The sequence below is a fragment of the Cannabis sativa genome, chromosome 4, assembly GCF_029168945.1.
Source record: "Cannabis sativa cultivar Pink pepper isolate KNU-18-1 chromosome 4, ASM2916894v1, whole genome shotgun sequence".
Taxonomy (NCBI): domain Eukaryota; kingdom Viridiplantae; phylum Streptophyta; class Magnoliopsida; order Rosales; family Cannabaceae; genus Cannabis; species Cannabis sativa.
The window spans coordinates 80,782,625-80,926,218 of NC_083604.1; the positions used below are offsets into that span (position 1 = coordinate 80,782,625).

At 30.7% G+C, this 143,594-nt stretch overlaps 15 protein-coding genes, 1 long non-coding RNA gene and 1 other non-coding gene across 30 annotated transcripts; 9 read left to right on the plus strand and 8 right to left on the minus strand.

Annotated features, from left to right (window-relative positions):
• Positions 1-612: 612 nt before the first annotated feature.
• On the minus strand, positions 613-5,902 carry LOC115714650 (uncharacterized). Of its 2 annotated transcripts, XM_030643398.2 has the most exons (18): positions 5,641-5,902; positions 5,447-5,549; positions 5,256-5,330; positions 5,016-5,090; positions 4,786-4,860; positions 4,560-4,676; positions 4,349-4,422; positions 3,900-4,002; positions 3,752-3,794; positions 3,323-3,385; positions 2,781-3,007; positions 2,377-2,497; positions 2,185-2,288; positions 2,000-2,113; positions 1,753-1,923; positions 1,523-1,672; positions 1,283-1,428; positions 613-1,059 (listed from the first exon to the last, which is right to left on the minus strand). In XM_030643398.2, the coding sequence occupies exons 1-18, from the start codon at positions 5,702-5,704 to the stop codon at positions 914-916; spliced, it is 1,971 nt and encodes a 656-aa protein (XP_030499258.2). In that variant the 5' UTR covers positions 5,705-5,902; the 3' UTR covers positions 613-913. The 2 variants fall into 2 exon arrangements, with proteins under 2 accessions (XP_030499258.2, XP_030499259.2); XM_030643399.2 differs by lacking the exon at positions 2,377-2,497 and having other exon boundaries at positions 2,801-3,007.
• Positions 5,903-6,753: 851 nt separating this feature from the next.
• Positions 6,754-10,389, plus strand: LOC115714391 (tetraspanin-18). Its single transcript, XM_030643075.2, has 6 exons — positions 6,754-7,407; positions 8,115-8,214; positions 8,505-8,585; positions 8,677-8,781; positions 8,873-9,076; positions 10,000-10,389. Exons 1-6 carry the CDS (start codon positions 7,127-7,129, stop codon positions 10,045-10,047), a joined length of 819 nt encoding a protein of 272 aa, XP_030498935.2. The 5' UTR covers positions 6,754-7,126; the 3' UTR covers positions 10,048-10,389.
• A 6,266-nt stretch (positions 10,390-16,655) lies between these two features.
• On the minus strand, positions 16,656-21,581 carry LOC115715042 (uncharacterized). 4 transcript variants are annotated; one of them, XM_030643831.2, is made up of 6 exons: positions 21,288-21,581; positions 20,156-20,305; positions 19,816-19,892; positions 17,886-19,706; positions 17,618-17,771; positions 16,656-17,511 (listed from the first exon to the last, which is right to left on the minus strand). In XM_030643831.2, the coding sequence occupies exons 2-6, from the start codon at positions 20,295-20,297 to the stop codon at positions 16,790-16,792; spliced, it is 2,916 nt and encodes a 971-aa protein (XP_030499691.2). In that variant the 5' UTR covers positions 20,298-20,305; positions 21,288-21,581; the 3' UTR covers positions 16,656-16,789. The 4 variants fall into 4 exon arrangements, with proteins under 4 accessions (XP_030499691.2, XP_060970962.1, XP_030499693.2 ...); XM_061114979.1 differs by having other exon boundaries at positions 17,618-17,768; positions 20,508-21,581; XM_030643833.2 differs by having other exon boundaries at positions 17,618-17,768; positions 21,288-21,580.
• A 10,981-nt stretch (positions 21,582-32,562) lies between these two features.
• LOC115713866 (uncharacterized) lies at positions 32,563-36,130 on the minus strand. 7 transcript variants are annotated; one of them, XM_061114980.1, is made up of 8 exons: positions 35,957-36,130; positions 35,624-35,785; positions 35,397-35,531; positions 35,070-35,201; positions 34,733-34,825; positions 34,357-34,462; positions 34,222-34,279; positions 32,563-34,141 (listed from the first exon to the last, which is right to left on the minus strand). In XM_061114980.1, the coding sequence occupies exons 2-8, from the start codon at positions 35,781-35,783 to the stop codon at positions 32,831-32,833; spliced, it is 1,995 nt and encodes a 664-aa protein (XP_060970963.1). In that variant the 5' UTR covers positions 35,784-35,785; positions 35,957-36,130; the 3' UTR covers positions 32,563-32,830. The 7 variants fall into 7 exon arrangements, with proteins under 7 accessions (XP_060970963.1, XP_060970964.1, XP_060970965.1 ...); XM_061114981.1 differs by having other exon boundaries at positions 35,708-35,785; positions 35,957-36,129; XM_061114982.1 differs by lacking the exon at positions 34,733-34,825 and having other exon boundaries at positions 35,957-36,129.
• Positions 36,131-39,452: 3,322 nt separating this feature from the next.
• LOC115714669 (photosystem I reaction center subunit IV, chloroplastic) lies at positions 39,453-40,663 on the plus strand. The gene is made up of 3 exons (XM_030643419.2): positions 39,453-39,926; positions 40,211-40,276; positions 40,380-40,663. Exons 1-3 carry the CDS (start codon positions 39,645-39,647, stop codon positions 40,482-40,484), a joined length of 453 nt encoding a protein of 150 aa, XP_030499279.2. The 5' UTR covers positions 39,453-39,644; the 3' UTR covers positions 40,485-40,663.
• A 358-nt stretch (positions 40,664-41,021) lies between these two features.
• LOC115715199 (protein LOW PSII ACCUMULATION 1, chloroplastic) lies at positions 41,022-44,165 on the minus strand. 2 transcript variants are annotated; one of them, XM_030644029.2, is made up of 5 exons: positions 43,675-44,165; positions 42,400-42,972; positions 42,252-42,302; positions 41,442-41,621; positions 41,022-41,322 (listed from the first exon to the last, which is right to left on the minus strand). In XM_030644029.2, the coding sequence occupies exons 1-4, from the start codon at positions 43,893-43,895 to the stop codon at positions 41,480-41,482; spliced, it is 987 nt and encodes a 328-aa protein (XP_030499889.2). In that variant the 5' UTR covers positions 43,896-44,165; the 3' UTR covers positions 41,022-41,322; positions 41,442-41,479. The 2 variants fall into 2 exon arrangements, with proteins under 2 accessions (XP_030499889.2, XP_060970970.1); XM_061114987.1 differs by having other exon boundaries at positions 41,022-41,621; positions 43,675-44,007.
• A 2,043-nt stretch (positions 44,166-46,208) lies between these two features.
• Positions 46,209-47,194, plus strand: LOC115714818 (probable glutathione S-transferase). The gene is made up of 2 exons (XM_030643584.2): positions 46,209-46,553; positions 46,629-47,194. The coding sequence occupies exons 1-2, from the start codon at positions 46,242-46,244 to the stop codon at positions 46,989-46,991; spliced, it is 675 nt and encodes a 224-aa protein (XP_030499444.2). The 5' UTR covers positions 46,209-46,241; the 3' UTR covers positions 46,992-47,194.
• Positions 47,195-47,555: 361 nt separating this feature from the next.
• Positions 47,556-48,528, plus strand: LOC115714819 (probable glutathione S-transferase). The gene is made up of 2 exons (XM_061114988.1): positions 47,556-47,968; positions 48,065-48,528. Exons 1-2 carry the CDS (start codon positions 47,657-47,659, stop codon positions 48,422-48,424), a joined length of 672 nt encoding a protein of 223 aa, XP_060970971.1. The 5' UTR covers positions 47,556-47,656; the 3' UTR covers positions 48,425-48,528.
• A 52-nt stretch (positions 48,529-48,580) lies between these two features.
• On the minus strand, positions 48,581-51,052 carry LOC115714820 (monothiol glutaredoxin-S10). Its single transcript, XM_030643586.2, has 5 exons — positions 50,642-51,052; positions 50,442-50,515; positions 49,538-49,612; positions 49,029-49,055; positions 48,581-48,833 (listed from the first exon to the last, which is right to left on the minus strand). The coding sequence occupies exons 1-5, from the start codon at positions 50,932-50,934 to the stop codon at positions 48,757-48,759; spliced, it is 546 nt and encodes a 181-aa protein (XP_030499446.2). The 5' UTR covers positions 50,935-51,052; the 3' UTR covers positions 48,581-48,756.
• Positions 51,053-52,252: 1,200 nt separating this feature from the next.
• On the plus strand, positions 52,253-55,497 carry LOC115712558 (uncharacterized). Of its 2 annotated transcripts, none has more exons than XM_030640858.2 (3): positions 52,253-52,433; positions 52,634-53,984; positions 54,855-55,497. In XM_030640858.2, the coding sequence occupies exon 2, from the start codon at positions 52,661-52,663 to the stop codon at positions 53,954-53,956; it is 1,296 nt and encodes a 431-aa protein (XP_030496718.2). In that variant the 5' UTR covers positions 52,253-52,433; positions 52,634-52,660; the 3' UTR covers positions 53,957-53,984; positions 54,855-55,497. The 2 variants fall into 2 exon arrangements, with proteins under 2 accessions (XP_030496718.2, XP_030496717.2); XM_030640857.2 differs by having other exon boundaries at positions 54,900-55,497.
• Positions 55,498-57,776: 2,279 nt separating this feature from the next.
• LOC115712490 (subtilisin-like protease SBT4.6) lies at positions 57,777-62,725 on the plus strand. 2 transcript variants are annotated; one of them, XM_030640770.2, is made up of 11 exons: positions 57,777-57,836; positions 58,396-58,515; positions 58,588-58,682; positions 58,761-58,855; positions 59,300-59,546; positions 60,298-60,796; positions 60,962-61,056; positions 61,147-61,365; positions 61,461-61,572; positions 61,661-61,874; positions 62,096-62,725. In XM_030640770.2, the coding sequence occupies exons 2-11, from the start codon at positions 58,411-58,413 to the stop codon at positions 62,644-62,646; spliced, it is 2,232 nt and encodes a 743-aa protein (XP_030496630.2). In that variant the 5' UTR covers positions 57,777-57,836; positions 58,396-58,410; the 3' UTR covers positions 62,647-62,725. The 2 variants fall into 2 exon arrangements, with proteins under 2 accessions (XP_030496630.2, XP_060970972.1); XM_061114989.1 differs by having other exon boundaries at positions 58,764-58,855.
• A 16,159-nt stretch (positions 62,726-78,884) lies between these two features.
• LOC133037190 (uncharacterized) lies at positions 78,885-81,508 on the minus strand. The gene is made up of 8 exons (XM_061114051.1): positions 81,236-81,508; positions 81,029-81,132; positions 80,860-80,944; positions 80,649-80,744; positions 80,436-80,534; positions 80,203-80,346; positions 79,944-80,120; positions 78,885-79,790 (listed from the first exon to the last, which is right to left on the minus strand). The coding sequence occupies exons 1-8, from the start codon at positions 81,506-81,508 to the stop codon at positions 79,506-79,508; spliced, it is 1,263 nt and encodes a 420-aa protein (XP_060970034.1). The 3' UTR covers positions 78,885-79,505.
• An 8,532-nt stretch (positions 81,509-90,040) lies between these two features.
• On the plus strand, positions 90,041-90,114 carry TRNAV-AAC (transfer RNA valine (anticodon AAC)). Its single transcript has one exon. It is a non-coding gene; the product is annotated as a tRNA-Val (tRNA).
• Positions 90,115-96,788: 6,674 nt separating this feature from the next.
• On the minus strand, positions 96,789-97,663 carry LOC133037413 (uncharacterized). Its single transcript, XM_061114679.1, has 2 exons — positions 97,382-97,663; positions 96,789-97,284 (listed from the first exon to the last, which is right to left on the minus strand). The coding sequence occupies exons 1-2, from the start codon at positions 97,547-97,549 to the stop codon at positions 97,081-97,083; spliced, it is 372 nt and encodes a 123-aa protein (XP_060970662.1). The 5' UTR covers positions 97,550-97,663; the 3' UTR covers positions 96,789-97,080.
• A 4,559-nt stretch (positions 97,664-102,222) lies between these two features.
• LOC133037412 (uncharacterized) lies at positions 102,223-103,060 on the plus strand. The gene is made up of 2 exons (XR_009687529.1): positions 102,223-102,531; positions 102,627-103,060. It is a non-coding gene; the product is annotated as an uncharacterized LOC133037412 (long non-coding RNA).
• A 5,771-nt stretch (positions 103,061-108,831) lies between these two features.
• Positions 108,832-109,827, plus strand: LOC133037191 (protein FAR-RED IMPAIRED RESPONSE 1-like). The gene has a single exon (XM_061114052.1). The coding sequence runs from the start codon at positions 108,832-108,834 to the stop codon at positions 109,825-109,827; it is 996 nt and encodes a 331-aa protein (XP_060970035.1).
• Positions 109,828-113,382: 3,555 nt separating this feature from the next.
• On the minus strand, positions 113,383-115,348 carry LOC115712372 (probable indole-3-pyruvate monooxygenase YUCCA5). The gene is made up of 3 exons (XM_030640639.2): positions 114,523-115,348; positions 114,049-114,420; positions 113,383-113,927 (listed from the first exon to the last, which is right to left on the minus strand). The coding sequence occupies exons 1-3, from the start codon at positions 115,198-115,200 to the stop codon at positions 113,700-113,702; spliced, it is 1,278 nt and encodes a 425-aa protein (XP_030496499.2). The 5' UTR covers positions 115,201-115,348; the 3' UTR covers positions 113,383-113,699.
• Between the last annotated feature and the right edge of the window lie 28,246 nt (positions 115,349-143,594).

Sequence of the window (143,594 nt, forward strand, 5' to 3'; positions counted from 1 at the left end):
AAAATCTAACCTTTCAGCCTCAGCATGTGTATAAAAAAAGAGAAAACATGAAGTGAAAAAAGAAGAAAACCCCTTTTGGGCTTTTTGCCTACTTATTATCCTAATCAAATCAAATAATACATGAATATAAACACAGACATGCCACAATTGATGAAGATGGATGCCATTTTCTTTACCTGTTTTAGGCTAGTTTAAACACCATAACATGTGGGAAAGTGTAGATTCTAGCTGTAAAAGTGCAGAACCAGTCAGCCAAATCATGATGACCCTTTTCAGTTTCCAGAAAATAACAAAGTAAAAAGAGAGATTGAAAGAGAGATCTAAAGGGCTATAAGGATTTGCAGAGATCAGTAATTTCTGAAGAAAAAGAATTGGCTTGTACCTGGAAGCACCATGACAGCTCAGAGGGCAGGCATCAAAATTTGCTTCTCCATTATAATTGATTGATAAGTTAATACTGACAAAACTTTTACTATTATTATTTTTTTAATTAAAAAAAAAAGGAAAAATCCCCTCAAAAAATTAGGATCATACACAGCATAAGGGCAACAATGGATTTTGCATGATAAACTTAAAATCAACAAGTAAACGTAGCTTCAAATAAGAGACAAGTAGAGCATGGAATATATATAAATTATATTTTATAGCCAAAAGTGGTTACTTAAGGATCAATCATCTAAGATGAGTTCAATCCAGTGAGAGTTTTGATCTTGTTCAAAAAAACACACACTTACATGGATGATGTATGCTGCTGGATAAACTAAGGCGTTAATGGAGTAAAATGAGTATCGAAAAACAAAAATGACACACCAAAACCTATGATTTCAGTATATCGCGATGTCAATTTAGTGAACAGAGTATACACAGACTAATTTTACAATATGTTTGTATGTGTATCTGAGGGAGAGGCCATCTATGGATCATCGTCATGGCGTGCACTTAAGATGGGTAATGATGAAATATTCATAACAGGTCTTCCAGCCTGTTGAATTTCAGTAAGCCCGTGAGTTGTCAGACCGTCCAAATTATTTCCCCTCAAATTTAAAAATCCAAGATTGCCTGTTAGATAGCCAGTGCAAATGCTTAAATTTCCAAGGGTCGAGTTCATAATAAAAGCGAGTCTACACGAGCTCAGCTGGAAAGTTTTGAAAGAAATAGAAGATTTTCTTTTGTTGAAGTAATGTGAAAAGTGCAAGTGCAGTAGAAAGATTTTCGGTCACAGAAAAACTAAATGTTCACTAACATAGTCGCAGCTAAAAGTTTCACGGTAGTAAATATTTACCTTTTGCAGCTTTAATGGCAGAGCATACGATATAAGAGGCTTCAACTGGCATCCAATTATACGCTGCATTGACAGATTCGAGTTTTGGAGCCCGTAACATGAGCGTAGACAAAAAATTCGCTGTTGCAATCCCACCACGGTTTTTGCTATCCATGATGCAGTGGAAAAAAATTATAAGAATCAATTTTATGCCATGAACTACATAACCAATTGAAATAGAATAACAGAAAATGTTTGAACCTTATGCTAATCTCCACTAGCTTCAGCTCCTGTGTTTGTGTTATGCTTTTCTCTAGGTCCTCAAACCCAGGTGAACCCAATCCAATGCCACTAATGTGAAGTGTTTGAATTGATGTGGACAACAAATTTCCCAATGCTGCTGCCACTTGGCTGGCAAATATAAACTGTAAGCCGAACTTGCCTTGGGAATTAAAAAAAGGTGCAATTTTTAAGCAAAATGTTTGACATACCTGCCGAGGACATTGTCAGCAATAGATAGACACTCCAGTGGTTTCTTGAGGGTTGAAAGTGTATTGATGAGCTCAAGAACTCCACCATTGGAAATATCACAATTCTCTAAATATAAATCCTTGAATGGAGAGCATTTTTCAGAAGCTTCGACGAAATAGGGAAGTAAATTTCTGAACATTTAATAACTTGTGAGACTCTGCACCCACAAAGCTCAAAATTTTAAAGGAAATCGAAATTCCAACTGACCTAATTCCGCCATCCTCGATTGGATTATCGCTTATATCAAGACTCTCCAAGTGGGGCATGTGAACCATAGCATATCTAAGCCCAAGTGCATCATCTTCGTCTAGATCGTTTCCCCTAAAATCAGATGAGTGACGTTGTATTAATTAATGTTACACAAGCAAACACACACACACACAAAAAGGTACCTTATATTGAGCTCGCGTAATGATTGCAAGGACTTGCCAAATCCTAACAACATCGGACCACTGCTCGAGAATCTTGGAATAAACTCAGAAAGCCAACCGCTTATCTGCATAATTGTTTACAAAGCCTCATGTTATTCAATTGTACAAGGACACAATACTAAATCTCGAATTTCATTGAAAGGCAAATCTCACATTGTTCTCAGAAAGGTCGAGAACAGAGAGACCAGATGAAGCATCACGAAGAGTGTTAAAAATCATTTTGGCGAAGTTCCGGCCTAGGTAATTATAAGGTAATTTTAATGAATACAAAGACCTGAGAAGAAAAGTAGTAAATTTTACACATAGTTATATATGTGCCAATGTAGCTCAACTCCCATAGTTATATAAAGCTAACACTTTACAATATTTATATGCATTCCTGGAAAGTTGGAAAGAGATAGAGCTTGATAAGCTGAAGACATGCCCGCTCAAATCCAATGCATATATATTATACATTTATAAAACAAGATAGGTGACACAGTTAATATTTTAAGGAAATATTATGTATCATAAGGGCTACCTATTTTCAAATATCATACAGGGAATAACTTATGTACCGTGATGACAGAAACGATACAAGTCCAAGAGGTAAAGAATCGAGATTTTTTTCAAGAAAAGTCGATGTAGTAATTGAGAAGCTCTGTAACACATGTGTTGGCACGTTGTTCACCGCTAAAGAACCAAAAATTTCATCAATGGAAGCTGAAGAGAGCTTGCAGTGAGCAAACTCAAGTGAAGATAAACTTTCACTATTCTGGTTTAGAAGTTCACATAATCCACCAACCTATAGTGCAGGCCATTTGATTGAATCAGCACTTTCCATAGTACATGAAAACTCAACATGATTTTCATAAATTCAAAGGCGATACATAGGATAGTGACACAAGTGTTTAATATTGGCTGCATCATGAATGAATGAATGAACTGTTTCATTTCTCGATTAAATAGTATCCTACTTACTACTGCAGAAATTTCATAACATGACTTTATATCTGCATTAAAATTACACATGGCCTCATTACAGACCAGGTATGCATACAATGCATATTTGTTTTGACCTTTGTTATTAAAGTAAAGAAAAAGAAAGAATTAAACTTACTTGCTCTTTGGATCTGATCCACCAAAGTACCAAGCTCTGCAGCTTACAGTTTCTCAATAAATGCTGTAGCATATTTAAAATAAGGGGTGTAAGATTGACTACCATAATTTTAAAAACTCAAGCGAATAAGTACAGAAGAAACACACAACTACACGCACACATCCTGATTCTACTCCTGCATGAACTTATGCTATGGTATAATATGGAAGACACTACACTCGAAATGAAGAAAACGTTTTGAAAGACAAAATGCATTCAATGATGTTCACAAGATGTTTTGAAGAAAAGTTTCAAACTCCTTGAGCTTCTTTGATTTAAGAAAGGGCTTTATCTACAACGTACTATTTTTTGACAAAATAAAAATTAAACAATATTTGCCTAGTATAGATTCATGACAAATTCTATACATATATGGGATAAGTAACTTACAGAAATTTCTCTACCACATATATTATTTTGAATCCTAAGACACCTGCAAAAAAAGAATAATGTAAATTCATGGTGTGAGACTTCATCTCAGAGAGAGGTGAGGGAACATAATCATATCAATTCAAGCATGGGATAGTCAAAAACTCACCTAGCAAAGCGTCCAAACTCTTGGCAATGGAAATATAGTTTTGAATAGTCACAAGTGGCAACCTTCATGTAATTCTCATAACCAATTTGTTTCAATATAGTATCTGCATATGAAAGGGAGGATGTCACCAAACCATTCACATCACATAGCCATAAACTTAAGCCCTATGGCAACACAACTCCATTACAAAGATTACTACAGTGAGGTCAGAACTCAGAAGAGAAATTTCTCATTTACAATTTTCTTTAGTCGATATCTAATTTACACTAGTCCGATACTTTGACAAAGACGGGAAAGAACTGCCATGTCGCATATGAGTTATTGAAACTTTAAGATGCCATTTAAATATCAAATTCTACCAACAACTAGAAATGCTTTTTGGACCAATAAATCATCATTTATTCAAGCTATGACATTTATCAAAACATGAAAAAGCAAACATTACATACCTGGAATCTCTATTTCACCAAGACATCCATCAAATAAAGGGAGTAAAGCAATCTCTGCCGCTTGATCTAGGCAACTGTTCTTCCCAGTCAACAAGACCAAATAAAATTGCACGAATCAGATATCGTTTTCCTTAAATTTTCTTAAAAGGGAAAATTTGTAAAAGAGAATAATAGCCGTATATACAGTATTTATTCCATCAAAGAGACAAACTTTTGTAAATGAGTTTCCCAATATATCTGCAGCCAGTCGACATATTCGTTCTGATCAACAAGCTTAGGCCAACGCAACTCAAATAAATACTTCCATGCCTTGTCCCAACCCGAAATCCTGCAAAAACACATATATGTTCCATAAGCAAGCTAAATTCTTCTCTTCACTTACACATTCCAAATTTTACAATGTTTTTTCAGAAAATAAATAATAAACAAAAATCAACCTTCCATGTTTTCCCCCATTTCCATGGCCAACGTCGTCGTACTCCTGCTCCTCCTTGTCCTCAGAACCAAAATCCCTGCCCAAAAAAATGGAGATTTTGTAATCTATAAATCAAAACAACAATTCGTTTTTCCTTTCTCAAATCATTCCTCAAATTCCCAAAACAATAAACTTTTTCCTCACATACACATTCCAAATTTTACACTGCTTTGTCTTAAAATAAAGACCAACCTTCCCCGTTTTCTCCGATTTTCATTGCCAGCATCAACATACTCCTGCTCCTCCTTGTCCTCATTACTCAAGTCCCTGCTCAAAAAAGTAGAGATTTGATTTCAATAAAAAAATATACATTCTTTTCTCTTTCTTATAACAATATTACATAAACCACTACCAAATTTTTTTCTTCACATACAAATTCCAAATTTTACAATGTTTTGATATAAACCAAATAATCAAATGAAAAAAACCAACCTTCCACGTTTTCTCCCATTTCCATGGCCAGCATCATTATACTCCTGCTCCCCCTTGTCCCCAGAGCTTAAATTCCTACCCAAAAAGGTGGAGACTTTAATGTTAATTTAAAATAACAAAATTTCTTTTCCTTTCTGAAATCATTCCCAAAACAATAATTACACACACCATTAACAAATAAAGTAGCTTACATCGCCATTTCCAACTTGAGCAATGGCAATGGAGGTAATTGAAGAAGTAGCCTATCAAACAAGTCAGTTGGCAGCTTACATATAACTGGCACCAAATCATCTTCTACAAATTCATCACAAAACAACATCAAAAATCAAAATCACAAATTTTACAAATTAGTAGCAGTATATTTAATTTAGTGTACTAATAATACCACGAAGCAGTTCGTTTTTGACTTCCTCAAGACACAAGCTAGTCAAAGATGGAGCTTTCCCCATTCTGAAACCCTAGAAAAACATTTCCCCCAAATCAGAAATTAGTCCATAGGAGTTAGGGTTTCACATGCCGGAAAGCTAAGATGGGTACTCATCGGAAGCTTTTCTCATCATATAACTTAATTTAATTTTATTTTTGCCAAATTTTGCTAAACTATCTCATTTTTATTGATTAAGATGCAGCTTTTTCTTATATATTTTACTAAATTTTACTCATAAGTTTTTTTTTTCTTATATTTACAGCAAATTTTGATTTTTTGAGTAACCATTATAGGTTAGCAAATTTTAAAATCTTTGTATATTATATGTTGTGTGATAGACATAGTCTTAAAATTTGCATTAAGTTGCTATATTGATTTTTATGTTTATTTTTTCAACAAAAATTACATTTTCCATTAGTGTTTTAAGTAGTTTTTTTAATACATGTTTCATATTCCGCTCACATATAGATAAGTCTCATATCGGTTACATACAGGGCTAGTTCTGAAAATATATAGGCCCAAGACGAATTAAATCTTGGGGCGTTTAAAAATATATTAAAAAAATATGTTATGGGATTTAAACCATGACCTTGGACATTATATCAGTCACCTCAACCAATTAAACTATGAATATTTGTTGCTTATAATACACTTAAATTTTACTTAAATAAAAGCCTAATAAAGTTTTTTATTTTTTTTATTTTGGCCCCTTGAAAGTGTGGGCCCTAGGCACGGACCTAGCTCGCCTATTCCTAAGGCTGAATCTGGTTACATGTAGTATTTTGGTAAACCTACACAACTTGCTACAAAATAATAATACAAATATTGTTACTGGACACTAGTGATATCCAACATAATCTATAATTAGTGTTGTATGATTGGTTAGCTAGTAATATTTATTAAAAGTTATTTTCTTAAATTATAAGAAACTCGATATTTAATAACACTAACAGTAGTATAATACCGAGAAGAGTGTTAGACACTAATACTACTAACAATTCTCTAATAATATGCACACACACAAACGTACACAAATCTTTATAACAAGCAATTAAACGAATCATATTTATTATGATGAAGCCAAACACACCCTAAACCTTTCACATAATTTTCGAGTGTGTGTATTTATTGGATGTGTTACACGTGTAGAAAATTGTGTACGTGTGACAACATAGTCTTTTGTTCCAAAATTAATTATTAGCTGTTTTATTTTGTTTTTTTTTTATATAAATATTTAAATATTTTTGAGTGGTCCAACAGCTGAAACCACCAAACAGCATACTAATTTTTATTTATTTTATTTTTCAAAATAAAAATTGCTCAAAAAAAAATAAATATACAGTGATTTTACAGAACTGATTCTCTATACCTGTATCCAATTTAGGGTTTTTTTAAGGAAAAAAAGAAGAAAGATTTGATTTTTCTGCAATTTGTGGAACCAAAAATGGGGGGGCGCCCAAATTGTTGTCACATATCCTTAGCTTTCGTTCTCAAATTCCTCAATTTTCTTCAAGCTTTCGTCGGTATCTCCATAATACTCTACTCCTTATGGATGGTCGATCAATGGTACAATCACATCCCTATAAACCCACCACCACCACCTTTGGCTCCTTCGCCCCAAGTTTCTGAACAAATCGCTCCGTTTAAGCTCGCTTTCGATTTGGTTTCTGGATTCGATCGCAGTTTATTGCTTAATTTGCACTCCCTTGATCTTCCAGCACCTTGGTAAATTTTTAATTTCACCATTTTTTTTTTTGTTAGAAATCGTTAAATTTGTTGAATTTAATGACTGATTTGATTACTCTGATACTCATTTCTCGTGCTTCTGAAGATTGTCGGGTAGTATAAAGTTTAATGCTTTACAGTTAGTTTTTCTTTAACTTGGGTTTTTGGGTATTCAATGAATGAAAAATAACATTAATTGGATTATACACAATATTAATTATGGCACATTTTTGATGCACAACACAAGTTAGTATACCTGAATTTTACCATATTAATAAATTGTGGGCTCCATAGTTGAATTTCTTCTGCACCAGAAGTGCCCTTAGTTTTTTTTTTAAAAAAAAAAATAATAAAAAATTACAATTATTGAAGTCATGTTTTGAAATGAAGGAGAGAATTCATTAGCTATAAAAAGTTTTGACTTTGTTCATCCTTCTTTACTATAAAAACATTTATTGTTTGCTTTGCTTGCTACTGATTATTTTGGGAGTCTGTATTCTTTTAATTGAGTTCAGTGATCTACTAGTCCTATAGAAAGGGGCCATTTCTGATTGTTGTGATAAATATTTATAAGTCAGCATTATATGATTGCTTAGCTGGGGGTGCCTTCTATGGAGAAAAATGTCAGTGTTATTAGTATAAGAATTTGAATGTCGTTTTGGTTTGGAACAGTTATTATTGGCTTGATGATTTATCAATGTTGGCAGGTTCATCTACTCTTTCATGGGAGTGGGGATTCTTTTGTGCTGTATTACTTGCATAGGTTGCATTGCAGCTGAAGCAATTAATGGCTGCTGCCTATGTTTTGTATCCTCATCGCTTATGTCGGTTGTTGGCTAAAATTACAGCTCTATCTGGGGCTTAAAACTTTGTTTTTATCATATACTCTTTTTGTTTTTTTCCTTTTAATGTGAACATTCCTTGACAATGTCAAATAAAATGAGTAGGAAAAGATAAAAAAAAATTCATTGCATGAGAATATTCTTCACTAAGAATTAATGTTTAGTGCAAGTTCTAGAAATTGATTTTTTCCAAGTAATTTACTGAATTTTACCAGATTGTTCAAAATTGTTTCTTAACTGTTAAATAAAAATTAGTACACTTCTCTTAAACTTGTGTTTATTCTACTAGAAGCTGCTTTGGTGGCATTTATTGCAATTGATCGACGTTGGGAAAAGGTTTTCTTTTTCTTCGTCATTTACTTGTGATTTATTAACTTTACATCTTTTTGTATATTCTTGAAGTAATGTTTATAATGGTACCTGTCAGGATCTTCCATATGACCCAACTGGTGAACTTCAAAGTCTTCGAGCTTTTGTTGAACAGAATAGTGACATTTGCAAGTGGATTGGCATTGTTGTGATTACAGTACAGGTATGTTACCGTCCATTATCTTTTTTTTATTAGGAAAAACATGACCTTGATTTGGCATTTCGCTTACATGTTTCTGCTGAATTATGTTCAGGCACTGTCGTTGCTACTAGCAATAATTCTAAGAGCTATGGTTTCTACTCGAAAAGCTGACGATGATTTAGAAGATGATTATGATGTTAGGGGTAGAACTCGGGAGCCACTGTTAAATTCACAGTCTCGCCAAGCATCTGGATCGTCCAAGGTTGATGGAAGAGGGAGTCATTCAGACACATGGAGCTTGCGTATGAGAGATAAGGTATTTGCCTAAAAGGGTCATTATAATTTCAAAGTTTTACGATCGATTTCTATGAACCACTAGCCAATCTAGTCTAAACTTTTGATGTTGATAATACAGGTAATATGATTATTGAAGAAAAATGACAGCTAACTAAGTAAAGTAGTTGGCACATGTGATGCAACAGTTTATGACATAGCAAATAATAACTAACTAAAGGCTATCTTGAACTTGTCTTGTGACTCATCTCATCCCAATAATATCTGAACCCTATCCCCTATTTATTTCTTGGTCCATCTTATCTATGTTGTTTGCTTTCTTTTCCCTTTTCTTAAACTAGTTGCAGTCATGTCCTCATGTGAAAACAAAATGCATGTGATGTTTCTTTCATATGCTTGAATTTTATTTACACAAGAGTTGTAGAGATTTATATATCAGTGGCTGACATGCTTTTCCCAAGCATGAATCCCCACCCCCATATAGAAAAGAAACAAAGAAAAAACACTGAACTGTGAGGAAGCCTTTGCAGTCCACTTGCATTTTCATCCTATTTTGAGCTATGAATGAAACCTACAGACTTAAGGAATTTAGACATAACATACTTTCAATTCATTTTGTAGCATTCGGTACGTCTTGTATTCTAATAGGTTGAGTCGATGACACAGGTTTCTACCCCACTTATTTGCATAATGGTTGTTGGATGGAAATTGAGGTTTAATGTGTAGCAATTAAAAAGATGAGTACATATAATAAAGTTCTTCTTGTTGCAAGAAAATCTTTCTATCCAGCAAACTCATTGCTCTATGTTAGATTAGTTATTGCAGAGAAATAGTTTTTGACTTCAAAATAAAGAAACCGATTTTTGGTCCTACTTCTGCTCCTGTGTTATCATAGAAACTAGTTATGATCCTCATGAATATGTGTTTTTTAAATTTGTGCTGCAGTATGGATTGAACTCGAGTGAAAAGTCTAATGCACCGAATACAAATTAAAGACGAGCAGTGATGATATTGGAAGGTTTACTGCGGGGGTGAAAACGTGTAGCAACGCTACTCATATTTTCTTCAAATTCCCGCTGACTACAGACGACAGAAAGAGTATATAATATTTATCACTGTTAGCTTGTTTATATTTGTTACTTTCCTAAGCTCATCTTTAATCCTGCTCCTGTTCTTTTCATGGTGTCATTATGTATATAGGTCTGATCCAAACAAAAACGTATGTTTCTCAAAACTCTAATGTCTTCTGTTCAATTGGGAGTTTTTGTAATGTGTAAGGAAACTAATATCATTGATTGTAAAATGAAGTTTTGTATTCAATTTTCTTTAAGAGAAGATTGGGTTTACCCTGATAATCACATAAACCCAATTAGACTTGAAAAAAAAATGGCTTCAAAAGGGTTTGTCCCTCTAATGAAAATGGGAAAGAAAAACAACTCCCATATAGGAAAAATCCAGTTTTTACATTGTGAAAAAGAGAGCTACTTGGTAATTAATAATGGGTTTTATCTCTTTTGTTTATAGACTTAAAACAGTTTTATGATATAACAGATTTATTGTTTTCACGTGTTCTCCTTAATGGTGTTTTTGGGTGCTTCGTCCATGGATGACCATCTTCATGTGTTGTAACAATAATGTGTTGAAAAGAATGTGTTTAAATAGGAGGTGGTAATTATGAATTCTAATAGTTAGTTATTATATTAAAAAGAGTAATTTGCGGCATAAATACCTAAGTTTTATGTCGAGTAGCAGATAAATACCTAAGTCGTATTTTTGGCGGTAAAAATACCTTCCGTCACTAGTGTGGAACTTCCGTAGGTACCTCGCTGTTATGTGTCAGGTTAGTGTCCACGTGTCACTATGTGATTAGTCCATGTCATTAATTTTATTTATTTATTATTTAAATGTTTAAAAATAATTTTTAAAATATAAAAAATAAACAAAAATAAATATAATCAAATTTTTTTATCATTGATTCTTATGTATTTAAAAATTAAATAAAAAATTACAAAATTATCAAACACATAAACTTAAAATTTAATCCTGTGTTAATAAAAAAATCCAACAAAAGAGGATTCATTAAACACAAAAAACTTAAAATTAAATTAAATACAAAATTAAATAAGAAAATAAGAGCAGGAAGAAAATAAGAATTTCATGAATGGTTTCAACAATAAAAATAAGAGCAGGAAGAAGAAGAGGATGACGAAGAAGTGTTTAAGTTTTTGGGTTTTAATTAATAATTTATTATTTTAATTTAATGAAAATATGAATATTAAATGTTTATTATTTTATTATGATTTTAAACTATTTTTTTTTTGTTTTATTTTTAATATTTTAAATTAATTTACAAATAAAAAATAAAAAATAAAAAATAAATGATCTGGACTAATCATATAGTGACACATGGACACTAACCTGGCACATAACGGCCAGGTACCTACGGAAGTTCCACACTAGTGACGGAAGGTATTTTTACCGCCAAAAATACGACTTAGGTATTTATCTGCTACTCGGCATAAAACTTAGGTATTTATGCCACAAATTACTCTATTAAAAAAAAATAATTTGCAGTATAAATATTTATTTAACACTTGGACCAATTAGGGATTGTCACGCGACAATCTACTTAACACTTAACCTAGATACTTATATAAGTTTTAGAATTATAATTTAAGTATTATTACCGTCAAAAATTAAATTTAAGTATTTATTTGTAACGTGAGTTAAACTTAAGTATTTTTACCATAAATTACTAGTAATTAATATTTAAAATATAAATTTTTAGTAAATACAATGTAATTACACAAATACTATTCAACTCAATACTTATATAGGTTGTGAGAATTGAAGAATGTGATTAAAACTCCTCAATTCTTTAATTATACATAATTATCTCTAATTATATTAAATATTGTTATTGAGCATCAGTAGTGTTTAGTATTTTTTAATCATGTTATCTTATAATTGGTTAACGATACTTTCTAAAAATTATTATATTAAATTATATAAGATTCGATATTAAATTATACTAATAGTGATGTTGACACGTAAAAGGGTGTTAGACACTACTAATATTTTTTTAATATTTTTTTTTAATATTTCTCAATGTTATTCATTGAACAGTAATGACTATCACCTTTTAGCATACCTAAATTCAATTCCAACTATAACTTTCCAAACACACTTTTTATTGTTTTCTGGTGTTCTTTAATATTGTTTTTTGGTGCTTGGTCCAAAGATGACCATCTTCATGTGCTTAACAATAATATAATACCAACTTATAGTCACAAGATGTGTCTAAATTTATTGCCTTAACATTTATTACAAGTACTTTTCATAAAACTATACAATAGAATATCATTAATGATTCATTTCATTTCATGCAAATATTCTCTTTCCTACTCTGTCTCTCTGGCCCTCTCCAAATAATTCTCTCTTTATTTTCTCAACAAGAACCTCATCAACATTTCTGACAACATTTTTTTCTCTCTTTTATTTCTCCATTTAGTTTACATGTGCATAAAAATAAATTTAGAAGGTAGATAAATTTGTCTTGTAGGGAAAAGCAGTAAATGTCTTTGTGGAAAAAACAGCTGTAGCAGAACTGTGGAAAAAAGCTGAACTGAGTGTTTGGTAAATTATAATTTTTAAAGTGCTGTGAGTTGTTAAGATTCTATTACAATAATGATAATATTTTAATCTAGTTCATTATAATCACAAATATATATAAAAAAAAATATGTTATATAAATTTTTTATTTTCTATATATTTTTAATTATTTTTTTCTATATTATAAATTTATATGCATTTGATAAAAATAATTTTTAATATTTTTAAATTATATTTTTATCACTTGCAAAAGATAAAATTATAGTTTATAAGAAACATAAATTGATATTGTTTGTTAATAATAAAAATATAAATATAAATATTTTTTAAAATAAAATAAAATATTAGAAATTTAAATATTTTTTCATTTAAAAAAAATATTTTTATTTTTTATAATATATAATAAATAATTAAATAATTTTTTAGTAAAAATAATTTATTATAGAGTCTTTTAATCAAAACAGTTTTTTCTAAAAGTTGGGTTGTACCAGCTTTAGCTTTTAACTATAGTTTTTCCATAATTTCTTCAATAAGCTGTTTTTTAACTGCTTACCAAACACCTTTTTGTCACAGCTTTTTTGAAAAGCAGCTTTTTAACTTTTCCAAAAGCTGTGCCAAACGGGCCCTTATTATATTTATGAGCATTGTTATTAGGCAACAGTAGTATTTAGTATTTTTTATAGGTGGTACTCTATAATTGGTTAGCAATATTTCATAAATTTTATTTTCTTAACTTATATAAGACCCGATACTTAATTACACCAACAACAATATAACACCGAAAAAAAATACTAGATAAACTTTTTGACAATTCTTTATATTTATATATATATGTATTTAATGTTCATGAGTAGCTAGTGATTATTGAATTTAATGGTTAATGTTTACACATGATTTCCCATCTGTAAGAGTACGACTCAGGTTTCAATTTTGTGGGGTTGTGACTTGTGGGACTTCTAGGTTTTTTTTTTAACAATATTTTTTTTTTGAAATCAAATTTATTTTTTTACAATATTATAATAATTAGAGGAGTTTTTATATAATGTGTGCAATAATAGGTTCTTTTATTTATAAAAAATGGTTATTTCTTAGAGAAAATATGAGAAAACAATTAAGGGTAACTAATTAGCTGTTTAGGTTATAGTTAGGGAAGAGTTGTTTTTGACTTTTTTTTAAGGATAATTATATAATGTACTATTTTTTGTAAAAAAATTATATGTTTAAGTTTGAAGATTTTTTTTATATTTCTATAGTATTTTATAAAAACAGCAAGAAATCTAGATAAAAATAACAAGAAAATAAATTTCAAACAACAACAAAAATGTAATATACAAATAACAAAAAATTAACAAGAGTAAAATATAAAAATACATCAAAAGACCGTTTTTTCTGTAAATAAATTATAAAAGTCGTAAAAATATTTAAAATTCTGTACAATTATATTTTGTAATTTTTTTTTATTATTTTTGTGTATTTGTAAAATAATCAATTTTTTTAAACTAAAATGCATATACAACTTTTGTAATTTTTTAAACCGTGAGCTCACCACAAGTTCTCAAAATTGCATAAACCACAATATAAAAAGAGGAAATTGCATTATATGCCCACTTTATTTTATTTGTTTTGATTTTTACTTTCATTTTCATATTCTTTAAGATATACCTACTTTATAGATGATGTTCCTATTATACCTTAGATTAATGTAAATCATGTACTATATTTAAGTAGAGGGCAAGGGTATATTAGATAATCCACTCATAAAAGTTTGTAGATTTTAATGAAATATAATATGAAAGTATTTTTATTAATGGATACAAAAAAAAGGTATTCATCAACTTATCTCATATAAAAATGCTGTGTAAATAATTCAATAATTAAACATTATAATAAATTTGTCAAAAACAATCTAATAGGAATATAACATATGAGCACTTTAATACTAAATCCCCCATAAATCTTGAGCAACATTTCTTCATAATATCATTCAATATATCTAAATCACATAAACTTTGTACATATTTGATTTTTGATAAATTTAAAAACTATATTTAAAAAATTAGTATTTTTGTAATAATACAGTACGATACGATTTAAACTACTATTTTAGAATTTAAAACCGCATACCACACGATCTATTAAAAATGCAAATCGTAATCACATCGCAAATAATTTCAACTCACTTATTTTTATTCATTATGGTACAATATAGATAGTTTTTATGTGTGGATAGTTTGATAAACACTGAAGATTAAGGACCAATCACCCATAAATAAATATGAGTGGCTTGAGATTTCTAGTTAGAAAGAACCAACCAAACTTGGATTGGATAGTTTAATAGAAGGCCTACTTGAATACAAAGGCTATTAATGTATAGTGTGAGGATGAGATTTTTCTAAAATTCTATGTTTCTAAAACTCAAATCATTCCAAAATTGTTACACACAATTTAATAATAGAACCTTTTCGAGTAACTACTTTCTTAAAAGGAACAAAAAAAAAGTAAAAGTAGATGAAGAGTTTCATATCACACAAAAGAAAAATTGTGCATTAGGGCACAATCTTAAAATTTATTGGGTAATTCCTAATGAGTAATTTATAGTATAAATACTTATATTTTATTTTTAATTGTAATAAATTTTAAATTAAATATTTCACAGTAATAATAATAGTTAAGTTATATTTATAAAACTTTACTTAATCATTAAGTAGTAAATCAATGACCACACCACACTTTCTGATTAATCTAGGTTATTAAATTTTTATTTTTTATTTTAAAATTTATTTAAATATCCTAATAATAAAATAATACGTGGATATTAATTTGACACTTAACGATTAAGTTCTAAAAATATAACTTAAATATTATAACAGTTAAAAATTAAACTTAAGCATTTATCAATAATCGAAAATTAAACTTAAAGATTTACGCAATATCGTTATTGATACATAAAGGGGTGGTATTTAAGTGAGGTGAGCTTAAAGAATGACATTTTGGCAAACAGTAGAATGAAAATGATGTGAAGGTGAGTAATAACCCAACAAGTACTCAAGTGGAGATACTTATAAAAAAAAAAAAGTTCTCAAGTGGAGATAACTATAGTGTTACTTTTTTATTTTTTATTATTTTTTTAATAGCATAAAATACAGTACAAAATATCACCAACAGTAACTCACTTTGATCAAACAGGTGGCAGTGGAATGGTATTAAATTCAGAATAATGATATATCGTCACCTAGAATTTTACAGCCAATGATGGGTCAAAAAATATCCATTAATGTCAATCAGAAGATAAATGTTCACAGAACCAAATCAACTAACAAAGCATTTAAATATGGAATTCTACATAATTCTCAAAATGTCACAGTATTAAATAACACTAAACCTATAAAAGACACCTATAGAAACATCATTATTCAATAACAATATTAAATTTCATCAATTTAATTTCATATATTTTATTTTACGGTCACTTGAGTAGTATAGAAATGCACGAGCAATGTTATTTATGCCATCTCTAATCATCATGTGAATCAATCTTATTTTAAACGTATAATTAAAACTATTCTTATTATAATAATTTTACTAATATCTCTTTTAAATTGTCTTAAAATGGCTAATATTCTTACTTATTGTAATAATTTTACTACTATCTCTTTTAAATTGTCTTAAAATGGCTAATAGTATTTCACACTCTTTTTTCTTTTGAGATTTTTTCTACTGAGTTTACTCGAGGGGTTTTAACAAGGCCTTTTTCTCAAGAAAAAAAAAAACATGGGAGCAGAAAAATAAAAAATTACAGAGACAAAATCAAACTTGAAGATGGGTCTCAAAAATAATAATGTTTCTGTAGTTTCTTCTAGCTCAATTTCCATGTTAAGCTATTCAAGTTAAAAGAGGAGACAATGTTTATACACATAATCCATACAACACTTTTTTTTTCTTTTCTTTTCTTTCTGTTTTTGCAACATAAACAAATAAGTTGATGGTAGTGGTGGGTAGTAGTAGGACTATCATTTCTTGGTTTTAAATCAAATACACAGATAATTGAGTTACAACAACTTACAATTAAATTAATACAAAAAATTAAACAAAAAAAAAAAAAGGATATTGGAGACAAAATCTCTCAAAACCTCTCTGTCAAGTCAACAACAGCCTCCTCCACAAGCAATTCCAGCAAACTCCCTTCTATGTCCTTTCCTATATTATCCATTTCCAATCTCGTAAGTTCATTCCACTCCTTCCCCACAATCTCCTTCCTCAACACACCGTCCACTACCAGGCTGGTGGTGGCGTCCCCACCATCCTCCGAATAACACCTCAACTCACCCGAAAACCAGTCCTTCATTTGGCCCCACAAGGAGTCCAACAATTGGGGTGAATCACCCTCCATTAACCTATCATGGGCCCCGTTGCATGTGATGCTTAAGCTCATGTCTGGTCCATAACCAGTCATGTCTGCTAATGCTGTGTTGACATAGTCAAATACAAGCTTTCGGGTTGACCTTAAATATCTGCGTTTGGCCTCATGCATAGGCTCTTTGTCATCTACATTGGTATACTTGTCCCTCAATGAAGGATCCAGTGGAGCTTCGGGTGTTTGCCATCTATGGAGCACTGAATCTCGGGAATTGGATTCTGTCTCTCTGCTGAATCCAGCAGCTGAGAGAAGAGTTTGGACAAAAGAAAGCCATTCTTGTTCGTCTTCTTCACAAACTAAGGGAACCGAAGAGGGTTTCAACGTGTATGAAGTGGCTGTCTCTAAACATGAGTCATCCCACGATAGAGTCCGTGCAACTGATTCTATAGGCGGTGACTTGTCAATCAAGTTTGACCTTAGTAATCCTCCTGTTTTAAAAAGCATAAACAAAGTTAGAAGAAAAACAAAAAAAATTAACATGAGATGAAGTTCTTCCCATGGGAAAACTGATTAGTACTATAAGAGAAAAACTACCTTGAACATCCAGCTTCAAGTAGCCAGAAGTCTCACGAGTCAAATTGTCATACTCTTCGAAATGGGGTTCTAAAACTGAGATTGGACTGGGCTGGTCTTGATTCTCACCGACACCCCGAGACACCGTTGGTTTCATCAGAGACAACCCTGCCTGCTAAAATTAGAGAAAACTCTTAAAATATTGAATTTAGGAAAAAAAAATGGATGTTAGAAAAATGCAAATATGATTAATTCGAATCATCATCACAAAAAAAGCAAATTTAATTACCTCTCGTGAAATTATGCCTGACAAACAAGAAGTAGTAGGCAAACGCTCTTCGAGACCATTCTCATTACTCGACTGAGGCAATGGAAACCTCGGGGTTTCAGCAGAAGCATATTGAGATTCGCCGTTGGATCCAGATGGACCACATTTTTCTTTGCTTGATTTTTTGCTCCTAGAGAAAAACAAACTTGAAACTTTCCCTTTCAATGAGGACTTAGTGCTCTTTGCCTTGGTCAGTTCCTTGGGACCATTTACCGTGTCAGCCACAGCATCTGAAATTGACATATTTAGTCTAGCACCAAACACTGTAGACGACCCAGGTAAAGATTTTGATCTTAGAAGATTTATGGGAGAATCACAAGTAGCATCCTCTTTGATCAAGTCACTAGTCAAGCATGAAACTAATTTCCTTGGTTCTTGTTCCTTGTTAGTTTCATCCTCAGGTCTAACTGACTTCTTCATATCTGAAAGTGCAAGCATTTCTCCTAATGTACTCGAGCTTCTCCGGACATGTCTGAACTCCTGAGAGTTCCCATTCCCATTTGATGCCATCATGGCCCATCTCTCAGAAAGTCTCTTTTTAGCTTCTCTGCAAACAGAAGACTCTGGTGAACAAGATGCACGGCTGAAAGAGGAAGAAAAGGGGCTGCCTATCCTATTGATGTAATCCCATGAATGTCTAGAAGATGGTGACATGACTTCTTGATCACTGAGATTTTCTGCAACATACTCATTTTCTGATTTGTTGAATGAACTCTCATCACCAGTATAATTGTTGGAAAACACAGAAGAAAGCAGAGTTTCAACCCTCCGATGACCCATGAGATTATCACGCACCTGCCTCGTGATCTCTTTCGCCACTTCCCTTGATTCTCGCGCCTCATCATCTTCAGGATCCTCGAAGATGTTTTCATCTTGAAACATTTTTGATGAGGTGATAGGTGGAGTCACAGCCCTAATGTCATTAGCCTTGCCAGAGCTAGGTTTCAATACCACTATTCGAGTTGGTTGCATGGTATATTCATCAACTTTCTGATCAGGAAACATAGGAGAATTTCCAGGGTTGTTTTTATTCAATACAGCCGTTTGACCCAACTGCACAAAATTATCTGTTGGTTTATCACTCTTCTGCCTTGATCCAGAAAATCTTTCATTATCAACTATCTTTGAAGGCCTAAGAACAGTTATCCTCTTAGTCTCAGGAGGCGGAGGCGGAGGCGTAGACTGTAATTCATATAGATGTTGAGAAAATGTGTAAGTTGATTCCTGAAAAAACTTGGTGAGTAAATCTCTATTGGAACTTAAGACTTCCAATGCATCTTGAAATTCCTTAGACTGTTGGAGCTTCTCATCTGTGACCAACCGTTTTGCTTCCAAGAACTTTTGACGAACAAGGGCCATATTCCTATCATTTGTATTTGCATTATTATGCCTTTCCTTTTGAGGTGATTTGTCTTTTATACAGTTCTTGTTCTCAGGCTGTTGCCAAACCTCATAAACATCCTTACATTCATTTCGTTCCGAACAATGATGGACGTCAAATTGCATTCTATTCTCTGAGAACCCATCTTCTTGTTCCCAAGAACCCAAAGGCTTCCCTGAATGACCGAAAGGAGGTTTTGAATAATTGTTTGTATTGCTTCTTTGGAGAGATGGATGGGGTTGTTGTCTCGGGAATGCATCAAGGCCCATTAACTTGGCAACTACATTAGGAGGTTCACTTCTAGACTCAATCTCTTTTGACATTTCTTGGTCTATGAGCATCTTTATAGGTGTCCCATTGGCCTTCTTGTTGGATGAAGTTCTCCTGAACTCAGATACGATCTGCACGCATCAAACACACAATAATATCAGGGAACTTGAGTGTACTGTACAGTTAGTAAAATACAACTCCCATCATAAGAGATTGATAAATAAATCCATCAAGATTTACCAGTTTATCCTCTATCTTATCTCCAAAAGGCAAACTCATTCTTGATACATCCGATTGACTCCTCGCAAGTGAAGAGCCTAGCAAATATAACATTTACATCATGAACTGATCAATTTGTAACTAAAATCCATCAGATAATGCTAAACTAAGCACCATTTATACTATCTGTAACAAGAAAAGTAGATATAAAATATTATCAAAAGGATTTATTAGTAGAGCACGGCTTTAGTCATAACTTTTCGAGTTCAGCAACAATTCTAAGAAATAACTTGTCAGGTTCACAAAATACGATTATACTTCAAGATGCATAAACCAAATATGAGTGTGAATCAAAAATTACCATCATGGTGGGGTCTATCTGTAAGCATCCTATTTGAAGCAACCCCATTGCTCAAATCAAAGAGGTTTACCATTCTTCCCAAGCATCCTGGGAAAGGTTTCTCTCCATTACCATTAGCTTTCCTCCTCTGAGTCACATTCATTTTAACACCTGCAAACGATTATATACATAACTTTTTTAAGTTCATTTTTCCAATAAGCAAAGCTCTTAATTCACAAATCTTTCAAAAGGCAGAAAAATAATCTTCTCCCAAATAATACACAAAATCAAAAATGTCAAACAAGATCCCTAATATTATTCAACACCATATACCATTATATATATACATAACTTATAAAGATGATAACTTTACCAAACTATAATTAAAACCTCACTTGCTAGACAGCTACAACAGACTTCAACCTCAGCTAGAGGGGTTATTAGTCAGTTATACCCAAATAAGAAAATGTAAGGCCATATCCAAATAAACGGTTTTGAGGAGAAATGAGGTACAGCCAGATGTGGTTTGTGCAGAGAGAGAGAGTTCTTTGGTAAGAGTGGGAAGAAATTTAATCCTTGATTTGAGAGGAAAAATAGAGACAAATCAGTTGTTATGCTGTGTAAAATTTCAGCAAACCCACTTGAAATATCACATCAATTTATACTTCATTAAACACTCCAAGCAAAAGAGCCAAAAAAAAATCCCCAATTTACGTCTCAAAGAAGCCACATTTAATTTGATTTAGCGCTCATAGAGCCAAAATTTTCGAAAATTAAAGCAAAAACCCGAAATTGGAAAATGGACCGACCACAAAAAATGAACCAACAAAAAAAAGGCATAAAATGATTGTACTAAGATAGAACAAAAAGCGAAGATTTTTAAGCTTAAAAATAATGATTCAGAAAAGCTGCTGCTTTTATTACAGCACAAATAATAAGTAGAAAAAAAAAAGCAAATCTAGAGAGAGAATTAGATTCGAGAAAGAAAAAGCTCCGTATAGTGTTGAGATCGAGGTCGAGCTAAAAGTTCTCAGGCCAAACGAAAAAGTACTGTTAACAATCGGAACCATTCGTTAAGAAAGCCAAAACAAACGGAAATTTTCTGACACATTTTGAACCAAGACAGCTAGAAAGAGAAGAAGAAAGCTGGAACCTGCTGAGGTCGTCGGTAACTGACATTCCGGTGATAAAGATACCGGAGATTCACCGGGAAATAGAAGCGGATCTGACGGGGCGATTAGATCGGGTTAGCTCAGTGAAAATGCTGTACTGGTGTTGGTTGCGGTAAAGTCGAGTCGAGTGTTTGAGCTCGTCTGACTCAGTTTGTCTCTGTGAAAATGTCGGACTTGAAAAGCTTTTGGTTAATTCTGATTAATTTACGAGTTTCGATTCCGGAGAGTGGTGAAGAAGGAGAGAAGCAACACTAAACACCAAATATAGAGAGAGAAACACACACAAATATATATATTTTTTTTTGTGTAATTAAATAAATAAATAAAAAATCAGATAACACAAGTATATAATACAAGATAATTTTCAATAATATATTTAGTAAAATTTAACTATTTAATTTTTTATTTTGTTAAATGATAAATTGAATTTTTTAAATTAAATTTTAAAAAAATATAAAATTATACATTGAACTAATCTTTTGCTAAAATAAAAATTAATAATAACTTGATTTAAAATTATTATTATATAATTTTATATATTTACTGTATTTATTCGTACTAAAAATTATCTTCAAGTTATTAAAAATTTAATTCACTATTTTATACTATTTTAGAATATACATGATCCAATTTATTATTTTACAAAATAAACATTAAATCAATAATTTTTACAAAAGGCTTGATCTAAAAATGGTATTAACCTTAATTATATTTATTTGTTGATTTTTTTTACATTTGAGTCCTTTAAGTTTTGAATTTTGTAGTTCTGGTCTATAAGTTTTTTAGTATCGCGATACGAGCAGTGATTTTTGGGTTTGTTATCACGGACGCCATTTTGATTTGGGGTGTGAATTATAATATAATTAAATATAATGTCTATATGTTAAATAAGTGATTCTTGTCATCGTGTGCATAATAATGGGACTAATTAATGGTCAATAAATAAGATATATTTATTATTAATAATTGCCAATGTTTAATGTAGAATTGTTAATATGTATTGTTTTTTACTTTAACAGTCTAAAACAAAAAATAGTTGGGAGTAAAAGTTTGGTGAATACAAGAAAATATTTATTAAACCAATTATTGTTTATAGATATTTTATTGGGAAAATTTATGCTTTCTATTTTTACCGTAATAATTATGCATATTGTGCATATTATAATTGTTTAATTTATGTTTAAAAAAATTAAAATAATTTAGAATAACAAAAATAAGTTTTAAACATTCAATTTTACAAGTATTTTTTTATATCCGTATTGAAGTAATTAATTATTTTAAACTATGTTTTTAACATTGTAAATTATGTAAAAAATGAGAATAAAATATTTATTAATTCAAATTTAACATCTAATTTCTCCCTATTCAATTGTGTCTAATAAGTTTATAAAAAATTATCTAAAATAATATATAGTCAAGAAAAAGAAAAGTCAAAAATAACATGTTGGGTATTAATGACTTAATTTTTACATTGACATACATGCAATCAAAGTCATTATTCTACCTTATATTAATTAAGTCAATTTGTGAAATTGTTGAATTTTTTTAAAAAAAATCTAAAATATATATAATAATTATGAACACAATAAAATATATTAAATCCATTTGTTATGATTAATAAGAAAAAAAAAATAAAGCTTTCTTTCCTCCATAATTTTTACTCGTAATAAATTAATAATGCTTGTTTATTTTCATAAAAATATTCATCATGATGTTCAATTGTTTAATATAATACAATTATATAATTATTAATTGATTAAAATCAAATATTATTATTCAACTAAAAAAGATTCTAATAAATAGAATTGTCCCTCCTCGTTGTACTTTATTTTCTTTTTTATTTTATATATTTATTAATTTGGGTCTTAGGAATAAAAAAGCCAATTAATAAACATACACAACTACTCATAATAGACCATACATGAATTATATTAAATAATTTTTTTGTTAAGATACTAAAATGAAATAATCACTAATATATTAATGCCACTCGTTTTGTAGTTGTTCAATTATTATTTTTTTTATTTTTTTCCAACTTTAGTGAGTATGATATTGATTAAATAAATAAAATATTTTAATTATTTTTTTTATTATTTTGTGTGTATTTAATAGCTGGGACAGAAAATGTGCAATATTTATTTAATTAAAATCTAAATGCAACTTACAAAATTACTATAAATATTTTATGATTAAATATAATGTAAAAAAGATGACAGAAGTTTAATACTCCAATATGAAACTTAACTATTATGAACTTTCATCATTATATACTCCTTTTTTATTATAATTATTATTTATAATAACTACTTACTCATCAAAAGAAAATAAAATAAAATTAAAGAGATTTTAGTTTTTATTTATTTAATTATTTAAGCGTTTATATATTACAATGCATAATTTGAGACATAAATTCAAGACCTTTAACACACACACATTCTTTTATGGCCACTTGAACTAACCTCGGTTAAAAAGAAATTTTAGTTAAAATGACACATTTTTTTACTAGCACATGGATTCCTAAACATTTTTAAGGATTTTAATTTTTGTAATTATAATTTTTACGAAATCCCATAAAAATAACATAGTATAAATATTTGAGTAATTTACGGCGTATATACTTAAGTTTAATTTCTAATTGCAAATAAATACTTAAAGTTTATTTTGTGACAGTAATAATACCTAAGTTAAAGTTATATTTCTAAAACTCTGTAAGTACCTAACCGTTAAATTTCAAGTCATTATCCACGTGTTATTTTCTTATTGATATATTTAAACTATTTAACAAAAAAAAAATTTAATGAACTAGATCAATCAGGAATTGCCATGTGGCAATTTACATAATACTTAACAGTCAAGTACCTACAGAAGTTTTAAAATTATAACTTATGTATTATTACCGTCAAAATAATATTTATTTACAACTATAAGTTAAACTTAAGTAATTATCAATTATGCCGCAAATTACTTTAAATATTTTGTGAAAACAACATAATTTTTTATTTTAAAATGGTTTGTAAATATATTTAAAGAAAATCTTCCATTCTTATATTTGTAATATTTTTTTTATTAATTATTAAAAAATCTCAAATTTAAATTATTTGAATAGTAGGAATCAACAATATATTATGATGGAAAATTATAAGTTTAAGTAATTAGGGTTTACCAACTTTACCCTTTTCATGGCTTGGGTTTTGACTGAGGGCAACATTAGTTACAAATAACCCTTAATTTTTTGGTTATGATAATTTAACCCCTTCCAAATTTATTCAAAAAAAAAATAATAAAATAAACTAAATTATGTTTTCCCCCCAAAACCCATTTGGAAAAAGAAAAAAATCCTTTAGTTTCTACTAAAGAAATTTTGTTCTCATTTGCACTATTAGAAAGAAAAGAAAGGGAAAAAAAGAAGAACATTATGAAAAGGACTAATGATAATGGAGACAAATATCATTGTTTGTCATAGATTACAAAGATTAAAACAAAGTAAAAATAAGGTTAATTGAATGGATAAAATAAAAGTTAAATCTCAAAGGGTTCATTACTGATTTTGACTAGGGGGTTAATTAGTGAAATTGTAAAAAAAAAAAAGTTAATTAGTGAAGTGGACCAATTAATTACTTAACCCAATAAGTTTTAGTAAAGATGACATACTACCAACCACTTGAGCCAAACAAGCCAATATATATATTTTTTTTTGCCCATAATTAAAGATAAGGATTTGTGGGCCTTTCATTTATCATTTATTAAAAAAGATGATATTTTTAGTATATACAAAAAAAATGCCTTTGCTATGATTTATTACTTTTAGTCTAAAAATAATAATATAGCTTTTGTTGACAATGTATGGAACTAAGGCTTTATTTAGTAAATCTTAATAATGCAGGATATAATATTGACAATACAATGAGATTAGGCCAATTTTGCTTTTTCTAAGTTTGTTTACCATGCATTGCATTTAGGCTTTATTTAGTAATAACTTAATAAACATTACATGATACAATATTTGACAATACAATATGCTTTTCATTTTAAAAGGAAGTAGAGAATTTCACTCAATGTTCCATATTCCACTACAAGTAAATCAACATTAGGAAGCAATGTCACAATAAATATGGCAAGTTTTCTATTTTCTTTTTTTAAATAAATAAATAAATAAACAATGCACTATAAATTTCGTTTTATGTATGTACTTACACAAAAGTAGGAGTAGTAAAATGAGGTAGACATAATAATACAACTTGAATTAAAATTCACACGAAATTAACAGGTTTGGAGTTGGGTCATTTTTTGGATTGACTGACACGACTCACATGAAATTGGCTTGCTAATAACGTATTTAAAGTTAATTTAAGACTAACAGGTCATAAATATATTATAAACGTATTAAACATATCACTTATAGATTAATGAGTTGCCATGTTTAAAAATATCCATTTATAAACAATTTACATAGATCGTGTCGCGTCAATCAATTTATAAACGAGTTGTGTTGAGTTTCAATTTTCGACACGATTATTAAACAAGTCGTGTTCGGGTCAAATATATATGTAATACATGAGTCCCAACATAATACGAACAAAACCGTAAAGATAAATTGCCACTTCTAAACGAAGATTTATTGTACTTCTACCGAGTGATAGATCTACTCTATACATAATGGTTCTCATACCCCCAAATTGTTGAGATTTTTTTTCTTTGAAATTTATAATTCAATGTACCCTCCTTAATTTTTTTTTTGCACTCCAAAATTCCAAATTTTGCTTAGTCACTACTTCAAACTTAGGCTAATTGTCTAATCAATATAATAAATGATTAAACTATTGTGAGATTAATGAAATCCATCTTCTAAAATCCAATCCTTATGATATTAAAATGAGTCAATATAATTTAGAAAAGCTAATTATGATTTTTATTCTCTGAATTTTGATATGTATTAATGTGCTCCTCGAATTTTTTAAACCGATAAAAATTCTCACCAAAGTATTGAGATTATTAGATTCAATGATTCCTGTTCAATTTCATTTAATTTTACTAACATGGTAATTAATTGTTCATGTATCAAATTGTAATCTCTAAACTTTGATATGTACTAAATCGTAATTCTCAAACTTTGACAAATTTGTTACTTGAACTTTTATCCATGTCACACGTTTATTAGTAAAATTAGATAAAAATTCTTAAATCTAACAATCTCAATAATTCAAAGAAATTTTTTAACAACTTAAAAAGTCAAAAAATATAATTCGCATATCAAAACTTATGAACAAAACTTAATTACTCATTCAAAAATTGAAATACACCAAAGTCAAAACTAAATACAAATGTAAATCATAATACCAAGAAAATAACCCCAAAACAAAGTCACTTTCATAATTTAGGCGCAATTTAGGGCAAAATGAGGTCAAATCTTAATGGTAACATTGTATACAACTAACAAAATAACATTTTTTTAATTATATTATATACATATTTTTAATGATAATAATAATTGAATTTATGTTTAGTGATGTGATAGTATCACTTAACCAAACTAAATCTTTGATTGGGCCACAAATATTTTGATCATTTTCCAATAGAGGAAATTAATGAGTGGTGATAGGGTTGGCACATGCAAATGAAAGTGACTACTCATTTTCTTATTCCTTTGTTTGTTTGTTTGGTTTGAGAACTTATATACATTTATTAAATTAACCTATACTTACAACAATTATTTGTTACCATACTATACAACATATAACATATATATTTATTTATCTATTAATTTTGATTGTTTTATCCCTAAGACAAAAGGTTGGAACCAATGCACCTGAATTGACTGACTCACCATGGAAATGTCACTTTTATGGTGATTCTTTTTTGGCACCCTAGTGCCTATATTGTAATATTGTACCACTTTATTTAATACAAAATATATTTATTTTTAACCTAGATTATATATTGCTTGTTTTACCCTAAATAAAAAATATTATCTGTTTTTGTCCTAAATAAAAAATATTATATGTTTTTACCCTAAATTATAGTGTTCTAAGAGCAAGCCTAAGTGAACTACACAAAGAATTTATTCAGTGCAAGATATTACATTGTTCAAAAAACTTTAAATACTGTCGGAGTAAAGGATCATCTCATAAACACTTGCCGTTATCGAAATATGATCTATACTTATTCAGTCTATGTATACAAATTGATTAAGTGAAAAATAGAAAAGTTAATATTTCAATTAATTGTAAAGCAAAAAAACTATCTAATATAAATAATAACTAATTATAATAAAGGTTTAAAACTATTATTATTATCCATATTTTGTTGTTGCTATCTATGTGATAACTTACTTCTTTTTTTATTTTTTTTATAATAATGGTCCAAAATTACATTTAAATTCATGATGAAAGGAAAATAAAGGTAGGGGTTTTCTTCTCAAAAAAATAAAATAAAATATTTTTATGTATGTAGTTTTGGATGAAAAGAAAAGGGTAAAAGTTGAGAAGTAAGTATAAAAAAAGGGTAAATAACTAGAGACAAAATCAATTCCATAAAAATAAAGGTAATTTGTTCCTATATTATATATATATTTTTCATCGATATGTATTGTATGCACATAAATATACACCATCAAATTATTTACAAATTATTGTATCTAAAAATGTGTGTATCATATCAATCATATATTTTCAAACCATAATATTTTTGATAATTGTACTTCTTGCCCATGCTCCATGCCTCAATTGCAAGAATATCTTCTTTCATTTTGTTTATTATTATTATATTAAGAGATAAACATAAAAAAAAAAAAGATCATTTCAAAAAAAATATATATATAAAACAATAAAAAAAATTACAAAAATTTGTACGGAATGTTAAATATTTTTACAGGTTTTATGATTTTATTTATAAAAAATATAATATTTTGACGTATTTTTATATATGTCATACTTTTGTTATTTTTTGTTGACTTTTTATTATTAGTATATTATTTTTTATATTGTTTTGATGTTATTTTTTAGAGTAATTTGCGGCAAAAATACCCAACTTTAACTCGGAGTTGCAGATAAATACCTAACAAAAGTTTTTGGCGGTAAAAATACCTTCTGTTAAGGTTTTGGAACTTCCGTAGATGTTAAGTACCAAATAAGCGTCCAACTGTCATTCTCTTATTGGTCCAAATCATTAATTTGTATTTTTTAATTAAAAATTCATTTAAAAATTTAAGAATTAAATAAAAAGTATTTTAAAATCAAACAAAAATAATAATATACATTAATAATTTATATTTTAATTAATAATCATTAATTAAATCCCTAAACTAATGCCACATGACATCTGGGTAAACTTGATGTAATTAAATTATAATTAAAAAAAAAAAAGTATCTGAACCTCAAACGCCAAATCTCACACTTCTTCGTTCTTCTTCTCTCTTTTTTTTTTTTTTTTTTTTTTTTTGAGGTTTAGATCCACTCAAACGAAATCGGTCGACTCAAATGCAGGAGAGACAAACAGACGAATCGATCGATTCAAACGCACGGGAGAGACGCCTGGGAACTGGAGAAGCTTCGAACAAAACTGGAGGAGATCAAATCTCAGAGCCCTAGAAATCCCCAATCTCCACCATAGCAGACGAACCTTCACCTGAGAAGAAACCTCACTGGTAGAGATCCTACTAAACAGGACCCAGATCTGAAAGCTCACCATGGTGAAAGGCTCTCGACGTACAGTTCAGAGTTTTCTGCATTTGAAAAAAAAAAATCTGAGTTTTTTTACTACAAAAATGGTGAATGTTACCTACCCAAACAGTAAGTGTTCTACGTGTGAAAAAAAATTGGTTTTTGTTAGGTAAGGGAAAAACTAAATCTAAAAATCTGAGATTTATTTGTTGGTAGCGAAGATTTTTTATTTGATTTCGGATTTTGGATGAACTTTCAGAGTTCATATTTATTTGTTCTTCATAGTGCTGGGTTTGCGTTTATAGGTTTATGGTTTTTATGTGAAAGTTTGTATTTTTTTCTTGGTTTTAGGTTTTGATTTTGTGTGAGTTTGTTAGATTTATATGTATGAAGAATGATTTTGTATATTAGTTTCGGTTTAATTTGGGATTTGGAATCAGGTTAATGAATTTGATTTTGAATTAATTTTATTTTGATTTTGTTGTGATGGAAGTTTGAATTTTTTGGGTTTGTGATTTTTACATTTTCATTACTTTTAATTTAATTTTAATCATTGTATGTTTTTATTTATCAATTTAAAATACGAATTTTAATATATATTATTATTTTTATTTGATTTTAAAATATTTTTTTATTTAATTCTTAAATTCTTAAATGAATTTTTAATTAAAATATTAATTAATGATGTGGACCAATAAGAGCATGATAGCTGGACCCTTACCTGGCATTTAAGGGCCAGGTACCTACGGAAGTTCCAATACCTTAACAGAAGGTATTTTTACCGCCAAAAATTTTTGTTAGGTATTTATCTGCAACTCCGAGTTAAACTTGGGTATTTTCACCGCAAATTACTCTATTTTTTATTACCTTTATGTAATTTTTTTGTGTTTTTATAAAAAATCATAAAAATATATTTAAGAAAAATTAAATTTTTTCTATTAATAACAGTTTTTTAAAAAAATAAGACCAAAATACCAATAAAATTATTGGATATATAAAAATTTGAAATGGAACTTGCATTAAAATAAAAAAGTGAGTCACAATAACGTCTATTTTAGGCACCATAAATAAAGTATCTTTAAATTAAAAAACAAACTATTTGTAATTATGTGATTTTTGCATGCAAATGCTTAATTAATAAAATTAATAGTAAAATGAAAAAGAAGGAAGCACGTGTGGGAGGGAGGGGGTGAAATGAATAGTATATTTACAAAAGTGGTCAAAAGTGATAACGGTTAAAATATAGAAAACCAAAGCGCGTGGAATAAAGAAGAGGGAGTGAGCGCGTAGGGAAGTTTAAGAAAGAAAGTGAGAGGTTTGGGTGAGAAAGTGGGGTCATAACAACAGGGTTGGTTCGTTGAACGGGTCGCCACTCGCTCGACTCCACTCTCTAGAGCGTGCAGAGTGGGTACACATACTCTAACTCTTATTTTTTTTACTATTTACTTTCTATTACAATCTTTTAATTAATTTTCCTATTTAAAAAATATATGTTGAAAGATTTTTTTCAATTTTTTTAATAGTGGTATTCACTTACAACATTATTCCTGTAATTTTTTTTGAAAAATTTAAATAGTTTACAATAAAGTTTGGAGTTTTTTAGCACGCGTGGTAAATTAGAATATCAGATATAATTATAACAAATACATGTAATTTCAGGCATAAAAGTTGATTAAGAAATTGTAATTAGTATTCATCGTTTTCTTTTTAACTTAAACCATCCCACCAAATTAATGTAAAATTTGAGAAATACTAAACACACCCATGATGCTAGGGCACTAAATTGGTACAAAATATATATTAAAATTGTGCAATTATTAGAAATGGTCTAACGCTACCACAAGGTAACACCCTACTAATGATTAATGATTTTTTTTATAATAATTATAAAATTAAAATATGTAGAATCTAATAATTAATTACAATAGTAATAATAAAAATTTTATGGTTGTATCCGAATAAAATGATTTTAATTTTTTTTTCTTGTCATTTTAACTAAATAATATAATGTAAATAATATTTCTTATTCTCTTGCAAGCTGTTTTTGAGCCCAAATAAGTAAACCAAATCATAATGTTATTAAGCATGTAAGTAGCATTTCTTAATCAAAACTATTCTTTTGAGTATGATTTGGTTGTGACTAACTTAACACACCTAAATCATATTAACTGGTTATGATATTCACTAAAACTAAATTTTATTTACATAAATTAAAATAAATTGATAAACTCCTATAAATCAGATAATACTCAAAAGAAAAACGCAATCTTGTAATAGATAAAAATAAAAATTCATACAAAATTCAATACAAAACTCCAAAAATAGATACACAAACCACTAAATCGTCTTTAAAACATATTCTATCAATAAAGTAACAAAAAGCTATAATCTAAAGGTGTGAAGACACCATTATTTTAACCAAACTCATTTGTACTAACCTTTTTGCCAAAAATCACATGAAATATAGCCCTAGTGCCTACATTATTTTTTAAAGTTAAATCAAATGTGAATTTAATTAGCATTATCAAGTTGATTGATTTGCCTCTCTCTTGTTTTTATTTCTCTTCCATTTTTTGTGACTGAATTCACTACCTAATTTACTATTCAAACAAACCCATCACTATCTAAGTATATCTACCAAACTTGAAGATATAAATAAGGTTGGTGTTACTGTTGATAAAAGTTAAGAAACCTATGACTATAAATTAATAATTACTCTCATCTGTTATACCTAATTACAATTACCATTTTCATAGTATCATCTAACTTAATGAAAATTTCATAGTTAAAACTTATTATAATGCACTTAATATTTACTCTTCCAAAATTTCAATGGAGTTAAGTCCAACATATATAAGATTGTGGCATAAATTAAGGACAAGTTTTGTACTATTGAATTTAACTTTAAAATGTATGTTTTTAGTGTTTGAGTTGAAGTAACTTGTTATCTATAGTTGTTATTAATTGGACTAACGTGTTTCTAATTCAAAGGGGTAGTTGGGTTATTATATATGCATAATAATTTAACTTGTTTTATATAGAAGTCCAAGAATGTTATTTTAATGATATGTGTGTAATATTTGGGCAAAGAAGATGAAACAAGTTTTAATGGTAGGTGGTTGATATTTATGTGTTATCAAAGTTGTTAAATTCAATGATTTATGAATAAAAAGAAATTCTATTCTATTTTCAAACTAAGGTTCTGACTATAATCAAATGAGCATAAGTACCACTACAAGATTATAAGATGATATTTACGAAGAGTTAACGATTTTTTATAATAATAATTAAATTAAAATAGATAGAATCTGATATTTATTATACTAATAGCAATATAATATTTTGTCGTAGTGTTAGACATAATTAGTGTTCTTTAACATTCCCTTTATATATACATCTTAGTAAAGTAATGTTGGGTTTTTTCCAGCTTCAAACCCACCTTCAAAATTGTAGTAGTTTTCTCAAAAATGCACCTCATACCCTTATGTCATACATAAATTTTGTCTCATTAATATACATTGTATATATTTGTGTGTGTAAATTGATGTATAATCAATTAATTAGTGAAACAATTAATAATTGTTAACAAACTAAAAAATAAAAACAAAGAGAACATGTAATATTTAACATGGGTTGCAAAACTTACACTATTTTAATGTAAAGATTACACTAATTTGAAATCATGGGTTAAGTATTCCATCAACCCAATAAATTTCTAACATGGACAAAATGTAACAACTATTGAAAATCTACTGAATCATCAAAAAACAATTTTGACTTAACTATCATATGTCAACACATAAGTTTCACTTGTATATATCAAATATATCTATCTAAGTAGCTATCAAGTATCAAGGGGTAATGATTTATTGCTGCCAAGATATACCTGAAATGAATTGAGCAAGTGTTCCTCTACTACTGGACTCGTTCGGGCAACTCTCGTACTCATCAAACACATTATAGTGAGGAGCTTCTCTGATTTGGTTTCTACTTTCTCCAGGATATTCAAGGGCATGATGATTAGAAGATGAATGATTCTCTTCTGGAAAACACTTCCATCCTAAACTGAGAACAAGTTCAGAAGATTGAAGAGTTTTTCTCTGTCGAGGATAATGATGCATTTGGCCAAACAATTTGTTCATACACCAGTGGTCTTGTTGGGGTGAAAAACAAGTGGCATTATAGAAATCTTTATGTGGACCGAAATAGTTTGGTCTGCATGATATGGTCGAGGGAAGGTGGTTTGAATCTTGTATTGTATGAATATCTTCAAGAATCTCTGCTCTAGGATCATGGTTTTGATAGTAACTTGAAGGGGACACTGGCGATGAATATTCAGGTCCTTTATTAATGTGAACATCGTCTTCAAGCCATGCTGCCAATGGTGAGCGATGACGACTATTTGGATCGATATCAGAGGGACTGATAATAGATAAGGCTCTTTCAAAGTTCTCCTTGTCATAATTCCAATCCAATGCAGGCACATTTGATTGGCATCCAACCAAATTTCTACTTGGTTGACAGAATTCGTCCAATTCTTCTAAGATTTCAGCAGATGTGTGCTTTGTGACGGGAAGAACAAAATTTGAATCATGATCAACATGTAATTCTCCTTCATGTAATCCAGCTTCCCATGGTTTATAGTAATATTGATGACGATGATCATCATCAAGCTGTGCTACCAATGGTGAGTGATGACTATTTGGCTCTACATCGGAACTAATAGTCGATAAGGTTCTTTCAAATTTCTCCTTGTCATAATGCCAATCCAATGCAGGCACATTTGATTGGTTTCCAACCAAATTTCTATTTGGTTGATTGAATTTGTCGAATCCTTCTAAGAATTCAACAGATATTTGTTTTCTGATAGGAAAAACAAAGTTTGAATCACGATCAATTGGCAACTCTCCTAATCCAGAGTCCCATGGTATATAGTTATAATGATGGACATCGTTATCATGATGTAATGGAGCATCCAATAATAGAATGCTCCCTCTTGATCTGTTCCACAAAGGATTTGGTTGTATATCATCACCAAGGTATGGATCATATTCGAGTTCCGGACAATGCCTAGGTGTCCATTGAAGTCTGTTGGAGTAAATATCTGACTCAAAGGATGGCACTAACTGAGATTTGGTATCAGTCTCTTCTCTTCCCAAATTCTGATCATTGACTATCTGCAAGAGCAAGTAATTTTGCTTAGCAACACAGACAGAGACAATGATTTTTGTCCATTCAAATAACAATCTGAGGATACATTAATGTCTTTGCACTCCGGGGTCAGCCGCTTGAGGAGCACAGGAACAATATCACACCTGAGAAAGTTTATACTTTTATTCACTAAAGATTCAAAGAAACTGAAAGTGCAACTACTAATGATTGTGAGGGTTACCCCTTCGAACAGAGCCCATCAATTTCAGGAAACGAGACATCTGTAACCCAACGAAGTAGTTTCTCTCTTTTCCTGTTAAAAATATCTGCATGTCTGTACTGAGTTCCTGAAGACTTGAAACAAATATTGAGTTTTACATAAGCAAGTGATTCTCAGTTTCTATATAAAAGGGTCACATCATCAACTAGTATTATTAATGAAAACTGCACTATGCAGTCTATTGGTGCTACAATATGAATTCCGGTTGATCAAGCAAACGAGCTTAACGAAGTTACAGAAAAAAAGTGATGAATCATAAATCTCTACTATGTTCTCATCATCTCTTTGCCACCAAAAAATGAACAAATTATGCAGAGTTACCATGTGAAAATATTACCGTCAGACCTTGAGTTGGGACCATATTCTTCCATATCTTTCTGTTTCCATAGGATATCCTCCAAGGTTGAACAAGCGTTCTTCTTATGTACATCTATGAAATATTAGGAAAAGAAAATAATAGAATACTTTTTTTCCCCTCTAATTGATAGTAAACTTTGTCTTTCCAAACTATTCAGAACTAGTTCTGGCATATTAGAAAATCAACATAGGAAACTTCAATCCAAATTAAGATAAGTTTCTATCAGTTCTTTTCTTTCTCTTGACAATGATCCAATCTCTAACAAACCAAGAGTAATCAGTCGAGTACTTTGAGAATGTCTCTATAGAGTGCTAACCTGAGTTTCTTCGTGTCCCAGTACTACCAAAGGGCGAGTGAAATGAGACAGCCTGAAGTGGTGTAGGATTTTCAACAAGCAACGAGGTATTGACTTTTTCCTTACAACTATTATTGGGAATGTTGATGTTTTCTGCACAAGACACCAATTCATATTAATCACATGACAAAGCCACCAAGCAATTGAAGCAAAGAACTGAATGCATTACATGATATTTCATTTGTACAATAAACTTCATCAGAGAATAACCAAACATTTTAGTCCACAGAAATGATGTTCTTTGATAAAACAATGCCCAAATTAATGACACATTCTCAATCAAATTACCTTTAGAAGCATTCTTTGAATTGAAATTATTGGTTTGGTTCAGCACATTTCGTGCTAAAGAAGAAGCAAATGTTTTGCTTGCATCTTCCTTCAATTTCTTAAAGAAGGCAAATTCAGAGGTTTTCACTTCCTCAGCTGCATCAAAAAATTCATTTCAGACTATCAATTACTGATACCAGTATCAAAATTTCTTAGCTATTAGAAACAAGCAAGAAAAGGAAACTTACAAGAGATTATGGAAATCAAAGAAGAAAACACAGTCATATGCATCTCCAGAGAACAAGTAAATCTAAATTGCAGAGTATACTCACATCTTGGAGCCTTGGAATTTTTAGGAGAATCAGCATCAGTATCTGAAAACATCACTCTTTTCCTGCTACAGTTCATGTCTGCAATTACAAAATGGAAATGGAAACCAGAAATTGATTATTAGCTTTCTAGTTACAGTAATGAAAGTATATTAAAAATGGTTGATTGAGTGATTAAGTGAAACAAAAAAATTTGAAATTGATTAAAGAAACAAGAAATCGAATAAAGATCCTAAAGCACTCCATGAAAACCTGGCTGAGATTGAGTTTGAATCCACGACGGAGCCTTAGTGTTAGGTTTGGAATTAGTTTCTCTTCATTGTTAATTCCCAATCTGAACTTCGGAATCAGTGGATTCCGTCGTAGTCAAATCGGTGGATTTCAACGACAGTAACGGAAACGAAAACAGTTCGGAGATATTCTTGAGGTTGAAGACGGCTTATATTGTCGTTTTCAGCAATAAATATATAAAACGACAGCAATCGTAAAAACGACAATGACAGTAAAAACGACAACAATTGTAAAAACGACAATAATCGTAAAAACGAAAATAATCGTAAAAAACGACAATAATAGTAAAAAACGACAGCAATCTTAAAAACGACAATAATCATACGAAACAACAACAATTGTAAAAAAACGACAATAATAGTAAAAAACGACAATAATCGTAAAAACCACAATAATAGTAAAAAACGACAATAATTGTAAAAAACGACAATAATAGTAAAACGACAATAATCGTAAAAACGAAAATAATAGTAAAATAACAATAATCGTAAAAAACGACAACAGTTGTAAAAACGACAATAATCGTAAAACGACAACAATCATAAAACGACAATAAACGTGAAAAACGACAACCGTCAGAAAAACGACAATAATCGTAAAAAACGCCAAATTTTAAAAACGACAATAATCGTAAAAAACGACAACAGTCGTAAAAACGACAATGATTAGAAATAATGGCAACAATTAAATGAAACGAAACTCATGAAACCGGCGATTTATGAAATGATAATAATTTAAAGAAACGACAGTCATTTTTAAAAATGGATAAAATTTTTTATAAAACGACAAAATTTACAAAGCAGCAATAGTTAAAGGAACACGACAACATTTACAACAAAAGACAAGATTGCTCATTCAATATATTTATACTTTCTACTTTTTATAAGAAATTGGGATTTAACCTTTGTTAAAAACTAGTTAAAAGTGCACAAACTTTTTTTTTTCATCAATATTACTTAATTCTAAAATGAGATGATATTTTTTGAATAATTAACGATTTTTATTATAATTATTAAACTAAAATATGTGTGATGCAGTATGACATTTAATAATAACAAGAAGAAAATTTGATTTTTTATGCTTACATTTGGTTAAAAAAAAATTCCTAAACAAATAATAACTAATATTTGTAGGATATGATAACTTTTATGATATCCCTAAAATACCTCCCATTTACATCAGCCCCATTTACACAATCGGACCCCACATCGAACACAATCGGATCCCATATCGGACCACCATCAGACCCATCGGACCATATTTGCTACCAATTTTTTTTTTATGTTTTTATATATATATAAAAAAAATAGCATCAGGTGACCATCGGACTACTATAGAACCCCATCGAACCAGATCTGCTACCAATTTTATTTATTTATTTATTTATTTTTTATGTTTTTGTACATACAAAAGTAGCATCAGGTGACCATCGGACTACCAATTTTTTATTATTATTATTATTTTTATGTTTTTGCACTAAAAAAAGTATGGAAAAATTGAGAGGGGTATTTTTGAGTTTTAAATAAAGTGGTCATATATTTTTAATGGTGATATGTATTAGTTTAGGGATAAAATATTAGGTATATGTAAGTATAGAAAATCAAATTTCCCTAACAAGATGACATTTTATTATTATATTTTAAATTATATATAAGAAATAAATTATGTATTTTAATAATAATAATTAATTAATAAAATTATATTAAAATTTTAATTTTACTATTAAAAAATTTGTGACTAAAATACTTAAAATATCACATTTATTGGTAATAAATTATGGAATTCAAAAAATAGTAGCATAAATTTTCAAATTTCTAAACTTAACAGTTTTATAATATAATTGGTACCTAATTTATTGGTCTTGAATAGAAACCAAGCCAAAGAATAAGAAGAAGACAATTTTGAGTTTGGGTTTGATTCATTTATACTTTAATTTTTATTCTGATGTATGCGTTAAGTTCTGGTTTTGAATTTTATTGTGTGTATTTTTAATGTTTGAGTTTTACTGTTTTATTGAGCTTCTATTGTTTGAGTTTGTGTTTATGAGATGTGTTTTTTTATTTATTTTTTATTTTTATAGATTTTGAGAACTTAAAATTTGATGTTATTTCTATTGATTATTGAGATTGAGAGTTTGATTTTTTATACGGAAATTAAAATTTGCTTTTTCGTTTCATTAATTGAAAATATTAGTAGAAAGTTTATGGAATGAGAATTTTAAATATATGAAAATAGAATTGAAAGATAGCATTTGAGTCGAGAATTAAAGTTTATTGTTAATCTACTTACAAAAAAAAAATTATTGTTAATCTGTAAAGATAATATGGCTGGAAGAATATGAAAAAATTAATTTTTATTTCATTTAATATATAATGTTTTTTCTTTTTTGAATAATATGAATTTATTTTAATTAATTTTTTTAAAAGATTTATTAGTTCGGCCAATACTATATTTACACGTGGCACTTTATTGATCAACTAACAAAACGTTAAATTATGTGTTAAGATTATAAATTTGAGGATATCAATAAGAACTACAATGATGACATTAACTTTATATGATCGGGATATAAAAATAATACATTATGAAAAATTTAGATTCACAATCTCATACCTGTTTTTTTTTGTTCAATTCATAATATTTTGATTCATAATAAATTCTTTCTATATAAAAAAAAAAGCACTATTCCCATATTAATAAACTTCACACATATATAATTATGAATATGTACAGATATAAATAATTTAATATTAGTTATTTAGTTTATATTTATTATTATATGTTATTTAATTTATGATAGATATTTCTATAGAAAATTTATTAAAATAATAGTAAATATCAATTTGTAAATTTATGCTATAATAAAATATTAAAAATAAGGAAATTAAAGAGAAAAAAATGAGCTTTTGAGAGATTTTAAAGTGACATGTCACGTCTCATTTCTCTCTATATCTACATTGATATATTGATGATTAGACACACTAATAGTACTAGAATCACCTTAATATAAAATCTAAAAGAATTTTAATGCTTAATTTTTCTTTTACATGTAAATAATCTTGTATAAGATTAATAAATTAACACAACTTTCAAACACTAAATTATTACTAAAGCTCTCCTAGAAAGAAATATCATTGGATATACTATTTAATAAATTAAAGACTTTTGGAAGAAAAAACAAAAAGATCATCAAAAAAATTTAAATAAAGTCATATATTTATATTATAACAAGTAAAAAAGAGAAAAGAATTTAAGCATTATCCACCAATCACAATTCACAACTCTAAATTTATTATTATTATTTATTTATTTTTTTGAGAAAACTCTAAAAAGATATTTATAAAACGAGAAAAAGGAAAAATATATATAAAAAAGGAAAGTAAAGGAGTTAAAATAAAAATGAGTTAATATTTGTAATCTCATATTATCCAAAAGGTATGGATATGGTAACCACGTGGCAGAACCCTAGTGGAGGAAACGATTCACAGCCAGAATTTTGGAGATCAGATAATTCCACCAGAAATTTCAGTCCTTTCTATCTTCTTCTTCTTTTGATTTCATTTTTTTTTTGCCCTAAATTATTTTGTTCAGAAAAATTAAAAATAAAAATTGAGTCTTGAACCAAAAAGCTTAGCTAGAGTTAGTGATCATGGCTAGTATGGCGTCGGCTGCCTCAGGTTTCGTATTGACTCCCAACGTCGCCACCACCACCACCACCGGCGCCGTCAATTCCAGTCGGAACAGCGTTTCATTTTTCTACCTAAAGAACAACGCCGCCAACAACAACACCAACAGCAGAGCCAATTCTAGACTTGTTGTTAGAGCCGCCGAGGAAGGAGCTGCGCCGCCAGCAGCCACCAAGACAGCACCTGAAGGTGGTGAAGCCCCTAAGCCTAAGCCTCCACCGATTGGACCCAAGAGAGGAACAAAGGTTAGGTTTTTACTCATATTTTCCCAAGATTTGATTTTTCACTATAAAATCCTTAAATAAAGATTATTAATTTATGAAATTAAATAAATTAGGATGATGGGTGTTAGTTAATATAGTTTAGTTTTTAACTCTACCGTTAATTCTGTTACACTTGTGTAATAATTCATTGACTTAAGTACTGAGTTTTCTCATATATATTTATGAGAGAAATCCCAGTTCATTGAAATGGGCAGTTCATAATTTCAAGCTTTCTTTTTAATGGTTTGATTTATGTGTATACACAGGTTAGGATTCTTAGAAGGGAATCCTACTGGTACAAGGATGTTGGGAATGTTGTAGCTGTTGACCAGGTTAGCTCACACAGTTTTATCTTAACTGAATAAATTAAGTGTTTCATTATATTAATTATGAAGTTAATGAAATTGTGTTATGTTTGTTTGACAAAATAAACAGGACCCAAAGACACGTTACCCAGTTGTGGTTCGATTCAGCAAGGTTAACTATGCCAGTGTATCTACAAATAACTATGCATTGGATGAGATTGAAGAAGTTAAATGATTTTAGTGTTTTTCCAATGTAAATTGTTATTATTATCATTATTGTAATTCTCACTTCTCTCTTTGCTCTATATTTTCTAGTCTTTTTTCTTCTTCCTCTAAGGAATGTGTATCATACTGTGATTTGTTTCTTCTTCTTCTCTTTCTCCCAAGTTAATGAGAATATTTCTTACCATCCAATTCAGGAGAGTCTTAGCTTAATTTTATTGATTGTAAAAACTATACAAAATCTATATTTTAACACAAGTGAAGAAACTCTAATTTATAGCACTTTCTTCAAAACCAAGTAAACAGGGCAACATAACAGCTTCTTCTTCTGCTATGTATTACTCTGATGCATTAGTTTGAAAAACATGTATCTAATCCATTGAAGAAGGCAATGGTATATCAAAAATTATGATTGGACTCTTTGTTTTATTAAATAATGAAACATATTATTACTTCGAAACCTGGGCTTAAAATGTTATGAGTAGGAGGTGTTATGACCAGGTTGTTTGCATTTCTTTTAAGTTAAAAAAAATTGAGGATTCGATCGGTAACACAACGTCCAAAATAATATTTACTCAGATTTATATTAACAAAACATACAAAAATGATCATATCTTTCTTGAGGTTTATGCTGCTAGAGATACATTGTACACCAAACAAGATTAGTAAGCTGTATTTATCTATATTGAAAATGTATTGACTATGAAGCTGAATAACAGTAACTTGTCAAGGTATGTAGAATCAAATGTAAGGATGGATAATAAGAGCCCTCTTATTGGCCAAATTGGTGAAAACCATGTATACATAAAGGTGTGTATGTGAGCCAAAAATCTCTGCTTTGCTTGAATATTCTGCACAAATTATCAAAACAGAAATTGAAGAAGATAATAGGAGAGAATCTGCTATAAAGGGTGTTCCCCCAACCAATGATTACATGGTTTAACTTAATCGAAAAGCATAGAGAACTAACCTGTGTAAACACCAAAAAGAATAAGAACATATTTTTTGTCAAAGGACTCTTCCATCCATTCCATCAAGGAGACCTGACCATAATCCTTTCACTGGAGGTAACTGTGCTACAAAAGCATTCCAAGGTGGGTAACCGACGCCACTCCCACGAACTCGACCGTCTAGTCGTAGAGATAAGTACCTGTAGAAATCCCAAAAGACAGAAAGAAAGAAAGAAAGGAAAAACTATGATGATGATCAGTTCCTATGTGTTGAAAAGTGTTAATTACTGGAATAAACTAACTTAACTGTTCTACTTTTATTGTTAATATAGTTAGAATGTGTTGTAATATCTTTAGTCACTCAAAGAAAGAGAAAGCGAGAGACTCCATTGTATGAACTGCTCAATTCATCATTGTTTGGTAAAGGGGAAAAAGTGAGAGGAAAGAAACCTTTGCAGAGAAAAGTGAAGAGAAAGGAAAAACAAAGAAAATGGATGTTTGGTATGAGAGAAAAGAGAATGGAAAAAATTGACAATCTCACCAAAATCATAATAAAAATGAAAGGAAATCTTTTTCAAATTAATGAGAAGACTAAATTACTAATATATTCTTACTCACAAAAGTCATAGAAAAATTGAAGAACTTTCTTTTCCCTCTTAGAAATTTTCTTTCCCTCCATTTTTTTTTTCCTTTTCTACCAAACATAATGTAACCATTAAATGGAAGTTCAAAGACAGCTTAGGCCCTTCTTGGCCGAACCTCTATAAATTCTGTTGTTCATTTCGGGTTTAAGTTATTTCGAAAAAATGAAAAAACAAACAAACACTTACACAGGAGAGTCAGGGGAGACATTAGCCATCTTCTTCTGCTCATCTAACCACCTAACAATACACATAACAAAATAGAAAGAAAAACAAAACAAAATGAGAGCAACAAACAAAAATCAACAACAGCAAAATCGATTACCTTTTTACTTACTCAGACCATGCAGACACATCAAAAGTTCTCAGCTGCCATAGCCTCTTCCTGTTAGGAATAGTAACTTCATTTTCATTGCTCTCTTCAAACTCAAAACTAGGCACATTCCCGTCGCTACAAAATGGCACAATGAGCACTCCACGTTCCAAAAGCCCTTCGGTGAAAGGCTGGCTCAGTCTAAAAGACTCAGTGAGATAAGACTCGGGTCCAGCACATATCACAAGCCTAGCAATGCCTCTCAATGAGCTTAGAGGAATCACTCTCTTCTCGTCCACTCTCAGTTTCAGATTAGAAAGGCTTTCCTCTCGGGACAGCCTAGCCAACTGTAGATTTTTGGCATTGTTTTCTCTTGAATAAAGGAAAGCAAAGACTAGTACTGCTCCCAAATCTATGGCCAGACCCTTTGAGATTTCGGTCACTTCTGCTGCTCTAGAAGGGTTTGTTAACGCGCCTATCAACTGGGTTGTCGCTATGAGTCCTCCTAGACCAGCACTGGCCATGAAAGCTATGTAGAAGAACATTCGAACTGAGCGAAACGGGGTGAGGACTTCACTTCTTATTCTTGCTGTGGAACTGTCAAAACACAACTGAAAATTATGATCAAAGCCCAGTTGAGTAATGTCTCAACTATTAGCTAAGCTTCTGCTTTTGCTTATAGCTATAAAACATAAGATAACTAAAAAGTTTAGTTTTTTTTCTTCCTTTTTTAGTGGAATTATGTATATGATTTCAATTCCTAGCTTCTCCAAATATGTATATTATGAAATTAAAAAGTGATTTTTTTTCTTTTCTATCCTAACACATTGGTGTAAACTTATAGAAACTAAGCCATATAGAAACATTCAACAAAATAATTAATGAATAATTTGATCGTACAATCTAGTTTAAACATTAGAACACCTTATTAGATTGTATTGTATAGTATTATTATATTGAATTGTATTATATGTGATCTTTTAATATGCTATTATATTTGTTATTGTATATGCATATAACATATATTACATAAATAAAAATATGATATGCTAAACATAATTTAATACAATAAAAATGGGTTCAGCTCTAACTCTCTATCTACATTGTAAAACTCAGTGAAAACTAATTAGACTTATTATGTTACAATTAAAATGAATTAACTGATATTATTGCATTTTGACAAACATATTAAAATTCTTGAGTATTAAACTTCTTAAATAAAACCCCCATTTCTTGTTTTTCTTGAATAATTTCATTAAGATAGAAAAAAACCCAATAAGCAAGAGAAAGTGAAAGAACCTTATTTCAGAAGATGAGGTTGGTTTATCAGTAGCAGAACAAGTAATAGTTGAAAAAGCTAGCTTTGGATTTGGTGGATTGGTAGAAGGGAATAAAAGAAATTTTGATTTTTGGTTGAGAATTTGGGTGCAAATTTTGGAATTGTGGAATTTGTTGTTGTGGGTGGGAGTAATGTTTGGAGGTCTGGCAATGTTGAACAGAGCAGCCACTGCAGAAGCCATGGCTACTGTTATATGAAGTTCTGAGCTTTTTTTTGGTTATTTTTTCTACAAATGAAGCTCTGTGTTTGTTTGTTTGGCAGTGAATCCCATGTTTGGATGATCAGAAAATTGCCACGTTTTATAGCTGCCACCTCCCAAAAGATAGTAACTAGTAACTAGTAACAAGAGTACTAATAACAACCTTTTTCATTTTTTTCTCTTCTTTTGGAATGTCGTTTTATATGTTGTCAGCCATTAAAACGACACGAGAAGCTATTAAAAAAACAAAAACAAAACATTTAAACGACACGCACAACAGAAACAAGTACATGACTTACCAGTAATATCTATTTTAAATGATTTGGATAAATATTATTTTAGACTCTGAATTTTATAAAAATTACTGATTAAACATTCTGTTTTGTTAAATGATAAAATGAACCTTATATTTTCCAAAATAGTAAAAATATGATTCTAAACTCAATTTTCGATCATTTTTTTTAATATAACTAACTTGAAGACAATTTCTAATACGAATAGATACAAAAAATGTAACCAACTTGTCATATTATTTGTAGATCAGATTATTATGAAATTTTATTTTGATAAAAAATCAGTTTAGGATCCTATATTTGTACTATTAGAAAATATAAGGTTTATTTTGTCATTTAACAAAACAGAATGTCCAATTGGTAACTTTTACAAAATACCTGGTCCAGAATAGTATTTACCCGATTTGAGATTGCCATGAAGAAAATAAATTAATTGGTTAATTTTATTAAAGTTAATGAAATTTCCAGGTAAATTAGACATAGTTTATTATATTTCATTTAAAATATAAATCGTGATATTAGGGGTGTTCATCCGATCCAATCCGCACTTTTTTGGTCAAACAACATTCAATCCGCACTAAGTGCGGATTTCATATTTTGGATCCAATCCGATCCGCATAAGAGTTTAAATCCAATCCAATCCAATCCGCAATAGTACGGATTGGATTGGTTATTTTGGATCGGTTATTTTTTTAATAATAAATTATTTAATATTTCATAAAAAAAAAATTAAAAAAAGACTATTTTTTCTTAATCTCCAATAATAATCTATTTCCATCCTATTTATATACAAATTAAACCAATATACATATATATATATCAATATATATATACTTATCTTTAGATTTACACTAAAATATATATGTATCTAATTACTAAAATAAATAAGCTAGTATATATATTTTTAAACTTTATGTGTATGTGTCTATGTAAATAAGAATTATTTTTCTTGTATTTTTTATTACAAAATAAATAAAATACACCAACTCAATATATTACTAAAAAAGATTAAGAAATTAAAAGTTTGTGTCCTTTTTTAATTAATATATATTACATATTATGGTTTTTTTAAAAATATATATAATTAAGTGCGAATTGGATTGGATCGGTTACTTTTTGAGGTCAAACAACATCCAATCCGCACAAGTGCGGATTTTAGATTTTTCAATCCAATCCAATCCGCACAAGTGCGGATATCCGCATTTTGCAGATTGGATTGGATTGGATCGTGTAGATTGGATTGGATCGGATACTTTGTGAACACCCCTACGTGATATAATAAAAAATAATAAAAGATTTGCTCAACAAAATGATTTATAAAAAAATTGAAAGAATTTTATTCCTAAACTCAATCAGTAATACTTTTACAGTCCACTTCTTTACCATGTTATGAGTGAAAGGAAAAATGTAAAGACTACTATTAAAGTAGCTTAAGCAAGACTTACTATTATCTATGAAAATTATGTCCTCGATGTTTAAAAAAGAATTATTCAATTATTGTTCACTAATAATAGTAGAATTACTGCTGCAGTATCTATTTTAAAGGATATAGTATTGCTCTAAAGAAAATGAATTAATTGGTTAATTTTTTTTGAAAGGTTAATAAAATTTTCATTAATATGTAAATTAGACATAATTCTATTATTTGCAGATTTTGCTTATCAAGCTATTTAAGAGAAGGAAAAAAAACCCCAACATCTTCAATTAAATGACCTACGAGTACTACCAATGATATGTTGCACCTTTAGATTGATGCATTTTAATTAGAAAACATAAAAATCATTATTAAATTGCACTATATTTCATAACACCATAAAAGTATCCTTAGCAATATTCTATTTCTTAGTCAACAACTCAAGAAGATAGCTTCTATTTTTTTTTTATTAAAAAAAATCCTTATCTTTTGATTTGAATTTAGAGTGCATGTATAGTCAATAACAAGATTATATTTAAATGTGGCCTTTGATAATGAGTAGTTTCCCTATAAATACCAACCAAATTAAGACAATTTCATTAATCCAAAAGGGGTTAAGAAATGGAAGAAGTGAAGCTACTTGGAGCTTGGCCTAGCCCATTTTGTTACAGAATTATATGGGCTCTGAAACTAAAGGGTATTGATTATGAATATGTAGAAGAAGATCTTTTCAACAAGAGTGATCTTCTTTTACATTATAACCCAATTCACAAGAAGATTCCAGTGTTAGTTCATAATGGAAAACCAATATCAGAATCAACTGTTATACTTGAGTACATTGAAGAGACTTGGCCACACAATCCATTGATTTTAAATGATGATCCTTATGAGAAGGCTAAGGCTCGGTTTTGGACAAAGTTCATAGACGAAAAGGTAACAAAAGATTATAATTAGTGTAATATTTTGGTGCATAATAGTTTATAATAATTTCCATATCGGGTTATGTAGGAACCAATCTTTTTTGCCTTCTTTCAAAGTGTGGGGGAAGAACAAGAGAAGGCGACGAAAGAAGCGAAAAAAGTGTTGAAAGTGATTGAAGATTATGGTGTTGGGGAGAGTAGAAAATTCTTAGGAGGTGAGAAAGTAGGGATGGCAGATTTGGCCTTGGGATGGATATCTGGTTGGCTTGAAGGGATGGAAGAAGCACTTGGTGTGAAGCTCTTAGAGCCTCAAAGCTTTCCTATGTTAATGGCTTGGATCAAGAATTTTAGAGATGTTCCACAAATCAGAGACAACTTTCCTGATAGAGATCAGTTGTTAATCTATTTTAAAGGCCTAAGAGAAAGGTTTATTGTTCAAGCAACTATGTGAAAAACAGCAATAATAATAGATGCAATTTGGGTTGATGTAATGTAAAATGAAAAAGTTGAAGATTTGGTATAGAGGAAAGAAAATTGGAGAGATAGAGAGAGTATATTTCCTTCATAGTTGTTTGGAATGTAAGTATTGTAAAATTACTATTGTACCCTCAAGTTAATAATATAAATTTTGTGTAAGAAATGACAATTTAGTAATTTCATATTCCTATACAATTATAAAACGTTTCCTTTTCCAACTCTTCTCTTCCCATTTTAGAGAGGTCCCACTTAAAAATTTTCCCCTCATTTTTCTCTTCTTTCCTATTTCCTTTCCTACCAAACATCCAATTTTTGGTGCTCTCTATTTTCTCTTCTAAAATTTCTTTCCTTTAACTTTTTCTTCCATACCAAACATAGGATTAATGACAATTCCAAGTTCCAACAACAATTTTGAGACATGGTCAAAGTTTTGGGAAAAAAATATGATATGTTTATGTGATCATGATTCATGCAATTATTGTACACTAGCAGCCAAATTTGATTGCAATTTAAAATAAGCATTTTTCTTTCTCACGTAACTTCTAGGAAAGTAGTTGAAATCAAAGCAAAACAGACCAACCAAGCATTAAAAAACTCACCTGAATAGGAAGGAAGAGAGAGAGCTAAAGCTGATCAAAAATGGAGGAAGTGAAGGTAGTGGGATTCTGGGGTAGTCCATATGTTTACAGGGTTATCTGGGCTCTAAAACTTAAGGGAATCGAGTTTGAATATATCGAAGAAGATTTATCTAACAAGAGCAAATTGCTTCTACAGCTTAACCCTTTACATAAGAAAGTTCCAGTTTTCATTCATGGTGGAAAATCATTTGCAGAGTCTCTTGTTATTCTTGAATATATTGATGAGATGTGGCCTCAAAATCCTCTGCTGCTACCGGATGATCCTAACGAAAGAGCCATCGCCCGGTTTTGGATGAAGTATGTAGATGATCAGGTAAACTACTGTATGTATAAGCTCTGTGTGTGTGTGTTTTTATTAGACTTGACTGGTGTGACTGTGACTGACTAAAAAACTCTTTGTGTAATTTAGAGAGAGCAATTTCTTAGGTTTTGGAAGACAACAGGAGAAGAGCAAGAAAAAGCTACCAGAGACGTCCGAAATGTTCTAAGAATCTTGGAAGAGAATGGCCTTGGTGACAAGAAGTTTTTCGGGGGCAACGACATAGGAATGGCTGACTTAGCCTTTGGGTTGATAGCTTTATGGATTGAAGTACTGGAAGAGGCAGCAGGTGTTAAAATACTTGAACACAACAGCTTACCTCGGTTAATGGCTTGGATTGAAAACTTCAACAATGTTGATGTCATCAAAGAAAATCACCCTGATCGTCCTCAGTTGTTAGAGTATCTCAAAGGCCTTAGAGAGAAGTATCTTTCACAGCCTACATCATAAACAATTATAATGATCACAATGTATTGTTAGTGTTATCTTTATGTATTTCTACTTGATCTTATGTTTTATTATATAATAATAATAACAGATTTTCGCCTGCTTCATCTTTCTGTTAGTTTCACATAATCACAAGCTAAACATCTGCAAGAGTAAAGGTAAACAAATACACATTTTCTCATTATATCAAATGGGATTTATCATTTTATTATGAACAAATCAAGCCAATAAGGTTCTAACTGTGTTCTTATATGAAACATAAAGCTACAAATGTGCAAGTTTGGAGTCATATTGCAAGGCCATTGAAATCTCTAAACAAAAATTTGGTCAGCAAGCTAGCTTTGTGCCTTTTTATTTTTGATTTCTACTAGCAAAGGTTCAAGTTCTCCCTTCCTGTGAAGCTTCACAGTCTCTGCATAGGAAATAAGCATCAACACAAATTAAATATATATTAGAAAGGCAAAACATTAAGGGAAGAAAAATGTTAATCATACAAGGCCAAAGGTTTTCTAAATAATATAATTTTTTCCTAACAAACTAAGAGAGGCTTTTGGGTAGAATATTAGTGTTTGCAAATAAAAGAAAACAAAATAGGAAGAAGCTGTACCTGAACAGCCACCAATGTGTTTGCCCCCTGTTCATGAATTGAAAAGAAAAAAAAGGATTGAGCTTTCAGTCTCACTAAACATCAATTCAAATATAACATGGTATTGCAACTTAAGGAAAGCAAAATCAGTGTGCTTAAAGTTGAAAATGCACTGATTTTCTGTTCTAAAAGTGGACTTCATGATAGAAAATAACCTCAAAAAAGGGGTCAAATTGAAAGGCCAGCTTTAACAATAACAGCCACACAGAAAAATCAAGCATACTGGCTAGTGGTTTAACAATCAAGATGTATTTATATTGCCAATACTGTGCATCTGAAAATGGGAATTCTTTTTGCTTTTTGGACATGTGAACCCAAGTCAATGCTATAATGAAACAAATCCTAATGGAGAACAGTCTACCATGGCTCAATGAAGGAGGGAAAGGGAAAGGCATTTCTCATCTTTTGTGCAAATAATATTTCAAGATGTTCTCAGGTAGTTATCAAAAGCATTGAAAGGTCTTACTTACCAACGAAAACATTAGGTACAGTATGCTGTCCTGTAAGCCTCTCCAAAAGTTTCTGTAACTGTGGTCCATGGGCACCTGAGGGAGTAGAATACAAGTTCAAATAAAAAAAGAAACCATGAAACATAAGAAGAGAAACTACTGCCTCAGAAAGTGAATCACCAAAAATTTCAATTCACATATGAATAAGCAACAAGGTGTACATGGAATATCTAACTATTAAGAACACTTGTTTTTATTAAGAACACCAAAAAGAGCATGCAATGTTGGTGTGTAATCTTTCTTGTTTTGTTGCATTATAATACTCAGATTGGTTGGTGGTTACAATGCAGTTCACCAAGAAAACTATATCATACAATGTTGGTATTCTTGGACTTTCTGTTGTGAGTATTATGATTAATTACACTCCATAAACAATAACAAGTTCTGGTTGATTCTTTTAAATAAGACCAGAATTTCAATTAACACTAATCAACTTCATAATTCAGCAACATAAATTCCTATTGCTTAGAAATAAAGTTATAGAAAAGAGTGAAGCGAAACAATGTTGTTCACCAAGAAAACTAAATCCTACAATGTTGGTATTCTTGGACATTCTCTTATGACTGATTCTAACAGTTATGATTATTCAAGACCAGAATTTCAAGAAACACTAATCAACTTCAGAATTCAACAGCACAAAGTCCTATTGCTTAGAGTTGAAGAGTTATAAACAAGAGAGAAAAGAAACAATGTTGTTCATCGAGAAAACTACATCCTACAATGTTGGTTTATGACTATGATTCTGACAGTTATGATTATTCACACAGTTCCATAAACAATAAACAATTCTTGTTGATTCTTTTATACAAAACCAAAATTTCAAGAAACACTTATCAAATTCATAATTAAAAGAAAAGATACTCACCCAACTCGTCCAATTCTATGACCAGTGGCTCTACACCAAGTTTCTTGAACAGCGTTTTCACCTCAATCGAGTACCTTTAACAACAACAAACAAAAAGAAAAAAAAAAACAACTGAATAAATCATTTCAAATCAAAGATTACATTTTTAAGCATTGCAAGAAGAAATAAAATTTCAAAGGGGGTTTGAAGTTTAAACTTACGAACACCAAGTTTTCGAGTAAATAACAACTGGGTTTTCCTCCAGAGTCTTCCTCACAGTCTCTTCAAGCCGAGAGCCAAAGGAAGAAGAAGAAGACATAGCTTGAACAGAGATGGGTCTGCTGCATCTCCTCGTGCCATGGATGGTCAAAAAGGTTGACCTTGAGCTTGTTCCGGAATAGAAACGGGTGAAAGCAATTGGGCAAACAAAGGAGTTGATTTTAGAAGAAGTGATAGTGCGAGGAGAGTTAAGAGAGAGGGAAATGAAATGGGTGAGATTAGATGAGACCGCCATTGTTGAAGTTGGAAGATTCGAGTGTATCTTCTTCTACAGCTTTCTTGGAATTGTTTCTTTCTTTTGTGACCAATCAATCAACTACCTTTTCATGTAAAATTTTCAGACATGGAAATGGGACTTATTGAGATTTTCGTTACAGAACGATTATTCAGTTACAGAATGTTGGGCCTAATGGGCCCTCAAACTATTGGACTGCCACAAAAATAACCGTCAGAAATTATAGGCAATTTTCAAAAATACCCAAAAACGATGATTACTTTGGTAAAAATCCATATTTTTTTCAAAAAAAATAAGATTATGTAAATTGATTTATTTTTATGTATGGCTGTGATTATTATTTTTAGTACATTTTCCTTGATCTTCCTTATCAATTGATCAATGGGTTGCTGTTTTCCACCCTATAATTGCTCATTTCGATCCCTCCAAATATGGTACACAAGACTTGCTAGAGCAGCAGCCATTACCAACCTTTGGAACCTGGAGCCTTTTAGCCTCTGCATCCATTTAATCACTCTGAAGAGAGTTATATCAGCTGGTCTCCACTATAACCAACTCTTAACTCTCTGCAAACATTACCTGTAGCAGTGAAAAACAAGATGGTCAATTGTTTCTACCTGGTGTCTGCAGCTTATACATGAAGAATCTTCAATGATATTCATTCTGTGCAACCGCTTTCTTGTCTTCAATCTTCCCTGGATAACAAGCCACAAAACAAAACTAGGGGTGAAAATCGGTCGGTTTTTATAATTTTATAACCAACAGGTCGGTTATGGTTTTTATTTTACGAAAACCGTAACCGACCGTTTAGAAATTATAACCGTATAAAACCGACCGTACGGTTTTTGACAGTTTTTGGCAGTTTTGACGGTTTTTTAGTTAAACTATTTTTTTATTTCAAAAACCGAAACCGACCGCCATGTTAAAAAAACTGAAACCGAAACCGACCGCCAAATTCGGTGATGACGTGGAATCAAAAATTCGATTACGGTCTGGTCGATTTGATGGTCAGTTTCAATTTTTCGATTTTTATGAACACTCCTAAACAAAACTATATTTGGTAGAGGCATGTGATTATTATTAAATCAAGCGAATCAAGCGAGCGATTAATTGGTTCAATCTTTTTTTTTTTGTTTCCAATGAAAAAATATTTCAATTGGGTTGAAAGCTATTAATTTAAAATTAATTATTATTAATTTTCTCAAGACATAATTAATTAATTGTTATTAATAAAATTACATAATTTCTTAAAATAATAATAATAATAATTTTTCTCCTATTTTTTTTTTTCGAAGTAAACTTAATAAATATTTTTTAGTTAATTTATTACCATTAAAAAAAAAAGGAAAAAAGAAACCCTAAAACTAATCAGAGTATCGAGCGAGCAATCTTCCAACGGCATCGGCTCCATCACGCCCGGCAGAGCAATCTCCTCTAGTCTTCTCTCCGAAGTTTAGAAGTTGTCCTCTTCAATCTCCATCTCCGATTCCAACAAATAGGTACTGAGAAACATCTTCTTGCGCTTAATCGATTCAACTTTTCTCTCTTGCATAACTCTTTCATTCTTTGATTAATCACATAAATCTGCTTCTATCATTCCTACCTAGGATTTGTAATTACAATATACTTATGTGTACATACATGATCACATTCTTCAATAATTTCTGAGGATTTTCATAATTTGTTTCCGTTGATTCAGGAACGGAGTCTTCACTCTGGAACCTCGATGTCTTATAGAGGTTCAGATGATTTGCCTAGAAAGTTTGGGCGCGGCGGGGACCGTAGAGGCAGAGACTTACCGTATCGAAATGGAAGGCAATCAGAGTCTGAGGAATCGGATGAGGAATTGAAAGGTCTGAACTATGAGGAGTATAGGAGGCTTAAGAGGCAAAAGATGAGGAAGATGTTGAAGAAATGTATTTGGAATGTTACACCTAGTCCTCCTCGGAATGAGAACGAGGATTCGGAATTTGAGGAGAAGGCTGAGGAAATTTCGGATAAGCATCCTGGGGAAATGAGCGATTCAGGCGAGAAGGAGAGACCGAAGTCTGATTCTGAGCGTAAATCTGAGTCGGAATCTGATGATTCGCGATTGAAGAAAAAGAGGAAGAGTTTGGGTAAAAGGCGTAAAAGTAGAAGATCATCTTATAGTAGTAGTGATAGTGAGAGTGAGAGTGAATCTGATGAGGAAGAAGGCGATAGAAGGAGAAGGAAATCAAGAAGTAAGAGGAGTAGGAAACGTAAGAGCAGTAGGAGAAGTAGTAAGAGAAAAAGATCCCGGAGAAAGAGTAGGCGTAGTAGTAATTCGGATGAGAGTGAGAGCGATGATTCTGGTTCTGAAGCGAGTAGCTTTTCAGATGACCACACGAAGTTGAAGAAGGGAAAGAAGTCGTCTAAGTCCTCGCGTTCTAAGCGGATTAAGAAGAAAAGAAGCTCTGATACAGAGAGTGGAAGTTCCCATCATTCAGAGGAGAATTTGGATTCTGAAATTGATGCCAATAGTAAACCAAAGGTGGAGGAGTTAGAGGAAGAAACAGATATGGAGGCCCTGAAATTCAAGGAATTGATTGAAGCGCAGAAGAAGCCTGCTGCATTAGATAACGAACCTATGGTTGGGCCAGCGCCATTGCCAAGAGCTGAAGGGCATATCAGCTATGGTGGTGCACTTAGACCTGGTGAAGGTGATGCCATTGCTCAATATGTTCAGCAAGGGAAGCGTATTCCTCGTAGAGGAGAAGTGGGTCTTTCTGCTGAGGAAATTTCGAAGTTTGAGGATCTTGGGTATGTGATGAGTGGAAGCAGGCATCAAAGAATGAATGCCATTCGTATAAGAAAGGAAAATCAAGTTTATAGTGCTGAGGATAAACGAGCCCTGGCTATGTTTAACTATGAGGAGAAGGCAAAGCGTGAACACAAAGTCATGGCTGATTTGCAGCGGTTAGTTCAGCGCCACATTGGGCAAGACGTTGGTCCTACCCACGATCCTTTTGGTTTGAAGCCATCTGAAGCTTCGGACGATTGACCTCATCATGTTATTGTTATCTAAACTGGTATTTTGTTCGACCTCTCTTTTTATTTGAATGTATTTTAGGTGATATTGAACGTTGCAACTACTTTTGTAAAATTCTTAGCTTGAAATATTTTGTGCATCAGCTATAAAATTATGACAAACTTGGTGTTTCGATTATAATGTTGCGATAACTTATCTAACTGTGCTAAGGAATGAGTTTGTAGCTGGTGGTGAATTTGTATGAAATTATGATAACTAAACTGAGAAAATTTTGTTCCTCAAGCCTTACAGCCCAAGATTAATTTGTAGGAAAGTTGTTGTGTTTTTCAGGCCTGTTTTGTCATTTAACCTTGCTGAGTAAGAATTTGTACTTGATCTGTAAGATTTACAAATTTGGTTACACTTATTACACCCTGTACTTGTCTGTTAAATATTTTTTCTTTGTTGAAAAATTTAAGCTAGTAAAGAGTTATGACCTTATTGAAAGATGTGGAAAATTATATTTCCCTTAGATGGTGGGTGGGATCCTTTCAAAAGAAAAATAGAGATTCATGCTTAGATTAGAAAAATGTATTTATTTAGGCTCATTTAGAGAAATGCTAAAGGTCACTCGTTTTACTTTATAATGATTATAGAAAACCACTAACCACTTATAAGGCGCCACCTCATTGGTGTTGAACATTATAATACCTAAGAGATGCTCTAATAGCAATGCTCTTTTATTTTGGTTAGTAGTAGTAGTTTCATTTCGCACCCAAAAGAGGGTCAGGACTCAGGGGTGTGGATTGCTCCCACAAGATCTTACGTTTGAGTCATTCACAGTTCCCTTAGGTGAATTGTTTATTTGACTTTTAACTAAGCTTATAGGTCATAATCGTGCTCTAATAATAATGCCATCTTTCTGAAGCAGGCTATGTAAGATTTTCTGTCCTTAATTTGGTGTTTTTGGTTTAAGATATCTGATGGTAGGTAGGGACACCGACAATTAAAAGAAGCGGGACTGATTTTCAGACCATAGTTTTTGCTTTCAATTCCTGAAAATCACGAGCGATGATGCAGTTAGTTGGTGCCCTCCTCCCTCCAAAGGATTACATTTTTATCAACTGTGATGCCAAGTTGCGATAACTTGGGGGAAAGTGGGGTAGTTTAGCTTCAAAAACTGGTTCCTTTCTTTGGAGGCTCTTGCTCTTGCGATCAGGGAAAAAGGTTATTTTCAAACTACAGCAATGAGTCGAATGACATCTCAAAGGTCAAATGCACTAATTCTAGAACTCTTGTTTGAGAATTGGTTTCAAATGATATTAAGATAGATAGATCCTTTCTTTTTGTAATTTGTCATAAGATTTTTCATTCCCCTAATAGGGTGGCTCACACTTGAAATGTCTATAGTCAAAAATTGTATTATGAAACACAAAACAATGTTTGTTTAAACATGAAAATTGGGGGTGTTAGTTCGGACCTTAGAATAGCAGGTTGGTTTTGTCTCACTCATAAAGGACTCCTATAATTGGATTAGATGGAATTAATGAATTCATTCATTGGCTTAAGAAGAATTATTATTTCTCTTATGAATTTCTTTCTTATTAATCTCAGTCTCATGCATATCAAGTTGGTATGGATTGTGAATCAATTCTTCTCTTGTGATGACTAGCAAAGTTTCAGAAGTCTTTTCTTTTCTATCCTAGTTAGTGAAAATGTGACACTTCTTTTAAAAGAAAGAACTACCTACTTGACAACCAAAATTCCCCATTTAACAATTACACCATGTTTGATACATAAAGGAAATAGGGGAGAGTAAGAAAATATAGGTAAGAATTAAAAAGATTAAAATAAATGTTTATTTGCTAAATTGATTTATTGTAAGATTATACATACATTGTCTTAAAAAAATCAATCTACCTATATCTATATATAAACTAGAGTCTTTTCAAGGTGGTTATTATTATATTAGTGATTGATTAATTTATTCTTGCTATTAGTTGTAATTTTTTATTTTATCAAAATATTAAAAATTTGTAAATTATTCTATAAAAAAATGTACATATGAGTAGCTTCACTTTTTTTTTGTAAGATGTGTAATAATAATTAAGACAAAATTATTTTAAATTTTAATAATTTTTAAATATATTTTGTAACATGAGTATCAAATTTACTATTTTTCCTTTTAACCTTATGCTATTAAATAATAAAACAAGTAAATTTTTTTGAAAGGGCCCATTGAATAAGGAGCTTACTTTTTTTTTTCTCAAACAATCACCGCTCAATAACCCGCTTAAACCAAATCAAAAAATCCGATAAAAACTATAAAATGAAAAATCGGATGAAAATAACTCACCCAATTAGTATATTGGGCAGGTTGAAGATAAAACCAATACACACAATGAACCTAAACTAACTCAATTAAGGTTTTTTTTATTGTTATTATATGCAATATAATTTATGTACATAATTAAAAATATATAGAAAGTTTAAATTATATTTGTGTGTTAGTAGTTTATTTGAACTTTGAATTTAAACTATATTTGTCTCTTTATCAAATTAATTAAAATATAAAATTGATTTTGAAAAAAAAAATTGTAGTTAGTTTAGGTGGATTAACGTGACCAAACCGGCAAACTTAGGATTTTTTTTCTTCTATATTTGCACTTAGATTTTTAAAACCTATTTTTTTTATTAGGTTGAATAAATTATATTATAAACTAATAAAACTAACCGAATAAAATGAGAAAGACCTACCTTTAATTCAAGTAAAACTTCTTTTTTCCTAAAGACAATGTTGCTTATTATATAATTTGTCGTTTACTTTTACTGATTCTTTGTTTGCTATTTTCAAAGAAATAGTGCATATATATGTGTCAGGTGTCGTAATTAAATATAATGGTTACAGTAATGAGATAACTATTACGATCATATTTGACTTATTTTGTAATGGACATTATAATTATTTTTCATTTGGTTTTATATAAAAATAAAATTGAATAATTAATATAATGACCAAAATGTCCTTATTTTTTTTTTGTTGTCAATTACATTTGATAAAGAAGTAAGAGAGAAAGGGTAAACATTTTTTTTTGTAATATATTAGTAATTGTAATCCTCATTCATGAGTCATACCCATATAATATTTCATGAGTGATTTAATACTCATTACAATATAAAATAATTACAAAAGTTATAACATTCAATTAAACATTGTAATTGTAATTGTAATCTCCATATAAATGTAATTAGATTGGATTGATTTTTAATTGGATTTTGAAATTAACATTTAACAATCGATCTAATTCAATTAGAATTCAACTTTTAACATTTAAAATCTAATCCAACCTAATTATAATTGAATATCTAATTTTTGGTAATTAGATTGATTTTATTAGATTGGATTAAATGTTGCCCTTAGAGAGAAATGTATGATATTAGGTTAGCTTTTATATATGTTAATGTCATACTTGGCATATATAATACATATTTATGCAGTCACCATTTTTGGCTACAATCACATCATCATGTTTTCTTCCAAAAAAAAATACATCATCATGTTCATGTACATACATATTACAAGTCATTACAGCACAGATTTCTTTCTTTCTTTTTATTCTCTCACAAATTTTGTCGTTTCTTTCCATAATTTCTATACATATGACATAATATTTAGTATATACTTTATTTTTTTTTACCAAAAGTAACGTAAGTTTAAGAAAAACACAGGTTTTATGGCTATTCACGAAAACATCATGTGTTTGAGTTGGACTAAACCAAACCTAAATATCATCACATTAATTGCTTCACCACACTTTTTTTTTTTTTTTCTATATATATACAAAAAATAAGTTATTTTTATTTCAGGGATTAAATCAGAGAGGCAAGTGATTGTAATTGAAGTCTATAGCTAGTAAGTTTTTTTTTTTTTTGTTCATGCACTAAGCACAAATTTGGTCAATTATGTTTATTGTGATCTTAAATGCTTAAAATTTTGAACATATATTACTTTGATTTGTTTTTCAATTAGGAATAATATCATATTCATGTATTGGTGTTGGTAAATCTATATATTTATTTTATTCTTCTACCATTAATTGGTTTTCAAACATGGGCAAGTGTGGAGTTTTTCAGTTTTACCATTTTTATTCTCACCCTTAAATTTTCCAGCAGAGCCAGTAATGAATGAAGATAAAAGAAAAAAAAGTCAAGGTTTTTATTTTTATTTTTCTTCAAAAAATTCCACTTCAATTGAGAGTGAGAATATTCATGGAAATCTTCCCTTTTTGACTAAACTATTTTAGCAAAAAAACCCCTTTTATTATTTTCACTATGTTGATTTGAACAGGTGTAATATTTAAATGGTTAAATTTTTATGTATAGTTAATTTGGTCTTGATGAGTCTTGAATCTACAATATATAAAAATCATTATTTATATACACTTATACATATAAACCATATTTTTATGTAGTTTTATTTTTCAAGCATGGGAAAATGTGGAATTCTTCTTCAGCTTTACAATTTCTTCTACATTTTCATTCTCATCATTCTTATTAGCTTTTTCTGCAAAGCCAATAATGAAGATAAAAAGGTAAGATTTTTATTTATTTATTTATTTTTTACAAAAATCTATTTAAATTGAGTGAGAATTTATATGATACAGATTTATATTGTGTACATGGGAGCACTTCAAGATAAATTATACTCACCAGTCTCACATCACTATAACATTTTACAAAGTGTTATTAATAATAAAAGGTAGTATTTTTCATAGCTATATTTCATCGTGTAATTTTTTCATGGTACATTTTTTTTATAACTTGATTTTTTTAGCAGTAGTTCTGTTGAAGATTCCTTAGTTAGAAGCTACACAAGGAGTTTCAATGGATTCGCAGCAAAACTAACCGAAGAACAAAGATTGAAGATCGAAAGTAAGTACTCAAAACAAAAATTATGTAAATTTTTGCCCCATTAATTTTAATATGTAGCAAATCATACCTCTAAAACTGTTAAAAATTCCTTTTCAACTATTAATATTGTTGGATTTAATAATTTTTTTTTTTTAAATTTTAGTAAGAAAAATCTAACATGGATGAAAGTTTAGGAAGATTGAATTGATACATGTCAAAATTTGAAGGGTAATCAAAGTCTAAGGAATATAATTTAGTAGATGACCAATCATAGAACTAGTAAAATTAAATCCAACAATCTCAATAGTTCAGGCATAATTTTTAACGATTAATTTTTTTTAAAAAAAAAACATAATTTAATACATATCAAAATTCAACAACAAAAATACTAATTAGCCTAAACAAAAAGAAGATAATTAATAAGACAATGAAGTGTCAAAATTAATTAAGCATGGTTTTTGGCAGGTATGAAGGAAGTAATCTCTGTTTTCCCAGATAAATTACTTTATAAACAAACAACAATGTCTTGGGATTTCATGGGATTTGACAAGAAAGTTAGAAGAAATCCAAGTGTGGAGAGTGACACTATAATTGGTGTTATTGACTCTGGAATTTGGCCTGAGTCTCAGAGTTTTAGTGATGAAGGTTTTGGTCCACCTCCCAACAAATGGAAAGGTGCTTGCAATGGTGGTCAAAATTTCACTTGCAACAAGTAATTTTCTTTTTTCTTTTTTTCAATTCAATGCCATTTAATAACATATAATCATATAATTTGTCTTTATTTCTTCATAATTTTTTAATAGGGTTGGACATTTCATACCATTTAATATTTTTTTTTCAAGTTAGATTTGGAAATTATCATACTTTGCAATGCAATTAGGCTTACAAAGCTAATTTAATTAGATTGGATCGGTTTGAATTGAATTTTAATTTGATATCCAAAGTTTTAATATTAACGTAAGAATTTACATAAAAAAGTAAAAACTAAATATCAGTGATCTTTCAATAGAGATTTCTTTAATCACGTATAATAGGGTTAATAAAAAATTAATAAATAGCAAGTAAAAATAAAGATTTCAATTTAATACCCAAAATTTTAATATTAATTAAAAAATATACATAAAAACATAATATTAATATACTCGAGTTCTTATGGTTTTAGTAAGAATTTCTTTAATCAGTGTAATAGGTTTCATAGAAAATTGATAAAAAGTAAGTAAAAATGAAATTTGAATATTTTTTTATTATTTATAAATAAATAATTGAATTAGATCGATTTTTTATTAAATTTTGAGAGTGTAATCCAATAAAGTCCAACTATTCACATCTAATGTAATTGTAATTAAATTTTTAATTTTTTGTAACTGGATTGAATTAGATCGGTTCGCTATACTTAGATTGGTTTGGATCCTGCCCACCCCTGCTTTTAAACATGTTAAGACTATTTGTTTTGGTTTTTGTAGCAAGATCATCGGAGCTCGATTTTATCCAACAATGTCGGGAGATAATTCAACAAGAGACGACGAGGGCCATGGAAGCCATACAGCGTCGACAGCTGCAGGAAATGTCGTAAACGGGGCGAGTTTTTACGAGTTAAAGAAAGGTACAGCAAGAGGAGGAGTTCCATCAGCTAGAATTGCAGCCTACAAGGTATGCAGCTCTAGAGGATGCACTGCAGCTGCCGTTATGGCAGCTTTTGACGACGCCATTTCAGATGGCGTCGATTTTATCACTATATCCATTGGATTTGCTGGAGCTGTAAGTTTCGACAATGATCCTGTTTCTATTGGCGCTTTCCACGCCATAGAAAAAGGAATACTTACCATAAACTCTGCTGGAAACTCAGGCCCTTCTCTTGGAACCGTGTCAAGTGTCGCGCCGTGGATAATGACAGTTGGAGCAAGTACAACAAATCAAAGAATGATTGACAAGGTTGTTCTTGACAATGGAATCACCATAATTGTATGTCTCTCTCTTTTTCTGTTTCTTTTTTTAGGTTATGTTCGGAAGTTGGATTTTACTAAGGAAAAAAAATTGAAAATGAAAGATTAATTTTTATTTTTTCCAATAAAAATCCAACTTCCAAACATAGCGATGATCAATTTTTAATGATTCTTATACAAATAGGGGAGTTCTATCAATTCTTTTAAACTAAATGGCACAACATTTCCTCTAGTACATGGAAAAGACACTTCAACTAAGTGCTCAAGTGAAATGTCAAGGTAAAAAACCATTCATTTTTCGCCTCGAATAATTCGAATCGAGATTACTAATATGAAGAAAAATACTTGTGTTTTTTTCTTGGTTTTTAGTATTTGCACAGATGGGTGTCTAGACACTAATTTGATCAAGGGAAAGATTGTGCTTTGTGACTTTTATAGAGGAACAAATGAGGCTTTCAATGCTGGTGCACTTGGTTGCATTACCACCATTGATAAATTTGAAGAGTTTTCTTCAATTGTACCATTTCCTGCATCAGTTTTGAACAGTTCAGATTACATCATGCTCTTATCTTATCTAAATTCCACAAAGTAAGCACATTTTATTTTCTACCTTGATCAAAATTTTCCCACTAACCAAACAACTACTATAAGATTTCATTGGGTGTTTTGTGACATCTTTCTAGGAATCCTCAAGCAACAATATTAACAAGTGAATTCACAAAGGACAGTGCAGCTCCTAGTGTTGCTTCTTTCTCATCTCGCGGGCCTAATCCTATAACACCCGATATTATGAAGGTTAATTCCTACATTTTTGATCTCTCTTTTGTAACTAAGCTTATTATCAATTGGTTTTGAGATGGAATCCCATTATGCTCGTTTGCAGCCAGATATTAGTGCCCCGGGGGTAACCATATTGGCTGCATACTCACCTGAAAGCTCACCAACACAAGTCTACGATGATAAAAGGCGTGTTAAGTACAACATACTAACCGGAACCTCTATGGCTTGCCCACATGTTGCTGGTGTTGCAGCCTATGTCAAAACATTTCACCCTAATTGGTCTCCATCAGCCATTAAATCATCTCTTATGACCACATGTATGTACTTCTCCAAAACTTTTTCCTACTCTTCACATTCCCATATAACATTGCCCCAACTATAACCCTTATAGAGTTTTGCATCATAAACCTTTTTTCTTGGGGGAAAAATTCCCCCAAATTATAAGAAAGATCGCAAATTCTATAAGGGTTATAGTTCGGGGAAAAAAATCATATTTATTTGACGAAAAAGAAATGACTATATTCTCCTTTGTTTGTAGCTTGGTTGATGAGCAATAACACTAAGGAATCATATGGAGAATTTGATCATGGTTCTGGACATGTCAACCCATTACAAGCTATAAATCCAGGACTTGTTTATGAAGCATTTGAAGAAGACTACATAGAGTTTTTATGCAGCATTGGCTATGATAATAACAGAGTTAGACTCATAACAGGACATAATAACATTACATGTCTTCACAAAAGATCACCAAAAGATCTCAATTACCCTTCAATGACAGCCGAAGTTGGGGTTCGAAAATCGTTTAGTATTCGATTTCGAAGAAGGGTTAAGAATGTTGGTCAAGGAAACTCAACTTATAAGGCCAAAATTACCTTATCAAATTCCTCATCACTACTAATTGGTGTCAAAGTAGTGCCTGAAGTTCTTTCTTTTAAGTCACTTAATGAAGAAAAGGGTTATGATTTGATTGTTAATGGAAGTGGTTTATCAGAGAATTCTATGGTGTCTGCATCATTGGTTTGGTTTGATGGGATTTATAGTGTTAGAAGTCCAATTGTATTGCACAATTTAAAAGGAGTAATCTAAGTTTGGATTGATAATTATGTTTATTTTGTTGAAGTGATGGTAAAGAAAGAAGTCAATAAAGCTCGATTGTTTACCTAAAGGCATGTTAAGTCAATGTATGAGTTACAATATAAAATGAACTTTGAAAACAAGATTAAAAAATTGGGTATTTTGGCTCTTCTTTTTCAACATGTTCCAATGTCGTTTTTGTACTTAGAACACCAATCTTTCTATGTCGTTTTTCTGGAATGAGCAGCTTTATGTACTTTTTACTTGCCAATTTTTGTTGTCGTTTTTGTATTTTCTATTAGCGCATAATAGCTGACCTTTTTTTCTTCGTGAAATTGTGCTTGTAAAATTTGTTGTCGTTTTTATTGTCAACAAAAAAATTGTTGTCGTTTTTTAGAGCAAAATTGGTTTTCTGTCGTTTCCAGAGATTCATGTCGTTCGATGATTTTTCTTTTGCGTAACTATTTTTCAGTCGTTTCCGATTCCGACTTTATAAGATTGTCGTTTTTAAGTATAACATTGTCGTTTTCCTCTTCCATTTTTCACTAACAAAATATTATTGTTGTCGTTTCTTGAGATTCATGTCGTTTTCTGATATTGCCTAACAGTTTCCAAGTTATGAGAATTATATCAAACCTCATTAAATTTACCAAATTAGATCTAAAACCCCAACAATTTAGAAAAATACCACAAACATCAACAATTGAATGAAAAATTGACAATACAAAAAAAACATCATATTATTACAGAACAGAACTCAATCTTTTTTTTTTTTTTTTGAAATGGACTCAATCACAATGAAGATAAATGTTAACATTTCTCAAAACTTCATAAATCTATCAAAGAAGACCTTAAGTAGAGCTACTTAAACTTCATCAAAATCAATCTCATAATTAATAATAATGAATTATATATATATACATATATGGTCCACTTCAATATATTGGTCTATAATAGAAGAAACATGAGGATGGGGGTGACAACTAAGGCTATGTTGAATATTTTTTGTATATATATAAATTGTTAATAAATTAATATGTGTGTATTTGTCTATTGCTGTAAGAAATCCAATCTGTGATCTATGTTGGGGTTTGATAATCTGTCATGTATGCTTACTACTCCAACATTACTTCAGTTACTATATATCTCTACCTATACAGACAAAACAAAATCAATATATATATATATAATGGAACTAGCTACTTATATAAATATAAATATATATTATAGTGAGATTTAACTTTAAGTGTACAGTTCATAGATATACATATATATAACTTTGATATATATATATATGGAGAAGGTTTTAGTATAGTTAGTGACTACATGCATTGGAAAACGTACTTAAAAGTACCAAAAACAGTACTGTATATATATACTTAAGAAATCTTATGTATATAATTAAATAATATATATATATTATTGGTGTGGAGATCTCACTGGGTTCAGATCATCAAGCCCTCTATATATAATCTCCCATCTTTGTTGATAATTTGGTTATCATGAATATATTCTTTCATGCATTAATTATAATATATATTATCTCATGCTTGAAATGTGAGATAGAATATTTTTTTATTGGTAAAATTAATTATTCAACATTTTTAAAAAGCCACACATATATTACACTACTAAAAATCAATAAGATTAATTACATAACATGAAATTTTTATTAACAAAATAACTTTATAGGATAACAGAAATGATTATGAATTATAACGTGCGACCATAAACGATAGGCTTGACCCTTAATATAGGTCGATTAGGATTGTGGCTAGAACCCACTTAGTTCAAGAACCTAAAATTTTTTTATCCTTTTTTATAATTATATATATATTTTCTAAATAAAAGCATAAATATATTTTTTTCTATGACCAACTAAATGACACAAGATAAACCCTGATAAACGACTATTATGGTCACAAAATAACTATAAATTTATACTATACGACTATCATAATAACTTAAGTGAGATTATTTTATAAATTTTAATATTTTTACATTATTAGTTTAATTCAATACTGTGTATTAATATATGTATATATATAGAAGTTGAAGATAAACCATATGCTGAGTGAGTAGTCGACATAAGCATGTGAAGAAGAAAAGCAAAACTCTAGTTTTTTTGCAAACTAAAATGGTTGATGAAAGAAAGAAAGAAGAAAAATTAATTAGTGGGGTCTTATATATATAGGCAGCCGATTTTGTGCCCATATATGCAAAACACGGATTGGAATCCGTTGTACGGCAGGGGGGCCCCACCGTACTTTTAAATGTTTTTTAATTTTTAAAATGTAAGTGGTAACCGGTTGTTGTAGGTGTGGTTACCGGTTGGGATTTTATTTTTTTAATTATAAAATAATTAGGTACGGAAAAAGTACAAAATGGTACTGTTTGTGTTAGTTAGAGTACAAAAAGGTACATCACTCTTCACTGTTCCTGGCAGTTGATGGTACGAAAACACTGTAGGCAGTGGGTCCATGTTGTCGGATTAAGGCTATTTTGGTATTTTCCTTCATTCATAAGATCATATGTATTTGTGGGATGGTAATTAAGTACATTATATAGAGTACCGTGTACATTACTTATTTCTGCGTGATGTTTAGTAAAATTAGTGTACATAATATCACGTACCGAGTACAAAATTTCACGTACCGAGTACGTTCATTTACGTTTCGTAGTATATTGTTTAGAATTTTTTTTTTTTAGTGATGAAATTATTTGTTGTTATACATTGAGTTTTTAGTTGGTGTAATTTTGTAATTGTAAATATTTCGTATATTAAAAATTACCAGAAAAATATATTTTTTCACCTTATAAGATTCAGTTTTTTTTCCTAGGCATAATTTAGTTGTTCGTCAATAATAATTTTGAGGTTTGGTGAAGATGAGAGAATTACCTTAAACACAGCAAACATAACAAGAAGTATATAAATGTAGATCTTGGGTTGCAATAAGTAGAGTCATAAACGTTAAAACAACAATGGCTAAAAGTAGCTAGTTATAAGAATGACCATAGTAAGACTCTTGTGTGGAGGAAGGCGGTTCCGGGAAATACGCGTTGGAGTGGTCATTGAATGAGTCAGATGCTGGTTGATTGTTTGGAGGTTGTTGCCCCTGAGATCCAGTGTTATGTTGACGATTTGGGCACCGTCGATAATCATGGTACGATGAGCGACAAATGCGACAATGTCTTGAGTTTCTTGGGATCCGCTCCCGTTTGGTCCTTCCCTTGTATTTCCCGTACCCTTTGTTCTCACAACTTCGGGGTCTTTAATAATGTTGGGGTTGCTTTACGATATCTTCCAGGTTGTGGCGTCTCTCCTTCGGATTGGAATTCAAGTCAAATTCTTCCTTGAACATTAGAGTTAGCCGTTCAAGCTCTTCCTTTGCACGGTTGTACGAGTCCTCCGATTTCGCCGCATAGAAAGTGAAGTTATAAGTCGGTGAACCGAGAGATCCAAACCTAGCCATCTCGTAAATGTCTTGTTGTGGTTGTCTTTGGCGGGTTAAAAAGTAGGTGGAGATTTATCTTTGCGGATTTGCTCCATCGCTTCATGAGAAGAGAATTAGGTATTCTTCTCATGTTTAATCTTTTCATTGTAGCCCATAAATGTCTACAAGGGTACCCTTGACTTTCATAGAGCAAGCAACTACGGTGTAGTGCTCGTCGGCCTTCACGATAATGAACTCGGTATTGGACGTCCGGATGCGGAACTTTCCAATGGTGAATATACGCCACTCTCCTTCTTGCTCTTGAGTTAGGACAAAATAGTTATTCTCTAAATCAAGCCGCTCGGCAACCTTGTGGTACATAGTTCTTGTGTAGAATTCGGCACATTGGTTGTAGTAAGTGGTCAAGCATGTAGGATTAGGTGGGTGAGGTCGAGTGCATCTACTTTTGAAGTCATTTGCGGTCTCGTTGTGTACCGAGCTTTGAGGCTTGTCATATCTATGGTTGTTACAAATTCACGCAAGCACTAATTCTTCTCTAAAAATTTTTTTAGAGCGGAGTTGATGGATTCGCAACGTTGTGTGGTTCTCATTCCCGCAACGAATGAACCCCTTAAATACGTTTACGCCCATTGTTGTCTTGACTCGAATGTTGTTTGACACCATTCATTATACGTTAGTTGTTGGGTTTGGATGACGTCTAACCATCTTGCTTCAAATTCTTCCTCCTCGTAGTAGTTGTACATGAGATCCTTAAATGTTTTTAAGAAGATCGGATCTTTAACCTTTTTCGAAGCATTTGTATTGAGATGCCAAGCGCAGAGACGGTGCGTAACATCAGGCATGTGTTCAACGATAGCTTTGTTTCATGGCCGCATCTTGGTCAGTAACTACAACACTTGGCTTCTTATCTCCATGGCATTCTAGAAATTTTTGAAGTAGCCAAGAATATGATGGAAGCTTCTCGTGGAGGAGGAGAGCAAATCCGAAGATGCATGTGTTGAAATGGTGGTTGACGCCAATGAGAACAGTGAGGGGCTTATTGTACTCATTCGTCATGTAGGTTGTGTCAAATCCTAGTACATCCCCAAAAGCTACATAGTCCACGCGTGAGTTTCCATCTGCCCAGAATAAGTTAGCCAAGCGATTCTCGTCGTCAACCTGATAGACAACGAAGAAATTAGGATCCTTCTCTCTCGCGAGACAATCAAGAAATCCCGCAGCCCCTTCGAGTCCGTCTCTATCTTCTCTTCTCGCTTCGCACCAGCAACCCTGTTGTACACATCTCGAAGTTGACATGGCATTTTCTCGTAACCTCCACTTTGCAAAGCAACATGAGACATTATGTTGGCAGTTTTAATTCCTACGGAGTTCATCGACCTGACTTGGGCAAGCAACCCATTGGAGACAACTCTATATGATCTCAAAAATTGTACCTCACTTGATGAAGCCAACTCGTGATTGTGCATTGTGCTGAACTCTTTGCATTTCCAAGTGTTAGACGGTTGTGTGAGTAAAATACGCATTGCTGCGACATCCGGTTCTAGTTGACATCATGAGGTCTTTTTTTTCTTGGTGTGTCCGGTGATGCGATTTTTTTCGAACCCTCTGAACAACAAACCCACCTCCGCATTACAATGACCCCATGAGAACGTCGTACATCGTCTTTCCTTGTGCCGAAACCCATCCGTTTCGCATACATTTCGTAGAATGCTTCCCATTTTTCCAGTTTGTCGAGACTCTTGCCTAGCACGTCCTGTATCTCAATCTCATTCACTGGTTTTATGATGTTTAGCTCTGCTGTGATGGTTTCCCATTCATAAGTGTGTTCGTCATTCATGTTGGCTTGTTATTGATTTGTAAGAATTGTAGATGAGGAGTAAGGTGTAGAGGGTGGTGAGGGGATTGAAATTAGATTTTGTGAGTATAGAAGAGTGAGATAATAGGGTTGTGTGGAGTTGGTGATCACATTTAAAGGGTTGGGCTGATATTAATGGGCCTCTTCAATATTACAATCTGAACTCAACTCCTCTCGTACGTCATAACAGTATAATAGTACAAATTGTTTTAATTTCATTCCACATGTAATTGTGAAATAAGGTTATTTGACGAAAAATTTGAAGGGTTGATGTTATTGAGTTGAAAGGTTTGGTGGTGGGATTTAAATAGATTGGGGTTATGTTAATGGGCCTTCACCTAAGTTTTTCAATGAGTTGAACCATATTCGTACGTCCGAAATAAAACATTGTACTTTTATTGTTTTTGGAAAAAAATATGTTAAGAAAAGAAGAAAATTTTAATAAATGGTTAGTTGTTCACATTTAAATCCATTGGGCTTATATTAATGGGCCTATACCAACATCTTTTAATGAATTCAACCATTCCTGTACTTTACAAAGATAACGCGATACTATTATGAAAACCCCATGCGTGTACACGTGTATTAAAGTGATGTCTTATTTTAGTAGAATGGGTAGTTTCTTGATTTATATATGTTGGGGATTTATTTATGTTGGGCTGATATTAATGGGCCACTTCACCTACATCTTCTTATAAGTTAAACCATCGTCGTACGTTAGAACGATGTAGTAGGACATTAGGTTTTTTGGAAAAACGGCATTGATGAATAATGTTGACATTTGACCATACTACGTACGCCTACACGTGTATTTAATTGTGTAATTCAGAGATTTAAGCACCCCTCTTTTGACACATCACATTTGCCCAATGGAGTACATCCCAATGGAGTACAGCTAACTAAAAAACGTACTATAGGGTTATTCTCCACGACTTATATAAGACACTTGAGACGTTTTCCAATCCAGCATCAAGTTTATAGAGAAATTAATTTGTAACTTAGTTATTAGCATTACAATATATCAAGTATGAGTTCGAGTCCACTGGGTTATTTTCAATGGACCAAATGAAGGTATCTATAGTACGTACGAAGATGCTGTAAGCAAAAACACTACTTCTGATGCGTCCATAAAAATAATTCGTTATGAATCTTTCATAGAAGCTTTTTCTGCTTTATGTCTACATGGAGAGACGGGAGAATGCTTCACTGGGCAGAAAGTTAGAGAACTTTCTTTGTGTTAATGAGTTTCCCTGCATGTGGGATTCTGATGATGATAATGATGAAGAGGCTATCCTTAATTCCGTTTGCTCACCGTTTGATGAGGGTGAATGTTACGGTGCAATTAAATCACCCGAACGGGACAATGTGAAAGATTCGGCCGAGAAAGGTGAGGACCGAAATGGAGATGATATAGAAGTTGGAGACAAAGGAGGAGTGGATACTTCTCCCAAAAACGATAAATGATGCCTTGTGTTAGTGTCCAAGTTATGTTATTTTATATTTTAAGCTATAATGTTGTACGATCAGTATTTGTTATGAAATATGTACTTTGGTTTATTTTGGAGTATTAATGTCACTTTCCTCATTAATTAATTGTGGAAGTAAAAGTGAAGTGAATCATTGTGAAATCACAACTGCAAAATGAAAGCAAAAAAACTTAAAATAATATAGTAAAGTTACAAACAAGTAGATATATAATAGAAGTGCTTCAATCTCATTAAATGGCCTAACAAAAAGTTGATTCAACGGCCATATGAGATGAGTTGTAACAAAAGTACAGTATATATATATGAAAAATACCACGGCGAAACCGAACGGATGTTCAATCAAGTTCTATAACTTGAGGGAACTTCATTTGAGACGGAGGGCTATTGTCTACGAACGGGGACTTTGGTCGTGAAGGGCTTTCTCTTGGAGTAGTGCTTGGTGATTCTTGTTTCACATGAAGTAGGTAGTGGGGAATGGACACCTCGGTGTAGTCGAGAATGTCATCCATGATACCCTCTAATTTTTCTCTTGAACTGTTGGCTTCTTGCATGGCGTGGGCTGAATGGTACAGATGTTCCGCGAGTTTGTATGACTCTTGCTTGGCCTCCGTGGCTCGTAAATGAGCCTTCTTTATAATTTTTTCGTGTTCGTGGAGAACAGACTCGAGCCTTGCACAGTTAGGACATCCTGAGATGGACGCTGAACGGAGTCTTGGACTCCGTGACGGTGTACCTACGTGTGTTGTGGAAGAAAAAGGATGCGGTGGGGATTTTTGAGGACTTGTTTCAAAAGGGTTGAAGTTTTGGTAAGGGTCCATTTGATGTAGGTAACAGTAAAACGGGGTTTGATAAAAATGCTTAGTGAATAGACATAACCTTTACTTATATAGTGGGTTGGTGGGTTGATGTACACGTGATTGGGTTGATGTAATAATATTGGTTTTCTTTTTCGAATTTAACCATTTCATAGTTAATAAATTTTGACAATGGTAATATTTACCCATTTATTAGTTAACCAATTTTAATAGAAGGAGAAGGTGAATCAAATCCCACAAACAAAATCTAAGCAATATCGGGAAAGTACTAAGTGATGTGACATGTTTATATTAAAAACAAAATTACGTACGGTTTTATGATTTAAATAATAATTTCCAGAATTAAAGTAAAAATAAAATGCTTTTAAGTATTAGTACAGATGGAAGACATAATGAATGATGTGAATTGATTTATTACAGTATAAAAATGTCACATCACCATCTTTAAGTAATAAGTACACGGTTTGAAACATGAAAAATAGTGTTTTTATTTTTCAATCTAAAATTCAAAATAATACCCAGATTTTGTTTTTGAAAATATTTAACTAAATCAAGAATTTGTATGTAGACCCACCTTTTGAGTTTATAAAAACATAAAATTGTTTTCAAATCTTAAATAATAAGAGGAGTCACTCGAATTTTTAAGGTTTTGTTTTTATTTTTTTTAAAATTGTTTAAAATAATGATAATATAAAACATACTTTGAAGTTTTCAAAAATTAAAAAATATTTGTTTGATGTAATTTTGTAAAAACAGAAATTATTTATTTATTCTTTCTTTTTTTCTTAGAAAATAAACTTCAATAAAAAAATTAATAAATATATTCATAAAAAAGAAATGCATTTTAAAGTAATTTGGAAAAAAAAATTGATGAAATTAAACTCCGACAAATAACTTTTTGGTGTTCTCAAAATTTTATATTTTTTTTATTTTTTTTTAAAAAAAAAAATCTTCTGAAAATATTGTCAAACACTTATAATTGTAGGCATTATTAAAAAAAAAATTCAGTTGTTAAGAATAAAATTTATTTTTTAATTATAGTGCCAAAACACCATCTAAATAATTTGTCAAAATGAGTATTTGCCTTCTTTTTTGTTAAATGTTGTATTAATTTAAATTTACTAGCCTAAATTTAAATAAGAACACAAAATGTTTCTAAATAAAATATTATATATAAAAAAAAAATCAATATTAATTGAACATAAAGATCAAATGTGAGGTCCCATGCACCATATGCATTAAAATTTAGAATTATAAAATTAATTTTCAGAAAAAGAAAAAAAAAATGAAACTCTATTAAATGTATCAACAATAAATGTTATAATATATTGATATCAAATCATGGTGCTCTTAATTGTATTAATCCTAATTATTTTATTACAAATAAAGTAACTATATGTAGGATGTTTGTCTATTTATAGAGATCAAAATATAAGGTACATAGAATAGAACATTCCCTACAATTATAATAAATAATAAAAACAAGTTTTTTTTTATAATATTTGGCACAATACTCGAAGAATTGATTTTAGGGTTGGAAAGACATACGTAGAAATACGTTATTAGAATAAAGAAATCTTTTATATATGCTAATTAATTTGTAGTAACCACATTACAATTTCTCACTTCTTGATTACAATAAAGTATTAAACATTACAATTTTCAAATAATAAAAGTGAACAACCAACTAATGGATTAACATTTGGATTAACCCAACAAAATGGATTAATTTTTGTCTTTTGTTAATAAAAACTCCTACAGTACATATGATGTGACATATATATTTAAAACTCACCCAAGTACGGTTTTATAATAAAATAATAATTTTACCAAAAAATGTAAAAACGCTGACATTTGCCTCCCGCGTATCATTTTGTTCCAGAGTATGGCGCACCGTAGTGTCAAATATGATAGATAACACTCATCCCTCGGTGGCCTTATTGGAGGTTTAGGTTCGGTTGGATGGCATATTTGGGTGCCATGATTGGAAGTTGTTCGTGCCACCCTACTCCACCCATCCGAAACCTTCGTCAACGTTTCCTGAATATACATATACCACATACATAAAATTTTTAAGAAACAATTCGTAATAATATAATTTTTAAAAAAATAGACGTAAATAGTGGAGTTATTACCGAAATTTCTAATGAGATGATTGATTGAATTGCTGAAATTCCCTTGATGCACCTACAACAAACGGTTGTAGTGCATACCAATCCTTTTGTTTACACATCTTCACTTCGGTGCAACAACAATACATAATTTACTATTTTTTTTTTATATATATTATCCCTATACATACGTCTACAGATAGGGAGTGAGTTTTCTAGGAAAGAAAACAATACTAAATTGAGAGGTGAAGGAGTAAGGAGAGGTAGAGGGGTATATATAGTACTTGTGGATGTGATTGTTGAGTGTAGTCTTGTCAAATATTACAAAATAATAATTAATATAACCCTAGGTACGGCTAAAGGTGGTATAACCCCAAGACAAATTTGATTTTGTCAATCCCTTGAAAAACGTAATTTGAACAAACCCAACCCCTATTAACTTTTCCTTGGAAGACGTAATTCCAACCAACGAAATTATCGATTTTGTTGTGGTTTGGTTGATTGTGGTTAGAAAAAATTTCTCCTTTATTAATATTATTATTAAAAAAATGAAATAATGAGCTACTCACATATTCTCACTTTAATAATTTTAAAATATATTAATTCAGCGGTTGTACGTTTTCTTTTTTTTTTTTGCCAATTACTTTTTTAGGCATCCCTACTTTTTTATTTATTATTTGTATATGACTCATGACACATATAGTAAAAATATATTTTTTGTAATAATAATAATAAACTTGTCAAACATTCTCTTTTTTTTAAATTTTTTTTAAAAATATTTTAGTCTTTTTCTTTTTTTATTTTATATAAGAATATTTAAATTTAAATAAAATTTAATGTATGAAAACAAGTTACTACTTTTAAATTTTTTATATTTGAAATTAGAAAATTAAATTAAAAATAAACTTATTTTTATAAAACTATTTTATCAGACACATTTAAAACATTATAAGAGTTACATTTAAAAAAAAAAAAGTTACTTCAGGGTATCTTAAATAATATAATAACATAATATAGCTTAAAAATATAAAAAACTAACAAAAAAATACTTTTAATATTATTCTTCATTTTATGTTTCTCACATATTAAAATGAGTACATCTTTGTTACGAATACAATAGTAGTTTGAGAGAACAAGTGAGTGTAGTAATAAAGTCTGGAGAATAATGACTCTAGTACGCTTCATGATTAAATGAGTACATACTGTGCCACACCGGGCCCGTAAACACCGCAAGTCACATTGTGGGTCGTACGAATGGTTGAGTGTCACTCAGTACAACCCGAGGTCGAACTGGATTCGGTTAGTTCGTTGGGAGAGTAGTGATTCCGGTACCCGAAAGCGAACTTGAGTACATATTGTGTGTCACCGGGCCCGTAAACACCGCAAGTCACAATGTCAGTAGTACGAATGGTTGAGTGTCACTCAGTACAACCCCAGGTCGAACTGGATTCGGTTAGTTCGTTGGGAGAGTAGTGATTCCGGTACCCCAAAGCGAACTTGAGTACATATTGTGTGTCACCGGGCCCGTAAACACCGCAAGTCACAATGTCAGTAGTAGGAATGGTTGAGTGTCACTCAGTACAACCCGAGGTCGAACTGGATTCGGTGAGTTCGTTGGGAGAGTAGTGATTCCGGTACCCCAAAGCGAACTTGAGTACATATTGTGTGTCACGGGCCCGTAAACACCGCAAGTCACAATGTCAGTAGTACGAATGGTTGAGTGTCACTCAGTACAACCCCAGGTCGAACTGGATTCGGTTAGTTCGTTGGGAGAGTAGTGATTCCGGTACCCCAAAGCGAACTGGACTACATATTGTGTGTCACCGGGCCCGTAAACACCGCAAGTCACAATGTCAGTAGTAGGAATGGTTGAGTGTCACTCAGTACAACCCGAGGTCGAACTGGATTCGGTGAGTTCGTTGGGAGAGTAGTGATTCCGGTACCCCAAAGCGAACTTGAGTACATATTGTGTGTCACCGGGCCCGTAAACACCGCAAGTCACAATGTCAGTAGTACGAATGGTTGAGTGTCACTCAGTACAACCCGAGGTCGAGCGGATTCGGTTAGTTCGTTGGGAGAGTAGTGATTCCGGTACCCCAAAGCGAACTTGAGTACATATTGTGTGTCACCGTGCCCGTAAACACCGCAAGTCACAATGTCAGTAGTACGAATGGTTGAGTGTCACTCAGTACAACCCCAGGTCGAACTGGATTCGGTTAGTTCGTTGGGAGAGTAGTGATTCCGGTACCCCAAAGCGAACTGGACTACATATTGTGTGTCACCGGGCCCGTAAACACCGCAAGTCACAATGTCAGTAGTAGGAATGGTTGAGTGTCACTCAGTACAACCCGAGGTCGAACTGGATTCGGTGAGTTCGTTGGGAGAGTAGTGATTCGGTACCCCAAAGCGAACTTGAGTACATATTGTGTGTCACCGGCCCGTAAACACCGCAAGTCACAATGTCGGTAGTACGAATGGTTGAGTGTCACTCGGTACAACCCTGAGGTCGAGCTGGATTCGGTTAGTTCGTTGGGAGAGTAGTGATTCCGGTACCCCAAAGCGAACTTGAGTACATATTGTGTGTCACCGGGCCCGTAAACACCGCAAGTCACAATGTCAGTAGTACGAATGGTTGAGTGTCACTCAGTACAACCCCAGGTCGAACTGGATTCGGTTAGTTCGTTGGGAGAGTAGTGATTCCGGTACCCCAAAGCGAACTTGAGTACATATTGTGTGTCACCGGGCCCGTAAACACCGCAAGTCACAATGTCGGTAGTAGGAATGGTTGAGTGTCACTCAGTACAACCCGAGGTCGAACTGGATTCGGTGAGTTCGTTGGGAGAGTAGTGATTCCGGTACCCCAAAGCGAACTTGAGTACATATTGTGTGTAACCGGGCCCGTAAACACCGCAAGTCACAATGTCAGTAGTACGAATGGTTGAGTGTCACTCAGTACAACCCCAGGTCGAACTGGATTCGGTTAGTTCGTTGGGAGAGTAGTGATTCCGGTACCCCAGGTCGAACTGGATTCGGTGTTTTTTGGTTAAGGTGACACACAGTATGTAGTCAAGTTAGCTTTGGTGTACCGGAGTCACTATCCTCCTAAAAAACTCAATGAATCTAGTTCGAGCTAGGGTTGTACGACGCGACGATCAACCATTCGTAGTGCGACGTTGTCACTCGCGGTGTTTACATGCGCGGTGACACGGTATGTAGTGAAGTTTCTTGGGTACCGCGGAGTCACTCCTCTTCTAACGAACTCACCGAATCAAGTTTGACCTAGGGTTGTACGAGTGACACCGATGCGATATGGGAGAAGTCGCACTATGAATTTAGGTTGTTTGAAATTTGAGTGTGTACTCAGTTCATCATGACGCGTACCAGATTCACTATTCTCCTGATTTTATTACTAGAGTCACTTCTTGTCTTAAACTACTATTGTATTCATAACATTAAACAATTTTGCTATTAAATATCTATATTTATATAGTATTCAAAAAATTATTGTAATCTTGATTCCAACGAGTGATACGTTAATGTAATCTTACAAAAATTATTGCAATATTTACTCCAACGAATAATATTTTAATGAAATATTAAAATCGTATTTAAATAAATATTGAGTTTTCATTATTAGTAAACATCCTAATTTAATTTCTTATTCATTTGGCCACACATGTTTATTTGGACATAATATTAGGATATTTGTTGCTACATGTGATAACAATGGGAGCAACATTTACCTTATTTAAATACATAATTTTTGTTTAGCACAGTGAACCAATTCAATGTTGTCACCGAGCATGCATATTGGTTCCAATTACGTCTTCCAAGGAAAAGTTAGTAGGGGGTTGGGTTTGTTGATACTACGTTTTTCAAGGGATTGAAAAAGTCAAATAAATAGCTTTAGGTTATTTGTGGCGTACCTAGGGTTATATTATTAATTATTATTTTTAAATTTTTGTGAAGACTACACTCAACAATCACATCCACAAGTACTATATATACCCCTCTACCTCTCCTTACTCCTTCACAATTTCGTATTAAACCCTATCCTAGAGAACTCACTCCCTATATGTAGACGTGTGTATAATATATTAAAAAATAAATTATGTATTGTTGTTGCACCAAAGTGAAGATGTGTAAACGAAGGATTGGTATGCACCGCAACCGTGTGTTGTAGGTGCATCAAGGGAATTTCGGCAATTCAATAAATCATCTCATAACAAATTTTGGTAATAACTCAACTCTTTATGTCTATTTATTTCAATATTATATTATTACAAATTGTTTCTTAAAAATTTTATGTATGTGGTACATGTGTATTCAGGAAATGTTGACGAAGGTTTGGGATGGGTGGACTAGGGTGGCGGGAACTACTTCCAAAACGGCCACCCAAATATGTCATCCTACCGAACCTTAACCTCCCGAGTGGACAAGGCGACCGAGGAATGAGTGTTATAATATTTGACACAACGGTGCGCCAGACTCTTGAAGAAAAGATATGCGGGAGGCGAATGTCAGCGTTTTTTACAGTCCTATGTCAAATTGCTTCCTCATGTACAACCTACGATTTGACCGTATATGGATTGATGGGAAAATATTATTAAAATGTTTATTATTTTAAAATACAAAAAAGGTCTTCCTCATTTATTTAAAATTGTTTTTTAGGGTTTTGAAGGATTTGTTGTTTACTTTAAGTGTTGAAATTATTATTTTATTGTAAAAACGTACTTGGCCGAGTTTTACATAGTTATATGTCACATCATATGTACTGTAGCAGATTCTATTAACATAAGACAAAAATTAAGTTTCATTGATATTAACCCACTCAAAATTCAAAATGTATATTTAAATGACACACATTATTTTCATTCATATTGACTTCAAAGGTTTGTATATTTAAATAAGTATTTTTTATTTTATTAAAGAAGGTAATACATCCTACACATGTCAATCCGATTATTGGAAATTAGAATTCCAATACATCCTACATAAAATTAAAATATAAGAAAGTTCATACAATTCCATTAAACCAAACTAAGCCATTTGTATATGTGGTTTATTCATGTGGGGAGAAATATTTATGTGTTGTACTTTTAACTGTTCATAGAGTTAACATAAAATATTATTTTAATTTGATTGAATTTGCTTGTGATTGATTGACACTACTTTTTTGTATATAAGTATAGTGCACCAAAGACTTTGAAGCAAATATTTGAGAGGAAGCACGAAATATGCTCCCCAATTTTAATATACTTTCTAACGTTTTCAAAGAAATTCGGTTTCCCCCCTAAATTTATTTTCACAACCTATTTCCACCATAAGGTCAACGGAAACACTCCTTTTCAAGCCTCACTAACACCCTAATTTGGTTTGTTAAAAAAAAAACATGGTGGGCGGTTCTGGAGAGGACCCTACGGGTTCGAGAGGGATTTCCCTTCATGGAAAAATTCACTTGGGGGACACCCCCATTGCTCTTGTGGTGATCTAGCTTATGTTTGGACTTCTAGCGGTAGAGCAAATCCGGTCGTCGCTTCTTTGGATGTCCGCACTATGTAAGACTTCGAACGCCTTAATAATATTTTAAACTAGGCTTTGTAAATATGGTGATGTACTTATTTTAAATTCAGGAGAACAACGAAAGTCGAGGATGTGATTACTTTTGTTGGATCGATCAAGCTCATCCTAAAAAACCTGCAGACACTACTCTCGGTTTGCGAAACCAAGTAAGGAGTTTGGAGAAAGAGAAGATGCACCATGAAAACATTATTAAAAAATTATATTTCATTATATTTATTTGCCTCTTCATCATTTGCCAACTTTTATTTCGTTAGAGATATTGTATGTGGTATGATGTTTATTTTATGTTTTTTAAGGACGTAATTCAAAGAAAAGGTAGGCATTTAAGTTGGTTCTATTAAAAATTTCTTAATTACTATTTCGTCATTGATTGTGAATGTCAATATGTGCGTAGTACAGTAATTAATCTAGTGTGAAATACTAGGATTTAAAGTTAAATATCGGTAATTTTCACAATATAATCCAAAAAGTGTCATAATAACTTAGTCAACATTGTTGTGTTTCACTAATTTGCATTTTAAAAATACTTCAACTTTTTTTTTCAAAGTTTAATGTTTAATAGATTGCTACCATTTTCAAACGTTGATGTTCAATACATTGCATTTTTTAAAAACACTAACCTTTATTTTTTTTGGTAGCTTTTAATTGCATTATTTAGAAATGGTGAAATTCAGAGTTATTATGTCTCATCTCTGTACAGTACTTTAACTATGTGGTTAATGTTGAATAGATTGGTACCATTGTTTTTAATTTTTAATATGTTGGAGGTATCCATATAATTGTTGTAAAGGTTGATGTTCAATACACTGCATTTTTGGAAAACAGTTCTTTTTTATAGCCTTTAATTACATTATTTAGAAGTGGTAAAATTGTTACAAAGGAAATTGTGTGACAGAGTTATTATTATTGCTCATAACTGTACTGTACTTACTCTTTTTGATCCAAATTTATGTCCAAGGCCAGAATTAATGCCTTCGTTGTTGATTGTAGGTATTTTTATTATTTTGGACATAATTGGAGTAAACAATTTCATTTTGAAAATAATGTACTTCACTATCCAAAACCTAATAGTACTGGCAAAATATAACAACAGTAATAATATTCACAATAGTAATGGGAAAGTACATAAGTATAAGTATTATTATTATTTTGGCTATGGACATCATTGGACTAAAACAGATAGTGCGAAAAGGAATGTAAAATTGGTTAGTTTCATTTTCAGAATAATGTACTTGACATATTGTTATGGTAAAAAAAAATCCAAAACCTAATAGTAATGGCAAAGTATAACAACCTAAATAATATTCACAATAATAGTAATAATGACCATACAATAATAATAATCAGTTCCACCAAATTCTAAAAACTACCACAAGTCTCACCCTATAGTAAATTATAAAATCACCAACATTAGTGCAATTCCAAATCACCTAACAGTAGTATGATGCAAGTATATAACATGACTGAGTAAATATAATTTACGACCTAAAACCTAACTTTTGTAACCATTGTACTGAACATAGTAAATATATAAATAAAGTAACTTTTCTAACTATTGTAATATACTACTTGTTACTTATGGCCAGCCTTTTAGAATGACGTGTTTTCGGGGACTTGCTCTTGCCAGTCCACATGTTTTCGGACCTGGCCTTCGCTGTGCTGAATCGGGGGTCTCGAGGAGACCTTGATGGACTATGTAATGCTATAGTTGTAGATGTTGATGGAAGAACTTTGGTTTTGCTCAATCCAAATTGCTTCTTAACTCCCTCCATCACAGCATGTTTAGCCTTGTTACTCTCGTGGGTGACAATTTTCCCAACACAATCCAGTCTCGCTTCAATAGGATCAAACTGCAGTGTACATTAGGAATTCAGTAATACACATGACAACCAAATCCATAGAAACAAATCCATCAAAAAATAGATTGACAACTCAATTTTCACAATATAAACAGTTAGTTAACAGGATGAAAACTTAAACTAAAGAAATCAACATTACATTACCTCTTCCAATATTTCATTTTCCTCGAACAGTGATTCCATGTACTTCATTACAAACATTCCACAATCGTGGCCATTTTGTTGTTGTGGGTAGTCCTTGCTTGAAGAAATAATTACAAACTCGCTGAAATTCAGGTCTCCTGGCTTGACAGGGGCAAACAATTGGTCCAAAGTCTGGAGCTGCAAAAAAATTAAAACAATCACAGTTGAGATTAGTGCAATTAGACTAATAAAACGGCAAACCGTGTACACACGTGCATACCATCTCTACGCAGGTGCTCCGACGTGACCTCTTATGCATTGCAGAAGACAACGAGTCCCTAATTTCCACTGTTGTATTAACCATGCTCACATTCGCCGCAAACCAGTGCGGAGCACTCTCGGTATCCAGTAGGGGTACCACCATCTGCGACAAAGTAAAACAAACAACGTCATCGGAAAATTGAACTACACACATTTGATTCAACACAAAAGTTTCAAGAAAATGCAAATTACAGTGTGACATAAACTCAAATCTGCATCGTAATAAAGAGTGGACCACTCTTGCTGCTTCGCCATCCTCTCCACAGTCATCGATCTTCCAAGTAACTTGCTCTGCACAATAAGCACACATAATAGATTACATTTTAAATAAAAACATAGATTTAACAGAGTTTACAGCACAAATACAAAAGATTCATGTCCACTTTTAAATATCAAATTTCATACCGAAATTCTGGTGGGCATAAACCAAGTTCTCTTACTTCCAATGCCGTTGCGCTTCTTCTCTCGAAAATTCATGATTTGAGCAAAGCAATCAATGAGCTGACATTTACACAAACAATATCCGTTATGTTGTCATTCATACAATTTGTAAATGACATTAACTAAAATAATGAACTAAAAATTTCAAAGCACCCAAATGCCAACTTCTACGTACACTGTGTGATATATCGGTCTCCGGTTTCATGCATTTGAAATACATCCGCTCGACCTCAACCTTCCCAAAATGGGCTAACACTTCACTGAAATACCAAACAAATAATCAACAACGAAACGAATGTACTAATATCAACTACGTACACGATAATCATGACACATGAGATTACCTCGGATCATTGGCGCTAGAGAAAATGTAACGGAACAACTCGTCTTGTTGATTTGAGTAACCCTTCTTCACGATGAACGGACCAATCACCTTCCCTCCCGCATTCTTTGAATCTTTCGAACGCAACATCATCAAAATCATCCTTCACTGCCTGCTCAACTTCCTCTTTTACAATAGCGGGGAGATCTTCTCCCCAAAAGTTCATAACCTCAAACGAATCATCAGAAACAACCACCTTAGTTGGAACAACGACCTTCTCTTCTGATAGATTAAGTGAAGGGACACTCTCTACATCATCAACATCCTCTTCCAATTGATCCTTCGTCCCTTCACCATCCTTTTCCTCGACAACCACGTCATCCTTCGTCCCTTCACCATCCTTTTCCTCGACACCGACGTCATCCTTCTTCTCGGTCTCCCCGTTGAACGAAAGCGAGCGCTGAACTTTGCTCGTCTCAGGTATCTCCAACACTTCTTTCATAGTCCCCTTCCCAAGGTAAGTGGAGAGTACCTTCGCAATGCCTCTTTGCGCGGCTCACCTTCAAATCAAGCCGGAAGACCTCATCTTTCAACTCACACACAGCTTTGTATATTGCGTCATTTGTGGGTTGCCCATGCAATGACGGATTCAAAACTTGGCAGTAACACATACGTGTTAGTCAACTTCACCTGCTTAGTACACCAAAAAAACTAGTTAGCATATCTCTCAAATAAAATTCTAACGCATTAGAAAATTGAAGTACTAAATGTACCTTTCCACTTGTGTGACCACCCTGGTCTCGAATCCACTTGTACACTGACTTGCGGTGTTTTGTGGTCCAAAAGTCAATTGGAGCCACGGTTCGGTCCACGTGAGTAGCGATCCGATCTACGTGCGTCAAATATACAAGCCGCCACCAAACAAAAGTGCATACATATATTACCACAAAGAAGTACACGAGAGAATAAAATTACTACCATCACAATAATTCGAAAACTTACCTGTAAAAATATCGTGCAACCGGAGACATTTTTGGTGTTCTTCGTCTTGTACCGGTGTAGAGAGCTCATTAGATATCGATATCCCATAGCCGCCCAATTCTTCTTCTTAATTGACCTTATGTCAACTAAAGAATGCATGTAGCTAGTGTCGACCTCGGTACCATTCTTCGGCGGCAACACGGTTCCAATACGGACAAGGAGAAACTTAATGAGAAACGAGGTAGTCAACGTCGTGGTTTCCCCGAGCTCATTCTCCAGCAAAGTCAGGGAATACCTATAGTCCTTGGCCTTGAAGAGGACGTCAAACTCAACCAGGTCACGCTCACTTTCGGTTGCCACGGGTTCTCCGCCATCCCGGATTCCCATGACATCCTCAAACAGCTTGGCGGATAGTTGGATTGTTCTTCCAAATATCTCCCGAGAAGTGGTTGGATCCACGTGATCGATCAGCCAACTAACTATCTTAGCGTCTATGTACGGGGCATCCTCCCTTAAAAATGTTGAGAAACCGGCATTTCTCACCATTTCTTTTTGAGCCTCGTTCAGCAGTGGGACTATTCTCCCCAAACGCTCGAATGAGCAACGACCAGAAACTTGAACGTCCCCCACACCTTCGTTGTTGTCAATCACGGCTCACCGAGATAATGTCTCCTTCACCTTCTTCCCTTTCCCTCTACCACCAACCTTGGAGGGGAAGCCTCGACTTCGTATGCAGCCCAATTCTCAATCTCTTCATCGGTAAGAAGCTTGAATTGCTCCTTAAAACTACGAAGCACCTGCAATATTAAGACTTGATTATTAACAAAAGTACGCTAAATCAAAGATAAAAAATAAAAGATCCATAACACAGTCCAAGTCACTCACATACGCTTTAGGTTTCTCTTTGTGTGCATCGGCATAAGCATAGAAATTGGCTTGGCCGCATCAATTAAATAAAGGAATGGAATTATAAATATTATTTTCAAAACCAAAAAATATTACCACTAAAATAACTCCCACAAATAACTCACTAGTACTTCGGCCAAGCTTCCTTCGGATCCTTCTTCTTTATCTCTGCTGCATCCTTTTTGTCTGCAGCGGCCCCTCTTCCGTTTAAATACCATTTTATAAACCTATTACACAAGACAAAATAACTTAAATTAACACACATTCAAAACACTAAAATATTGGAAGACAAAGACTTTGAATAATTCATGCAATTGTCTAACATTTCAGTGTATTCATGACATCCCGACACTTAATTTTCTATATCCGTACAATAACGTGTAAGCATCTCTTCACATATAACATAATTTCATAATATGTATTACATGGAAACTGTTAAGTACAATGTACCAATATGCCTAAATAATGGATTACGTAAATTGTTAGTTTTGTTATAATTCTAATTTCCCAAAAGGAAAATTCAAATAAGATTAAAATTCAATTAAAAGCAATGTCAATTTCCCAAAATCGAGTGGGTTGTACCAAACCAACAACCTCCGATTCTTGATTGGAACAAAAAAACCGCAAAGTACGGTTCACAAACAATTAATAAAATAAACAAGTAATAATAACAATAAAAATCACTCATCTTGTTGCAAAATAGTCTCCCTTTGCTTCCAAGTTATCATATTTTCCTAAGATAATTTACTATTACAATACCATCCCAGCAAAGTCAGTTATACAGTATTCACTTTTAACATACAATGATGCCAACATATGTAATATAAAATATAGAAACAATTATATTAAGATTTTATTGTAGGCATCTCAGTGTAGATGCAGAAGGAACATGAAAATATACACTGAGAAGAATAAATAATAAGGATCTACCACAATTTTTTAAACTTATTTTCTATCCCTTCCACATTTTTTCCCTATACCTAACATAGTCAAAAACTCCATAATTCTTCAAAGGAGAATGCAACTAATGTTTTACTTGCTAACTAGAGTACTTACTAATGTCTTATTACACTTCCTCAAGTATGAACATTAAGCTTTGATGGGGTTGCAAAATGGGACTTCTAAACCTTGTCCACTTCTATATTACTTTACAAAATAGCTTTCTTTTGATACTATTTTATAAGATGAATTCTATCTGCATAAGTGAAAAAATTTCGAAAGGGTTTTAATTTTATAAGGTCTCAAAAATGTACGAAAATTTTATTTTCTATAGTACAAATATCTTTACAAAATTTAAAACATATATTTTTTTAAATTATTCTTATCCGAATTTTTAATAGTACTCCTAATTTATCTGTGTTAAGTTTTAATTCAATACACAACTTGTTTGGTTTGATAATATCTCCTATTTCTATTAGGATATTTAAATTGTATGACATTATGCTCAGTACCAATAAGTTTAGTGCCTCTAAAATTGGTACCATACTTACAAATACTTGATATTTTCATATTTTATCCCAAAAACAAGAAAGAAAGCAAAATCAGTTACATAATGATAAGATCACTAAAACAATATCCAACCTAATATTATAGAACTTGTGAATTATATTTTTCGGGTGTTGCTCAAAAACATATGATACATTTATATCTTTAGTCTTCACCGTACACATAACTGAAAAAAGATAACATCTTTTTCTCTAATACCTATACATAAGGCCATAATAATAATAACAATACAACTATTTTTGTTTTATTGGGTTCAGATTTTTAAATTGAAATGAGTTTTGTCATATTGCTCAAAAAATCTCCATTTATCCAATCCCCAAATATTCAAAATCCAAACAAGTCAACTAACACATTTCACAAATACCGAAATCAAAATACCTAAATCAAAACCCCTAAATTACAGTGCATTCCACTTTAAATAGAAATACCGAATCATATATTCATAAAAAACTAAAACGAAAAACTCAAAACAATTTAGAGTACATTCCACACATACAACCAAGCACATGCACGGGGGGAGACAGAGAGAAAGAAATACAAACTCCATTCAACACAAAACCAGAGAGAAAGAGATAGAGAGAGATAGAGAAAGTAATACCTCCACACAGAAATGCACAATCCTTGCAACACCTCACCCTCCACACCTGAGACAAAATGGAAGATATTAAGTACACGAAAATGCAAAAACACCACGTTCGCTTGAAAAATGTATTTTTTTTTCTGTGAAAAGTATGTAAAGTAGAACGGACAAAGTGTAAAACCCACCGTTGACACTCCCTGTAACAACTCCAACAATGGCAGACTCCGAGTAATGTACACCACAGTGAACAAAATGTACAGTATGGGTTTCACCAACTCAAATGAAAATGGAAAATGGAAAAACAAAATGGAAAATGAAAAAGAAAATGGAAATGAAAGAACTTTGCTTTTGCCCTAGCAGAGACGAAAATGGAAATGAAAGAACTTTGCAAAATAAACAACAAAATAAAAATAACAATGAAATGGTATAGTGAGTGGAGAGGGACGACGGTTGATAGGTTGATAGGACTTGATTGATGGATGTAACTGTTCACTTTTCCATTTTTTAATAAATTTAAATTTCAAAAAAGTAGCCGGTATCCATTTATTTAACCCTACATACCCCTACATCAACCCCTACATGAACCCCAACCTTTGGATCAAAGTAACTGCCCATCCGACGGTTACAGTACATCACGGATTGCAATCCGTGTCCGTACAGTAACGGGACAAAATCCGGTCCCTATATATATATATAGTACATGATGGGATTGTTAGCAAGGAAGTATGGTGGTGACCAACCCATGTGTTTTTTTACTATTTATAAACAGTAAATGTCTCCAAATATACATATAGAAGTTCATGGAACACTATATTATTAGTTTAATAAATTCATTCCCAAACATAAAAACGACAAAAAAAATTCAAAAAACATCTCTTGATGATAAGCAATGAAAGTCGTTATTAAATGAACCCAAGTGATGATGATATGGTTGATAATTATTCATATGATGATCAATTTTAGTTTTAATGTGTTTGGAAATACTTTGTTGGTTCATCATTCAAAAATTATAGATTGGTTACTAGTATGTAAGTATTTGGAGAATTAAGATGTCCCATAATGTATTAAATCAATTTAAGTGTGTTAACTCAATTAATTATTTTTTAAATACTATTAAATATAAACCGTTTTTTTTTTCTTTAAAATACTCTCAAATAAATTGATGTCTCATATTTAAATTAGTTTAATACACTATAATATACTATTTTTTTAATCTTTATTCAATAAAACTCACTCCCGAAAAGTTAATCTAGTGTCTAAATAGGAACCAAGATCTCCCATTAATAAAAATTAGGGTTTCATTTCGAATTTTTCAAAATCTTGTAGAATATCTTAAATAACTATAACATATATGGATATGAAAAAAAATAAATTAAAAATTTCTTCTGAATGCTGAAAGAGGTAGATGGTACATCGGTATTGTAAAAGCACCCTATGTTAAAATAAACCAGCCTACGAAATTCAAATAGACATTTTTTCTAGGTACGCTCCTTTAGAGGAGTGGCAAAAAATACTCCGGGATGAATGAGAAAAGGTTCGCAACAATCGACCCGTCTTTGTTTGTCCATCAGGACCACATGTAGCCAACATGATGGATTGCTATACTGTCTTCTTTATCAGTCTTAATGCAAAATTGGACGAGAACAAGAAAATAGTTTGCAATCCTACTTTTGAACTATATGGATCCCAAGAAGCACGTTTCAGAGAACAAGATGCAGAGTACAGAGATCTCCAAAAGATTATCTTTGAGAAAAATCAAACTATTCCACCAAAAATTTAGCCAAGAATAGAAGAGGATGCCCACATCCAATTATTATTATTATGATATTTTTAAACTAACTTATTTTATTTATTATCATCATTTTTTAATTATCATCTACAATGTTACAAAATTTCCCAATCATTTCATCTTTTTCAACTTTTTTCATTAATGTTGATCAATGTATGCTATGATCATATTTTGAATACTTATATATGGAGCTTAGTATTTTCCATTTTCTTGGAATATAATCAAGACTACTATATATAGTAGAATAGAAATGTCTCTATACAATACAAGGGTTTGTGTGGTTGTGAAATTTTTGAAGATGGGACTGTCCAATTAATTTGAATTGATAATTGAAATAACCCTTGTTCATAATTTTCATTACTTTGTTTTCTTTTTTTTGGACCAATCAATGGTACTAATAAAACTCATGTGGGGTGTTTTTCTAGGCTTGTGTTGGATCATATAATATATATAGTACTAGTGGTTCATGTCCTTGCTAGGTTAGGCAGTTGAATTCAGTTAGTACAACTTTGCCTTTATAATTATCTAAAACTCATAATAATTAATTAATTACAACGTATGAGAGTCTTCTCAATGTCTTCATCAATGTCCTTTCTTTGTTTGGTATACACAACATAAAATACAATGATTTGATTTTAGCTAGTAATGAAATGTGCACATATAAAATAGTTATTAGAGCACTAATATTAGGTAAATTTGGAGTGTAATGGGCTGATTTTATAGAGTAATTTACGGTGTAAATATTTAAATTTAACTTTTAGATGTGAATAACTTCTGTGAGTATCTCACTGTTAATTAGTGTCAAATTAAGGGCCATATGGTAATCTCTGATTAGTCAAAGTCATTAAATTTTTATTTTTTTATTTAAAAATTCATTTAAATATACTAATAATAAAATAATACGTGGATATTAACTTGACATTTAACGATTAGCTACTGAAGTTTTAGAAATATTCATACCCAAGTCAAGTTCGGGACGAGGGCAAGAGAATAGATACTTGTCTGAACCTGCCCCAATATGATATATGTATATATTTAAGTTTTAAAATCTTGACTATTACAATTAAAATAAATTCATGTTTTAGGTTTTTTTATTGATTATATTAATGAGACATTTTATTTTTCATGAAAATATGCAGTGATGCATATTAATAATCACATTTAACTGCTTTAAAAAAAAATAACATTTAACTCTAATTTTTTATTATACTAACTCTATTTATTATACGCACTATTCTACTTATGTTTGTTTTTTTAATAAGTTTTTATAATTTTTTTTTAATTCTTACATTATTTTTTTTTTCAAAAATATATATGTAATAGGTACCTGATAAGAATCCTTCTCCCGTCAAGTAATCCCTATCCTGTCTCCGCTTTAATTTAAACGGATATTGAGACGGGTATAAATGTGAATTTAGGAATAGTATGGAGGTGAGGGAGCGATCCCCGCCTCTGCCCCACCTCGTTTACATCCCTAATAACTAGAGCATGTGATAAAGGTCTCCATGCTACTTGGTGGACTCCCTAAAAGAGTATTGCTATTTAGCACATGTCTAACACTATATTGACGTGACATTTTATAATTAGTTAGCAGTTTTTTATATTATTTATTATATTAAAATGTGTGGAGCTCGATATTAAATATACTAATAACAATATTTCATATCTTGTAGTAGCTAACGCTTTAAATTGCCTCTTAATATTTTTCTAAAATAAAGTATAATTATAAATTAATGTGAGATTTTAATTTGAATTTCACTTTAAATAATGTGATTGGTTAAAGGTATTATCATACTATTATATAAAATACCTTATAATATTAATATTGCTATAATTTAATATAGAATCTCTCCTATTTTAATTTGAAATAGCCATATGTACCAAAATGTTACATAACTTAAAAAATTGAGTCAATCACATCACTCACATCACTGTGAAATTGGTGTTGGAAGTATGTGCTTTTTTGCACTTTAATTGGAAATATGTCACATGGGGATCATATTAATACATTATTGGTCTCCTCTTCTAACATTTTTGTAGTGTTTACATGCATTTTGGAAACATTATATAATGACTATATATCTTAGTGAAAAAGGCAACTATTATAACCAATAATAATTTTAGGAGATGAAATTCAAAAATGTTGGAGGAGAGGAGAGGAGAGGAGTTAGTGATATTTTTGTACTATGTACTATGCCAGCTCTAAGGGATCTCAATCCCTCCACATATATATTTTAGTTACCTACCTAATACTATATATCCACAGCCACATATCATATATCCCTAATTATTATTATTATCAAAACTCCACATGAATTTTTCAGATGCCTAAGTACTCATAGAATCTCATATTTAAAGCTCTAAAGAAAAAATATTAATGTGTAAATTTTGAGTGCTTGCTTATAGTAAATTTTAATAACATGGTTAAATATTGTAGACCACCTATCAGATCAACAACATTTTATTTTCTTTTTTATGATTCTTATATTCAGCATGAACCACATAAGCCTCATCAATTTACCAAATAAATTGGTAAGTGATCGGACATCCCACCAAGCAAAATCAGTAGTTTCTTGGTCACAACTGACTAAAATTAAAGTTTTATGAGTGTTTTCGTAGGGCAGAGTCTCTTTAAATAATATAATTTTTTCATGTAACTGATTCAAATATGAATTTCCTCGTTTAGGATAATATTTTTGCACTGATTTATAGAAAATAATAAAATCATACACACATAAATTCAAAGCCAGACTGATTATACTCTTCGAGCACTCATCCTTAAACTGATTACTGGTACAAAGTTTTCAAATTTTGTACATTTCAAAGCTTTTAACTTTGGGTTGTACTCTATTAGTACATGTACAACTTAATTAAGTTTTCAATATTATTAATGCTATAATCTTAATTTATTCAAAAATTATCCACAGCCACATAATACATATGGCTAATAAAAACTCTCTTTAAAATTGTAAAACCTAACTCAATCTCTAATGTGTATTATTCTAAATTTTAGAAACATGTGATGTGTCACATAATTTTTTTTTTTTTTAATTTATTTCACTTATTAATATTTTTATTTATAATTTTCAATACATAGAAGTTATAGTGGAGTACTCGAATCCCCCTCTACATAAAGTCAAAATGATATAATTATATTTTATTTAATGATTTTTCCTGATAAAATATAAAAGTCAACCATTAACCTGATTAGATTAATTAAACTAACTACTCAAAGCCAATATATTCAATAATGAGCAGAGACTAATCAAAACGGTGTCGTGGTGTAGTTGGTTATCACGTCAGTCTAACACACTGAAGGTCTCCAGTTCGAACCTGGGCGACGCCAATACTTGACTAATTTTTATATATATTAATTTCTGATTTAAGTGTTGTTAATAAATAAATACTTACTATATACATATATTTTTTTTTTCAGAAAAATAAGCAGTATATATAAGTGTGCTCTAACTTATATATACAGCAATAATACTAATCTCCAGAGAAGATTTACCTGTAAAAATTGATGAAGAGTATACTTATATATTAATAGGGACATGATTTGGTCCCGTTATGCCAAAATAGGGAATACAATCCCTGATTGTACTGTAGCCGTTGGATTGAATTGGGGGTTGATCTAAGGGCTGGGGTTAAAGTAGGGGTAGTTAGGGGGGGAAAAATGGTAACCGGTTGGTTTTTTGTATTTTAAATTAATTAATTTTTAAAAAGCGACACCGATTGACGTTTGATGTACGTGACAGTTACCAATTTTTGAAAATACATTAGTCTTTCCTTCTTCTTCTTCGTGGGTATAAAGAGTTAGGTTTATTTTAGGGCAGTTGTTATTTTCTTTTTCTTCTTCAAATTTTCTTCTTCTTCTTCTCATTTTCTTCTTGTTCTTCGAATTTTCTTCTTCTTCTTCCCATTTTTTTTTTGTTCTTCACATTTTCTTTGGGAGAGGAAACTGTAGTACTTTCAGAGTTGGTGCACTTGGTTTTGTTTGTCTCTGGCTCCTTCTCCGAACGAGGTGGGTTTGTACAAGTAATTTTCTCATTCTTTTGCATATTGTTTGATATTTACTTTAGATAATGTTAGATACTAGTTAGGAAGGAGGTCCTGACTGCCATTCCTCGTGATTTTTTATTTTTCAATCAATAAAGTACTAAAAAATTATATAGAAATTTGTTGGTGTTAATCTGTTTTCAGAAAAAAAAAAGTTGTTGTTACAGTAAAACGTTGTATGTGTTCTCCTTCGTTATATTTTACATATTATTGTTATTTTTTTTATTAAAATGGAATTTTTGTTGTAAAATATATAGTCAAAAAAGTGGAAATTTCAAAGTTATGCAGATAGAACAAGAAAACTTAATTTGTTTCTCAGTTTGGGTTAAGTTGGATAGTAATGCATTTGTCATTCATGGAAAAAGAAAACTTAATTTGTTTCTCAGTTTGGGTTAAGTTGGATAGTAAAGTATTTGTCAAAATTGTGATGTGGTGTTCAATCCGTGTATTTGCATTGCGTATTTTTTTTTCTCGTTCCATTTTTGGTTTATTGAGTAGTTTTAATCCGTTTTATGTGCCTTAAATCTTGCTTATTCAAGAAGTTTTGATTCACGGGTTGCGAGAAAATTGAAGGTACATTTTATGTTCCCCAATTTTACACGTACTAGGAAGTAGTTTTGATTCGATTCATGTGTTTACCCTTTTTGTTTGTTGATTTATTGTGAAAGTGTGTTGGATTAATTTATACCCTTGCAGTGAAACAATTTTAATGAAAGAATGTAATGAAAGAAAGAAAAACAATGTAAACATTGGTATGTACGATGTTATTTTGAAAAATAATTGTTTTCGGAAATCAATTTTATTGACCAAAAAAAAAAATTGAAAGAAAGGAAAACAATGAAATGGTGATGGTTTGTCATGTGTTGGGTAGTGAGTGATTTTTGTACTTTAATTAGAAGTTGTAGTTTGTATTTTCCTATTGTTATGAATTTATTTTGAAAAATTGGATGGTTTAGACAGAAGATTCATGAGTTAATGAGATACACTATTGATAAAAACTATGGCAGTTTTGTTTTTTTGTGTATATCAATTATTGGAAAAGTTATTGAAATGGTTATGACAGTTAGTAGTGAAGCATTGTTTTGTTAATTCTGATATTAAATGTTTTCCAAATGGCTTTGTACTCTGTTCATCATGAATTAAGAGGTACAAGGTACCTAGATTGGTTAAGTTTGGGGGAATTTTGTCTATTCATGTGTGTGCTTTATGTTGTTGGTTCTCACGAATTGTACCAACTCGTTTGTACCACTTTTTGGTTATGAGAGTTAGTAGTTAAGTGTTGTTTTGTTCATTGTTTTGGTTGTGGAAGTGTTGTCGTATAAATTTTGAGTATTGGAAATCATTTAGTTGAAAAGAGTTTCACATCATTTTAATGTACTTTAATGTGTAACATGCAAGAAGCATGAAATGTGTGTTTGAAATCCGAATTTTTCCAATGCCGAATGGTTAAGTTGATTTCTTGTGATTTTGGGTGATTACAATGCACGATTTTCATTGTGTTTTGGTCAATTTTTTTTTTATATAGTGTATTTGTTGAAATATGTAGTCCTTATTGTTTAAATTTGTTTATCTTTAATTTGGTTAGGTTCATCATACATGGCTGGGAAACGCAAAAGGAAAGGGGGAAATGAACCCGTAAAGAAGGATGTCACCCCGAGCCGAACGATAATGCGGTTGGTTGGAGAAATTTCTTGTAAGTTTTGAATGATGGATAGTTGTTTACTCGTGTGATTGATGGTTGACATTTATTTTATTATATATTTGATTGAAATTATGTCCATATGTAGCAATGCGAACTACAAAGCCCTTCGAGCAATCGAGAAGGGATTAACCGAGAAAGAGGTTTGATGTCGATCGTTACTTAATTTTTTTATATCAATTGTCCGTAATTGACGTAGGGTTGTTTGACGTACTTTACGATTCTTTCCATGTACTACGTAGTTGATGTAAGTTTGCCTCATATTACGTGCTACCGACAAATTAAAAGTGCAATATAAAGGTTTCACTTAGACGAGGAGAAGTACGAGTGGAGAAGCTATGACCCTAACCCTAATCCCGCTAAGAAGGCCGTGCAAACAAGGGGAGGAAACCAAAGGCGGTGATGCCAAGGGGAAGAAAGTGGAGGTGGATGAGGAAGAGGGTGCTCCCGATAGTGAAGAAGCACCGTGTACGGTCGATGCTCCTTCAACCGTTTAATGAGGATTTGCAAGAACCCGAACTCGGAGCGAGAAAGATGTGATCCAAAATGCCGGATTTGGATCATTCATCGAGAGGATGCACCATACGTTGACACCCGACTAGTGAGTTGGTTAATCAAACCTGTTGACCCAACCACTAGCATACCGGATTTGTATGGGAGGAAAATTCACTTATCTCGCCGCGATGTTCGGAGATGTTATGGGGGTGGACGACGGAGGGGATCCCGTAGTCACCGAGGGTGATAGTGACACTCGATATCTGGAGGAGATATTGAACGTTGTCGAGTACACCGTGTCCTTGACAATGTTGGAGAAATCTTTGTTGGAGTGCGTTGAGGCAGACAGCCTATTTCTCATTAAATTTTCTTTGGTGGTCATAGGGACAGTCCTTGCGCCGAAAACGGGGGTCGATATCACTTCGGGGTACTTGCACTCCCTTAGGGTTACCAGGGACATTCGCCACAAGAACTGGGCGGCTTGCGGGGTTCGTGTATTCGATGAACTCAATTTTCGATTCCGAAATAAGGCGACGAAGAATGTATCCGGCGCACCTTATTCCTCCAGGTACATTGATTTTGTTATCTTTCAATTATGTAAATGTGTTTATTCAGTTTATAATATAATATTGTCATTTATTAGTCGAATGTATTACCAATACATTGTTTGTTTGTGACAGTTGGTGTACTTGACTCACGTGGAGTGGAACTTTGGATATGTCGACCGAACGTTGCTCCAGTTGATTTTTGGGGTAGTAAACAATGTAAGTCCGCTTACAAATTTGTGAAAGACAATGGGGGTCCCAACGGCGACAAGGTACATCGAATTTTGGTTACAATGTGGTAAAGTGATTTCGAGTTGATATTAATTATTTTGGGTTTGAAAAATTAAATTTGTTATGTTTAACGGATAACGCTCACTTCGAATCCCGTAATACTGCCCAACTACTACTCGGACTCGGAAGGAAGAAAGAGCAGTGACCACTTTGTCAGCTCTATCAACGAGTTGAAGGAGTACATCTCGAATGAGTTAAAGTCTCAGTTGAGATCATTTTCTTTGAAATTTATGGACAAAGGAGAAGGTGTAGGTGGTATTGACCGAGAGTTGGAGGAGGATGCTCTTTGCGGAAACGGGGAAGAAGGCGGAGTGCGGCTGTGCCGTGGAGGAGTCCCCGTTGAAGTCCCCCGTCCGTTCGAAGACTAATGTTGTTGGTCTATCCGAAGCGAAAATGTGGTGGATTACGTAAGTACGCCTTCACTATCTACGTTACAAAATCCGTTGAAGATGAAGGTGCCGCACATAAGACCTTCGACGATGAGGACTTTGATATACTCGAAGTGGCATCTTTACGGAATAAAGGCAAAGCCCCCGTCAAATCAAAGAAGTCACAGTCGGAGAATGTGCCTTTAATTGAGGATGACTTCAACGATAAGGCGTACGAGCAATTCATTGAGTCGGGCAGAACTGTTGTCGGGCCATTCAAGACGAAGGAAGCGATCCCCCGTAACCAATATGGGTTTTACAAGTTTATTTTTAGCAACACGTTAGATCCGGGTAAGTAAATGTTATTTTCGTATTTCTCATTATGATATACTTGTAGAAATTTTTAATAACAGTTACATTGATTACAATTGAATCAGATATGTGCTTGCGAAATTTCGAAAGTTTGAAGTGGATAGGAGGTGCATGGCATCGTTGCGACCGATTGCGAGAAGTTGAGGGATCCGTAAGTGTCAAAGTATTAACTAAATATGTATCATTTATTGTACATGTGTAAATCATATTTCATTTTGTTGCAGATCATTGACTGTTTTTCTATACTAATGAACAAGTACGAACGTGATAGTCGATTACCTGACCAACCTCGTGTTTGGTACATGCCCACTCGCATCTCGGTAATTGCTTTCTTTGCATGCCTTATTTTAAATTTTGTAATTCGGTTTGGTTGTAATTTACGTTACTTGAGAAGATGAACAATGCTTTTGCGAAAAAAACTCTCGGTTCGTTTAATGTGAAGAGGATTGCGAAAGACCGGAGTGGTCAACCTGTTTTACGAAGACAACTTCGAAAAATGCGTCAAGGTACTTCATCATATACACATGGTCGTTCTTAATTGTAATTTTGAAAAGTGAGATATGTTAGCGATGCATATTGGTCATTGTAGTGTCGAATATCTATATGGTGTGTAATTTCAATTTATTTTTGACTTTATTGTTCCTCTATTCAATTGTAGATGTTTGTGCCGGTGTTGACTCTAGAAGGTGCACCACATTGGTTTGGTGCCGAAGTAAATATGAAGTCGAAGGTTGTCTCATTTATGGACTCCCTACACACCGCAATGAATGAGAAGTATCGTGTGGAGGCTACGAAAGAAATGGTCAACTTGCAAAGTTTCATTGTTTGATGTGAATAACTCATTGTGTACTTGACTCTAACTAATTGTATACCTTTGCAGTTGTCGACGTTGGACCTTTTGTTTGAGGAGAATAGGTCGAAGAATGTGACTTTCGTGGATTTCAGAATTGACAGGAAAGATCGCGGGCTTCCTCAACAAGACAATGACCGAGATTGCGGAGTATACGTCATGAAGTACATGGACGCTGTGGCCAATGAGGAAGAAGTAGTTGATGAGGTATACCACTTTTTAAATATTTCAGAATGTACTACGCAAGTTTGATTGAGATTAACGTTGTGTAATTTAAATTTTATTCGGTGTTTTACCGTGAAGTTGATTAGAGTTAATTACATTTTCTAAGTTTTTGTTTTTGTTTCGTATTGTGGCACGGTTTCACCGGTTGAGGCACGTTTGGAAATCGCCGCGAGGATCATAACCGATGAACAAAATGAAATTCGTACCAAAGTGGTTGAAGATCGTAGGCTGCACAAGGCGGCTCATTTGCATCGTCCTCGGCCCCTTTGCGTAGTCCGTCAAAGTCTCCACGCGATCCTCGGTTCAGTACAGCGAAGTCTCGCAATGCAAACATGTTTCCCGTCAAGAGCCTCCCCTAGGCTTCGCCTACCAAGACTAAGATTTCATATGGTGAATAGTGTGTGAAAAACACTTGTGTTATTAATAGGTTGTGTTATTAATAGGTCGTGTGATTAGTGTGTTGTGTAGTTTGGATTTGGGAGCATAGGTTGTGTTATTTGTGTGTTGTTTAGTTTGGATTTCGGAGCATTTGGATTTAGACATCTGTTTTTATTAGTTCACGTTTGGAACTGGTTATTATGTTGACAGACTTGTGTTTATTTTAGTTTTGACAATATATTAAACCATACTTAGCAAATCTTTGTACTCATACCATAACAACTCTTACAATGTACCCATACTTGAAAGTAGTTGACTGTACTTCACGAAATTATTTAACCGTAAAAACAAAGGTGACTTCTTAATTTTCTTTATTTGTTTTTTTGGTGAAGAGGTGACTTCTTCTTAATTATTTGAAGGAAATCATGTTACTTGCCTAATCTTACCAAATCTTTGTAGTCATTAAACTTTAAACCGATTTTTCCTTAAACCGTATTTTCAAAACACATGTACTATGACATTACAAATAACGACAAAGGTCACTTGTTAATTGTTTGATGTTAGTTACCAAATCTTTGTAGTCATTCAACTTTAAACTGAGTTTTGAGAACATTTAAAAAAAAAAAGATTGAAACCATACCATATCAACTCCCATTACTCTAACCAAATGTACCATTACTCTAACCAAATGTAAATAAACAATAGCCCCCTTAAATATGGTTTTTCATAACATAGTAATGAGGAAAAATATGGAATATAGAACATTCTCATTGCGCTACTTCACATAACAAATACGAAGATGTGAATAATATACAATTTTGCAACTTCACATTGAACCCATTGACGAAATTTGCTACAGAAATTAGAAATGTAGAAAACATAAAATTTTGAGAACGTTGTGGGTACTTCATACCAAATGAAATTTTCGTCATCATCCACACGGTTCTATTAAGATCTACACAATTAAGTTAAACAAGTTTTGAGAACATAAGACATACAAAACATTTGCATTTTGGGACAACCCATATCTTCAACGCAATATAAGTTGGACAATGATGAGAAGGCAAATAAAAATGATAAAAATTAATTTTCTAATAACATTCTCATTGCGTTTCTTATCTTCTTCGAAAATCTTGATTTGGTTTCGCAATCCAGGTGTAGCATCTGTACTTCTCTTACCATGTGATTTATCGATCCAACAAAAGTAATCACATCCTCGACTTTCATCGTTCTCCTGAGTTGAAAATAACCCTATTAGTTTATCATGGCTGCCTAAGTACAGAAAACATAAATGAGAAGTACTTTTGAATCTAAAAAGACAAAACTCTTACATAGTGTGGACATCCGAAGAATCGACGACCAGGATTTGCTCTACTACTAGAAGTCCAAACATAAGCTAGATCACCACAGTAGCAATGGGGGTGTCCCTGAAGTGAATTTCTCCAAGGCGGACCACCCCCATCGAACCCGCATGAGTCTTCTCCACCACCAGCCACCATGTGCGATGTACTATAATTTCTGAGTGAGGTGTACAAATTTTTTTTTTTTTTCTAACTATGGTGGAGATAATGTGTGTCACTCACAAGTAAAGGGGGCACTGTTTATATATAGGCTGTTCCAAATGAGTTAGTGGTGGGAAAATGAATTTTTTTAAAAAGTTTTCTAACATTATCAATCTTGGTGCCAAAATAAACCCCAATTTCAAAACCTAATTCGTACAACATAATAGGGCATGGCTGATTGTTTCGTTGGGAAGCGTATCATGTCATGTCTCAACCGGTCCTTTCTTTTAAAATAATATTTTAGTGTTGTGTGAATTGACAAGGTCCATCAATTGAACAGTGTACGTCCCATATTACATTACTAAATATTTGTTAAATCCATTAAATAATATTAGTAGGGATGCCAATATTAGTAAACATTAAATATTTTAATTTACGTTGATTGAAATTTAATTTTTCACAATTGTTACTCAAGTTTTGTTGTATTTGTGATAGTTTAATTATTGGTAATAGTCCAAATCGAAAAAACAGTACCGCATCGCACCATTTTCCGCAGTGCGAGTTCTGCGATTTTTAGTTTCGCGGTGCGACTGCGGTTTGAGAAATTGGAAAAACCGCATGTATGGATTGGTTAAAAAAAAAAGGGTCAAAAACTACACTACCGACACTGCAAACACCCGAATATATTATTACCACACTTAATGATATAAAAATACAAACAAATACATTTATAAAAGTCTTGATTAATATTTCTTTATAATTATGTAGTTTTTTTTAATATTATATATAAAAAAAAATAATGTTGTCTACAGTGAACATCCTGTTACTATCAGTATCTCTGTCATGAAGCCGAAAATTACATGTTGGAATATTTTTTACAAATTTACAATTCTTCACGGGGGGTTCGTTATGGTAACAATGAACATCCTGTTACTATCAGTATCTCTGACACACAGGTTAATGCGAGTCACAGTAAGTACTCAGGTTAGCATTGGTGTAGCAGAGTCACTATCCTCAGGATCAACTCACTGAACGTCCTCTCGGGCTAGGGTTCTAATGAGCGGCAGTCAACCTTTCGTAGCACTCACACTGTTACAGGCGGTGTTTTCTGGTTAATGCGAGTCACAGTAAGTACTCAGGTTAGCATTGGGGTAGCAGAGTCACTATCCTCAGGATCAACTCACTGAACGTCCTCTCGGGCTAGGGTTCTAAGGAGCGGCAGTCAACCTTTCGTAGCACTCACACTGTTACGGGCGGTGTTTTACGGTTAATGCGAGTCACAATGAAGTACTCAAAGTTAGCATTGGTGTAGCGAGTCACTATCCTCGGGATCAACTCACCGAACGTCCTCTCGGGCTAGGGTTCTAATGAGCGGCAATCAACCTTTCACAAGACTCACACTTTGCTACAGGCGGTGTTTTCTGGTTAATGCGAGTCACAGTAAGTACTCAGGTTAGCATTGGTGTAGCAGAGTCACTATCCTCAGGATCAACTCACTGAACGTCCTCTCGGGCTAGGGTTCTAACGAGCGGCAGTCAACCTTTCGTAGCACTCACACTTTATTCGGGGTGTTTTACGGTTAATGCGAGTCACGGTAAGTACTCGGTGTTAGCATTGGTGTAGCAGAGTCACTATCCTCAGGATCAACTCACTGAACGTCCTCTCGGGCTAGGGTTCTAATGAGCGGCAGTCAACCTTTCGTAGCACTCACACTGTTACAGGCGGTGTTTTCTGGTTAATGCGAGTCACAGTAAGTACTCAGGTTAGCATTGGTGTAGCAGAGTCACTATCCTCAGGATCAACTCACTGAACGTCCTCTCGGGCTAGGGTTCTAATGAGCGGCGATCAACCTTTCACGACTCACCTTTGCTACAGGCGGTGTTTTTTGGTTAATGCGAGTCACAGTAAGTACTCAGGTTAGCATTGGTGTAGCAGAGTCACTATCCTCAGGATCAACTCACTGAACGTCCTCTCGGGCTAGGGTTCTAACGAGCGGCAGTCAACCTTTCGTAGCACTCACATTGTTCGGGGTGTTTTACGGTTAATGCGAGTCACGGTAAGTACTCGGTGTTAGCATTGGTGTAGCGAGTCACTATCCTCGGGATCAACTCACCGAACGTCCTCTCGGGCTAGGGTTCTAACGAGCGGCGGTCAACCTTTCACATCACTCACCTTTGTTACGGGCGGTGTTTTACGGTTAATGCGAGTCACAGTAAGTACTCAGGTTAGCATTGGTGTAGCAGAGTCACTATCCTCAGGATCACTCACTGAACGTCCTCTCGGGCTAGGGTTCTAACGAGCGGCAGTCAACCTTTCACATCACTCACACTGTTACAGGCGGTGTTTTCTGGTTAATGCGAGTCACAGTAAGTACTCAGGTTAGCATTTGCGTAGCAGAGTCACTATCCTCAGGATCAACTCACTGAACGTCCTCTCGGGCTAGGGTTCTAATGAGCGGCAGTCAACCTTTCGTAGCACTCACACTGTTACTGGGGTGTGTACTCAGTTCATCATGAAGCGTACCGGATTCACTATTCTACAGTAATGATCATTTAAGTCTAGCGACGGCTACTCTGCGAAGAGTCACGTCAATCATAAGAAAAAAAGGACATTCTCCATAAAAACCCTACAGCACCTAGGGATTTCACCATGCATCACCCATGGTATATTCATCGGAAATGCCCAACTTTATGGATACTTACAGACACATGTGTAAGTACAACTCTAGGGATTGCCCCACTCAAACACTATAAATACCCCCTCAAAGCTCATTTAATGGGGTCGGAGAATCTTGGCTGCTTAAGAGCAAACAGAGAAAAAACTCACCAAGAACATTCTTTGTATTAAAGAGACAAACATTCTCCCAAGTGTAAGAGCTGTATTAAAACATCCATAAATATCAGTGGCTCGTGGACTAAGGCTCATTAACGCCCCAACCACGTAAAAAGTCTTCATCTCGCTTTCTTATAGCTCATTATTATATTCATATTTTATTAGTTGCCGAAAACCTCGGTCAACAACTAGAGTCACTTCTTGTCTTAAAGTACTATTGTATTCATAACATTATACAGTTTTGTTATTAAATATCTATATTTATATAGTATTCAAAAAATTATTGTAATCAATGGCGGTACTATGTTGCTGGGACCATGGCCCCTCCTCACATTTTGATTTTTAAATGTATATCTATATTAATTGCTTTTTTTTAAATATATATTTCTTGATAGAAAATTGACTATTTCAAAACTCAAAAGCTCATAAATGGGCCAATGATTATTTATGCTTTTATACTAAAACAATTTTGTTTAGAATTGTATCAATATCGTTCTGGTAGACGTGCTATCTATTTCGGCATCTAAAAAAAGTTTTGGAAAATTTTACAATACACCACTCCTTTTTAAATGAATATATTGATGCACCATATTTGTTTTAGAATCTAAATAATTTTCTAGTCAAATTTTTTCTTATGGTCGTGTACGTTATTTCTATTTAAGATATCCTGTAAAATTTTAAGAAATTTGAAAAATTTTAACACGCCGAAAAATAGGATTCAAAAAGTGTGTTGCACACGTGACTATTTTATTTTATAAGCGTGTGAAATAGATTGTTTGAACACTACTTTCTATATTGTAAATTATTCCGAATTTGTCACAATTTTATAGAATATCTTAATTAACTATAACGTAAACGAATATGAATATGAAAAAAAATTACACTTCAAATTTATTCTCAATGTCGAAATAGGTAAGGGTGCATTACTGCACCCCTTTTAAGGGGGTGCATTGTAGAATCACCCAAAAATTTTTGGTCTTTTTTTTTTTTCATAATCGCATACGATGTACTTATTTAGGACCATATATAAAATTTTCAAAAAATTTTTAATAGTTTACAGTACCGAAAATAAAGCTCAAATAGTTATTTACCACACGTATAAGAAAAAACAGTCGTATATTCAACTAAATATTTAAACCTTATTTTTTACACTATATACTATTCCAAAATTTCTAAAAATTTTCAATAATTGTAATGTACGCAATTATGGAAAAATAGTTCACTAAAAGTTGTCCTGAATGCTAAAACAAATACAACCCCTTAAGGGGTATACTATAAATTTACCCTATGCTCTCAATGTACTAAATTCTTCATATTTGTCCTACAAAAGAACAAAAAATCTTTATCCTTATGCTAAAAAAAATCAACATACTTAGGCCCCTCCTAAGACTAAGGGCTGGTTCCGCCACTGATTGTAATCTTGATTCCAACGATTGATACGTTAATGTAATCTTACAAAAAATATTGCAATATTTACTCCAACGAATAATATTTTAATGAAATATTAAAATCGTATTTAAATAAATATTGAGTTTTCATTATTAGTAAACATCCTAATTTAATTTCTTATTCATTTGGCCACACATGTTTAATTGGACATAATATTAGGATATTTGTTGCTACATGTGATAACAATGGGAGCAACATTTACCTTATTTAAATACATAATTTTTGTTTAGCACAGTGAACCAATTCAATGTTGTCACCGAGCATGCATATTGGTTCCAATTACGTCTTCCAAGGAAAAGTTAGTAGGGGGTTGGGTTTGTTGATACTACGTTTTTCAAGGGATTGAAAAAGTCAAATAAATAGCTTTAGGTTATTTGTAGCTAGTACGTAGGGTTATATTATTAATTATTATTTTTAAATTTTTGTCAAGACTACACTCAACAATCACATCCACAAGTACTATATATACCCCTCTCCCTCTCCTTACTCCTTCACAATTTCGTAGTGTTTTCTACCCTACAGAACTCACTCCCTATATGTAGACGTGTGTATAATATATTAAAAAAATAAATTATGTATTGTTGTTGCACCAAAGTGAAGATGTGCAAACAGAAGGATTGGTATGCACTGCAACCGTGTGTTGTAGGTGCATCAAGGGAATTTCAGCAATTCAATAAATCATCTCATAACAAATTTTGGTAATAACTCAACTCTTTATGTCTATTTATTTCAATATTATATTATTACAAATTGTTTCTTAAAAATTTTATGTATGTGGTACATGTGTATTCAGGAAATGTTGACGAAGGTTTGGGATGGGTGGACTAGGGTGGCGGGAACTACTTCCAAAACGGCCACCCAAATATGTCATCCTACCGAACCTTAACCTCCCGAGTGCACAAGGCGACCGAGGAATGAGTGTTATTATATTTGACACAACGGTGCGCCAGACTCTTGAAGAAAAGATATGCGGGAGGCGAATGTCAGCGTTTTTTACAGTCTTAGGTCAAATTGCTTCCTCATGTACAACCTACTGATTTGACCGTATATGGATTGATGGGAAAATATTATTAAAATGTTTATTATTTTAAAATACAAAAAAGGTCTTCCTCATTTATTTAAAATTGTTTTTTAGGGTTTTGAAGGATTTGTTGTTTACTTTAAGTGTTGAAATTATTATTTTATTGTAAAAACGTACTTAGCTGAGTTTTACATAGTTATATGTCACATCGTATGTACTGTTTGAGATTCTATTAACATTAAGTTTCTTTGATATTAACCCAGTGAAAATTCAAAATGTATATTTAAATGACACACATTATTTTCATTCATATTGACTTCAAAGGTTTGTATATTTAAATAACTATTTTTTATTTTATTAAAGAAGGTAATACATCCTACACATGTCAACTGATTATTGGACATTAGAATTCAAATACAAACTAATAACAACTTTTTCTCTCACAAATTGTACTAATTTCTTACACGTACAAACTGAACCAAACCATAACAAAACCGGTCAATAGGTTGGTTCAAATTACGTCTTCTAAGGAAAATTTATTAGTTGGTTGGGTATGTTGAAGTAACGGTTTTCAATGCATTGACAAAATCAGGTTTGTATTGGTGTCATATCACCCCATCTTTAGCCGTACTAGTTTCTATTAATTATTATTTTTTAATTTTTGAAAAGACTACACAACACAATCACATCCACAAGTACTATATATACCCCTCTACCTGTCCTTACTCCTTCACACCTCAATTTAGTATTGTTCTCTTTCCTAGAGAACTCACTCCCTTCCTGTACACATATGTGTAGGGATAATATATGAAAAAAATAAATTATGTATTGTTGTTGCACCGAAGTGAAGATGTGTAAACAGAAGGATTGGTATGCAATACAACCGTGTGTTGTAGATGCATTAAGGAAATTTCAGCAATTCAATCAATCATCTCATAATAAATCTGGGTAATAACTCAACTATTTTTGTCTACTTTTTTTCAATATTATATTATTACAAATTGATTCTTAGAAATTTTATGTACGCGCTACATGTATATTCAGGTAATGTTGACGAAGTGTTCGGACTGGTGGATTAGGCTGGAGGGAACTACTTGAGACGCCGCCAAATCTCCCACCCAACCGAACCTACCCAACCTCCCGTAGTCCACAAGGCCATCGGCGGATGAGTGTAATCATATTTGACACAGCCGTCGGTGCGCCAAACACTGGACGAAAATCGACACGCGGGGTGGAAAACTAAAGTCTTGAGTCAGATAAAGCATCATGTGATAATAGTACTGATATTATAGTATATCTCAATACAACCTACATTTTTCAGTGTAAAAAACATCCTAATTAATTTATTTTGGGATACAACTAAGTTATGTACAAATTATGTTCTATTGTGTATGTCTTTGTAATCGTAAACTTAAATTTTATTTGGAATGGAAATATGTTCACTCAATATGTGCCATTGAGTTTCACTATTTCCAATAAGTTACGAACAACACTTGCAATGTCAGATTTTAAAAAATAATTCCAAAATAAAATAAGTGGATGAGCTAGGGTTTTCAAAGTAGATGGTACACCCTAATGTTGTGACCTTATACGGATTAATGGTACAAAATTAGTGAAATAATGACATATAATTACTATCAAGTAATTAGTAATACCTTTGAAATTATTAATTATTATTTTTAAATATTATTTAATTTGAAATTTGAACTCACTTCACAATTTGGGTTGGATTTTCCAAATGTCTTTTTCCAATGCATTGACAAAGTCATCTTGATTGATAGGGTGTACAGTCTAGTCAAATCAGGTTTTAAATGAAAATATTTAATATTAATTTTACCAACACGGATTCATAACATCTTAATGGTAATGGTAGTTGGGTGTTCACTTTTAATATTGGAAATTTGTAATGTTTAAATAAATATGTGAAAAATTGTAATGTGGTTCCCAAAAATTAATTAGCAAATATATTTGTGACGTATTTCAATGTACGGCAGAAGATGGATCTCCCATATCTCAATAAGTTCAAGTTTGAAAATAAAGTACATCAATATCTGTGCACAGTACGTCACACCGTAAATACAGTATGGTGCAATTATGTTTACTCAATATTTGAATTTAATGAGATAATTAGAAGTTGTTGTCAAATGTAAACTATAATTTCGTACATATTTATTCGTAAAATACTTATTTTAATACAGTTTCAACCATTTCCTATTTACGAGTTGTACTAAATTTGGACTACTACCCATTCTTAATAGTCCACATTCTTATATTGTTGGGAATTATTTCAAAATTGTCCAAATATTGTAATCTTCTTACCCAAGTATGGACTATTAATTTCCTCTAATTTTAATTTCTGCATACTCACTAAAAAAACCAATTGCTGTCTTATCAATATTTAATTTTCTGTCTACGTCCTACAGTGTACTCACTGACGTTAAATGGAATATTTCATATGCTTTAAATAACGTACGTCAGAGATGTCACAGTGTAACGTCAAATCAAATTCAGTACATGCAGATCTCATGGGATTCCCTGATTTGAGTTAATTAAGATACTATATGCAAACACGAAACCTAGGTATATTACTTAAGGAGATTTAATATTTGTTGGGCTGTAATATACTAATATCACATTTTTGTTATTAAAATTTGGACAAGTGAAATGTTAATAAATTATTGACTACTGAAATGAGTGGATGTCATATCACATTTTTTATTTCACCATTTAAACCATGTACTTATTATTTCAAGATGGTGATGTGACATTTTTTTTTTTACTTCAAATCTGGAAATTATTATTTAAATCAAAAAACCGTACGTACTATTCTTTTTAATAGAAAAATGTCACATCACATAGTACTTTTTTTATATTACTTAGATTTTGTTTGGATTTGATTCACTCTATTAACATTGGTTATCTAAATGGGTAAATTGGGATTTTTTAGATTGTCGTAAGTGGATATTACCATTGTCAAAATTTATTAACTATTAAATGGTTTAATTGGGAAAAAAAAAATCCATTATTAAATTACATGAACCGAATTACGTGTACATCAACCCACCAAACCACTATATAAGTAAAGGTTAGGTTTTACAAACTAAGCATTTATTTTGAAACCCCGTTTTACTATTTCCTAAATCAAATGGACCCTTACCAAAACTTCAACCCTTTTGAAACAAGTCCTCCAAAATCCCCACCGCATCCTTTCTCTTCCACAAGACCCGTAGGTACACCGTCACGGAGTCCAAGACTCCGTTCAGCCTCCATGTCAGGATGTCCAAACTGTGCAAGGCCGGAGTACGTTCTCCACGAACACGAAAAGCTGACAAGGAAGGCTCATTCACGAGCCACGGAGGCCAAGCAGGAGTCGTACAAACTGGCGGAACACCTGTACCATACAGCCCACTTCATGCAAGAAGCCAACACTTCAAGACAAAAATTAGAGGGTATCATGGATGACATTCTCGACTACACCGAGGTGTCCATACCCCACTACCCACTTCATGTAAAACAAGAATCACCAATCACTACTCCAAGAGAAACTCCTTCACGACCAAAGTCCCCGTTCAGAGACAATAGCCCTCCGTCTCAACGGAAGTTCCCTCAAGTTATAGAACTTGATTGAACATCCGTTCGGTTTCAATCGTGGTATTTTATATATATGTAGTGTACTTTTGTTACAACTCATCTCATATGGCCGTTCTATCAACTTTTTGTTATGCCATTTAATGAGATTGAAGAACTTACCTCCATTATATATATAGTTGTGTGTAACTCTACTATATTATTTTAAGTCTATTTTCTTTCTGTTTGCAGTTGTGATTTCACAATGATTCACTTCACTTTTAATTCCACAATTAATTAATGAGGAAAGTGACATTAATACTGCAAAATAAACCGAAGTACAGATTTTCATAACAAATACTGATAGTACATTATAGCATCAAAATATAAAATAACATAACTTGGACACTAACACAAAGCATCATTTACTGTTTTTTGGAGAAGTATCCACTCCTTCTTTGTCCCCAACTTCTACATCATCTCCATTTCGGTCCTCACCTTTGTCAGTCGAATCATTCATGTTGTCCTGTTCGGGTGATTTATTTGCACCAGAGCATTCACCCTCATCAAACAGTGAGGAAACAGAATTCAGGATAGCCTCTTCATCATTATCATCATCAGAATCCCACATGCAGGGAAACTCATTAACACAGCAAAGTTGTCTAACTTGCTGCCCATTGAAGCATTGTCCCGTCTCTCCATGTAGACATAAAGCAGAGAAAGCTTCTATGAAAGATTCATAACGAATTATTTTTATGGACGCATCAGAATTAGTGTTTTTGCTTACAGCGTCTTCGTACCTACTATAGATACCTTCATTTGGTCCATTGAAAATAACCCAGTGTGGGCCTGAACTCATACTTGATATATGTAATGCTAATAACTAAATTACAAGTTAATTTCTCTATAAACTTGAAATTTGGATTGGAAAACGTCTCAAGTGTGTTATATAAGTCGTGGAGAATAACCCTACAGTACGTTTTTTAGTTAGCTGTACTCAACTGGGATGTACTCCATTGGGCACATCTGATGTGTCAAAAGAGGGGTGGTTAAATTTCTGAATTACACAGTTAAATACACGTGTAGGCGTACGTAGTATGGTCAAATGTCAACATTATTCATCAATCCCGTTTTCCCAGAAAACCTAATGTACTACGGTACTGTTCTAACGTACAACGACGGTTTAATTCATAAGAAGATGTAGGTGAATGGCCCATTAATATCAGCCCAACATATATAAATGGGAGAAACTACCCATTCTACTAAAAAATGTCATCAATTCATACAAAAAAAAAACATCCTTACTTTTCAATCTTTATTGTCCAGAAATACAAAAATGTACTATTACTTTTATCCTGACGTACGAAGTGGTTTAATTCATTAAAAAAGGTTGGTAAAGGCCCATTCATATAAGCCCAACAATTTTAAATGTTACCACCAACCCATACAACTCAACAAAATATCTAAACCCAAAAATCATACAATAACATTATTTTCCAATTAATTTATTCAAAAGTAAATGTAATTGTACTATTTTACTGTTCAAACGTACGAAGAGAGTGGAATAGAGTTTCCAATATTTGAGAGGCCCATTAATATCAGCCCAACACACTTAAATGTGATCACCAACCCATATTACTCTACAATCTGAGGCATTCAATCTCATAAAATCTAATTTAAATCGACTCACCACTATCTTTCCCTTAGTCTTCATCTCTAATTCTTCGATATCAATAACAATCGAACACTGTAACTCCACTCCAGTACATTAACGTCGAAGGAACAATTGGTTACTTATCAGTAAGTCCTTTTTTTTTATCTTTCTCGAAAACCATTCCTTACCTATTAACTTTATCATTTAATTTGTTAATTCAAACAGATACAATATGGAGGCCGAGTCTCAGGCAGAGAACATGAATGAGGAACAAACCTACGAATGGGAAAGCATAACAACAGAGCTAAACATCACAAAACCAGTGAATGAGATTCAAATATGTGACGTCCTAGGCAAGAGTCTCGACAAACTGGGAAAATGGGAAGCATTCTACGAAATGTATGCGAAACGGATGGGTTTCGGCACAAGAAAAGATGATGTACGACGTTCTCACGGAGTCATCGTAATGCGCAGGTGGGTTTGTTGTTCCGAGGGTTACAAAAGAATCACAATAACGGAAACACAAAGAAAAAAGAGACCTCATGATGTCACTAGAACCGGATGTCAGGCAGCATTACGTATTTTACTCACACAACCATCTAACACTTGGAAATGCAAAGAGTTCAGCACAATACACAATCACGACCTCGCTTCATCAAGTGAGGTACAATTTTTGAGATCATACCGAGTAGTGTCCGATGGCTTGCTTGCCCAAGTTAGGTCGATGAACTCAGTTGGAATTAAAGCGCCAACATAATGTCTCATGTTGCTTTGCAAAGTGGAGGTTACGAGAGAATGCCATGTCAACTTCGAGATGTCTACAACAGGGTTGCTGGTGCCAAGCGAGAAGAAAAGATAGAGACGGACTCGGAAGGAGCGTTGGGATTTCTTGATTGTCTCGCAGAGAGGGATCCAAATTTCTTCGTTGTATATCAGGTGGACGAGGAGAATCGATTGGCTAACTTATTTTGGGCAGATGGAAACTCACGTGTCGACTATGTGGCTTTTGGGGATGTACTAGGGTTTGATACCACCTACATGACAAATGAGTACAATAAGCCTCTCCTTGTTCTCATTGGCGTAAACCACCATTTCAACACATGCATCTTCGGGTTCGCTCTACTCCTCCACGAGAAGCTTCCATCCTATCGTTGGCTACTTCAAAAATTTCTCGAATGCCATGGAGATAAGAAGCCAAATGTTGTAGTTACTGACCAAGATGTGGCCATGAAACAGGCCATCATGGAACACATGCCTGATGTGACACACCGTCTATGTGCTTGGCATCTCAATACAAATGCTTCCAAAAAGGTTAAAGATCCGATCTTCTTGAAAATGTTTAAAGATCTAATGTACAACTACTACGAGGAGGAGGATTTCGAAGCAAGATGGTTAGACGTCGTCCAAACCCAACAACTAACAGATAATGAATGGTGCCAAACAACATTCGACACAAGAAAACAGTGGGCAGAAACTTATTTAAGGGGTTCATTCGTTGCAGGAATGAGAACCACACAACGTTGCGAATCGATCAACTCAGCCCTAAAAAAATTTTTAGAGAAGAATTATTGCTTGCGCGAGTTCGTAACAACCATAGATATGACAGTCTCAAAGCTCAGACACAACGAGACTGCAAATGACTTCAAAAGCAGATGCACTCGACCTCACCCACCTAATCCTACATGCTTGACCACGTACTACAACCAATGTGCTGAATTCTACACAAGAACTATGTACCACAAGGTTCTTTGAGCAGCTTGATTTAGAGAATAATTATTTTGTCATAAGTGAGGAGCAAGAAGGAGAGTGGCAGATATACACCATTGGAAAGTTTCAGCATCCGGAAGTCCGATACCGAGTTCATTACTGTGAAGGCCAACGAGCACTACACTGTAGCTGCATGCTATATGAATGTCAGGGGTACCCTTGTAGACATTTATGGGCTACAATGAAAAGATTAAACATCAGAAGAATACCTAATACTCTTCTCATGAAGCGATGGAGCAAATCCGCGAAGACAAATCTCCACCTACATTTTAACCCCCCGGCCCAAGAACAACAACACATTTATGAGATGGCTAGGTTTGGATCTCTCACCTCATTAACTTATAACTTGACTTTCTATGCAGCAAAAACAGAGGATTCGTACACGCGTGCAAAGGAAGAGATTGAACGGCTAACTCTAATGTTCAAGGAAGAATTTGAGATGAGTTCCAATCCAGAAGGACAGACGCCACAACCTGGAAGATATCGTAACAACCCCAACATTATTAAAGACCCTGAAGTTGTGAGAACAAAGGGTACGGGAAATCCAAGGGAAGGACCGAACGGGGAGCAGATCCCAAGAAACTCAAGACATTGTCGCATTTGTCGCTCATCAGGCCATGATTATCGGCGGTGCCCAAACCGTCAACAGAATACTGGATCTCAGGGGCAACAGTCAGCACACAATCAACCAACAACTGACTCATTCAATGAACACTCCAACGCGTATTTCCCTGAACCGCCTTCCACCACACAAGAATCATACTATGGTCATTCATATATATAACTAGCTATTTTTAACCGTTGATGTTTTAAGGTTTATGACTCTAGTTATTGCTTCAAAAACTCTACATTTATATACTTCATGTTATGTTTGCCGTGTTTAAGGTATTTATCTCAACAAATCTCAAATTTATAATTAATGAACAAATAAATTATTTTACCCAAGAAAATTCAATCTTATAAGGTCAAAAATTTCCATAGTAATTGTATTTTTTTATACACAATAATAAAAATAAAAATAATACACCAACTTAAAACTCAATATATACCAACACATAATTTCATAATTTATAACAAATTATTCTTAACAATGTACTACGAAACAAATATGAATGTACTCTGTACGTGATATTTTGTACTCGGTACGTGATATTTTGTACACTAATTTTACTAAACAGCATGCATAAACAATTAATGTACTCGGTACGTGATATTATGTACTCAACTACAATTCCAAAATTACATACATGATGTAAAATACCAAAATAACCCCACTCCGACAACATGGACCCACTGCCTACAGTATATTTGTACAATTAACTGCCACGAACAGTAAAGCTGTTGTACTTTTTTTTACTTTAACTGACGTGAACAGTAATTAAATTGTACCTTTTTTTTTTTTAATTAAAAATACAAATTTACAACCGGTTACCTAACCTAGAATAACCGGTTGCCAACTTAAATAAATAATTAAAAATTATAACTATTCTAACGTGGGACCTACCTGCCGTACACGGATTCCAATCCGTGTTTTGCACATTTGGGCACAAAATCGGCTGCCTATATTAATATAAGAACTTCACTTAAAATGGCTCATAATAATTTCTATGACTCCATGTGGGGTGGTGCATAGAAGACTTGCAAAATTATACTAAAATAAATATTTAATAAGTTAGTCAACCTCATAAATAATAATTAAAATAATGAAAAAAAATCACCACAAAAAGAATAATATTAATGATGATAATAACAACAAGAATAATAATAATAATAATAAGTTATTAATATAATGAATTAGGAGGAGTTAGGCTTATTAATAGCAAGAAAAGGTGGCGGCCTGGCTCTATTGTCGTTTTATGAAGGGACCTACCAATTTGATTATCATGCAAAGATTTATTATTATATGCCCCCAACTTGCTCAATCTTAAAACATTGAATCAAAATCCCACAAACCCATTCATCTAAACATAATATAATTCAGGCTAGTTACGATTTTTCCCCCTAAATTTTGACATGTACCAAATTATGTCTTCAGAACTTTTAAGGTCATTGAAAATGCCTCATGAACTATTAAGATTGTTGGATTTAAGGACTTTTATCTAATTTTAGTAGAAAAGTCTAACATAGATGAAAGTTCAGAAGGCATAATTTAGTACATGTCAAAGTTTGAAGGACATAATTTGGTAGATATTAAAGTCTGGGGAACATGGTTTAGTACATAAACAATCATTGAAATAGTAAAATTGAATAAAATTAGACAAAAGTCCTTAAATCCAACAATCCCAATAGTTCAGAAGGCATTTTAAATGGTTTTAAAAGTTCAGGGGATATGATTTGGTACATGTCAAAGTTCAGGAGCAAAAAGTCTAATTAACCTATGATTCAAGCATAAAATTTTAGTAATTAAATATGCATTTTGTTTGGTGTTATTTTATAAAAATAAGAAAAATTGATATTAGAAAAAATGTGTAACATGTAACAGTGGTATCTAATATTATTATGAGATATTATATGTATAATTAAGCATCAGATCTAATAATTTATATAAAAAATAATTAATCATTCGTAAGATGTTATTTTATTGTGATGGTTCACTCTCTTAGTAAAAATTATTAAGCATTTAATGTCTAACACTATAATTTGAGACTAGCTCAAGTGGCCATAGGAGGGTGCGTGCAGGGCCGACCTTGAGTTGAAATGGGCTATAGGTAAAAAAAAAATTGTTGGGCCTTTACTATAAAAATAAATGGTATTTTTAAAAATATTAAAAAATATATGTATATTTTTTTATTTGGACCCCTAAAATGAGTGGGCCCTAGGCGCGGGCCTAGCCCGCCTATGCCCAAGGCCGACACTAGGTGCGTGTGTGTTGGAGGTCCTAAGTTCGAGATATTGTGTAATATATAAATGAAAAAATAATTTCTAACACTATCAAAAATAATGTCTTATATAAGGGTTTAAATGTCTTTTTAAATTATTTTGATTTGGATTCCAATACTTTTTAATATAATTCCTGAGAAGTTAGTGCGATTTTTTGTAGTTTAGAGTAGTACTATTTTTTGTAATTACTACAGTTTGTTTTCTAAAGTTATTTATTTAACAAAATTAAGTAAATAAATAAATAAAATTTTATATTGAATTACACGAATAATAATAATAATAATATAATTTTAATATTTAGTTAGTGATCATTTAACCAAGTGAGATAATCTCACCTTTTAATTTTAGAAAAACTAATTTAGCAAAAGCCAACTTAATAACTTTTGAAAAACTAACTATAGAAGCAAATATCCATCCAAACAAGCTCTATAAACACTCTTTGATTCTCAACCTTGTGATTGTTGATGTTGCCTAGCATTTCTCAATAAACATCCTTTGATTCTCAACCTTTTATTTTTCTTCAATAATTAAAAATCACCAATCAAATCATTAATGCCATATTTATGTTATTTACACATGTCATCTTCAAAAATTTAAAAAAATTGAGAGAAATAAATGATTAAACATTGATATCATATCATTACTTTTCTTAAAAGTATATATTACAAAAAGCTGTATATAAGTAAAAAAAAAAATTACAAAGCCTCATCATCCTCAGATTACAAAAATGCCCGAAAAAAAAAACTCTCTAAGTTAAAAAAATGAAAATAAAAATAAATAAATAATTAAAAAAAATATTAGGGCCTTTGGAGAGGGCTAGTATGATCATCACTATCATCATCATCATCTTCTTCTTCTGTAATATACAGTATTTGTTTTAAGTTATTGTTATACACCTCAAACTAAAACAATTAGTGAGAATTTGTTGTTATGATTAATTTTTTTTTTTCATTTTTTTTTGGGATTTTTTTTATTTTTTAGAACTGAGAAATGCAACGTCTGTGACAAGCAGTTGTTCTCTTTTTTTGTTGTTTGGTTTCAAGTTTCCAAACTTGACCAATATCTTGAGCTATTTTCATGGCATCTGAGGAAGCACCAGAAAGCCCTCTCCTTGTAAACCCAACTGCATAAAGACCAGCATTACCCTTCCAACCATGTGGGAATGGAGCCTTAGGAAAACCATTTTTGGAAAAAAATTCACCTTCCTGAAAAAAAATAAAAAAGCCCAATACAAAATTTAGTATAAAGTTTCAATCTTTACAAAACAGAGTAAAAAAAAAAAAACAGAGTAATAAAGTTTTGATTTTTATAGAACAATTTTCTCACCTGAAGCCAAGAAGGAACATTGCTTCGGTAACCAGTTGCTAAAATGACTGAATCAATATCAAGAATTTCACCATCAACAAGTTCAACTTGGTTACTAGTAAATCTCTTGATTCCAGCGACAACTGTAATATCACCTGATTTGATTTTGTCCAATGTTCCAATATCCAAAACTGGTGTCTTTCCTTCTGTGTTTTTGAGTGTTAATGGTCCTGTTGTTGGTCTTTTAAGACCATATTTTTCAATGTTTCCAAGTACTAACCATGACAAGAACAACATTAGTTTATCAACTAACCAAAGTGGTAACCAAGCCATTAACAACACAGCAAGCTCGAACGTTGATTTTCCAAAAATTTCTCTTGGTAATATATGAACCTGAGAAAAAAGATTGTAAATTTGATTAGAACACTAAAAACCCAAATCAAAGATTCCATCTTTTTACAAAAATATTGATTTTTTTTTTTTTTTTTTACTTACCGAGCTTCGAACCACCATTGATGGCAATGCATTGTGATTACAGAGATCAAGAGAAAGTTCCATGCCGGAATTTCCACACCCAACGACCAAAACTTTCTTGCCTTTATATTTTTCACCGGATTTATACTCACAAGCGTGTTCAACTTCACCGGAAAAGTCAGAAAGACCGTTAATTTCCGGTACAACACACTCTGCATTTTCTCCGGTGGCAACAACTAACCACCGGCAAATGTACTCAACTTCCGACCGACCACTCTCACTACTTGTTGTGGTTGTTTTCACGCGCCAAAATCCACTTGTCTCATCGTACCTAGCTGATTGAACACATTCATTGAACTGGGGTTTGATTCCAAAGTGGTTAGCGTAATCTTCAAGGTAATGAATGAATTGTTTCTTTGATGGGTATTCGGGAAATTCCTCCGGGAAAGGTCTTTTTGGTAATTGACAAAATTGTTTTGGAAGATGAAGTTTGAGCCTATCGTATGTTCTTCTTTGCCATAATGAAGCTATACAATCGGCTCTTTCTAGTACAACAAAGGGTACACCTTGTTCTTTTAAACACGCCGCCGTGGCTAAACCCGAAGGTCCGGCTCCGATGATGATCGGACCGTTGATTAGAATATTCCGGCGATTGTTGAAGAAATCTTGGTTATCAACAAGACGAAATAGATTCTCCATTTGGGTCAACTATTTGAGTTTGTGTAAGTGGGATTTTAGTGTAAAGGTTTGATTTTTCAATTGGGAAAGAGAATGAATGAGATTGAAAATTTTTTGATTTTTGAGATTTTTGTGATTTTTGTGATTTTTGAGTTTGGTTTTTGAATGAACAGGAAGGGTTGTGATGATGGTCCTTTTATAGGGGTTTGGCACATGTGAGAGAGTTAATGCGCTTAGAGAGAGAGTTAATTAAATTAAATTAAATTTATTTAATTATTATTTAGATCTTTTAACTATAATATATTTATACTTTTCATTAAATAATGGATTTATTCTTTTCTTGGGAACCATTATGGGGTGGGGAGATAATTAAGTTAGTGTTTTGTGATCAATATTTTTGAGGAAATAACATGTAACATTTTTGTGTACTAAGTTAATTAAATTAAGATTGTTCCATTATTTATGGAGAGACAAAAAAGAGTTAATAAAGAGTGTGAATTTATTACCACTCTATACTGTGTGGACTTAGTTCAACACTAGGTATTTTTTTTAGAGGGAAGTACTGATTTAATTGATAATAATAGAAATAGTAGTTTGTTTCATGGGATTATTGAGGAATTAGAGTTAAAAGAGTATAGCATTGAGAATGACATGCCATCCTCATCTGATTCTATTGGGCCCACAGGAAATTTGAAAAGCCCATAGAGTTATTTTTTGATTTTGATTTATTTTTTGGGTTATATAATAGTGATTACGTGGCAGGGGAGTGAGCTGAGTAGGACATATGACCAGTGTGCCCACGTGGAGTTAGATTAGCCAAATTGGAATTTGGGGTGTGATAACGTCACCTATCTCACTCACCATCTTGGGCCCCCACACAACCCTCCAAGCATTGGGATTGGGACTTGTAAGGCTGTTCCGGCCCACAAAGCCCATTCCACACCATGCTATAACACCTCTTATTGACCCCACATCAAAGCACACTTGTCATATACTTCTTCTTTGCTAAATTCCATTTTGCATTTTCCACTATAATACTACTACTACTCCTCCTTTCTACCTTCCAACCAAACCTTCACTACTTTTCATAATAAATTAATAAAGCTAATAGGGTTCAATTCGTTTCATTCATCTACATTTTGTTCCGGATTCATAATGTTGAATGAATAGTTTTCTAGGTATGATTATTCAAACTAAGTTTCATAATATATAAATGTTAAATTTTAAAATTGGTTTTCATCCCGATTCATTCTATATCTCGAGTCACGTATCAGAATAGGATTGATTAAGATTGTAGCATTCTCGATCAATCTCATTCGGTCACGTGCCTTGAGTATGTATGGATGTTTGGATGATTGGATGTATAGTAGTACTTTTAACTATTTTTTTTAATAATTAAAGGAACAAGATAATTTAGTCACAATATAAAATTTTCACCTTTAGTTATAAGTTATGTTATGACACAAGTAAAATTTTAGTTATAAGTTATGTTATGTTATGTTATGACACAAGTAAAATTTTAGAGATGGTATTGTTTGTATTAGGATCTATAAAATTATTTTATGATAAGAGTATCATTACGAGGTACTAGTATTTTATAAATTGTTAATAATTTTTTATAATAATTAATATTAAATTAAAATATGTAAAATAAGGGATAAGTATATTAGTTTCACTATTAGGCACTTTATAGCAATTCTCATTTACATATTGCTCCAAATGCATATATATATGTATTAAAAATTAACTAGTGTGTAATTAGAAGTTATTAATTATAATTATTAATAATGTTGATGTGTGAATAAGGTTAAAGGGAAGGCAAAAAGAAAGATATTAGCCTATAATTGACAATTGTGGAAAACAAATGCCATTGGAATACAGTTCAGCCTATAGTGGAATTTTGTAATATTAATTATTAATTTTAATAGAGCATAAACTATAATTATATATAAATAAAGCTAATGATGATCATGATCATCAGCTTATATTCTTTAATTATTAAACACAAACCTCATGATCATATCACTATAGCTAATAATTATAATTAATTAATATTATAGAAAAAGGGGTACGTCTTCGGGTTTGAACAATAGGAGCTATATATATATATATATAGCTTTCTAGAAATTTATATATTATACATTAATTTCAAAATAATTATTCAATTGTACTACTGTAAAACCTAATTTATATAGGCATAAAGTTCACTATATAGTGCATGCAGTTATACATATTTATTTATAGCTAATTAGAATATTTTTTTTCATAATTTTGATATGTATTAAATTATGTTTTTTTTGTATTTTTTTAGTCATTGAGATTGTTAGATTTAAAAAATTTTATCGAATTTTATTCAATTTATTAATTTAGTGATTGTTTATGTACTAAATTACACTTTTTAAATTATTTTAATATTTATTAATTATGTCTTTTAAATTTTAATATGTACTAAATCATGTTTCTTAAATTTTTATTTATGTTAAATTTTACTTATTAAAATTAGATAAAAATTTTAAATTAAATAATAATAATAATTTATAATTTTTTTTAATAACCTTAATAATTATTGGACATCATTTATTATATATTAAAATTTGAAAAACAAAAATACCAAGTAAGCTTTTATTTATTGGATACTTTTTTCGAAGCATTGGGGAAGGTAATGCATTCCAAATAAAATGAACCACACCAGAATGATCATTATTAATTATTATTATTATATCTTATATATTATATATGGTTTTATAGGATGATGAGGAAACCCTAGATAGAGGTTGGTTCAGAATATATGATGTATCTAATTAATTACGTGGAAGCCTGAGAAACGATGTATCATCATGCATGCAGCTTTGGCATAGTTAAGAGTGTCATATGAAATAATCCCACTTCGCCACGTGTCCTCAATACTATGCTTAAGTATTGTTGTTGTGGATTTCGAGCCTTTTATTTTTATATATTATTGTAAGAATTAAAAAAGGATGATTGTGAGAATTAGGATTTCTAGGTTTAGGGTTTTTGTACTTTTGTTCATCATCAATATGTTATTACATCTACACACCTATTAATTGCCCTTTATATATAGGCCTCCCTATAAATATATATATATATATATATATTTATATATGAAGAGAAATATTTGTGTTATATTTTCTTTAGTACGAGGTGTTATACTTATATATATTGTTAGGAGATTGGCAAATTTTATTTTAGAGAAGTTTATATTATGAAAAATATTTATATAAATAAAATTACAGTCACTCATATTAAATTTATTTAATTTTGTTCTACTATTTGTTTAATTTTGTGAGAATTTTTCATCATTTTAGTGCATAATATAATTATTAAACTAAAATTGATATAATTAACTTTTCAAGTGTAAAATATTTTTCACTTATCAAAAATATTGTTTTATACCGTGTTAAATAAATTTAATTTTAACAAATCAACTAACTTAATTTATATTAAATATGCTAATTAATTCAATTAAAGATTTAATTTTTTAATAAATAAAAAAATTAATTAACAAGTCAAACTTAAATCAATTTAACACCGTATAAGACACTAATTTTTAACAAAAAAAATCTTAATTCTGTGCTATATACAACCCTATAGTCTAATAAATTAATCTCTAGTACCACTATAAAGTGACGCGTCTTCTAAATAATTAGCAATAGAAAAATAATATTAAAATGTATCAATAATACTTAACACACCATTTAAAAATGATATTATTATTACTTTGTGATTAAATATTAAATTTTATATATAATTTAATTTAATAACTACATTAAAATTTCGAAATATAACTAACTATTAACAAATGTGTCTAATAACATTACTCTTAGTAATATTTCATAAATAGAAATTAGTGTAGATGTGTGTTACTATAAAAAATAGTTATTTTTAGGGAGAATTTTAAAGTCATAACATAATTTTTTTTTTTGACTAAATATGAATTTTAGTCACAACAAAAAGTTATTTGTCACTAAAAATATATTTAGTCACAATAAATTGTAATTTTTGTAACTAATATTTTTAGCCACATACTTTTTAATCACAACACAGAAATGATAATTTATAATGAGTTGTAAGATTTTTTGTAGTATGTGTATATATATAGGGACACGATTTTGTCCCGTGATGTACTTTCACGAAATGTATTTCGTGGTACATTAGATGAGTGTCAGGGTACATTATTATTTTTTAACCCTAATTACTCCTAGATCAATCTCAGCCCTCAGATCAAATAACTCCGTCATCTAACAGCTGCCGTACATCACAAAATACATTATGTGAATGTATAATCACCGAACAAAATCATATCCCTATATATAATATTATACATATATGATATATATATAGGTGTACCCCACTCAGCCACTTGAAACTCTATCTCTCTCTCTCGATTGAATGGAAAGAAAAATAGGGTGAATGGGTTGGAGAGATGGAAGCATGTGCAACAGTGCATGAAAACCTTGAATTCTATGGAGTTTTCTCTCCTTTTCATGAAAATATATATATTGGGAGCTATGACCAATTGCCCTTTATAATTATATATATATAATAATATCATCATGATGATCGTTAATTTCCCACTTTACTCTATTACATACTCTAGCCAAGGCCATGTTTTCAATATTGGTTTACATAATTAATTAAAATATAATAAATATTTGCAAGAACAAAAATAAAAGAAACACTCCAAATGCAACATAACAAAAGCTAGCTATAGAGATATGACAGAGATTGCTATATAAATACATACATAGTGTTATATATATATATATATGCCCCCCATGCATGATATGATATGATTTGATAGATAAATATATATTAGTGTTTTTTTTTTGTTATATCCCCGTGTAGTATCCAACCAGCCTTGCAAAACCTCCCACTGCCAGCTTGGAAATTATATATATAAATATATATATTTATATATATATATATAGCTTTCCACTTTAAGGATGAGATTGACTGTTTTTCTATATATATTTTCTCCTTTCTCTATAATTAAAAATATACATAAAATAAATAAAATTATATTCTCTTCTTTCATAGCAAGATCCTAGGGCTTTCTTCGATATTATTATTATATATATAGGAATATGATTTTGTCCCGTGATGTACTTTCACGGAATGTATTCCGTGGTACATTAGATGGGTCTCAGGGTACATTAAATGATTGTTAGGGTACGTTTCTACTTTTTAACCCTAATTACCCCTAGATCAATCTCAACCGTCAGATCGAATAACTTCATCATCTGACGGCTGTCGTACATCACGGATTACAATCCGTGAAAGTACAATAACAGGACAAAATCATATCCCTATATATATAATATAGAATTTTTTTTTTTAATATAATTTACCTTATTAATTCATGCTTTTTATTTATTTTGGCATTTAAAAAATAAAATTTTAAGAAACTTTAAAAAATTTAATACTGAAAATAAAATTTAAAATTTTTAACTAAAATAACAGATAATTATATAAAAAAAAAATAGAATGAAAATAAAAAATGTATTTATAAACCTCTTTTAAGAGATACTTTTGTACAAACATCTTATAATATGTACATAGCTTTTTTTTTTTTTTTTTTTCTATGGGACGGCTATCGATATATATTGATACTTGCTAAGAAGCTCAATATATTTATACACATAGCTTTTCATATTCTTTTTAATTAAATTATATATTTACGTACAAAAAGAATATATACATAGGTAGTTAAATTAATAATTAAATGATTTACATTTTTCTTATAATCTATAATGAGTTTTTGGTCACGCGTAAAGCAAAGTTCAAGAAAAGTGAAATCATGAGAATATATCACTGGCTTTCGAAGAACTTCATAAATAAATATATTTAATTATATATATATGTAATGCTATAAGTACATAAATTAATCATTAATAATTATATATATTATTATTTTTTTGGAAGTGGAATATCTTAGTTTGCCAACTTCACACATTAAAAAGCAGAAAGTTAACTCGATCATCGATCAATGGCGGTGGCTTTTTATACCATAAATATTATTATTATATATAATAATAATAATAATAATTAAATAGTTAAATATAGCATATTATAGGCTTTGGGTTTGAAATTGTAAACAATATATAATGCAATAATATTAGGGCATAGAAGTGTATAGTCTTATTGGAAAAAGATGATATATATAAATATATATATATATATAGTATAATCGTCGGTGGAGAGCATATGTTATATGTTCAAACGATATTTATTTATAATCATTATATAAATAATATAAATATATATATTGTATAGCTAGGTAGGGTTTATATTGTAGTACTATGTTTTTAATTAGTAGATATAGTCATTAATATTTCAACTTTATTAAAATAGAATATGAAGGCGTGTTTTTGCTTCTTCTTTTTTTATTTTTTTTTACCTAATTAAATTTTGTGTCACATCATTTAAAATATTTGTAAAAATATGGTATTTGTTCATCAAAAGAAATTATTCTTTCTAGAATATATACATGTTTTTTCTTCTTCTCACTTTAAAATTTTGTAGTCATGTTTTTAATAAAAGAGATGTTTCGATTGAGTTGCATGTTATCATTTTAGTTGATTACTTATTAATAAAATGGCATGATTTTCTTTTAAAAAAAAAATAACTTAAGGTTTATACTTTTCTTGACTCCTTAGCTAATTCAACTTTAACCTTTAATTTTACATATTACAAGAAAATTGAAAAAAAAAAAACTTTTAGTTTTTGTAAATTGTTAGAAAAATAATACCATCAATTTAAATTTGAGCAAAAATAAATTAAAAAAGAATTAATATTGTGTGTGGCACCCTATGTCGAGTACCATTTTATATATCGTGTGATTAGTGGAATTTAATTTTGGATTCAGTATATATTTTAATTTTTATATATAACTTGATATTATGATTGTAACGTTCCCACTTTAAGTTTTTATTAAGTTTTTACACCCACAGATATGATCCTTTTATTCACGGTTACGTCACTCTGACTGTTTTATGGACTGACCACTGGCCCTACATACCAACATGAGTGTTTTCAGCGTGCTTTGTCCTCACTCGTACACTTCTTGAGAAATCTTTCCAACTGGTCACCTATCCTGAAATCAAGCACGCTTACCTTAACTACACCCATATTTTCCAGAATAAGAGTGACAACATTCATCCATTGTTCTACCTTAATAATATCAGTACTACCAAGGAATGTCTGAGATTGTAACTTGACAAACATTTAAAAGACTAAACCTCTTCATTAAAGAACTTGTCTAGAGTTAACTGTCATTGGAACGAGAGCTGGAGGCTAGGAGTTACTTGCTCTACTGGAGCTGCCCGAACCTTCTTGATGAAGAATAATGCACTACTATAAAAATGAGTTTTCCCGACGTTTTTAAATAGTCGTTTAAAGTATTACTGTCAGTTTTTATAACCGTCGCCTATACGACTGTCGTAAAAAGGGCATAATAGGCGACGGTTCAAAACCGTCGCTAATGTGGGTTTCCCAACGGTTTAAAATTGTTGCCTATAACTGGGTATAGGTGACGGTTTATAACCGTGCCTTATACTATAGGCAACGGTTTAAAACCGTCGCCTATAGTATAGGGCACGGTTTGTTGCAAATCACTAGAGGGAATCTAAATTAAGTCAACTGCTTTTGTAATCGTTGATACTTTACTAATTAATTTCATTCTCTGGGCGTAGCCCCGTGGACTAATAGTGTTTGAAAGAACACTGATACCACATATAATTCTCTTGTGTCAAGTTTTTAAAGTCTGCACTATTTATTTCTGGTTCTGTTTTGATTCTGCTAATTTGTGTTTTGCAGTGACAGGATTGCAATCTGTTGCTGCAAACTGTTATAGTTGCATTTTTACTGAAATGTAGTATAATTATTGGCATTTACAAAAATATAATTTTTCAAGACCAAATCACTATTCCACTAAAAAGGACATCAATGTCATTTCCATTATCCAATAATATAAATATATATATATATTTATATAATGAAGTAGCATTTAATCAAAAGTCTTAACACAATTTACTTAAAATTGGACCCCAAACGCGGTTTAAGCCAAAATATCTGATTATAACTATACCGCACTGCAACACATTTAAGCAAATATACTATTTAATAATATAGTCTATTGGCACGTAGTATATTAAATTTATAATTTTGCCCTTACAACTATACGTACCGCACTAATTTATTGAAAATCACTTGGACTCAAATATTCATATATATATATATACTAGGTGAATGTACGTGTCAAGTCACGTACATAATTAATTATATGATAATATAATTTTATATAAATACTTAATTAAATTAATTCATATATATATATATATTTACAATTTTTAATTATTTTTTCTTTATAGAAATTTCTTCTTAAAATTTACTTAAACAATTCAGGATACTGCTATCTCATGTCATTTTCAAAATACCACATTATATTAATTAGTTAGCCTTTTTTTCTTGCATTTCAACCAACCTTGCTCAACATCATATCTATCATCAAATATATATACATTTAATTTTTAAAAAATAGTATATTTGTATACATTCCCAATTAGATAATATGAGATGGGTATGTATATATAATATACATTTATAGAGTACTTGACATGTTGTTTCAAGTCGATGTTATCCGGATATATAGATGAATGACTTGTCAACTTTTTGTGAACAAATAGTATTTGATCATATCACTATTCACTATTAATAATTATATATATAATGTGTTAAAGGAAATTCTAAAAGAAAAAGTGGAAGGTGTATGTAGTAATATTATTAATTTATTTGTTGGGTTTGGAAGCTCTCTCTATACATATCATTTTTCATTTATTAATTTAATAAAACAATTGGCTACATTAGGTCGTAGCAAATTTACAGGTAAAATTGTGTGCATTAATTATATAGAGCAACATTGCTATTGAGCATCACTAGAGGTATTACTTTGTAATTGATTAACAACATAAGGTTATTTCCAACTGCAAATATCAAAAAGTCATTATAAAAAACTGTTATTTTTAATAATAATTTTTTAATCACAATATAATTTTTTTGTGACTAAATGTAACTTTTAGTCACAACAAAATGTTACTTGTGACTAAAACATAGTATTTAGTTACAAGTTAACACTAATTTAGTTTTAGTCACAACAAGTTTTGTGACTAAAAATACATTTAGTCAAAATAAATTGTAATTTTTGTGACTAATACTTTTAGCCACGGACTTTTTAGTCACAACATTAGAATAATAATTTATAATTAGTCACAATTTTTTCACTTTTAGTCACAAGTTTTGTTGTGACTAAAAGTAAGATTTTTTATAGTGAGTAGTAAATATAATCCAACCGACTACATACCCAATGTAACGTTCCCGCTTCAAGCCTCCATTGGACTCTTACCCTCACGAAATAAATGGCTCTTATACACGAGTACGTCTTTCTGGCTGCTTCATGGAATGATGACTGACCCTACAGACCAACACGAGTGTTTCCAGCGTGCTTTGTCCTCACTCCCACGCTTCCTGGGAAAACTTCCCAGGAGGTCACCCATCTGGAAATTACCCCATGTTAAGCACGCTTAACTGTGGAGTTCTTTCATGGTGGGCTACCGAAAAAAAAGATGCACCTTGTTGATATAGGTATAGTACCAATCAATCCATTTAAGTCATCTTCAACTGTGTAGTCTCATACCTACACAGTCTCAGAATCATCCACTTGACCTTCCCCAGGCGGTGTGAGATTGCACAGCTTACTTAGTATTTTCCCTTACAGATCATACTGTCACACCCAAATTTATAAATGAGATTGTCTATAGTGTCCCACCAAATTTAAGAGGCACTGTAAACATAGTAAAATCATTTTCTTTAGTTTTTAGATTAAATAATGGTTGATGAATTAAGTTCGTTGAATATATATATTATGGTTGGAATAAAAAAAAAATTAATGCTAAAATTATGCTTTTTTGGTGTTATGGTTAGAATAGAAAATGAATTTAGTACTAAAATTATATGTCTTTTTGATGTTAGTTTTACACTAAATTTGAGTTTCACCATTGGAGTTGACCTAAAAATTATTACATTAAATTATATAAGACTCGATATTTAATTGTACCAATAGCGATATTGACACGTATAGGAAGGTGCATTGACATGTTACCTTTTAGTATTTCTCATTGCTATTGGATACTATAATTAGTGTCTAACATCTTTTATAGGTAGTAATTATTAAGTTATATGAGACTCAATATTTAATTATACTAATAATAAAATAATGAAATCGAGAAAAATATTAGACACTAAGAGTACATTATTTTAACCTTTCTCTTATTTTTATATTATTCTTTTTACAAAATCAAAAGGTTGGTGTAGTGTGTGACTGTCTACGCACTATTAATTCTTTCATGGTCAACGAGAAGTGGAGAAAATGTTATTAATATTTATTTATTTATTTGGTTATTATTTATTTTTATTTTTATTTTTGTTGGCAAAAAAATGGAATAATATTCATGCAATTTTTAATGACCCCCCTAATGGAGATGCATTCATTTTTTTAATGAGGGTTAGGTTCAATTCATGATTAAAAAGGGCCCCATAAGATTTCAAGACCTTCCACATAAATATTTTTAAATAATTAATATTATATCTCAAAATTAAAGCTAGAAAAGGCCTATATATCTTACCTAATATATAAAATGTCTATTTAACTTTTTTTGTTGTGCACTTAACAGAATATTATGTCTTTTAACAGAATATACCAATTAAAAAGTTAATTTTAATAGATGCCATTTCTATTTACAAGTAAAGTCACACCCGTTCCATTTACAAATAAATTATTATTCACATATGGACACAACCATTCGCAAGGCATGGTTATCAATAACATTCAACTAAATGAAACAAATAAATAATCATCTCTGCACATTTAATTTAAAAAAATCTCCTGAACAATGTATAGCAACTCCACAAGAATAGGTCCATTTGGAAGAATCTGAATAGTTTACAATAATTCTATTAGAAACGTACGAGATTGTAAATGGTAAGATTTCTTCTCAAATCACTAATTCTCATCTCTCAGATTTCTTCTCAAAATGATAACCTACAGTAGTAGGAAACATAGAAAAAATAGATATAGATTTATACGAAAAAATAGATATAGATTTATATAAATATTCACAAACTATAAGAAGATGTTGGTTGATTTTTCTCGAGTCCCTTCACGAATAATTAACCGAAAAGTACATCATTTTTCGATCCCAAACCTGTTGAATATTCTTTAGAATCTCCAACACCAAGGCCTTAGATGAAAACAAAAATGCAGAAATTCTCCATCAAATACTGTTTAGAAGCCCAAATACCAAAGACTTAATGAAAATAAAATTGTAAAAGATAATTATCCTTATTCAAAAATAGATAATGGAGAGGATGAGTCTTACAAGTGTAGAGGAAGAAGATAAAAAAAAAAGGAAAAAAGGAAAAAAAAAAAAAAAAGGAAAGCTAAGGATTTAAGATGAGGAAGATCTCTGTTATTGACTCATTGTAAAAAAAAAAAAAAAACAATAATTCTAAATTTCAACAATTAATATATAAAAATGAAATAGTTTGAGGATTTCAAAATGTATATATATATTTTGAAACCGAAATCGTTTATTAAAGTAAGAGCAACTTTTTTTCTATCATGGGATGTTTTCAAATTATTATTCCAGATTTTCTAATTTAATTTAATAGTTTTTTTCTAAAATCATGATTTTATACACAATTAGCTTAAATAAAAATACGAAAAGAACAATAAAACAAAACGTGCATTGCACGTAGGTTGCCTCTAGTATATATATATATACTCATTGCAGTCACAACTATAAAATTTAAATATTGTGAAGAATATAAAAATACTCCATTTGCTGACCACCCAATCATTAAACAACATAAATAAATAGATGAATATTATTATTAAACAAATATTAAATAGATCATGAATATTAATTAATAATTACAGCTCATCTTAATGCATATCCATTGTGTTTAAATTTTAATTACGGCAAGGCCCATGGCCATGTAAGATTCTAATAAAAGAATTTTATTACGGCCAAAGCCAGGCCATGTAGTTTTGATTCCTATAAATATATAAATATTTATATATATACACCTATATATTCTCAATTATATAGCTTTATTAATTATAAAAAAAAAATGGGAATTTTAGAGAGAGAAGAGAAATAATCACATGGCACCATGAGAACTTTATTTGAAATTATATTATTATTAATTACAAATAGCTAGCTAGAACATTTAAAACAAAAAAATATATATATTAAAAATAAATAATATTATTTGTCAATCTATTAATAGGAACACAAGAACCTTAGAAAGATTTTAGAAGATCTTCGTTTCAAAAACTTGTTCTTAATTTTATTTCATGTGGAGAACTATGAATCTTTCACTAATATCAACAATGGTATACATTAATATATTTTTGTGGATGGAATATTTTTTTAACAATATATAATAATTTTGTATCTTTATATGTTTGGATATGTAATGATATATAAGAACCCAAAAATCTTATGAAGTATATATGATTGTTAAAATGCTCACATTATTTGTGTATATATACATATATAATTATATTAATGATTACTTGGGATTTTAGTGGGCATTAATTTATAATTATAATTTATTTATTTATATAAATATTTATTATGGTCAAGATCTTAAGAGTAAGATCATGAATTGTCGTATTTGATAAAAGGGTTTCATGGAGTGTCGTATACAGCTTAATTATAATTTGGAGTTTTCTCAAATTAATATTAATATTATTTATTTATTTATGTCCTAAAGCTACTTAATTATTAGATTTGTTTTCTTCTTTTTGTTAATTTTCTTTCTCAATATTATTTTGTAAAAGTTGATCAAATAATTAATTAACAAAGATCTAATATGTTTAATCAATGATTAATAATTTTAATTAAACCAAGCTAATCAAGTGACTTGATAGATTGATTGTGAAAGGAAAAGAAAAAAAAATTACTAACTGAGAAAAGAGTTGTTGGATTTGTATTAATTTTAATATGTTCATGAATCTTGGAATTAATATATATAATGTAAATTAATAATTTATAATATTCGCTTCTCTTCTGAAAATAGTACTTTTTTTGTGGGGTAAATAATTTTTGCTTTTGTTTTAATTTATTTATTTATTATTATTTTATGGCAGGTAGCATGATCAGTCAAATTAAATGTGGGGAATTAGCAAAATCAAATGAGATTTTTGTAATATTTGTTTAATTAATTATATATGTTAGCTATAATTAGTTGTGTAATCCAACCTACCTAACTACTACAATCTGTTAACTCCATCATATAATAATTATATTAATTAAAAACCTCCAAAAAAAAAATTAGAGATGATACGTAGCATACATATGTAACACACAAACAAATTATAAACTATTAATTAATTAATTAATTAATGTGTTTATACATTTATGTTTGATATAAATATACATTTGTGAACAGAATATGTGTTGTTAATTTATTAAGCTTTAATTAGGGCATTATTCCACTAACTTGTCACAAACTACAAGAGAAGATATGATGGCAATGCTAGTTATATCTACTTTGATGTTGATGATTAAGATTTTCGAGTAATACATTTTTATTTTCTTCTTTCTATTTTATTAGGGTTAAGAAGGAATGGGGTTAGTGGATTGTTAAATTATATAAACTACATATTATTTGGCTTTGTAATTTAGAAAAATTATTGATTCAATTTGTTATTTGGTTAAATAATAAATTAGGTCAAATATATATTTTTTAAATAGTATCTTGACAATTTATTAAAGCTGAATCAATTTTTAGTACAAAATAATATAAGAAATGTCACTTTTATTAGCACTGTTTGCTACTGCGTTGGTCTAGCGCATTTCACAAACTGTGCTGGCAAAAAGGTCAAAGTTTTACTAGCACACATTTGCAGTAGCTAAAGTCTAGCTTTTACCAGTGCATTTACGCGTTGAGAAAAATTATTTTTGCCAGCGCTTTTTATTTTGTGCTGGCAAAAGTTCTAATACCAACGTTGATTGCTAACCCCTTTTGCCAACACATCAGAAGTAAATTCCATTTTACCAGTGCAATACTAAACTTTTGCCAGCACAAAAATATGCTGGCAAAAGTGACATTTCTTGTAGTGAAATGATATGAAAAAAAATGTAACTATGGTGTTATAACATTATCTCCAAGTTAGATTATTATTAAATTTTATTTTAATAAAAATTGAATTTATAAGGATATATTGTCTTGTACCATTTTAAAAAATACTAAATTTAAATTATTATCATTTAATAAAATAGAATATTTACTTCATAACTTTTATAAAATAGAGGATGGAAAATAATATTATACTAAAATTAATATCAATTTGGTTTAGCTAGCTTATGGACCATGCATGCATGGGCTTAATTATAGGTTGTTATTCAAATTAAAGGATGAGCATAGCATAGGATATTTTTTACACAAACTCACACATGGCTTTTTCTACTTTTAACACTATATATATTATATACTATACATTATTATATGAAATTTATAAAATCTAGGTACATTGGATATATATATAATATATATGGTACATTATATATATTTATATGTAGTATTGAAGCAACTACATGGTAAATTAATATAGTATATATTTATGATAAGGTTTGTATAGAGCATTATAGCCATTTTTTTTTCACACAATTGTAAAGGGACATATATATGTAACTATAGTGCAACAATTAATACCTATGTTTGTGTGTTTTGTTTTTTAGGATTATATATGCTTGCAGCTTGAGTATAATTAATTACAACTTGTATATAATACTAAATTTATTTACTGAATTTATGTGTTACTCTTTAGATTAATTATATATGTCAATAATTGTATATATATTATATAATTTAAATGAGTGGCTAAAAGTATATATTTTATTAATGTAGATAGAATGTGTGATGATTACTAGTTATAGGCCAAAATTTATGACATTGTCAATGAAATGAATTTTTGACGTAGATAATATTTTTTATAAATATAAATGTGATAGTAAAATAATAAAAAATAATTAGAATATTTTTTTTAGGGATAATACTCTCCTAGGAAGTAGGAAGTTGACCAAAGAGCCCATTGAACCCTAGCTCTAGCTTTAATTGAAAATATATATACAAATGAAATATAAATATAGATTAAATATAATAATAAAAAAAAACTTGAAAAACAAATATTGGAATCACCTAAAAATTAAACCATGGATTTTCGATGGGAAAAGGTGACACCAATACCTCATTAAGAATTCGAAACATTATATATATAAATATATAAATTAAACTTGCTAAGTCACATGGCAGAAAACATGGACTAGTTTAATATTATACTTCAATAATAGAACCAATAATTAAATAATAAAATAATTACTAACTAAGAGAAGTTGGTTATAAATTAAAATCATATCATTATATATATAGCGGCCATATAAATATAAATATATATATATAGATATAGTAATGAAAGTGGGTGACCTATCTCATGCATACTCTTATTAATTTCTTTTATCCCCACATAATTAATAATAAATATATATATGTAGGTAGGATAACTTTTGTTTCAACCGGTGGAGTATTTTTTTTTTTATTATTTTTAGTATATATATGAAAACATTATATTCAAATTATTTTTATGTATATTATAGTTAGAGTAGGTGTTGTATTTATTTTTGAATTTTAATAATTTATAGTAATATTAATTAAAAATAATATTAAAACATTTTAATTGCACCTCTGTTTATTTTATTTTATTTATATACATAGAATTAATTATTTTAAATTTTATATTTGAAAACTTAAATTATTTACAGTTTCTCAAAAATAAATAAATATTATTTTATAACTACAATACATAAACGCAATATAAAAGCTGAAATATTATTTTTTAGGTATTAAAAATAGAAAAAATTTCAATAATAAGAATAAAAATTCAATGTTAAAAGCAAATATATATGTCAATATCACTACATGTCAATATCGCTATTGATACAATTAATTAAGTATTATATTATCTCATATAATTTAATATAATACTTTCATAGAGTATCGCTAATTAATTATAAGATGACATGTAGGCACTACTAATATACTTAATAACAATGTTTCAAAAATAACTCCATCCCAATCACTATATATGAGAAATATTAAAAAAAAACCACTAGTATTTAGCACTCTACTCCGTGTTATATTACTATTGGTGTAATTGAGTATCAGGTCTCGTATAACTTAAGAAAATAGTTTTTAAAAAATATCGATAACCAATCGTACGACGTCACTTATCGAAGGTGTTGAGCAGTACTGATATTGATGCTCAATAACTATACATCATATATATTTGTATTTTAATTTATTTATTTTGAAATATATATTTTTATATATAAAAATATATTCTTATTCCCTCATTTATTAGACATGGTTCTCTCATTTCCCAAGTGTATAAAATTCAGTTGATGAGGTCGGTAAAACAGTTCGAATGAAGTATTTCGAAGTAATCTAATATTATTATTCTAAATTAATTAATTAATTAATTAATCATAATCCAAATTAATAATAGCATGTTAGGGGCACTGCACCTGGCGCAACCAAAGCCCTGCATGTGGCACTCTCTCATTTTTTCTTATTTAAATTATTAATTACTTTTTATTATTAAAATTATTAATTAATTAATTAATTCAAATTAATTTTGTGCCCCTTCCTTCTCTTTAACCTAGGTGCCCCCCTATCATATATTGGATTAATATTTTTTTATATATATAAAATATTTATGTACACATTTTTAGTCTCCCAAGTTGATGAGTATATATATTTGAATATTTACTTAAAATGAGGATTAGAGATGAACATGTGGAAGAACTTAATATATGAGATCATGTGTATATGTGTATATGCATATATATAAATATATGTAGATAAATAGTTTATTCCTTGATTATTATCTAAACAAGTGTTCCTAAATAAGCCACATGAATTTTAATTAATTAATATATATTGTTAAAACCCAAATAATAAGGTGGTAACTAAACACTCTCCACATATTTTGCTACTTATTATTTTATTATATTTATAATAGAATTTTGCTAACTTTAATTAATTAATATTGATGCGTATATATTATGTATGTTCTTTTTGTGTGTGTGAAAGAGTATTTGATATAATTAATTTGTAGATTTGTAATTTGATTAATATTAATGAAGATTGTATATATCCACTATATATTCCTTAATATCAAAATTAGTATATGTTAATTAAATACGATTTTGTTGTTCAAATCAATATTTAGTCCCTAATTTTTCATATAATGCTTTACCATGTGCAAAATTATACTTTATTTTAGCTATATCTAGCTACTTAAATTGGGTTGATATTTTTTAGCATATAATAGATTTTTTAGTAAGTGTCATCACTCCATAAATTTAATTTGTATATTTACACTTTAATTGTTATTTGGATTTTGGATTTTAATATGGAAAAAAATAAATTATAATAGTTCCATTTAATTACAATGAAAACTCGAGAACAATTTTTATGTTTACAAAAAAATAACCTTATATATATACGTAGTATAATTTTTTTTTTTTAAATACAAAAATTATATTTAAAAAATATTAAGTAAAAGGCTCATGTTAAATTTCAAAAAATACATTGTTGTAATTCAAGGATTTCTCCTTAATTCTATTTAATTTTACTAATGTAACGATGTTTGTAACAAATTGTGCTCCAAATTTTGATATATACCAAACAGAATCTCTCAAACTTTAACATATATAAAATTATGCTTCCTAAATTTTAATTCACGTCAAAGCGTTTATATTAAAAAAAAAGTAAATAGAAATCTTTAAATTTAATAAATTACTCAATAGTTAAAAAAAATCAGCCACATAGAAAGTTTGAAGGACACAATTCAATACTTACATCACAATTAGGAGACAATAATTCTATAATTAAATTGAGTGATAATTTTTCATATACAAAAATTTTAATGTATGATTTTATTATATTGCAAATGGTCATTATTTATAAAACTCATTAATATGTATACATATATGTAATAATAACATGAAACATTAAGATCTAAGGCTAAATTTTGTGTTAGGATCTAAAGATTATTTGACAAGTTATTATTAGACGATGGAATTGTAGTAGTATATATTTATATAGTAATATATATTTTTATATATATATATAGAGTATAAGTAGTAGAAGTAGTAGTAGTTACGTGGTTGGAATTTCAAAAAATGTCTACGTGTGTGTTTTAGAAGCAAGAAGATTCATGCATAATTCCACGTCAATGCCCTTTTTTGATCCTTTAAATGTGCTATACAATTATAATATAATATTTATATATACATATACATACATACAATTTGTAATTAATTATATATATGAATATTACTACTAAAAAATTAATTATTATTATTATTTATTTTGTGCACATGGCATATGGTATATATGGTAGTAGGCATTATCTAAGGCCGGCCGGTCAAGCCTATATATAATTTTGTTTGAGAATTAATGAAATAAAATAAATAAATAAATAAATAAATACTACTCTTGTTATTGTTATTAATTATTATTGTTGTTGTTGTTGTGTTATATATATATTTGCTTAAAATGGATCAAAACCGTCCAAATTAAAATATTATTATTATCAACTAATTATGTGTTTTTGATCAATGAAATGTGAAGAAAATAATTATTATTACTCTTCGAATTATAATATACATGTGACCCTTATATATTACTAATATAAATATTATGAATTTATTATTTAATTTAACTTGGTTGTTAGTGACACTATATATAACACTGTATATATACTAATACTACAGTTAAGTTTCCCCAAGTAGAAAGTCAACCTTGTCCAAATTTAGTTGACGTAAAACCAAACTTGAACACTCACTGACTCACTCAATTTTACAGATAGAGATCACAGCAGTCATCATTTATTATTATTATTATTATTATTATTATTATTATTATTATTACTATTACGAGAATTATTTCTTAATTTTTTTAATTTACGGTTTAAGTTATTTTAATAGTTATTTTGGTAAATTTTTATGATGTCGTTTGCTATATAGATTTTTGTAATAGTGAGTAGTCTCGTGATCTATAAGAAAAAATATTGGGTAAAGTACTGTGTACACTGTTTGGGGAAGGTCAAGCGGGATGAATTTGAGACTGTATAGGTATAGGACTATATAGTTGAACATGGCTTAAATGAATTGAGTGGTACTACCTATATCAACAAGGTACATCTTGTTTTCTGGTATCACGAAAGAATTCCACAATTAAGCGTGTTTGACCTGGGATAATTTCAAGATGGGTGTGACTTTCCTAGAAAGTTTTTCTAAGAAGCGTACGAGTGAGGACAAATCACTCTGGAAATACTCGTGTTGGTTTGTAGGATCAGTCATCAGTCCATGAAGCAGCCGGAAAGACGTACTCGTGTATAAGAGTCATTATTCCGTAGGTGTAAGGACTTAATGGAGGCTTGAAGCGGGAACGTTCCAATTTTAGTTACGATTTAGGTTGCTCAGTCAGTTGTTATATGTGTTGCTATGTGAATTTCGTAAAAATATATGTAAAAAATTATTTTAAAGTGTAAAAATGAAAAAAAAAAATCCTAAATATTTATATACTACAAAATCTCACTTTTAAAGTAAAAAAATTATCACTGATTAAAAGTTAGATTTAGTTAAAAAAAAATTATATATAAATAATTAGCCTATTTTTTTATATATAATGCAACGATTTTACCTTATAACATCTAATGATATATAAAGAAGAAGAAAACATGACCCAATATAATAGATATTTTGCTATTATTTTTTGATCTATATAAATATATATATAGTTGTATTTAATTATAGATAAGAGATTTAAAGGAATAGATTTGGATTGATGTATAGACTTGTAGTGTGCCTCATGATCTCATTCAAACTATATATATAGGCCAACCAATTTTGTTGAATTGAATAAATTCAATCATTTACTAAAACTTAGAGATATGTCCAATTATATTTGGAGTGGATATATATATATATAACATAATAGAGTATATAAGTGTAATTGACTGTTTGAAATTAAATCATGTGTTCGACATAGTGTATTATTAATAAAAAAAAATCCAAAAATTATTGAACATTTGCTATATATAAGAGCTTATCAAATTATTTATAATAAATAGAAAAAAGAAACCAAACAGCAATAAAATTTTAATAAATTAATAAAAATAACTGCTGTCAGCGCGATAGTACTGCACTCATAAAAGTAATATTTTTTGTAGTGTGTATAAAAAAAATATGAAATATGAAGTTTTTAAATCAGTGTAGGCAATAATCACATTCATTTTTTTTTATTATAAATGACTCAATATTTTTATATTTGCTTTATCTAAAATATTACACTCTAACATCAATAACCATGTAGTTACGTATAGATTTTAAAAAAAATTATTTTTAGTGATAACTTTTTAGTCACAATATAATTTTTTTTGTAATTAAATATAACTTTTAATCATAACAAAAAGTTACTTGTGACTAAAACATGATATCTAGATACAAATTGTCACTAATTTAGTTTTAGTCCTAACAAATATTATCTAAAAATATATTATTTAGTTACAATAAATTGTGATTTTTGTGACTAATATTTTTAGTTACAGATTTATTAGTCGTATCGCAACATAGAAACGATAATATATAATTAGTTAAAAAAAATTATTTTTAATCATAAATTTTATTGTAACTAATAGTAAAATTTGAGATTTGATTTTTGGATGTAAAAGTTTCAATTGAATGAGATTTTAGACCATTAATCTCGATCTATATATTGACATTATTATTAAAAATTCATCACAAAAAATGGTAAATAATATATCACTATAACTTATCATGATATAAGTAGCCATTAATTAATTAATTAAGCCTAACTAACTCTAACCATAAAAACTGCAAAATATTAATATTTAATATATGGCGACATTATTAATTGGTATATATATATACATACATAATATTAATTATTATTATTATTATTTATTTATTTAATTTTTTCAAGTAGGGAATATTTGATATATTTGAGAACATGAGGAAGAGTTTACCAAAGGGAAAAACAGAACGTGATCACTAAAAGATTAGATGCTTATCAACCCATTACGTCACACATCCAAATAAATTTAATTAATTTTAGAAAAAACCAAAGTGAAAATTATATATATAAATTAATGTTGTGGAAACACATGAGACCACATGGATTTATATTGACCCATATCTAATTAATCATAATTATTTCCCAATATTAATTAATCATCATTATCAGACCGTTAACAACATAATAGTCAAAATTATGGGATCATGTTCTTAATTAATTAATTAAAATGATTTTATTTCAATTACGAAACTAAATATATATATTTAACATGTGAAACTGATATTTTTAAGTAAACACAAAAACCATATCAATTACAATCTTTTGAATTTATTTTATTTATGATATTAATGTTCCTATTTATACTAAGTAGGATTTTATGTCTTTATAACTCATAATTAATTATATAATATATTATTATGTATTACTTACCCTTTAAATTGATGCCTTTGACTGTGAGACCAAGATGCATTTTGACTCTATAAATTTTTGTCCTCTTATAGTTTTGTTTTTCTCTCTTAGGAAATCAAAATAGAATAATTAGCTACATTAATTATATATTTATGTATATAATATTTGGGATATAGTGTGTTTTGTAATTTGTGATCACTCAAACATTAAATATTAGTATTTTTTTTTATTTGATTAATTATATTTCAATACTTTGTAATTTTCACATTGCATATATGTTCAAATTACAAATTCAATTTATAATTAATAGAGTTTATACTAATTTCAGACCATTACGGGTTTCTTTATTTATACATATATTACTTTCTAAAATTTAATTAAAATATTTTTCAATGTAATCTCATCAAAATTAATACCTGTCAAAATTTTCACTCATAAAATTTAATATCAATAATATTAATTTGACCGAAAATCACAATTTTCAATTTTTACATGCATATAAACTTCATAACATAACTTTTTACACATATATTATTTAATATACGATATCAATAAATGAATTTATAAATAATTTTTCTATAAATTCTCGCACTTCACTTCAATTTTTACAGATTAATTTTTTTATTATCAATGAATACCTTAGAACTACTAAAGTTTAGACCATATATTTTGTATACATTGTTGCTTTTTAACTGTATTTTTTTTCATTTTTTGTTCTTCATCAATGTATTATTATTATATATATGATTAACATTAACATCTCCAAACTCCTAATTAATCTACCAAACATGATTGTTTTTTGTTTTAGTTTTTTATTTTTATTTTTATTTTTATTTTTAATTTCAGTGTTTTTTAGGTCCACGTTGACCTAAATTTTAGTAGGTAATACTTGTGCTTTAATTTCTATTTCCAACCACCATTGATTCTTCTATAAGAACTTCTTTAAAATCCAACACATACATGATCCAACACCATTCAATTTAATTGTTAAAATGTCAACATATATAAATATATATATTGTTTTTTTATCAAATTAAAAACATACATAATTTTATCCATTTAAAAAAAAAAATTACATATAATTTTAATATGATGAATTATTTCCCCAAGATATGTTACTCCTACTACTATATATATGTTACTCCAATATTATAAAAACTAAAAATGTAAAAAAATTGTTCTCTTTAATTACTAGTTAATAATTTAATAAAAATTTCCGGCTCACTCAAGATTGTTTTTAAGAGTTAGTATCTAACTTGTGTTACTGCTTGTCCATTTTGTTCTATTCTACTACTTTGAACACTTGTCAAGCTTGTCTTTTTTGAGTTTTTATTTAAGAGTCGGTATCTGACTTGTGTTACTGCATATATAAGTTAATAAAACTCTTTCCCACAAAAACAATAACACTCCTAGAAAAATTCTCACTAATTTTTTTTGAAACTTTTGTCAGTACACATTTGTGCCGCTAAAACTTTTTCATACGCGGGGATTTACTCAGCAATCACTGACGTATAATTGCACTGGTAAAAGGTAATGAATCGTTGAAATTTGTTCACGCCAAACGATGGTTCTATTTTAGCTTTTTGTCAACGCAATTCATGAATCTCGTCGATAAAGGTAACTTTTACCAGAGCATATATGCATTGGCAAAACCCTAGACTGAATTAATTAGGGCTTGAGTCTGATCTTTTGCCGACAAGTTTTGCCAACGTATTTAGACAAAAGTAACATTTCTTGTAGTGTTTCATTTTATTCTAATAGCTTAAACACTTGTTAACTTTCGAGATTTTTCTTTTAAGAGTCGGTATCTAACTTGTGTTACTGTTCGTGCTTTTCGTTCTATTCTACTAGCTTAAACACTTGTCAAGCTCTAGTTGATTGGCATGTTCATCTAGAGTGGCATTTTTTCAAAGGCTATACAATGAGTGGTTACTATCAACATAAAACACTTTTTTTTTCTTTCTTTGAAAAAAAAAAAGATTATTAGTGTTTCTTTAGAGATCAACTTCACATGCTTTTAAAGTTTTTCCCTAAAGCTTTCCCTCTATTATTTATCTGTTTGAGATTTTTGATACTAAGTCTTAACTTTATGTTTGTCTTAGCCAAACTTGGCATGCTTCTTCAGAGCCAGCCCAGCATGCAAAAACTACTGGGCCCAAAAACCCATGTCACTTTCATTTATGGGCCCACTTAATCTTTTTGGATATTTTTATGGCTAAGTATGTAGTAAGAGGAAAAAAAAACATATAATAGTATTTTAGTCATGTGTGTTTTTGTATTTTTACTTATATTTGGACTCTTAATTTAAAAAAAAAAAGTTATTATTTGTATCTTTTATAAAAAAAATCTTACTTTTACTTCTAGTATAACAATTTGTAACTGATTATAAATTATATTTGTATTTTGTGATTAAAATATTAACTATAAAATTATAATTTGTTGTGATTAAATGTATTTTTAGTTATAATATATATTGTAATTAGAATTAAATTAATAATAATTTATATTTAAATATTATATTTTAGTCACAACTTTTTATTATAACTAAAAGTTATATTTAATTACTAAAATTTATGTGATGCTAAAAAGTTATCGCTACTTTTTGAGCTCATTTTGGTTAAAATGTTTTTTAATGTAATCAGATATAAGAAACCTGTCAAAAAAAAAAAAAAGAAGAAGAAGAATTATGTGTATGTAAAGTGATGCAAATTAGAATATTTTTAAACTATTTACACAAACAAATAACCATGTTCTAAATTTAATTATCTATAGATTTATATATATAAGGACAAAATTATCTCATGAATTTGCATCAATAATAATGCTGAAGTTTTATTTTTATCTTATTATTTTATGTGATCCTCTAAGAGACTTATTTTTTCTATCCTTTTAAATGCATTATTAATATTATTATTATTATTATTATTATTATTATTATTATTTAAAAAATTGTTTTTTTTTTCATTTTGCATACTGATTTTTATAATAATATATTGTATATCATCTTATCTATTTCTGTTCATATAATTATTTAAATAATTCATTTTCTACACTGTAGCATAATATAAAATATTTGTAACATACAATCTGATGGAATCTTTCTTCTAAAATATAAAAATATATATTTTTAAAATCTCCATCCCCATCCCCGCTTATTTTTCAGGGGTGGGGACTCTCCTTATATAAATTAAAATAAAATTTAAATATATAAAAATATTAAATTATATAAAAATTAAAATACTACATATTATTTATTATTCAATATAATAATTATTATACAATACACAACTTAAAAAATTATATTAATATACTAAAAAACTACAAACATATAAAATATAAAATATTAATAAAAAGATAATTAATATACTAAGCAGCCCCCCGTCGGGGCGGACAGTATTATCCACATATCCCCACCTCGTTCCCCATTAGGGACAGGTCCCCACGGAGCCCATCCCATAGAGAAAATTTTTATCCTTATATCATAAGTTATCAGGGTCTGCCTTAAAATTTAGCAAGTCATGGAAAAAAAAATTGGGCCCTCATTTAAAAAAAAAATATGATATTTTTCAAAATCAATAAAAATATATATTTTTAAAAGAGAATAATTTATTTGTGGGCTCATAAGCTAGGTAGGTCCTTGTACAGGCTTAACCCACCTAAATCTAGGATCGGTCGGTCCTAAATTATTCATCAATTTATAAGTATATTTATATAAATATATATATACATTTCATAAAATTGTGACACTAAAAAGATGACTAATTATTAAAGGAAGAAATTAATTAAGACATATCATATTCCTAATCCTAAATGTCTTAATCAATTTGTTCAACCCTTTGGATATACATATGGTATATATAAAGAAATAATAACAACAAACATTTGTTCTTACCCAAAGTTCTTTCTTTCACTTATATATATTTGTGACCACAAAATTGATTCCCATGCAATTATAGGAAAGACACACACCAAACCAAACCAAATTGATGAGAGCTTATTATTATTATAAACCTATAAATAGGATATATGGTACGTCCATTATATATATTCAATTCAATTATATATAAATATATATATTCTTTGTGATAATGACTATAATGGTTGAATTATTAATTCATTTTCCAATTGTGTCTAAATCAACTTCATCAACAAATGTGGAAATTTTTAAGCTTTATAATAAATCTTCATCTTCATTTATTTGATGTACGGTTGATAATAATACAAGGATAATGATTCATGCCGACTCTTTTTTCTTTATTATTATTATTATTATTGCAACAAAAATAAAAGTAATTACTATCAAAATAATAATATCTAAATCGAATAATTTTTTAAATAAATGAATATGTATATATACACTACAAATTTTGTTGTGACTAACTATAAATTAATATTTTTATATTGTGACTAAAAAGTCCGTGGTTAAAAGTATTAGTCACAAAAATTACAATTTATTGTGATTAAATGTGTTTTTAGTCACAATAATATTGTGACTAAAACTAAATTAGTGACAACTTGCAGCTAAATGTAAATACTATATTTTAGTCACAAGTAAATTTTTGTTGTAACTAAAAGTCACATTTAGTTATAAAAAATTTATGTCGTGACTAAAAAGTTGTCACTAAAAATAGCACTTATTTGTATATAGGATATTTTAAATGTGGGGTTTTTGGTTCCCATTTTATAGGGAATTTTTTTCTAACCATGGTTGGAAGTTTAATTTTCTTTACCGTGGATCTTATACTACCCAATATTTCCTTTTTAATTTACCCATTGTCCTAAGATTAATGATTGAAACACATTCAAATTGTACAAATTTATTACATATAATCATAGATTATATGTATAATTAATCTGAACTACTATATTTATTATATATAATAATCTGTAATTAATTTGAACTACTCAATTAAAAGTAATGTTGTTACCATTTAAAAATATAAATTATTAACATTATTTTTTTTTGAAGATCTGAGCTTTAATTTCTAAATTATTAACATTTAATATATATTATTACGTGTAATTTGAGTGTATCTAGCATTACTCATACTTTGGTATAGTAAGTTCATTAAGGACAAAAACTATATATCATGTTTCTTATATATATATATATATATATATATATATATATATATATATATATCTTTATATATTAAAAGTGTCTATCTAACTGCAATTCTTGGTTTAACAGAATATACTTAAAAATAAAAGAATATTCTGTTAAATTTAACGATTAGCTTTGATCTCCCGTTAACAAATAAACCCAATAATTAAACCAAAAAAATTAAACAATCTTTTAATATTAATAATCTCTTTTTAAATTAAAAAAATCATCTTAGCCACATATCTCTCTAACAAACCTATCTTGGGAGAATATTAATATTTTTTTTATTTATTTTTTAAAAAAGAAAAATCTTTATATATTAAAGTTAACCTCACGTTATATAATGTTTTCTATGGATAAGCATAGGAAGCAGAAATACCACTTCTATCTTTGTGTGATTGCAGATATACCACTTCTGTCATTGACCCACTTTTTAGCTTTATAAATGGAGATGTTCATATAATATTAACACTTTACAGAATATTTATAGATATAAACTTACATTACAATGCTATGTTAAAAAAAGAACTAAATAGAATAATCTACTACTCCAATAATAAATTTATTTACAATTTTATAATTACACTAATATTATTTTTAATACATTATTAAATAATATTTCAAATATAAATATTTAATTTTTTCAAACAAAAAATTTGTAATCTTTAAAAATAAAATACATTCAAAATCTTATAAAGACCAAAATCTTAAATAAAACTAGCAATACGTGGCTCGGCACGTACATTCACCTAGTATATATATATATATATATCAAGTTGTGAGATATTAAAGTATCTAGCACCAATATGAGATGGTGCTTATAAATGATTAATAATTTTTCATAATATTTATTAAAGTATAATAAGTGGAATAAGATATAAATTACACTAATAATGATATTACATATCATAATAAAGGTGTTAGTTGCCTTTTACCATTTCTCATATTTTTACCATTAGGTTAGTTATGAATGGCAATTTTAAATTTTTCCGATAAGTAGGCACAAAAATAATAATAATCCCATGCTTATAAGAAATAATAAAAACACCAATTTGAATCGTTTCTCAACAACTTTGATAAAGAAGAAATTAATATATAATAAGGAATATAACACCATCCCAAATTTTGGATTTAGCAAAGGGTTAGAGTCTAGTGGAATGTTCAGTGTGTAGTCCTTTTCCAATTTGGTTATTATATTAATGCTAAAACTTGACCAATCTTAAAATCTCTAGATACATTCACATCAAGACTTCTGCAATATGAAAAATAAATAAATAAATAAATTATAGTAAACTTAAATAGAAGAGAAATGTAATTTGGGTTAAATGATAGGCCCTTTTTCTGGCCTTGTCATTTTGAAACCTGAAAAATGGGCCAAATAAATAATCATATGATGCATGTGGATATCTCTTGGACTACTCTACAAGCTAAACTACTTACCCAACTCAAGGAAGTGTGTGTTTGTGGGGAGGGGAACTTAACCAAGTAGAAAGAGACCATTGTTATATTTGTCCGAAATTTAAATTGGTGTAATTTAATATTGAATTCTATATTATCTATTTTAAACAATACTTGTATTATAATGTGTCATATTCGATATTAAATTACATTAATCACTACACATTTTATTGGATAATTGTATAGTACACCCTTG

What these genes read in the sequence shown, in the direction of transcription:
- LOC115714650 (XM_030643398.2), bottom strand. Translation starts at nt 5,704, where the DNA reads ATGGGGAAAGCTCCATCTTTGACTAGCTTGTGTCTTGAGGAAGTCAAA. An exon ending in CTCAAGTTGGAAATGGCGAT is followed by an intron (nt 5,331 to 5,446) that starts GTAAGCTACTTT and finishes CTTTTTGGGTAG; the next exon opens with GAATTTAAGCTCTGGGGACA. An exon ending in GCTGACAATGTCCTCGGCAG is followed by an intron (nt 1,673 to 1,752) that starts GTATGTCAAACA and finishes TATATTTGCCAG; the next exon opens with CCAAGTGGCAGCAGCATTGG.
- LOC115714391 (XM_030643075.2), top strand. Translation starts at nt 7,127, where the DNA reads ATGGGGGGGCGCCCAAATTGTTGTCACATATCCTTAGCTTTCGTTCTC. An exon ending in TTGATCGACGTTGGGAAAAG is followed by an intron (nt 8,586 to 8,676) that starts GTTTTCTTTTTC and finishes GGTACCTGTCAG; the next exon opens with GATCTTCCATATGACCCAAC. An exon ending in TTGTTGTGATTACAGTACAG is followed by an intron (nt 8,782 to 8,872) that starts GTATGTTACCGT and finishes AATTATGTTCAG; the next exon opens with GCACTGTCGTTGCTACTAGC.
- LOC115715042 (XM_030643831.2), bottom strand. Translation starts at nt 20,297, where the DNA reads ATGAATGTGACTCAGAGGAGGAAAGCTAATGGTAATGGAGAGAAACCT. An exon ending in ATAAGATAGAGGATAAACTG is followed by an intron (nt 19,707 to 19,815) that starts GTAAATCTTGAT and finishes TGATGCGTGCAG; the next exon opens with ATCGTATCTGAGTTCAGGAG. An exon ending in CAGGCATAATTTCACGAGAG is followed by an intron (nt 17,772 to 17,885) that starts GTAATTAAATTT and finishes CTCTAATTTTAG; the next exon opens with CAGGCAGGGTTGTCTCTGAT.
- LOC115713866 (XM_061114980.1), bottom strand. Translation starts at nt 35,783, where the DNA reads ATGAACTGTAGCAGGAAAAGAGTGATGTTTTCAGATACTGATGCTGAT. An exon ending in TTTGATTTCCATAATCTCTT is followed by an intron (nt 35,532 to 35,623) that starts GTAAGTTTCCTT and finishes TTTTTGATGCAG; the next exon opens with CTGAGGAAGTGAAAACCTCT. An exon ending in TGGGACACGAAGAAACTCAG is followed by an intron (nt 34,826 to 35,069) that starts GTTAGCACTCTA and finishes AATATTTCATAG; the next exon opens with ATGTACATAAGAAGAACGCT.
- LOC115714669 (XM_030643419.2), top strand. Translation starts at nt 39,645, where the DNA reads ATGGCTAGTATGGCGTCGGCTGCCTCAGGTTTCGTATTGACTCCCAAC. An exon ending in GACCCAAGAGAGGAACAAAG is followed by an intron (nt 39,927 to 40,210) that starts GTTAGGTTTTTA and finishes GTGTATACACAG; the next exon opens with GTTAGGATTCTTAGAAGGGA. An exon ending in ATGTTGTAGCTGTTGACCAG is followed by an intron (nt 40,277 to 40,379) that starts GTTAGCTCACAC and finishes CAAAATAAACAG; the next exon opens with GACCCAAAGACACGTTACCC.
- LOC115715199 (XM_030644029.2), bottom strand. Translation starts at nt 43,895, where the DNA reads ATGGCTTCTGCAGTGGCTGCTCTGTTCAACATTGCCAGACCTCCAAAC. An exon ending in GATGTGTCTGCATGGTCTGA is followed by an intron (nt 42,303 to 42,399) that starts GTAAGTAAAAAG and finishes GTGTATTGTTAG; the next exon opens with GTGGTTAGATGAGCAGAAGA. An exon ending in GTCTCCCCTGACTCTCCTGT is followed by an intron (nt 41,622 to 42,251) that starts GTAAGTGTTTGT and finishes GGATTTCTACAG; the next exon opens with GTACTTATCTCTACGACTAG.
- LOC115714818 (XM_030643584.2), top strand. Translation starts at nt 46,242, where the DNA reads ATGGAAGAAGTGAAGCTACTTGGAGCTTGGCCTAGCCCATTTTGTTAC. An exon ending in CAAAGTTCATAGACGAAAAG is followed by an intron (nt 46,554 to 46,628) that starts GTAACAAAAGAT and finishes CGGGTTATGTAG; the next exon opens with GAACCAATCTTTTTTGCCTT.
- LOC115714819 (XM_061114988.1), top strand. Translation starts at nt 47,657, where the DNA reads ATGGAGGAAGTGAAGGTAGTGGGATTCTGGGGTAGTCCATATGTTTAC. An exon ending in TGAAGTATGTAGATGATCAG is followed by an intron (nt 47,969 to 48,064) that starts GTAAACTACTGT and finishes TGTGTAATTTAG; the next exon opens with AGAGAGCAATTTCTTAGGTT.
- LOC115714820 (XM_030643586.2), bottom strand. Translation starts at nt 50,934, where the DNA reads ATGGCGGTCTCATCTAATCTCACCCATTTCATTTCCCTCTCTCTTAAC. An exon ending in CATAGAATTGGACGAGTTGG is followed by an intron (nt 49,613 to 50,441) that starts GTGAGTATCTTT and finishes CTACTCCCTCAG; the next exon opens with GTGCCCATGGACCACAGTTA. An exon ending in TGTACCTAATGTTTTCGTTG is followed by an intron (nt 49,056 to 49,537) that starts GTAAGTAAGACC and finishes ATTCATGAACAG; the next exon opens with GGGGCAAACACATTGGTGGC.
- LOC115712558 (XM_030640858.2), top strand. Translation starts at nt 52,661, where the DNA reads ATGTCTTATAGAGGTTCAGATGATTTGCCTAGAAAGTTTGGGCGCGGC.
- LOC115712490 (XM_030640770.2), top strand. Translation starts at nt 58,411, where the DNA reads ATGGGAAAATGTGGAATTCTTCTTCAGCTTTACAATTTCTTCTACATT. An exon ending in TCTTATCTAAATTCCACAAA is followed by an intron (nt 61,366 to 61,460) that starts GTAAGCACATTT and finishes ACATCTTTCTAG; the next exon opens with GAATCCTCAAGCAACAATAT. An exon ending in ATCATCTCTTATGACCACAT is followed by an intron (nt 61,875 to 62,095) that starts GTATGTACTTCT and finishes CTTTGTTTGTAG; the next exon opens with CTTGGTTGATGAGCAATAAC.
- LOC133037190 (XM_061114051.1), bottom strand. Translation starts at nt 81,508, where the DNA reads ATGAAAGAAGTGTTGGAGATACCTGAGACGAGCAAAGTTCAGCGCTCG. An exon ending in TTTCTGATGATTCGTTTGAG is followed by an intron (nt 81,133 to 81,235) that starts GTTATGAACTTT and finishes AAAGATTCAAAG; the next exon opens with AATGCGGGAGGGAAGGTGAT. An exon ending in ATTTGAGTTTATGTCACACT is followed by an intron (nt 80,347 to 80,435) that starts GTAATTTGCATT and finishes ACTTTGTCGCAG; the next exon opens with ATGGTGGTACCCCTACTGGA.
- LOC133037413 (XM_061114679.1), bottom strand. Translation starts at nt 97,549, where the DNA reads ATGGTGGCTGGTGGTGGAGAAGACTCATGCGGGTTCGATGGGGGTGGT. An exon ending in TCTTCGGATGTCCACACTAT is followed by an intron (nt 97,285 to 97,381) that starts GTAAGAGTTTTG and finishes TTTTCAACTCAG; the next exon opens with GAGAACGATGAAAGTCGAGG.
- LOC133037191 (XM_061114052.1), top strand. Translation starts at nt 108,832, where the DNA reads ATGTCTCATGTTGCTTTGCAAAGTGGAGGTTACGAGAGAATGCCATGT.
- LOC115712372 (XM_030640639.2), bottom strand. Translation starts at nt 115,200, where the DNA reads ATGGAGAATCTATTTCGTCTTGTTGATAACCAAGATTTCTTCAACAAT. An exon ending in CAATGGTGGTTCGAAGCTCG is followed by an intron (nt 114,421 to 114,522) that starts GTAAGTAAAAAA and finishes CTTTTTTCTCAG; the next exon opens with GTTCATATATTACCAAGAGA. An exon ending in ATGTTCCTTCTTGGCTTCAG is followed by an intron (nt 113,928 to 114,048) that starts GTGAGAAAATTG and finishes ATTTTTTTTCAG; the next exon opens with GAAGGTGAATTTTTTTCCAA.